This window comes from Acomys minous (genome assembly GCF_964271855.1).
Source record: "Acomys minous genome assembly, chromosome: 14".
Lineage (NCBI taxonomy): Eukaryota > Metazoa > Chordata > Mammalia > Rodentia > Muridae > Acomys > Acomys minous.
Genome location: NC_140496.1, coordinates 100163872 through 100307291, shown reverse-complemented (window position 1 = coordinate 100307291; position 143420 = coordinate 100163872). Strand labels below are relative to the sequence as shown.

Here is a 143420-nt window from a genome sequence, read left to right as displayed (position 1 = left end):
GACTAACCAACATGCCCAGAAAGTCCTGATGCTGGAGGGATCTGTAATTGAGCTGCTCTAAGTCTCCTGGCTCCTGGCAGGGTTAGCCCTGTCTATCCAAGGTTGAGAGGTCAGTCTCGTTGTCCAGGCCATCATGGGATGGTCACAAGAGGCCATGCTTTGCTTTACAGAAGGGCCCACATTTGCTTTTAAACTCTACTCTAGCTGCCTTAATGCATCATTATTTTTATCTTGACTTGCTCGTTCTTAAGGGGACCGTGGAGCAATGAAAATGTGAACTGAGGAGACAGGGAAAGAAAAGAAAATGGCTTTGCACTTTTTAGAGCCTTCATTGTGCTTTCCCGCTGCGGTTTGAAGGAGACTCCCCCACACTATGTAGCAGGGCCCTGACATGACATAAACCCACTCCATATAACAGGCTGTCTTGCAGAGGGAACACCATGGAAAACCCTGGAGATCCTTCAACCTCCAGGCCCAACAAAGAGCTCTCCTTTCATGCCTTATGGTCAGTGGGGAAGGTCAAACCCTGCTCTGGATGAATCCCGACCGAGAAGCAAGCACGTCCCATGAGAGGCTAGATATTACTGGTGGGAACCAGAAAGGAAGAAATTATGTCACAGTGCAGTATGACAGACCTCTAGTGACACAGGGCAGACCCCATAGCATTGGGACTGAAGGGGAGGAGGCTGCTTGTGCAGGAAAGCCTAAAGGGAGGGAGCACTGGCTGGTCAGACATACCCCAGGCTGAGTACGTAAACACTGGGGTTGCCTACTCCGAGGGGCCACGGATCTGGCACAAAAGAGAAGTCCGAATGGATGCTTTTTTGCCTTTTGGCTTGTGACCTGGGCAAGCTTCCACCTTTCTCAGACTATGCCTTCGTACTCAGAGTGAAGGCGGCACTGTCTTCTCTGTAGTGCCGTACAATATGGTTCTCATTTAAATAAAATTCTGTTCTGTTTTGTTTCTGCACAGAGCGGGTATTAGTAATGAAACTATCAGGGCTGGGAAAGAGGCTCGATGGGGAAGGGGTTTGCTGTATTTAGGGTGAGGATGTGAGTTCAGATCCCTAGAAATGATATAAAGCCATCCTCAGTAGCACATAGCTATTAGCCCAGAGCTCCTACGGCGAGATGGGAGGCAGAGACAGGGGATTGCACGCCACTACATAGCACGTGGCCTGCTGCGCTGGGGACAGGAGATGCTCATGGTACACTATTCTACACCATCACCTCAGGTCCAGTTCACACTCTCACACCTGCCTGGCCTCTGCTGCACATAGGACCATAATACAGCGTCTGATGATACAAGGCCGTCTGTGCTCTGGCTGCAGCACGCCTTACACCGCTCCCTTCCCACACACGGCCCTGGCGTGCCTTGCTGGCCATGTGCACATGCCTGTCTCCAACCTCCAAGGGAAGCCTTCAGGGACCATCCAGGGCCACAGAACTCCCCTGCTCCATCCTTTGGTTAATCTCTTTTAGTTACTTTTTCTGAGTGGGAGTCTCATTTCCTCAGATAAACCCATCAATCGGGTTCCTGTGAGTCATCCATGGGGCAGCCATACAGAACAGCTCTGACTTAATGTGATCGCTCATATGACACACTGTTGACTCGTGAGCCTTGGTCATCCCTGACAACCATAAAACACTAAGGCAAGACACATGCACAGTGTCTTGGGGGGCGGGGAGGGGCCAGGTCTTAGGAGGCAGTTGGTCAGAAACCAATTAGGAAAAGAAGATACGAAACACAGAAATCTCTTCTTGTTGAGACTACACGAAGAGTAAAATAGGCCCACAATTATATGGTAAGCCCTGTGCATCGCTGACATTTGGCACCCAAGACAGGCAACTTGCTTCAAGGTGTGAGGTTGGGACCTGTTGTAGCAAGAAGCAACCAGGAAGCCCTGAGCTCTGGCCACAGCACTAGCAATGATTTACACGGTGGCTATAGTCAGCACTTTCAAAAGTTAGAGGTTCTTTAAGGCCGCAGTATCTTTTCAGACACAGTACAGACCTCACAGGAACAGTGTGGTTGTCAAGGAAAGCAGGTGGGAGCAAGAAGGGGGGTCTTTGGGGGTGTCCTCCAGTCAGTACCTCTTGGTTCTCCTGCCCTTTATTTGGAGGGGGCCTCTCATTGTTTCCTCAATCTGTGATGGATGTGATTCCAGAAAACATCCTTCTTCCGTGACTCCCACCCAGCACACTTGCCTCAGTTTCCTGCTGAACACAGCAGTCCCTTGTTGAAATTTCCAAACAGTACCATGTAAAAGTGAATTTGATAAAATGCTACCACAGGCCGGCATGCAATAATTATAATACTCCGGCATTTAAGTTGGCCAGAGGGAACGTGAGAGATGGGAGTGAGCATACACTGTGCCCACAGTGAGGGCAAGAGGGCCTTACAGGGTTCTGCAATGCTGAGCCTTCTGGAGGCTCGGCTCGGACCCTTCCCAGAACCCTCCTCAGGAGCTCAGACGCACAAAGCACTTCTGTCCTTTGCACACAGAAAATGTCCCGCGATTATTCAATCCAGCTGAAGCCTCCTCCAGTTTCTAAAAACAAGATAAGCCCGATGAAAAGCCAAAGAAGAGGAGGGGGAGAAAGGGGTTTTACAATGCTGGCTGCATTTACTACAGCAGTACTCTTGGGGTGCTGTGGGATGAAACTGAAGGGGGTGACCGAGCTGTGATGGAATGATGGGGGCTGATCTGGACAAATGGGTGTCGAGGTGACTGCGAAGAGAGGCGCATGAAGCAGTGAGATGGGAAACGGGGTGACGGAATGGAGGGGACAAAGGGCTACACGCGGAGAAGCAAAAGCAGGCAGACTCCTGGTAAGGCTGCGGGGACGGCGTCGAGGAGAGGTGTGACGCAGAGATACAGCAACAGACACGGTGCCCTTCTCCATCCTCACGCAGTCCCTGAGGAGGGGGAGTAGAGGACACATCTGAGTTGTTATCTAGATTATATTAAGGAACACCTGTGGCACCAATGAGGTTGGGTGTATAGGGCATTTCCAGGGAGGGTCGCCAGATGGGTAAGGATCTCCTGAGGGGTAGAGCCCATCATAAATACTGCCTGCACTGTCCCATAAATGAATCAAAAGAGGAAAGGGAGGAAGTCAGTTGAGTACCAGAATCCCTTTCTCTCTTCCTGATCCTCTGAGAAGTGAATGAGCACCCTCACTCCCTGCTACCATGGAGCTGCTGTCTTACCATGGAGCTGCTGTTCCACCATAGAGCAGCTGTCTCACCATGGAGCAGCTGTCCCACCATGGAGCTGCTGTCCCACCATGGAGCAGCTATCTTACCATGGAGCTTCTGTCCCACCATGGAGCAGCTGTCCCACCATGGAGCAGCTATCTTACCATGGAGCTGCTGTCCCACCATGGAGCAGCTGTCTCACCATGGAGCAGCTGTCCTACCATGGAACAGCTGTCCCACCATGGAACAGCTGTCCCACCATGGAGCAGCTATCCCACCATGGAGCAGCTATCCAACCATTGAGCTGCTGTCCCACCATGGAGCAGCTGTCCCACCATAGAGCTGCCACCATCACATAGCTCCTACCATGATGGATGGTCTCTATCATGTGAGAGCCAAAATAAAACCTTCCTTCCTTAATTACCTTTTGCCAGGTGTTGGGTCACACTAATAAGAAATGAACAAGAACAAGAGGGGACGAGGGGACGAGTCCAGCAATACTCTTGGGGCAGCTGCTAAGGGGCAGCTGGATCTTGCACTCACGCCTCCCCAGCCTGCCTGAGAACAAGCATCTCTGCCAGGCAGCCCACGGATTCCATTGCACAGCAGGGAGCATACAGGTCAATTGTTACTCAGCGACTCCAAGACAAAGTTCAAGCACCCCTAACCTCTGTGCTAAGCCTTGGTGCCTTGATGGCTCCACTCTGACTAGATTTAGTCATGGACCATCTGATACGATTCTCTGCACACTGATAAGAGAGGGAAGGCCCTGGACGACAGCAAGATGTTCATTCCACAAGGCAACACCAGGGCCTGTTTTTCTTTTTCTTCAGGTATTTGATTACTGAGGCACACTGTTAGCAAACGCTGGAAGCAGGTGACTGAGCTGCAGAGCACCAGCAAAATGCAAGATGACAAAAGCTGAAAATAAACCACCTAAGAATTCCCAGGAACCCTGCTTAGCTTCTTTGGCCTGTGTGTGTGTGTGCGTGTGTGTGCGTGTGTGTGTGTGTGTATGTGTGTGTACACGCACGCATGCATGTGTGCGTGCATGTGTGTACATGTGTGTACATATATACATGTGTGTGAACGTGTACATGCACATCATTGTACTCACGTGCTTGTTTGCCTGACTTCCCTTTCCTCCTTCCCTTCCTCTCACACTTTCTTCCTTTATTTTGTTTCTCCCACCTGCCATCTTTCTCTTCTTTCTAATGCACAACAAAGGCATTTCAAGGGACAAAGCACATGGACACGGTCAGAGCCACTAATACCTTGCTTGTCGGTTGGAGCATCTGCACTGAATTATGAAGGGTGCGTGACATAGCAACCTAAGTGCTTACCGCCCTCAAGCACAGCCCTTTCTTTCCTTCCCAGGGCAGAACTCTCCCTGACTATGGTTCAACTTCCAGTTCCTTCCTCATATTGGAGAATGAGGTACCCATTGGTTATGAATGGACCATGAAACTTCCTCCATGGGCGCATGTGTTTAAACACTCGTGCTTCAGCGGGTAGCACTAACCAACCCAGGAGGTTTGGAGCCCTTGGGAAGTGGTTGTCTGCTGGGCAGACCTGGAAGCTTATACCTTAGCTCTGCCTCCATCTTCTGTCTGTGTCCTCGCTCCTGAGAGCAAGAAGCCTGCCACTCCTGTCACCGCAGCCTCAGGCCACTCCTGCCACCATGTCATCCTCACCACAGCAGACTGCACCCCAAAAATAATGAATCTGAAGAGTCCCTTTCTTCCTCAAGTGACTTTTTCCTCAGGTATTTATGAAAACCAGGAAGAAAACTGCTAGCACACTCCTTTGAGCCGCTGCCCACTTAGCAGGCCCATCTTGGCCATAGCTACTGGAGTTCAAGCAGCCTGGATTCTTCTTTGAGGTCCAGGTTGTCAAAAGCCACGCGAATTCTCTAAATCTCAATTTCCCCACTTACTAATCCTGTCAAAATCTAAAGCAATATGTCCCCGGAAAACAAAGGAGAAGAAAATGCCTTGTCTAGCTCCTTGTTGTAATTACCTTAGACTTTTGCAACAGCCCTTAGAATGTACATATATATGTGTGTGTATGCATATACATATGTATGCATGTATATGTGCATATCTATATGTATATGTATATGTGTATATATATGTATATATATTCAGTGCTTTTGGTAAAGAGAGGCAGATGAGGAGGGAAAGAAAGAGATAAAAACCAATCTCTTTGACCTTAAGGCTTGGCTTTTCAAATATTCCTGATCTTAACCCATGGAATGGGTGCATTTTAGATCATATTCCACATACAGACACATAAAAAAATAAAAATGAGGACATGATGCTTAAGTCTATTGAGTACAATGTATGCTCAGGATTCCTTTTATTGGATACTGATTGGTTTTTTTTTTTTATGTATTGATTAGAGCCTCACTACAGTTACTCTCCTTTATTCAGTTTCAGTGGCTGATAATTAACTGTGCCCCAGAAATACGAAATAGAAAATTCCAGAAGAATTCATTAACTTTATATCTACTCCTCCGTTCTGCTCAGTGTGGTGAAATGTCAGCTCTCTGTCACACGGGACACAGCTGTCCAGCATATCCACACTGAATATGCCTCTCTTCCTTTAGTTACTAGTAGGAAGCCTGAGGACCAATCCAATTGTCAGCGCATCACAGTGGCTCAAGTTGAGTTACCCTTATGTCACTTAGCAACGACTCTGAAGTGAAAGTGTATTTACACTGGCATTTGGTTGTGACAAGAAGAAGCCATAAAGAACTACTTCAAGTTTAAAAAAAAAAAAAAAAGGAGAAAAAGACAATCCCGTATCTTGAAGTTGCTCAACTCTGAACAGTTACTCTTGTTAATCTAATCTATAAATTAAACTTTGTCATCAGCACGTGTAGGGTTAGGTACAATTGAGTTTGGTGTATACCATCTACCTTGGGACATCCTCATAGATAAGTACGGAGTGCGTTAATGGGTTACAACCCACAAGCTGAATCACGCTACAGAACAGGAAGTTTCATGGAAGACTTTAAAAGCATTGGGTTCATTGTTTCCTTTCACCTGTTCTTTTGTTTTGTAAGACATTGCAAAATAGAAGAAATTCCAACAGGTTTCTTATGCCTGTGCCCACAGATCACATGGCATGTTGTTTGATAATACACTGAGTTTTGTGTGTATGCTTGGTAGCTGCAGCTGATTAGGCTTATTGACAAGTAGGATTTCAAAACCGCCTCTTAGGCAGGGCTTGGTGCTTTTGTCTTTTCAATGAGTACCGGTAAGCAACTTCCTCTATGGACAGGGGTCTACATACATCACAGCCCAGAAGTGTGAGCTGCCTCGGGGATGCTAAAATATGAACAGGATGCCGCCATGCCTTTCTAGACTCACAGTCCCACCATCAGCACCACTCTCAAAAAGCAGTCTACCCCTGATCTTGCTCTATGTGGCTTCCTGTCCAACTCAGAGGCCAGCCAACTATTCTGGCTCACTACTGACCTCTTTCTGCAGCGCTATAGCAAGTGGCTGCAGCCCTGGGCCCTTCCTTGGGTGCTATAGAGGCTTTGGGTAATTCTACTATTACCTTATTCAAAATTATTTTAGATTTATTTATTTAATTTTATGTGCATTGAATGTTTGGCCTGCGTGCATTTATGTGTACCATGTTTGTCCCTGGTGAGTGTGGAGCTCAGAAGAGGATGTCTGATCCTCGGGAACTGGGGTTATGTATGGTTGTGAGCCACCATGTGGATGCTGGGAATCGAGCCTTGGTCCCCTGCAGGAACAAGAACTCTTAACCAGTGGCTAAGCCTCTACTCCAGCACCCTCTACTCCCCCCTTCTGATGGTGCTGTTTCTCATACTTAGGACGTCTTCTCCCACCCACACGAATTCCTCCTTCCTTCCACACTGTACCCTAGACGTTCTAAAAGCCCCCTCCTCTGTGGTTTCCTCTCCACACATGAGACAAAGCTCACTTGCTTCCTAGAGCTGCTTACAAATATTCATAGATTGACGTTTCTAATATTTCAAAAATGTTTCTAAGAAACTTTGAGACTTAATCCTGTATGACTATTCTCTACATAAGAAGGTTTAGTATATTTCCATTGTAATACCTAAATCATATAACTATTAAATATACCAGTTTTAAGCAACTTATCTCCATATTCTGAGAACCAGTGACTACAATGGGGGTAGACCAAAGAACTCTTTGTTTATTTCTAACATCCCATCATTTGGGGGACTTTAGTCTAAGACAACTAAATTCTTACATGAGTAGAGCTTCTGGGAGCTCTCTAGGATGCTGCGAGACACTCTCCTGGAAAAATCACAGTTAATCACAGAAATCTGTGTTGGCTCCTGACCTACAGAGTCTCAATCATTCATTCACTCATTCATTCATTGTTCTGAATGTCTCTCTGTCACACACACACACACACACACACACACACACACACACACACACACCCCTCTTCCTTTCCTTTCCTTTGGCTACTTACATCTTATAAAGAAGTTAAAGGCAAGCTATTCAATATTAGATGAGGAAATTTAACCCTGAAAGATGAAATAATGGGCTTCAGATCACTCTACAGAAAACCTGACCCTAAATCTCTGTCATTAAATAAATTGGAGTCTAGATATCCTAAAACATTGTGTCCCAGCTCTTCAGTTTCATTTCCCTTTCACAGACTTCCTCTCTTCTACCAAATCCCTCCGCCTCAGCGCTGGAGAACTCCTCTAAGTCCGCATCTGTCTCCTTGTCACTAACCAATTCCCCAACGCTGTTACACTGGAATCCCGCGACTTCTCCTATCCTTCTTGCCAATTTCACTATTTATTCTGGTTTTTCTGTTACCCAACACCACACCTGTGAAAACCACACAAGTCTTTTTTTTTTTTTTTTTACTGTGGACCACACAACTTTTTTTTAACTGTTTTTTTCTTTTTTTCCCTTTATTAATTTATTCTTGTTACATCTCAATGGTTATCCCATCCCTTGTATCCTCCCATTCTTCCCTCCCTCCTATTTTCCCCTTATTCCCCTCCCCTATGACTGTTCCTGAGGGGGATTACCTCCCCCTGTATATGCTCATAGGTTATCAAGTCTCTTCTTGGTAACCTGCTGTCCTTCCTCTGAGTGCCACCAGGTCTCCCCCTCCAGGGGACATGGTCAAAGGTGAGGCACCAGAGTATGTGAGAAAGTCATATCCCACTCTCCACTCTACTGTGGAGAATGTCACACAAGTCTTTTATTTTAATCTCATCCACAATTTCCAGCAAACTCACACAGTGAAGCCTGTGATGGTAACTTAACTACTGTAAAGACCTTTCCTCCCCTGCGGAGACAAAAGCCTGTTCTGCCTCTTGTTGTGTGGTATAGACAACGTGGTGAAACAAAGGTATTCTCTCAAATAGTCAGGTAATTCCTCAAGACATATGGTCAAGCAAATAATTAGCCCTACAAATTGAGCAGGAGATGTACCCCAGCTCACCGACATACGCGGTCACGCCAACCTTCAGCCTTTACCAGGAGAATCAAGATCCTGTCTGGCTTCAGGAGGAAATAATGATCATTTCAGACTTGTTCTTCCTCATACTTCTAATCTGCTGAGGTTGTCAAAGGAGGTGGCTGGATAGAAAAAAAAATACCAGCAAACAAGCAAACAGAAGTAGGGCTTGGAAGTTTGTTTTGTGGATAAAGTGTTTGCCTTGCAAGCTTGTGGGCCTGAGTTTGAGCCACAGAATCTATGTTAAAGGCTAAGCATGGTGGTATACACTTGTAATCCTAGTGCTCACAAGATAGAAATGGGTGGATTCCTAAGGCCTGTTGATCAGTCTCTTAGCTGCTTGTAAGCACCAGGCCAGTGAGACTGTCACATAAAGTGAAATAGACAGCATCTGAGGAATAATTTAGCCTCTGACACAGACACACACACAAACACACATGCACAGACAGACACATATATACCACACACATATTACATCACCCCCACACCCCCATACATACGCGCATACACCCATACATGTGTGCACAGACAGACACATACTTACCACACACATATCACCTCAACCCACACACATCCATGCATGCACCTGTGCATGCGCACGTACACACACACACAGCATCTGAGAAATAGTACCTGAGGTTAGCCTCTGACATAGACACACACACACACACACAGGTGCACATACATGCACAGACACACATACTCACACACACACACACATACTCACACACACACACACACTCGCAAACACACAGGCACATACACAACTGCACAGACACACACAGAGACTATGACATCAAGTATGCACATTCTTAAGGTCTTGGCTCCACCAGGATTTAGGGCATACTGCTTAAACCCCACATTTCATTTCCTTACTTGGCCATAGTAGGATAATGGAAGCATCAGCTTTATACTGTTGCCACGAGGATTAACTCAATTAGTAGTTATAAAAACTACCCAGAGCAATGCTGGCCACATATTGGGCACTATATAAATGCTTATTAAATAGGCCCTTGGTTTGAGCAATGCTCCCGATGTCTCTAACACTCAGATCCTGGAGACATAGCGGTTGTGTCTATCCACACCACATATACTCAACCAACAGGGCCAAAATATTCCAAAGCCTTCGATACCTTCTTTTTTAGTACAAAACGCAGGAAGTGTGAAAGCCTCTGTTGCTACCTATTTTGGATCAAGGAGCCTCCATGCGGATTCCCTCTCTGTGGTTGCCTTCTCTTGGCTTCCAGGCTGCCTGAATTTTCCGGGTGCTTCTGAAGCCCCTCTGCCAGCCAATCTTCACACCCAGGCTCCTCCCTTTATCCTCTTCACCAGACAGGTGTGTGAGTGGACCCCCATCTGACAGGTGTCTGAGTGAACCCCCTGTCTGACAGGTGTCTGAGTGGACCCCCTGACAGGTGTCTGAGGGGACCCCCTGTCTGACAGGTGTCTGAGGGGACCCCCTGACAGGTGTCTGAGGGGACCCCCTGTCTGACAGGTGTCTGAGGGGACCCCTGCCTGACAGCTGTCTGGCCCCGCCTCTGCCCACCCTCCCCTCTCCATCTTCTGTCTGGTGAGAACCAAGCCACCTCTTCACTAGTACCTTTATATCACTGCTCCAAGACCACGTGGTCCACCACAGGCCTTTGAGAATCACAAGCTACACCGGTGTGGCACCCGTTCCTCCTTCCTGCATTTTTTTTTTTTTTTTTAGCATGTGTCCTGCCTGCAGTGCTTGCTCCAGCCAGAACACTTGTTTCCTCACTACTGTGAGAACGTAAGCTCTGTGACTGAGGACTTACATCTGATCTCTTCACTGCTGCCTTCTGACTGCACAGTGAGTGCCTTGAGCACAGTGAGCGCCTTGCGCACAGTGAGCATCCACTACAAGCCCTGTGATTGGCTGCGCCCCGGCTCTCTTGTCTCCTCTTACCTAACACAGTCATCACCGTCTTCATTAGCTTCATGGGAGCTCTCCGGCGGCTGATGGAGCCGCTCGTGTGTGGAGACAAGACGTTGGTTTTCCTCTTGACGTACATGTAGATGCGCACGTAGACCACCACCATGACGAAGAAGGCCAGGAGGTTTGACACGGTCCAGAAAATGAGGTAACTCCTACTGTAAATGGGGGCCAGAGAAGAGCAGGCCGAGATGTCACAGAGGCAATTCCAGCCCAAGGTGGGGACCGCCCCCATGAAGATGGCGATGGCCCATACCAGCAGAATCAGCAGTGTCACCCTCTTTTTGGTCAAGTTGCTGTGAACCCTCATCCTCATGATGGACACGTGCCTTTCCACAGCAATAACCAGCAAATTGGCCAGGGAGGCAGTCAAGCTTGTGTCCAGGAGCCCCTGGCGGAGGAACCAGCGGTTGACAGTCAATGTTTTTGACACCGGGCCAGTGTTGAACATCAGGAACACATAGGCGATTCCGGCAAAGAAGTCTGCAGCGGCTAAGTTAGCCAGCAGGTAGTAGAAGGGGAAATGAAACTTCCTGTTCGTGATCACTGCTGCGATGACCAGGGAGTTAGAGAAGAAGATAAAGAGGCAGAAAAATGTCCCAACACACAAGACGATCACAAGCTTCGTCCCTGTCCACTCGTCGGCAGTGTCTGTGTTGCTCTTGTTGTAGAAGAAGTCCATCCGCTTGTCGTAGTGACACTCATTCATTGTGGAGAAGAGCCGGGCATCCTGGACAGGAACACAAGAAGACAAACATCACTAAGTGGGACCATGCACTAAGCCACTCACTGCCACCGTGTCACCCCCTCCTCCAAGTGACTCCCTTCAGTCTCCTCGCTTCAGTCCATGCACCCCTACCACAGCGCATGGTTTGCACGCAAACTGTTTCCCAGGATAGGCTAAAACCTCCAGGAAGCAGAGTCTGTGTTTCCTTTATTTGCACCAGGATCCAGAGGCTCTGGCTGCCTCGTGACAGGTAATTGAGTGGCTAGCTAAGGAATAAATGGATGGTCAAGGAGGCATCCGTATGTCAAGTGTGCTGCCTTACAATTTCCACTCTGTACCAGTGACAATGACAACATAGCATGGATCACTAATGAATGTTCTCTGCTGGTAGCATCCAGGCCAAATTTCTTATTTATGAGTTCTGCTCAGTAATCAAGAGCAGGCTGGTATGCCAGGCGTAGTCCTGCCAAGATAACACTATTGAATTACTTACTCTTCCATGGCAAATGGCCTTCTCCACGAGACCACCCCACCCTCTACCTCCAGTCTTGACCATCTCTCACCATCATTTATCTCCAGGCTACAGGTACAATTACTTAGTGCAGCGGGGAGACTTTGGTCTTGATACCCGACCCTTATCTTCTTCATCTCTTCCTCATGGTCTCCAGTGTGATTTTTTTTTAATGCGGGGTTTTCCAGTCTAATTACCTCAGGTCAGTTTCTGCACTCTCTCTAACCCACAGGTAGTGGAGGGCAAGGCCTCTGCAAGTGCCGCCGACATCTAGGGCTTGTACAGACATCCAATCCAAGGCGAATGGTAGGCTTCCCCGGCTAAGTGAAGGCGAGTTCTTGAGACTTGTGGGAAAAGAGACACCAAAGTGCGGTCTCAGGTTTGTAGGGATGACACTGGTTCCTCTTAGTATAAGACTTCTTGGGGGTCTTGGATGCCAAAGATAGAGATCTTAGCCAAGGGAAGGCTCTAAGGATGCCCACTTCTCTGCTATGTGTGGTCAGAGCTATGAAGGGTCCTGTCAACAATCCGTTGGAGTTGAAAGTGGAGATCCTAGCTTCTGACTGCAAGGGATACCTCATTTTTTTTTAAAGCTGGGATTTATCCCCTGAAGAACCAGAGGCTCAGGCTCAGCAGACCTAAGTGTTGACCTGTCTACCCTCCGCTGAAGTGTGTGTAACAGGGAAAGGGCAGTAGGAATCTCACTTTGAAACTTCCGACAAGATTCTGGAATCTGATACCACACCGGAGTAGGAATTACCAGCCTAGACAACAATTTTAAGTAGTATAAAGCTGAGTTGCCTCTTGATAGCCTGCTTCTCAATTTATATCTTAACGGTATAGTGATATCTTACCTGATTAAATGCCATTGTGAGATTTTTTTAAAGGTTCACTTTTTATAATTAAACAAATCGTATAACTTTAACATCTTCTTAGCATCTTGTTATATGTCCTACTTGACCAATCCCTAAATTTGGACCCCAAGGTTATTTCCAGTGTTTGGTCTTTATAAGCAACTAATCTGTATATACATGGCCAGCCATAAGAATGATTCGTTGTTTTCAGAATGAGATAGAGGATAGCAAGGCATATGGAGAATTCTGATGGGTCTTGTCAACCTGCCTGAAAGACAGTGTATTTCTAAGTCTGCTAGCACGATAGGAGGGCGTAATGGAAAATGTTAATTAGAAATTCAATTGAATACCCAAGGAGAAAACTCAGCTTTCAACAATGTTAAAGCTATATAAAGATTCCAGACAAGCTGAGAAACACACGCTGTGGATGGTCTGTGGTGTTACTGCCAATCTGGAGCCTCACTGCGGAGGGGTCACTACTTGCTGGCCCTCATCACTGGCCCCCCGGTGCCATGAAGACTGCGTTGGATTCCATTTCTCGTTCTACCTCATGTGGATTCTATAGCAAGGCTCCATTTTTAAAGCAGAGATTCTGCCTTCCCCAGACAAAATCTGATGGTGCCTCTCTCTTGCATCTTGGATGTCCCAATTCCAGTGAGAAATAAATTCTATTTATACATACCTAGTCCAGGTAACTTTGTTACAGTCACAGGAAGAGATGACAGTACTGTTTCCTTTCACTAAAAATAATTTACACATTTTGTTTTGTTATATGCCCTAGATAGCTAAGAAAAACATTTTTATAGCAAGTATAATATCACTCCTGAGTGATTTATTAAGAATATTATATAGAATGTTAGAAATTAGATGTTTTTAAAAAATCTGTTGAATTTTCCTTATTTCTTTAAAGAGAAGCTAGATTTTTAGTTTCGGTTGTTAAGTTTGGTCAAATCTGTGGTTGTGTGAGGCAGTAAAGCCTCAATGATTGGTACTTCAAAGTCTTCAAACTCTACCCTTCTTCCATAAAAATGAATTTGTGTATTCCTGATCCTTTTTTAATGGAAAAAATTGTTCTGAGAATAAAAAGTTGTTTTGTCTTCAGTGGAGCTGTCTCAGGAAAACTATGATTAGCAGAACTTATATTAAATAGCTCCCTCCCCGCTACACGGAATTGTACATCTGAAAGGAACAGTGAAGGCAACAAAGTTCATCCTTGGAATTAATTTAAAACAAAAAGGTTACATGAACTATAAAGCAGTAAGTGCAAATCATGCCAAGAAGTTTTGTTAGGAAAAGAAAAAGCTCACCATTATTTTAGTTATGAACAACTACATAATACAATCAGAAACATGCAAACAAACTGTAAATAAATAATTAAAAAGGAAGAATTGTGGGTCTTTTTTAAATTCTATTTTTCTATATCTCAGAATCTATCTATCTATCAGCTATCTATCTATGTTTGAGACAAGGTTTCTCTGTGTAGCCCTGGCTGTTCTGGAACTCACTATGTAGAAAAGACTGGCCTCCAACTCAGAGATCTCACCTGCCTCTGCCTCCCGAGTGCTGGGATTAAAGTGTGTGCCACCACCATGCGGCATTTAAACTTTTAAACATGATTTCATAAATTCTATGTCCATCCTTTTAGTTGTACACCGATTGCTCTGAAAAACAAGCTATGGTTCAAAGGAGAAAGCTGGGAGATGGGAGTACCCAGCCAGCCATCACCAGCTCAGCTCACTTTAGGGTGTTTTCACTGAGAACAAGGCTTAGGTGGGTTTTGTCTAAGCCCATGTCTCTCTAAGACTTTCTGTGCTGAGAGTTGACCTCATCTGGATCCACCCTTTACCAATTCTCCCATAAAGAAAACTTCCTGCCAACATCATTCCTTCCTTCTGCATTTGCTTCCAAGTTTACTGATGGTTCACTATGCAGATTAACCATACACTATCGTCTTCGCTAAGCTGGAAATCACTAAAAATCCTAGCTAGTTTAGAACTAATTGCCAAAGTAGCATTTCTTGACCTGTCTCAGACCTTTCAACCTGATTGTGTGATTTCAAAAAAAAGTTGATAAGTCTGAGTTGTTTCACTCTGGCCTCGTGCTCTCTGCAAGACGCCTCTGACTCACTCAACTTGCCATCACCTTGGGAACGTGAGGGCCACGATCCAGCCTTGGCTCAGGTACCCTGCAGCCCACCAAGGCCCAGGACTTTCCTCCACATGAATGCAGACGCTGGTGTCCAACTCCCATCCCAGGCCGCTCTGCTCCGGCAGAGCAGGGATCTGCTATTATGCTCAGCCTGGTAGTGGAAGACTCGGTAAGCGAATGTGTGATCTTTGTCCTCGGCTGTGTCCTACTCCCCCAAAAATCAAAAGTCGGAGTTAAGCATCTTTACTGGCTTACACAACAGCCACACAGCACAATAGAGTGTTTCGTCACTTATTAACTGCGTGTTCTCAGTGAGTTAATGTCTCCTCTCTAGTCTAATTTAATTACCAAGTGCGTACCCTGGGCCAAGTGCTGGACTAAGCGTTTTACATGGACCACTTCATTTCATCTTCTCAACAAGGATGCATAGCCGTCTTTCGGGAGGAGAAACACAAACACCTGCTGGAGGTCACACGGCTGAGAGGCAGGTGTCTCCAGCTGGGCAACTTTCCCAGAAGCCCACACTACGTGCTGCTTCCTCTCTTTAGGCAAAGGCAATACCAGGAACAACCGTGAGTCCTAGATTGAACGGTAATTGCCATGAAACTGAAAAGGGGACAATTTGATCAAATCACATTCAAAGACTTATCCACAGTGCAAAGCACAGATAAACAGCCTTTGGCTCCCTCCTCTTTTAAAATAGCCCTGAGGTAAGGAGAAAAAAAAAGATATTTAAAAATATATGTGTTCAATTCTTACAGTAAGAGGGAAGCAACACGGTCACATCGACGATGCTAACTCGTATTTCTGCCCCATCTCAGCGGCTGTTTGTTTCTCTGCTAAAGGTTTAGGGGATTTAGTAGGTTCTGACACAGACCCACAGGAGACACTCAACTTTGGAGCAATGACCACAACTTCAAACTTCAGTAACGTAAGCCTTCATAAGATGGCGGTTTGGAAAAAAGAAGAAGAAAAAAAAAAGATGGTGGTTTGGAAAGTCTATATGTGGAAGCAAATGAGAACTTCACTAGCGACGCTGTCATTTCGATCCTCCCCAACTTGTTTCTTTGAAGGGGGAAAAAAAAAAGATAATCAGGCAACTTGGAATGTGGAAACAATTATGGAAATGAAGCCATCAGAAAACCACACAAGCTGCTCTTATTCCTAGCTGTATTTTTGGGAGACACGTTTTGTTGCCCGGCTTTTTCACTAGCACGCCCCTCCTCTGCAAGGACAAGAGATGCAGAGACGACAGGGCCAGGGCGGGGGCGAGTTGATGCTGCCTGTGTTTTCTCTCCCCGTGGCCCACAAACAGAGAACAACCCTCTCCTCGTTAGAAACCTCATCGCTCAGTTGCCACCTTAGGATGCCTGCGTAGGTGATTATGCTTCTTCACTGAATTCAATAATTCATGGTAATGGTAAACAAGGACAGGAAGGAGGATTTAAATGCACCTTTAATCCCTGGGGTTCACTTTAGCCGCTGCCTCCCAGGCCTCTGCACTTGCCGGCCCATCTCTGCAGCCGCCTCTTGCCCCACATACCCACAGGGCTCATTTTCCTATCTCATTCCTGAGCAAACATCATTTCATCAGAGAGCCCTTCCTCATAGCTCTCTAAGGGGAACCAGCCATTTATTCGGCTCTGTGATTTGCAGCATTTCTCATCATCTGACAATCTAGTTGGGGACCCGGTTGCTCTCTCCAGCAAGAAGGCACATTTAGGAAGGCATGCATTTTATGTTGTTATGACACACCCCCGGACCCTGGAAGAATGCCCAGCACACACATGGACTCAGCAAACGCAGACTTAAATACAGACTTAAGGGAAGAACCCTCAGACACCCATGCCTCGTGACTCTAACCTTCTAACCAAGCTGACCCTTACCACGTTCTTCCCCCATAGGCACACCCTCTAATTTGAGTTTCACAACTCTTTCATTTCCCTGGCTTGACTTGGCACCAAATCCTGTCAGCAGAGAGGTGTGAGGTTGGCGTCTGCTTCCCTTGAATGTGGCTTCACCAGAGCTGACAAGTCTGGGTGGTCTGAAGAGCAAATCCCACCACAGAAACTTCCTGTGCGCGCAGAGCTCAGAAATATGAGGGTTCCTCTCAAAACATAACTTCAAAAGAGAAAGAGAGGCAGTTTGTCAAAGCTGGGCCGATCCAAGTACCAAGACAAAGGAGGAATTACAAACTGGGGACCCTCCGTATCCAGGGCTCAGTTCTGGATAAAATAGTTGGAATGAAGACAAAGATCTCCCTAGCAGACAAATCCCTGATAAATCACAGATATACCACTGTTAAGAAGGGAATCTTAACGTCCGGTCCCTAAGGCTCTACCTAGTGATGTCCTTTCAAAGATTTCCCATCTGAATATGGACACAGAGAAAGAAATGGCTCTTCAGTTGAGGAACTGAGCAAGCGTTACTTCAGTCAGATGGCCAAGTCCAGTGTCAGCAGCCTAAGGTTCTATGATTGTCTAACTCTTGAAACCATGTGTGAGAAATAACGATTTACTGTGTGATCATTTGAAGCACCCCAAACTCTGCTAACCATGTGTGTGTGTGGGGGGGGGGGGAATCAACCAGACAACTAAAGAAAACCAACAACAACAACAACAGAAGCCAGCAGAAAAGGACCCTTCAAACCTATACAGGTCTTCAGAAAGAGACGCTTTGCACCACTGTCACAGCTAAGAGGCTTAACAACGGAATAGAATGTGTATCCTAAAGGTTTAGGAGATCTAAATAAAATAAGCATTTTAGTAGTAACAATATATGTGCCAGTTCAACAACTGTAACAAATGAACCGCATTAATTTAGGATTTAACAACACAGCTCTTGTGTAGGGGACATGAACTAGGAAGTCTATTGGGTGCTCAACATTTTGGCAAATCTAAAATTGCTTGAGACTTGATAGGCTGGGGTCAGATGGACGGGAGGAGGGCTCCCCCTTTCAGAGGAATAGGGAGGGGGAGGGGGGAAGAGGGAAGGAGAGCGGGAACGAGAGGAGATGAGAAAGGAGGGTACAATCGAGATGTAATGTAAATAAATTATTTTAAAAATTTAAAAGAAACAAAGGATATTACCACCTCCCTTATATTGTTCTAAATAAATTGAAAGCATCCTCTTTACCCATGCCGTGTGGAATAAACATAGACATAGCAGTTTGTCAGAGCTTACACATAAGCCGATTTTGTTGGTAATAGAATAGTAGATGCCCCTGGTAAACTTAGAGAAGGCCAGTGTATTTACTTTAGGGGTACTTGCTAAAGGCAGGGCTGCTGGGAGTCAACCTCCTCATCTTGTTATAGACACCTCATCATCTCTCTCCAGGGAGCTGAACGGTAGCCTCTGTTATTAAGAATGAATCTTCACCTGGGAGCCTGTGCCTGTCCCCAACAGTGGTCTCCAACCACTGTCCTCTGCAGAGTCAGTTAGGTCCTAGGGGAGTAGCCACACAGAGGACCAGCAAATGCTCACTTGGTGTGACTGGGAAAAATCCTTAATAAAATGAGAAACTGGAGCTAAGGGAAATGACTCAGTAAAGTGCTCACAGAGTTCCCAGAACTCTGGTACTAATAAAAATGCCAGGTGTAGTGGCACATGCTTGGAATCCCAGGCCTGGGGAGGAGGAGGCAAGAAGATTCCTGGGACTCACTGACTTGCCAGCCTGGCATGAGCTCCCTCCTCCTCCTCCTGTTCCTCCTCCTCCTCCTCCTCCTCCTTCTTCTTTTTCTTTCTTTCTCTCCCCCCCCCCACCTCTCTCTCCCTCTCTCTCTGAGAAATTGACATTCCCAAGTCACCATGCACTGAGAGACAGTAAAATTCAGGACAAACTGCAGGCCAGGCTTAGCAGCATGATCATGTCAGAACACGGGGCAGAGGCCTTCAGGCAAGGAGGGCGGCGTGAGACATGTCAGCAAGTTCACCTACCACCAGCTCTCTCTAGGGAGTGGGTGGACTTACAGCGTGGTATGCACCGCAGCTTCTGCCCTTGGACTTGTTTAATAAACAGCTGTAATCAAAGGCATTGTTCCCAGATGTTCCTGATGGCTGGGGACTGTCTTAAGCCCCTTGATTAAACAGGAAACAGCAGAAACACAGTAAAGAGAGAAAAACACATGAATTTTATGCGATCAACAAATTCTCTGACTTAGTTTATCCAAATGTTATGTAAATCCTTAATGTTGTTTACCTCATTATAAAATTGTAATATGAGTCATTAAGCTAGCAGGAGATAGGTTTTGAACTTTGATCCTCATTTTTAATGCTAGTCAAATGCTTAAAATTAGTATTATTTATATATAATTTCTATGACAGTCTTTAGATCTCTGTATAATCACATTTCAGAAGCTTCACTGCTCAAAAGAGCTGGCTAGTTATATGAAAGGAAATACATTCCTTAACCAAAATTTTTTTTTATCTATATAAGATATTTTGACAACTTTCACATTGCAGCCTTAGCACCAGTGACTTCCCATGAGAGGAAAATAATATTTCTTCACGGTATAAAGTCTGCAACAGGCAAATTTTTAGACCAAACTTTTTGTTGTTGTTGTTAACTAGCTGTGTACCACTTTATGTGGCCTATCTCTAGTCTCCAGAAGGACATTTAGGATTCTCAGCACTGCAGGGCTTGTCCTAAACTATCTCCCATGGTGCCCAGGGACAGGTCACTGGCGGTATGCAGTGCCTTTCCTGGCAATAAGACACCAGCTTCGCAGAAAGAGATAGGAGGGTTGGGGCCATGTTGACTTCCAGCCACCTTCTTCCCAGGTGTGCTGGCTCAGTTTCTGCTGGGCAGCCTCTCATGGGGGGGGGGGGGGAGGGAGAGTATTAACTGTTCCTTCCTGGTTCTGCCTCAGAAATGCCATATGGCTTTGGCTGTTACCATCACTTTCCTGTGCACACATGCCATGCATGTGGAGGCTGGTGGATGACCTCAGCTGTCATTCTCAGAAACACCATCTACCTCCTTAACGGAAGAGCTCTTACAGCCAGGCACTTAAAAACTAAGATGGGTGGCCAGAGAGCCCGAAAGGGTCCCCTGTGTTGGCCTCCTTGGTGCTGGGACAGTGCTGGAATTACTAGAACATTCCACTATGCAGAGCCTTTTCCTGTGGACTCTTGGGGCAGAACTCAGGTCCTTTTGCTTGCGAGGCAAGCTCCTTTACCCGTGGCACCATCTCTGCAGAGCAAAGTGTTCATTCTCCTGAAGTGGCTTCTCAGTTTCTAAGATTCAGACTCTCTTTCCTGCTGCGTCAAGAACTCTTTAGCTACTATGATGTGTAAGCATTTTCTGCCTATGTCTGTCTTCACCATCAGATTATGAGGGTCTTAGTGCATGGACAGCATTTGTGGCCCTAATGTTCAGTACAGTGTGGAGTAATTGATGTTCAATAAATGCTTAGTTGTGATGTGAGTGTCCGCTAGTTGGTTGGAAGGAGGTGAGGTGGAGTCTAAATGTTCTGTGCTGTTTGATGCCTGGGTACCACATACTTAGAAAAGACAGACAGGCTGAGAAATGCACGGCACCCCTCCTAAGGCCTTCATCACACTCCACTAAATATTCATTTTGCCTAACCCCGCGTCTAAGTTTGTTGTAAGCAGAGCTGGTGTCCTTCTGTCTCCCACTTCTTAGAAATGCAAGCACAGAATCTGGGTGGTAATGGGCACATGTTTTTAATGCATTCAGTCTGAATAATTCCCAATTCTGTTTCTAGCTCTCCTTTCACAGGCTGACAACAGATGGCCTTTACTTGACACTCCGACCCTCAGCCTATGACTGGACTTTCCTGCGTTTTCTACATTGCCCTCCACATTTAGTCTTCTGTTCTCCCACCAGCCTTGAGCTACAGACAGTCTTGGTTCCTAACCGTCTTTTCTTTTCCCTTTGAACTCTCTTCCGTTAAAAGATGATTGCTCAGGCTGGAGAGGATGGCTCAGCAGTTAAGAGCACTGGCTGCTCTTTCAGAAGATCTAGCCTTGATTCCTATCACCCACCCTGTGGCTCCCAACTTTCTGTTACTCAAGTTCCAGGGGGATCTGATGCCCTTTTCTGACATCTTGTGGGCATCACACATGGCGTACAGAGACATATGGTACATGCGGTACAGAGACCACCCACAAACATAAAAGAAAATGAAAAATTTATCATTTTCAGAGGTCATTACTCAAATGAAACCTTATACGCAAATATCAATATATCTTGATCGTCAGTTTGACAGGATTTAGAAGCTCCAGGGAGAGGCACATTTTTAGACATGTCTATAAGGGGACTATTACAGTGTCCCAAGGCTGTGGGCTTGCCGAGTGCTCTGGCATAATCTTGTGGATTCTAACTTAGTTCCCTACCTGGGTATTTGCCTTCGGGACTTCCTCTGAGGACGGCTCTCGGGTTCTTACTTGAACTTCTCGTTGCTAACCTCACCGCACAACGTGCACTAGACCAGCAGGCTGCACTAAAGGTCTAGTGCGACAGCCCTGTTCCTCATCATGTGGCCCCCAGCTAGAGTGGCCATGTGTGCGTAAATGAAGTGTACCCTGCACTGTCAGCCCTAAAACACTAAGCAGGTTCAGCCGCGTGTTCTTTTACAGTCCTCCCAACCTGGGCCCAGCATTGAACACAGATGCAAGGGTAAAGCCCTGGGGCAGCACAGGTGAATACAGCCATGGAAATAAATACAGAAATTGAGAAAGCATGCCTAGAAATGGTTATAATTTGATAGTGCTACATGATTAAACTACAGGACAAGTGGAGTTGTCTCTAGAAAATACACTAATCTTCAGCAGAAATGCTTTCTTTTCTCTTTTGTACTTATTTATTGGTGCTGTGGCCTAAATCCAATGCCTTGCAAATGCTAGGCAAGGGTACCGTTGAACCGCACCTCTCCTTTTAAAGCAGATTTGATAAGCAACGTACCAATGTGTGGCACATAAACAGGAAGAAAGGACCCCTTGAGCTTGAGCTCACAGTGCTGAAGGACTCTGAATAAGACAGAAAGACAAATGTCTGCTTTATTCAAGTCACCACACTTGAGACACCCTTGCCTATAGCTCTAGATGATGGATTAGAAAGAAGCAGAGCTTCAGGGAGGACTGGCTGCTCCTTGTAGCTTTTAGTAATGTACTTCCAGAGGGAGATGGTCTCAGGTGAGAAGTGTCTCTCTGTGAGCAAGGGTGGAAAGGAATAGAAAGTCTCGCAGCTGAGAGCCTCCGAGCATTGGAAAACACAGATGCTTCTCTAACCTCAAAGAGTGGGGATTTTCACTAAGCACTTATGTCTTCCCCTCAAGGCCTCTTAGATGATCCAGTGGGACCAGGGGGGAGGAGAGCTTGTAGGAGAAGAGAGGCAGGGTGCATCCTCCTGTCCATGCTCACATCTCAAAGCAGATACTGAAGGAAGAATGAGCGAGACAGGGTAACCATCAGGGCCAGAAGGTGGGAGATCTCGGGAATTTGATCTGGAATGGAATTCACATGTGGTACAGAATTCACTGGAAGCAAAACAAACAAACAAACAAACAACAAAGCACAAGGAACTGTATTGACAGGGAAGCCACAGCTTGACAAGAAGAGGCTCCTGCTTGTCCTTTCTCATGAGCCCCACGTTTTCAACACTCCTGTGAGACTCCGGACTCCGGAAGGCCAGCGTCACAGTTCCCTCCACTTCGTGAGAGCTCATAACTCCTGCCTAGCCTTTGTAGGTCCCTCTGTCACTGTTATTTGTCCCTGAGTGTGACTTGCAATTTTGTTTTTCTCCTCCATGGTATTGTAGGTTCATCAGCCAAAACAACACATGGACGCATCGGCATTTGAAATCTGTGGGGCAAGGGGTGGTCAGTGCTGGGCACCACACACGACTCAATAGGGGGAGGGTGGGACATGTGCTAAACCTGCTTCAGACGGGGGCTCCTCCTTTTCGAAATGGCTCTGTCTGACACCCGTTGATCTAGCCATTGCCCGTTCCTTCCTCTCTCAAACTGGCATACGCTTTAAAACCACACAAGGACCAAATCAAAGCAATGCTTCCAGAACACAGCACAAAAGTCCACCCCCAAGAAGATCAGAGTATGCAAACTTCCTGAAAGTGCAGTGCTATCATTTGGGCTTTGGCAGGCTGTGGACAAAGTCCCCTAGTCACTACGCTAAAGCAGTAGTCCAGGAGAGGCTTTTCTCAGCCTGAGTCAAGGCTCAGCGCTGCAGCAGCCGGGCTCCATACCTGTCGCTTTGCTCTTCCACTGGCCCTGGCACAGCAGGAGGGCAACAGGAGGCAGGACACCAAAAGGAGGAAGAAGAGAGGAACACATCATGGAGGATACGGGTCTCAAGTCCAGGGTCTGAACTTGGGCTGATGAGAGCTATGCTAAGCAGTGACGAGCTAACACCATACTCAGTGAGAGAAACTGCCGGCTGTCCTCCAGACGGGAACATGGCTGTGCTGTCTCTGGGCCTTTGTTGAGCATCCTGCCCAGAGCCAGAGGCAAGGAACGCCAGAGAGGCACAGAGGTGGCAACAGAGGAGTAAAAAACACCTTTTGATGGTTTTGACAGAAGCCAGACACACGGCAGAGCCCATTCTGTGTCTATATGTTCACACTGAGCTCACAACAGAGAATAGGAAAGCAACTACATTCATGATATCATCAAAGCAGAGCAAAATACCGAGAAATAAGCTCAGCCAAGGACACAAAAGGCTTATACATGGAAAACTATAGAAAGCTGATGAGGGAAAATAAAGAAGATGCAAATAAGAAATGAAAAAAACCCTCATATTCATGGGTCAGAGACTTAAAATTGTTAAAATGTTCCAGACCACACTAAGTGATCTTACAGATTCATAGCAGAAATAAATATTTTTTTAAAAATCCTGAAATGCAAATGAAATTGCTAAATGTCTAAAATGACCTTAGGAAAGACCAAAGCTGGAGAAGTCACTTTCTAATTTCAAACCATATTACAAAACTACGGTAACTAAAATGGTATAATTCAGACAAAGGACACATGTGTAGACCAATAGAACAGAAAGGAGAGTCCAGGAATAAGCACACACTATGTATAAACAGTCAGCTGACATTTGATGAGAATGACAAGACTATAAAGTGGCGATGGTACAAAAGTGACGCCCATTCCCTGCAAAGTGTGTTTCAAATTGTGAATTTTGATTTTTTTCCCCCTAGGCTAGTACTATGTAGTGTAATGGCCTCTCCCAATGCCAGGCAGTTCCCACAGCTTTCGGTTAACTGTGAAATCTGTACCCTGCAGTGTACTGTGTCACTAAAGATGGGTGCTTGGTCAGTCAGGTGTATCAGAGGCACTTCAACCTGTGACATTTCTAGTTACTGCGGGGTTATCAGGACACAAAATTCAAGATTTTGCTGACCCGTTCTGTCAAGGCACTGGAGTTGCTTATCACAGCACAACATCTTCCAGCTCTCTGCAACTCCCTCTTCCTTCCTACCTAATCACACAGGGAGACGCCAGTGCAAAGTGAACAGACTACAAATGCGATGCTAATTCACTCTGACCAGCTCCCCACTTTCTGGCCCAAGGCCCTTTTCACTGCACTAACCCTCAAAGTCTCTCCTTTTAGCCAATTTTCTGCTCACATAAAAAATGGAATACACAGAATTATTCTCTATAATGATGATAATGCCTTCCACAAGCTTTTACTGATTCCAGAAGAAATATGATCTGGTTGTGATTTTAAAAATATCAATTTTGTAAATGCATCTTTCCTTCAAAAGTTTGGCTAAAGTTTCTAAGGGGAAAAGTTCATGTGACAAAATGGAAATGTCATAATGAAATTAAATACATTATAGCAAACAGCAGTAATTAGTCACTTTTCCTATTGCAGAGCAAGCTTGGAAGACAAGCAACGAATTTCATCTGTCAAGTACAACAAATGATCAACTTTTACAAGGCTGGAGACTTCATGCTCTGACACTGATAAGTTCAGGTAGAAATGAACAGGGAAAGTCCTGGGGACAACCCGTGGAGATGTAACTGTCTTGCTTTGGCTTCCCTCCTGGTTGATCGTGGGTTCTGAGCTTGTGGAGAGCTTTGTGCACATGATGAACATGTTCCCCTGGACCCCTAGAAGCTACCCACCCACTCACTGACTCTTCTCTTCCCTGCCCAGTTAAAGCTGCTCGCTGTGCATGATAAACGGGAAAGCAGGAGAGAGAAAGAGAATGAAATCCAAAGACATTTATAAGGCTATATGTTACCTCAGAAAGCTCGTGGTACAGAGCAGCGGGCTCCAGCTGGGTCCAAGTCTGTCCTCCTCCCTGAGAAACCCCAAGGCATTTAGCGACACTGGCAATGACTAAAGATGCAGCATGCCAACACAGTAGGCCAGGCACAGAGGCGTGGGCTATGGCTGAGAGCCGCAGAGCTACAAGCTGGATGGGAGAACCGGGACTGATGATAATCTTCAGAACTGTAGGAACCAGGGAAGGAGAGGAATACAGACAGGCAGCTCGGAGCAGACAAGAAGAAACAGGAACTGACTCTCCAATTGCCAGAGAATCTTTGAACACAGACACAAATGGGAAAGAAAGATGCTTCTCAGCTTTACATTACAACTGTCATTTTTTTGGCACAAGGCCCAATACTGAGAAATAGAAAAGTGTGTGTGTGTGTGTGTGTGTGTGTGTGTGTGTGTGTGTGTGTGTGCGCGCGCGCCTGCTTACTTCCCAATTCTGTCTCTAGAGGCCTAGCATCATAGCCCAGGTACAGTGGGGCAAATAAGCTTTCCAGATGTTAATGTCTTCACACTATTCTCATATTACATCCTTAGACTTATTCACCTGACGCAAATGCGACTTTGTCCCTCCCCATTTCCATGCTCCCCCCGTAGTGTACTGCTGAGAGTTATTCTCAATAGTATGGTAATGTGTACTGCTAATTTGCCAAGAAGGCAGATTGTAGTTACTACACACACACACACACACACACACACACACACACACACACAACTGAGCTTAACTGTAGAAACATTTTATAATGTATGTATGCATTGAGACAAGTATACTAAAACATCACATCAAAACCTTAAATATCCACAGTTTTAAAATGAGAAAATAACATCTACTAAAAGAAAGGATAGACTAGTTTACAAAATGTACAAGATGAGCCTCTTACATATTGTGGCAAAAAAGAAAGAAAGAAAAAGGAAAGAAGGAGGGAAGGGAGGAGGGAACGAAGGAAAGAAGGAGGGAAGGAAGGAAGGGAGGAGGGAACGAAGGAAAGAAGGAGGGAAGGAAGGAAGGAAATGAGTCTCAATAAGTGAAGAAACACAAGAGCAAGCACCGCAGAATTTCCAGTGAGTACAACACGAACATCAAGATAAACACAAATATAAGATTTCAACATATTGAACACAAAGGGAGTTCCCTGAGTGTTTCCTGCTGTCCGTGAGCACAGGCATGAGAAGGTGTATGCTTCCTCACAGGAGAATGCCAACTTACACATGAAGGAGTGGTGGAAATAACGACTCACGCTTGGCATCCTCCATAGACACGGTTGACTCTTGCGGAAGTCACCGATGCGCATCAACACTCAGTGTGGAGGTTCAGAGAGAAGCAGCCCATTCACATAGCCTAGAATTCCCACCCCACCCCCCCCACCGCCGCCAACACACAATAACAAACTCAAAAATGAAAACATGGTGATTTAAGGTGGGGCGGCCTGGCAGAAACCAGGATGGCTGCATGCACCCTCTGCTGTGAGAAACTAGGAATGGGGTTTTCTTCTGCAGCATTTCCACTAGCAGCCAACTCTTGAAATGCGGCCAAGGGATTGCCGTAAAGTTTGTTCATAAAACAAGCTCACCGCTTTTACTGACTGCACACTTGCCCGGAAGGCCTTTGGGCAAACGTGCATGCTGATTCAGGGCTAAGTGACCTCCAGCCCAGCCCTGCCACTGGCCAAGCCACCCTTGTAACTCCACAGGCAAGTCATCACACGGCTGAGTCAAGGCCAGAGCTAGAAGAACCTGGCCTACAGTCTCAGGAACAAATAAAGACGTGGGGCTGTCAGATGAGAAATCAGAAGGCCTGACTAACCATCCTAGGAGGGGATAAGGCTGGCTGTTCTGGAGGGGTAACGTACAGCCTGTGGTGTCTGCTGAACGGAGACAAAACTTATGAGAATGGAGTGATAGCAAGTCATGGGCAGAATAAGTTGGAGGACAGGAGTTACACAGCCAAACGAGAAGGAGGAATAAAGAAGAGCAGCTAGGCCTGGAGAACCCATGAGGAGGTGGCTACAACCGAGGATGTAGGACTCTTCCCCCTCAGGGGAAACGACTCTTCTGGCTCATCGTCAGGTAGAGAGCAACATATCTCTCTCTGACTGAAAGAAGTAAACTGCCAAGAGTTCGGGCTCGAGCCATGCTATCACTTTGCAAAGCAAGTCTTAAAAACTCAAGTCATGAGGAAGTCACAGGGCAGGGAGGACGGTGTGGGGGCCCAGTGCTATGTCTAACTGGTATAAAGAGTGCTGTTCCCACTCTCTTCCTGGCTTTAGGAGGGTAGCTAGCTCTTGAGGTTTATCCACCAAGAACTGAGGTGAGAGATGGTTTTTCACTTTAAAGCGTCTCGGAACTTTGCTTTGCACTTTGCATGCTGGTAGGTAACCTCGCTTCAGCAATTAGCTTCCTATTCAGAGCGGTTTCTTAAGCTCTGCTCGCAGTTTCGACCCTGGAGTCTAATGTGACCTCAGAGAACAGGAGAGAGGCCTGCCGAGGGCGGGCAATGATGTCCACTTGGTCCTCAGGACACCCACATGGAAACCCTACACCCATGTACGCAGCACAGAGTGAAATCTGTTTGAAGCCATCCACATCTGGGTGCCCTGGCTCTTTAATTCCTACCAATATAAGGCCCCTCCCAGAGCACAGTACTCATGTATAGGACTGAACGGGACCTATCACTAAGCCATGAAGATAAATGGAAAAGACATTTAATCACCATCATATAAATGATCAAACCAACTTAAAAAAAATGACAAGTAATATGTTGAAGGCCACAGATCCCACAAAGACGACAGAGCTGCCATAAGAACCTAGACTCTCATATTCCAAACACCTCTAGCCGGCCACTTACAAAGCACAAGCTTTAAGTTAGTGGTTCTCAACTTTCCTCACGCTACACGGTTCCTCCAGTTGTCATGATCCCCCAACCATAAAGTTATTTTTGTTGCTATTTCAATGATGCAGTTTTGCTACTGTTATGAATGGCAGTATAAATACCTGATATGCAAATGGTCTTAGGTGACCCTGTGAAAGCCTTGCTCGACCTCCAAAGGGGTCGCACCCCACAGGTTGAGAAGCGTTGCTCTAGGTGTCTCTAGGTGTTCGTGGAGGTACTTCGGCATCTTCACCCCCTCCTCTCATGCCCTTGGCTGAACCTAAGGCTTCCACTGCGACACAGCCCAGGAGGGTGATGCATCACCAAGGCCAGAGAGAGGATGGCTCAGGGCTTATGGAGAGCATACACAGACAGAGGATAGGCCTGCTGTAGGTCAGAAGTGAAATGTCCCCCACAGCCACTGCTTTGAGGACTAATTGGAAGAGGTGGGTTTCTGAGAGAAGGTCCTTGAGGTTTATAGCTGTGTTTTCTGTCCCCTCTCTGTGTCCTGATCCCCCAGATGTGAGCAAAAGACCCCTGCTCCTGCTCCTGCCACCTCAAATCTTGAGACAACATAAATCTTGCCTCCTGCAAAAACTTCGTGTCAGGCCTGTGGTCACAGCAGTGAGAAAAGGAACTAATCCAAGTCCATATCCAGGAGAGCAGGCAGCATGCAAGAGCAGTGTGTGCACTGGGATCGCTGTACACTCACCGGCACAATGGACACTGTGGCCAGGTTTAGGTGAACACCATGTTTTTAATGTTTATGAGAGAAACAGGACAACCACCATTTTGGTTCTTCCTGTCCTCAAGGGACCCTCCTGTTTTCTCTTTTAATCTTGGGACTTGAGTGTAATCTTCAGTTTTACAGATGAGCAAATTAAGGCCTAGAAATGTAAAACAATATGCCTAAGGTCACAAAGCCGGCTAGAACAAAGGCTGGCCTGGCTGGAAACCCTTGCTGCTTCCTTTATCTCACATGAATAATGCCCCAAGTATGGTCCAAGCCATTTAGAAACTTACAATCAGACTTAAACTCTCTGTTGGGTACAATCACAAGCCAGAGAGCATTTGAACTAACGTTTGTACTGAGGAGAGTGGCTAATGGGTCATTTGAGTTGTAGTAATTCATACTGGGGTTATAGTGACTTCCCCTTTGCTCCAGCCCCAAGAAATAAGAGTTATGGTGGACTGCCCACCCTTAGGAGGAAGCTAGGGACCTTAGGGAAGAAGCTGCTCACCTTTAGGCATGAGTGTTCAACTTCCAGTAAATTAACTTTATTTGCTGACAGGCTCTAATACTGTGTGTGCATGCCTCCTGTGTCTGTGTGGTTTGGGAGGACAGGGGGCGAGGAGGAAAAGTAACTCATTGTAGCACCTCAAGTCCTGATGAAGCTACATGAATAATGATAGCATATTTAATGTTTTTACTCATGAAAACATATGTAAATCAGTTCTGTTAAACATCTTATAAAACAGCCAGACCCAAATTGAGCTTATCTGATAGTTGTAATTGCTGAGTGCATTTGGCAAGATTTAGATTTGTCACTAGACCAAAGAAAGCATCAAGGTTTTGAATACTGAAGAATAAAAAAAAATTAAAAGGAAAAATTTTCCTAAACAATCTATTTCACTGGCAAGTACTGTCCCATATTTAGATGTCCAGGGTTACACAATCTCAAGGCATAGAGACCACCTAACTGGCAGGGTTTGTTAGCTAGACTTCTTTAGAATGGCCCAGGTTGCTTAGAGAAACTGTATTAAGTGAACCAAGGCTGTCTGTCCTGCCTACACCATCACTTATGGAGGGAGCAGGGAGGGGAATTCAAGTCACTTGTTTACCAGACTCAAATCGCCACACAAATTTGAACCTAAACCTGGCTGGTAGCAGGATTAGCAACTATTGGTAGAGTAAACCCAAGAAGGCCCTTTAGCAATTCAGGCGCTGGGCGTTCAGGGAACACTGGGCACGCACCCAACCTTCACCCACTTGCAAAAGGAGTTTGTCTAGGTCTGCCATTCACTTTGTTCTCAGACTTACAAATTACTCGAAGGAGCCCTCAAAAGTCGAGTATTTTGTGGGTAATGTGACATTCCCAGACCAAAGAGTTAGTCAGGAGAAAACTGCTGCAATGTCAGGAGCAAATTACGAAGCGTTTGAGGAAGATCATTCCATTTACAAATTGACCTCTAAGTGCTTTGGAGGGCCTTTAGGTGATCCCGTTAATAAGACTAAAATGTTTCCAATATCCAGCCACTCCTCAAATCACAAGCTTGAGAAAATTCTAAGTAGTTTCTGATAGCTGCAACTTGCACAGAGAAGGCAATGAAGAAACTGCTACAAAGCAAAGCCCTTTTGTCGCCTGCGGTGAGGGGGGGATCCTGAAGACCTTTGGTTCATCCCGCACAACTCTGATAGCTTTAGGAGCTGGTCTCAGTAACTCTTTTCCAAATTTTGCACTGGGGTCAAGCTTTTCCCAACAGACAGACCATCACACAGGTGAAACTGCAAGGTGCAAAACGTCACCTCCCACAACTCCTAGGGAACCATTTCTCATCACCAGACAGACTTCACTGAGTTTGGAGAGAAGCGCCCCTACAAAACACGCTGCGATGGAGCCCAGTGTCCCCGTACCAGGCTCATCAGTCTACAGGCATGGCCAATGCAACCAAGCGTTTTTTCTATCTGCTTTGCTTTTTGCTTTTAGGAAACACGAAGTGGGAAAGGGCAGGGTAGGACACACATCGCGAGGAAAGTTCCGTCCCAGGAGTTTGGAAAGGATAGGAGACCAGAGAACCCCGAAAAAGCCCCGTCCTGCGGCGACTCCGGGAACCCCCATCCCGCGCGGCGCGGCGCACCGCACTCACCGCTCTAGCTTGCTCCTTCTCGCCGCCGAGCCCAGGAACCAAGCGTCCCGCCGTTGCTGCATGCCCCCGAGGGAGCGCGACGGGGCGACGGGGCTCCGGCCAGCCAGCAGCGGAGTACACGGGGCAGGCGGAGGCCAGCGCCTGCTCTCCGACGTCCGCGGCTACGCGCCGGGAGTCCCGGGCAACTTTGCCAGGGCGAGGAGGTGGGGGTGGAGGGGCGGCCCGGTCCCGCCCGGCCGGTGCCTCTGGAAGTTCCCACGGGAGCGCGCCCCCCGCCGGCCAGGCTCGGATAGGCGCCGCAGAGAGCCAGGGCGGCCCAGGGAGGCACTCCGCAGAAGCTTGGCTGGGGACCTGGTACCCATGGGGGTGGCCAGCTCGAGGAGGCCACCTAAGGTTCTCTAAAGAGCTAGTAGCCCGTAAGGGCCCTACAGAGAGAGTCGCACCTCAGCGAGAGACCCACACTGGAACGCATTGCTCTCACTCTCTCTCTATAAGTGAAATTACCTGTTTGAAGTGGCTGCTGGCGAGTGTATCCCAACCCCACACCACCTGTGGGAGGCAGGCTCTCTGCCAGGACCAGATATGATACTCTAAAGCCTGAATCCCCAAGCTACGCTAGAGTGCAGGCAATCAAGAGTCCAAGAACAGTCACCTTTGTGTTACAACAGGAAACAAAGCATATTTAAGCTTCTTGTGGGAGTCTCTCTGGCCTCCCGCAGTGAACAGTCCTGGATACTCTGTTTCAAAACTGACCTACCTTTGGCAAATAGCGTGCCAAGAAAAGCGGGGTATAAAGGCTTAGCTGTCTGTCTCTCCGCTGAAAAACAAAATCCAGGTCACAGCATGTTAGAAGGTGGGCCTTCCTGGTCGCCTTATGAGAAGATACTGTGAAGTGACAAGCCCTTCCCACTCAGCCTCAGACGCTTGGGAAATTTCTAGAGTGTGCGTTTGGGCGTACGTCGCCAATTCATTCAATCGTGTGCATGCAATGAGACCCTTCTCTGTGTCCATTGATGGATCAGTTTGTAAAGTGCACAAGCTGAGATTGAGTTCCATCCTCACTCGCCACCCCAGGTAAAGGATCTTCCTCGCTGCACCCGCCTGTCCTGCGGGGTCCCTGCTGGAAAGGCGGAAACAGGATGATCCCTGGGGCTTGCTGGCCAGCCAGACTAACCCAAGGGTGAGCTGCAGTTTCAGTGAGAGACTCTCTCAAAACAGAAGGGGGAGAGCGATTGAAGAAGACCTCTGGCCTTCACACACACACACACATACACACACACACACACACACACACACACACACACACACACACACAAACACAAACACACGCGCTCTAGAACCACCTTCTAGGAGACAACCGTCTATCAGAATCTCTATGATCATGAGGTACAATGGGTCTGACAGGTGGCCACAAGATGTGCCTGCTTTCCCAGAGGATCTGAGCTTCATTCTCAACATCCAGGACAAACTCCTTTGTATTTCCACTTCTGGGGCATCTATATACACACTTTTTTTTTTTAAAACAGATTTTGTGACCTTTGAAGCCAGTGTGCTAATATCATTCTATTCACCCATTGGCTCTCATCCCCTAAATGGTGAGAGCCTTATGGGCCCAGGCCTCCATAGGAATATGCCTAGATTTTGAACAGCATGTGCAATCTACGATGATTTCATCTGGGAGTTCAGCAAAATCACTATGGTGTGTTGCGTCTGAACTGGATAGAGGAACCCAATTTACTAAACTAATGTTAAAGAAAGATTGTATGTTTACCAGAGCAAGCAGGAAGTTTGCACATGGGTGCATAAGAATTGAATTAAAAGAGTAAGCAGGCGATGCACAGACCAACATGGCCAAGGGCAATGCAGAAAGTCTCAAACACCAATTCTCAGGGCTCCTTACTCCACAGTAGCAAACATCAACTTGATGTTGTCAACAGAACTAAGAAGTGTAAACACTACTCAATCGCTGCCTTCCTTGACTTAGTCAGAAGACCTGTTCAGAGGAACAAACAACCTCGTAGGGAAGGGCTTTGGAAACATTGTTGCAGCCTGGGGACTCCATGAACTCTGCAAAGGAAAACCTTGATCCTACGGAGTCAGATGGGATTCCTGTTATCAGTGAGTCCTTCAGAGAGACGGCACCTACGCCAAAGGAGAATGCCATTCCAGCGCCCCCTAATTTTTAACAATTGGGGGCAGGTATGAAGCGAAAGCCCTGAGTCTTAAGATGAAGTTCAAGGATTATCCTTTAGCATCTTCTTTAAGTCCTTGTTGGGTCAAGGATGCATCACTTCTGTTGTTGTTGGCTTCTTCCAGACAGGCTTTCTCTGTGTGGTCCTGGATATCCTGGACTCACTTTGTAGACCAGGCTGGCCTTGAACACACAGAGATCTGTCTGCCTCTGCCTCTGCCTCTGTGAGTGATGGGATTACAGGCATGTGCCACGACGCCTGCCTGTCAGTGCATCACTTCTTTCCTAAATATTTTTATTAGTAAAACCCAATTAAAATTAGTACCACTTAGTAAAGACAAATTAAAGCCAATACCACAAATGGCAAGCTGATGATGGCTATTGGCTGGAAAGTCTCTCAAAACCTTTTAAACAAACACTGAACAGCTTCCTTGTGTTCTTATATTCCTGGGAAAGCATTGCTTCATAGAGGAAAAGAGGGTTCAAGACTGCAGCCTTGGCAGAGCTGTGCCCCCCTCCATCACATGCATCTTCATGGTATAATGTAAGAGCTGCAAGATAAATTATTAAACAAATAAACAAGAATAGCAACTGCTTGCGGTGGAGAGAGGCAACAGGATCCTAGGATGACTTTCCTGCCTGGTTTATGGAAATATACCTCTCTTCCTCCATCCACTCTTGGACTTGTAATCATGTGAGCAAGAATTCACACGCCTTTTACTTTGGGAACACTGTGAGCTGAGGCTGTGTTGAAATATGCTGCCGTGAACCACTTAGCACTGAGGCTGCCTCCAGCAGCAGGCAGAAGTGTGAGAACATGGAATGGTGTAAAGCAAGAGATGTCAGTGGTCCCCTCCACCTGAGGGGAGGTGGGCATGAAGTCCCACCCCTGGCTAAGGAGGTCTCACCATTGATAGCCAACGGGAGGGAGAGGGAATCAGTTTTCTTTAAGACTGCAGCCCTGGCCACCAACCATGCCCAGAGCAAGGGCACATCTGAGAGCATACGGGGAGCACAAACTGTTCAGCTTGCAGCACTTATGTCAAAAGGTCTACAGCCACCTGTAACTCCAACTCCAGATGATGCAGTTCCCTCTTCTGGCCTACATGGACACCTGCATGCAAACAACAAATGAATACAAGCACATAACATGAATAAAAGTAAACTCAGATCTTTAGAAAGATAACTAATGTGTCAAGACAGCCACAAAATAGTTAGAAAAATATTAATGCCTATTTAGCTTTTAAGTTTATGAGAAGTTCTTAAAAATAACAGAAACGGTATAAAACATCACAAGAAATAATAATTGATTTTACTACAAAGGGATACACGTGTATGTAACAAAACTAATTCCATATTTTTAAAAGAATAGTCAGGCAAAACATGTGCATGCATGCACATGTGTATGTGTATGTGTGCTTGTGTGTGTGTGCATGTGTGTGCGGATGTACATATGTAAGTGCAGGTGTCTGAAGAGCCCAGGCACATCTGATTCCTCTAGAGCTGGAGTTACAAGCAGCTGTGACCTATCTGATGCGGGTGCTGGGACTCATCCTGGGGCCCTTTGCCAGAGCAGCAAGTGCTTTGTACTGTGAAGCCATTTATCCAACCCCGACAATTTTTTTAAAGATTTATTTTTAATTTGTGTATGTGTGTGTGTGTGGGTGTGGGTGGCATGTGTGTGATGTGCCCTTGGAAGCCAGAAGGCATCTGATCCCCTGGAGCTGAGGGTGCAGGTACTGGGAGCCTGTTCGGGAAGTAAACTTGGGTCCTCTGGAAGAGCGGCGTGTGCTCTTAACTCAAACCATCTCACCAACCCCAAGAAATTCTAATAGTCAAAAATTTAATATCAAAGCAGGACAATAGTATCTATCAATTGGAAGGAAAGTGGCCAAAAAAATACATGAAGATATATTTCAGTAGGTCTAACTATAAAAGGAGTACAAACTGAAAGGAGACGCTGCTTACTAGCATCCAAACTGGCAGACTGCTTTAATTAGCGTATAAAAAATGGGCTTTGTTATAGCATGTTCATATGTACTATCTGTAGATCCTCTCTTGCCCTGTCTCCTATTGGCCTCTTTTCTTTCCTGGTAGTCCGCATTCTGCTTTCATTCCATGTAGTTAGTTTTGTGGCCTACACCTCCACAGCCTACATACATGAAAACTAAAATCTAGGATCCACACATAAGAGAAAATATGTGGCATTTGCCTTTCTAAGCATGAGAGACTTTGGTTTGCATAATAATTTCCGGCTTTATTCAGTTTCAGGCAAATGCCATGCTGAATAAAATGCCATTGTGTTGTACACATTCATCATATTTTCTTCTTTATCCATTTATCTGTTGATGCATATGTAGCCTGGCTTTTTCTAGCCATGGTGAATACTGTAGAAATTGCCAGAATGTGTGTGTGTGCTTTTTTTTTAATGGAAGTGCCCAGTATTGACTAAGATTTAAAGGGAATGTATGACTTTATGCATTGCCGGGTGAGAGTACGAATTAGTTTGACGACCCTGCTGGGTGATTTGCAGAACGTTGCATTCATTCTCTCAGGGACATTTTTACTGAGGTGTCCCTTATGACCAGTGCTGACCAAGCAGCAGTGTGGCCCTGTGCTCACTGCCCACGCATTTTAAGAATGAAAGTTGGGGACTGGAAGAAAATCCTGGAACAAAGAAAGAGTGTTTTTATTGTTCTTAAGGCTGCATCGCAAGGCTTCTGAGGGCGCCAGTCAATCAGTGGATATGGAGAGAGGCCTGTAACCCACTCAGAAGAATGGGGAAGACTAGGTGTGAACACTGTAACCAAGGCTTCAACTTCTCTTTTACAAATACACAAAAATAAAATAGAAAATAACTGTTTTGTGTTTAAGAAAGCCCAGAAATTCAATAATCACAAAAGGAAGGTTAGAAGTGGTAAGAAAGCATTCTTTCACTGACAATGCATAGATATATGTCTCATATATACATCTATAAAATAGTAATATATCCTGTTATAATTTATGAGGACTACACATGAGAGAACTGGAACATCAAGAAACCTAACAATACCTACAATGTGTGATTGGGTAATTTAACATTTGGGAGTTATCCTACAGACACCATCACTACAGACTCATGAAGACTTTAACATATGTGTGAACATTTCAGGATACATAATTGATATGCTATAAACAATACAAATAGCCAATGAAAACTGTGGTGAGAAACTGTTCAAATATATTTCCATTCATTAGCAGAATAGAATAGTGTGCAGACATAAAAATCATCATTCCTAGACCAGATAATGAAAACATTATGTTTATCATTTCATATTATATTTTTAATAAAAGGCAGAATACAGAGCCATATAATCAATTTTGTTTGCTTGTACCGTGTGATTTTTGAAAAAGTGAATACTAAATCAATGCACCATATGTGTGAACTGATATTATTCAGAGATAGGCTAGAGAGAGAGGTCTTAAATATTTGTATAGATGTTTCCTGAAGATTACACATGAATCAACAACTATGGATGCCCTCGTGAAATCATGGGATGGGTCCATTGACAAACTCTAGTGGAAAGAAGGACAATGCTTATGAGATCCCCGGGACTCACCAGCCTGCAGGAGATCTGCCCAACACCTCCTCTCCCTAAGGTCTCTATGATAATATAATGTGTAAGTGAATGCCTGGGGGAAGTGACTTTCCTGTGGTGCAGCTGCCCATGCATTGCACAGGGGACTTCCCAGTAACGCTGCCTTTTAGTCTTGCTTGCTCCTGTCAGTAACTCTAATAAATCCACTGGCTCCTCCAAGCTGGAATCCCTTCTTGGGCCTTTCATCCTCCCTCTGGATGAATATAAATACATTTTTTTCTTTCTCACCAAGAAAACCCATGCAAGAGTGGCGTGCTCAAGCCAGGCATGGTGGCACATGCCTTTAATCCAAGTACTTGGGTGGCAGAGGCAGGCGGATCTCCATGAGTTTGAGGTCAGTCTGGTCTTCAAAGAGTCTAGGACAGCCAAGAGTCTGTGTAACAGAGAAACCCTGTCTCAAACAAAACAAAACAAAACAAAACAAAAAACCAGAGTGTGAACTCCATATGAATATAGTCACTTCCTTTCAAATATTAACAATTATAAAGAAAATTATAGCATGTCTAAGGTATCAGGGTAGAACCTAATACTTTGTAGAAATAATGTATAAAAAGAGAGACACTCAGATGAAGAAGGGATGGCTTGTCACATTTTAAATTGTTCATGAAACAAGACCCTAAGTTGAACTTCTGTTTTAGTCATTTGCTGCTTCCCTTGAGCCCCCTTGAGTATTGGTGCCGTAGACCTGTGTTCGACAAGCACTCTACCATGTAGTCCCCAAAGGAAAGATCCTTTACAGATTGGTCAGCTGTGGCAAGCTGTGTACAAGAGATGACAATCCGCCACCACCTAGGGAAGCACGCTTCAGAGGTTCGCTCGGATCTGGGCCTCCCATGCAGGCTTTATCTTGGCAGCTTCTTCACCGCTATCCAGTGGCGAGGAAGAGCTCGCATCTGTGGCTTCCTTTGATTGGTTATCGTTTGCTGCTCTGGGACTCTTCACCCGGCCAAGGCAAGGGAAAAGACAAAAAAACAGCACCAAACAAATGAACAACAAATCGTTGAAAGAAAAGAAAGAAAGAAAGAAAGAAAAACAGAAAGAACAAACTGATCTACCCACAGCTGCTAAGTTGCAGGGAGATTGCCCCCAGTTCCAGCAGGGGAAAAAAAATCTTAAATAAAACAAGGTCTGTGGTTTGGAAAATCAAGTCCTCTGAAGCTTCAAAGACCATGGCTTTAATCCATGTGAGAGACAAGATGTAAATCGAACCATCTTCCCGGGAACCCAGACAGTTTCCTTTACTGGGGAAAATAATTTGATATGGAAAAAAAAAACATGGAAAACATCATGAAAACAACGGACACAGGGCCACCGCTGACACCTTGCCGCCAATTACCTAAGAGGCTGCCAACCCCCCTTAAGTTTGAGAAGACAGGGGTCATGTGGTGGCTTGTGTTTTAACATATTCTTGGTGCACTGCTGTCAGAAGTCCCTATCTGACTTGCTGTGCCATAAAGAGGGCAAGGTGAGCCTTACTAACCTGCACAGGCTCACTTCATTCTCTTCCCACAACCCAATGGCAGTTATGTTAGTTCCTGCCCAAATCCAAGGATGAGCAGCCATGGATCCCACGGGACTTAGAACTGAGCTCCTGAGTGCCTCAGCTACTAAGATATGAGAAACATTGGTCATCCCAGCACAGGCCAGTACATCCTGACTCAAAGAGTGAGAAGTGAGCGCATTCTGGTTGTGTTTCATGGCATAGCGCTGTGAGAACTGGCAATGTGGCAAACTAGACCCAAGAGTGGCCTGCCCGCTGCCTGGGCTTTCTGTGGGTCCAGGAGTGATGGAAAAATAGCACTTAAGACAGTTATCTGGGGCCAATAAAGACCTGGGAAAATACCAGCATTGGATGCAATGGGGACAAGGACCGGAGCCCAAAGATTAGAAGGAGTTGACCTTCAGAAGAGTGAAAGGAGCACCATAACTCACCCACTGTTTACTAGCATCTAGACACTAGAAAGTCACAAGGTGGAGAGCAGCGGATGGAACTGCTGAACTTTGTCTAGGGAGTGACAAAGTAAAATTATGCCAGTGACAGAAATAAGAGATACAAGAGAGATTCTGTATCTTTGTAACACTATAACAAAAAATAGTGCTGCATTTGCCTGTTCAAGTTCTCAGCCTAAGCAGCATTTGCATCACACCAGAAACCTTTAAGAAAGAATGACATAGCTAACAGCTGCAAGCTGCTGAGGGTCCACTCAAAAACAAAGCCATATCTGGACAACAATAGCATATACCTTATATAACAAGCTATCTTCTCCTCCTTCTGAGCCCCTGTTCAAGCTATGACCAGATATTTGCCTTGCCCGAGGCAGTCAACAAGAACCTGCTACTAGCAACACTTTCAGCTGTGCAAATATTTATCCTGGTAAACCTAAAAAAGAAAAAGAAAACACGTGTAAATAAACCCTGCTAGACTTTTGTGCGTTCTATGTACTCAGTGTTTTTCCTTGTTTTGCAACAGAAAGTTGTAACATGATCCTGGCATTCTTGTCTCTGGGATTGATTTTCTTTTTTTTTCAGTTGGAGCTGATGGATCCTGGCCAAATTAATATTTAATGTTCTTGTGTAATTTGAATAATAATAACACAGCAGACTGGTCTGACTGCACTATAGGAGCAATCTGAGCTGTTGCTCTTCGGTCCATTTGACATGGAAGGCAGCAGCTAAGCAGTTTTCCGTGTTCTATCACTTGAGGGAGCACAGTGGTTAGTGTTTCCATGAAGCAGGTTTGAAGGAGGCTTTGCTGCAAAGCAATCCATGAGGAAGCACTGCATGCGCCTCAGAGTGAACAGGGAGGGGTGAAAGAACTCACCACAAATGAAGCATTCTCCTCGGATGGTAACTTTAGGTAGTTCGATGCTAGGAGTGAGACAGGTAAGTGATGAGAAGCCCAGAAAAGCATCTTGGGGAGAAAGGCATAGCAATTGAGTATTTGGGACCATAGGTCAATGTCAGGTCAAGACAGTACCACACATAGCACTGCACCTTCCTTTTGTTCCCTAGGCTCCTCCACATTGGATGAGAAGAGCTTTAATGTTGAGCGAAATCCAGGGATGTTCTGGTCGTGACAAGCAGCACGTTACAGTTTCAGAATAAGACAGATCTTGTGTTTAAAACGAGTCACAGGATGCCTAAGCACCTAGTGACGTTAGCACATGAATATAGCCTGTCAAGTTTTCACTCAAAGAGGTTGTGAATTTCAGCGAACAAGTTGGGTTTTAATTTATCTTCTGTTCATATTGTGTTGAGTTCACCTTCTTTAAGAAACTGACAGTTTAGGGAGATGCTTTCCAAAAAAAGGGGGGGGGTCATTATAACAAATAGAAGTGAAAATCTGACTTGTCAAACTACATAGTAAAACACTTGAGGTTTTAAAATAGCTAGAGATAGACTTACAGAACTGAAAGGCATGTCTGGGGAATTCATTACACAAAAACATAAGAAAGGGGCGGGAGTATGAACAAGAGGTCAAGAGATGTGAAAAAGAACATAAAAAGACTCAACATGTTTGGCCAGACTAGAGCGAGGCAGAGGGAAATAACTTAGAAAGAAAGTCATGATCAGGTATTTTTCAAAATTGGGACAAGGATGGATTTCCCGGTTAGAGAAGTTTAACTAGTTCAAGCAATTACACTGAGCATACACTGCCATATCCACAAATTGAAGTTTTAAAGATGAACACAAACAATATTGCCATTTAATGAGAAAAAGCAGGTGAGTCGAGACAATCACAGACTTCTCAGCAGGATTAGAGGCTAGGAAAAACAAAACGTCATTCCCAAAGGGATGAAGGAAAATACTAAGCAAGTCAGATTTTAAGTTCCATGCAAAGAAGTATAGGAAACTGGGGGTTATTTTTTCACTGAAGACCAAACCTCAATTTTAAAAAAAAAGTAAAGAAAGGAAGGAAATGAACCCCAAAAGAAGAAGAGGTCTGCGGGGAGCATTTTCCTTGCGGTAAGTGGTAAGCGTATGAGTAAGTGTGAATCCACTCTGTCTGCAGCCAACACTAAGCAAAAATGGCATTGAAGAAAGGAAGAAAGAATTAGACATTAGAAAAGAGGAGCATGTAATGGAGAGTGGGTAAGAATGACGTGACTCAAATCACGAGGTTGAGTAAGAAATGAAATGACACTTTGAGGATTCCAGAAACAAATAAACAAAAACACACTTGCACACCCCAACACCCACACAAGTGAATAAATACATAGCACGTGAACCAACAGGCCTAGCCACATGTTATCTTAACGAGACAGACTCAAATTATAATAAGAAAATTAATATTAGGCAGACATTAATCAAAGAAAGTCCATGTAACATATCAAACAAAAGAGACCATACTGCAAAGAGAAAATCACATTTGTGAAAGAATTAATTGCTTGAGGAGTGGCTTTGCTGAAAAGCATCATTTTGCCTGTAAGACCATTATTTCACAATCTGCTTCTCATCCTTTAAGAAAGACAACCCCCCCCCAAATCAGTTCTAAAACTACTAAAGCCAGTTCCTTTTTTTCTCTTGTTAATTAACCCAGTGACAATCGAGCAGGTGAAAAGTCGCTTATCTCTCAGCAATGTCAAGACAGATGGCTCCTGTTCAGTGTTTGCCCTGTTTTACTTGCTACACACAATGCAGCTGAAAGGAATTTAAAATAGAGCAGGGGCTTGCTCTCTGCATGCAGTGTATGAATAATGGTACCAAGTGTTAAATTTTATACAAAATAAACCTGGCTTTCCAGGCATAGCAGCAGGTCCTAAGCCTGGTCCTAGCTTTCAGACACATCTTTTATAATCCACATCCGCCATCAATTTACTTTCTTCCCTCTTTCTCTCTGTGAATGACTAGATTCACCGTAAATGGAACAGAGGTGATGTACGCTCTACCCAGCACGTGGCTACTGTGAAGTTAGAACTGTGAAGTTGTACAGGAAAGCCCTTTAAAACCTTTTAGTGCCGTGTGAGATACTATTTATACTGTGCTGTGCTCCTATGATGGATGGTCAACATTAAAACCACTGTTTCTTGAACAGGTCTGTGAAACCCCAGTTATCTGTTACAGTGTGTCTTGTCCAACGTAAAACTCTTAAGAGCAGATTGCTGTCATTTATATATGCATTCAAATACAAGATAAACAATGGCCAAGCGCAACACTGTCACTGCTCCCCCTCCATAGCTGGGTGTACACACAAGCCTAGAGCTACATCTGTATCCAAAGAGGAGGAAAATAGCCTGGGTGCTCATTGTAAATAAATGTTTTCCCACCTCTGCCTTCCTGATGTTCCCTGAGCCTCAGCTGGAGTCAGGTGGGAGGAGGATAGAGGCATCTCATTGAGAACCGCCCATCCACAGTCACCTAAGCTCAGCAATTTGACCACCTCTAAGTTTCTGCAAGGACTACTACCTGCTGCAAAAGAGAGAGAGAGAGAGAGAGAGAGAGAGAGAGAGAGAGAGAGAGAGAGAGAGAGAGAGAGAGAGAGGGAGGTTTCTCTGGCCAAGGTTGTTCATTCACTGGATCACAGGTAACTTCCCAGTGGCCACATCCTTAAAGCAGAATGACTCACCATCCCCTGTTAGCTGCAGCTCCTCTGTAAGGGGTGGTTCTTTGAGAGAGCCTCCTCCATTACTGCTTGGCTCTGCCTTGTGCAGGGAACCACAGGTGCTTGTGAACTCATGAGAGAGAGTGATAGCCATGCTATGTCTATAAGACAGCAGTGCACAGCACCCTTACCGACCCTCTGACCCTGCACCAATGCACACATTGCAGCACCAATTAGAATCAGTACATAAATGAGAGAGAGAGAGAGAGAGAGAGAGAGAGAGAGAGAGAGAGAGAGACAGAGACAGAGACAGAGACAGAGACAGAGACACAGACAGACAGACAGAGACATACACACAGAGAGACAGAGACAGACAGACAGACAGAGACACACACACAGACACATATAGAGAGAGACAGAGAAAGAGACAGAGACAGACAGACAGACAGAGGGGACAGGACATGAAGTTGGGAGGAGGATTGTTGTGGGGGAGGGGACAGTTAAAGATAGAAATGGGAGAAGATATGATCACATTTCACTGTGCACATGTATGACATCGCAAAGAAATTTATTAAACATTTTTTTTTAGTGATGGATTTTATAACTCTGGTAAATGTGACTCCAGTGACTTTGCCTTCTCTCACTGTGTTTGGTCCTTACATTTTATTTAGGTAATCCTGAATTCTTGAGGTAGACCACATGAATCTAAACAAACAACAGAAAATGAGTGAATGAATTGATTAATTTTTTTAAAGATATGAATTGTAATACTAACCCAGTCATTGGCTGATTGTCTTGGAGGAGTCATTGGGGATCATGCCCTACCTGGCTGGATCTTAAACTCGGTCTATAGGGAGAGAGCTGAGCCCTGTATACCTATGACCAGAACATCACTAAGGGAAACTTGACATCATGTCAATCATATGATGAAAAAGAACATCACCATGAGGGTATAGCATCAAATAGGTCACCCTGGGAAGGATACCGAGGTGTTTCTACGGATTCTGTCCAAGCTGCATAGCCTCAAGCTAGTTGCAGGCAAACATCAACAAATGAAGATTAAAGTGTTATATATGTGAACTAATGACCAGCTATTAAATCTCTGTGCAATGGGGGGGGGGGCAGGGAGGGGCTGAAACGCTTTGGAGACCAAAGCAATAGACACCTAAAGTTAGTAGTGACCCTGAGGTAAATTTTGTGCCCAAGAGGAAAAGAAAGTTATACAGAGAATTGGAGCAAGTGACACATTGCGTTATAGATTTAACCTGATAAAAATCAAGTATCAATGTTAAAGTCCCTGAACCTGAGCACTGCATCCTGGTTAAGCAAAGGATTAATCCTGAGCTCAGGAAAGACACACAGGGGCATTAAGCCATCCATCCCCACTGTAAGCATGATAGTCGTGCTTTGTCCCTTTCAGTCCAGCCAGTCTTATCTCGAGGTGTTCAGAAAAGTAAATTTTGCAGACTGGAGCGCTCCTGTGGAGTGGGCCTTCTAAAGATGCGTTCAGCACTGCTAAAACTCCTTACAATGCTAGCTCTCCTGGCTCACAGCCAGTGGCAAGAAAGAGAAACTGAGCCTAGTTCTTACAGGTGTGGCGACAATCTTTTTCACTCTCATTTGGTGACTCATTGTTGCTCATGCCAGAGACATCACTGTAGAGGACATGATTTTAAGTTTCTTATTAGCATAGATAATCACCCGTAATAATGGGTTTGGGTGTGACAGCTTTGCATGTGTATACAATGTATTTTGATATTTTGCACCCTCCACTTTCTTCTGTCTCCTCCCTAATTCCTACTGATCTGCTCAATTAGTTCCCCCTCAATTTCCTCAGCCCCCTAATTTATGTCCTTTTTTTCCCCTGCGAGAACCAACAAGCTCCATAATGCATCCTTACAGAAGTACAGGCAACGGTCAGTGGCTTCACTACTGAAGAAAATCTCTCCTCCCCTAGAAACGTTAGCTGCTATGAATCTTCAAGGGAGGGTCATCCTTTGGGACATCCTCCCCACTGCCCCCCCACATCCCCAGCACAATTTTTTTAAAAGAATGGGAGTCTAACTGTGACCCTGCTGGCTTTGGATCCCTTATTCAGAACTGCCTGGGGGTTTACTTTGATGGGTTACAAGCAATGGTTTGTCTGACCACATATAATTTAAACCATATTAGAAAGCTGATACTAGGCTAATAAAGATACTGTAGGCATCTAAATAGCCTTTTCTGCTTCTCACAATTCTTGCACTAAATCAACCTTAGTCCTTCAGGTTTTGTCTCAAGTCACCCGACACACCATTTATCATTTTCGAAGCCTACCTCACATATTTCTCCTGGACCTTCCGTTGACTTGAGAACACTGTGGCTCTCAAAATGCCAGGCTCTGGCAGTTACCCCTTGTGTGACCCTGAACACATTACTGGGTCTCTCTGTCCTCTCCAGTTTACCTACAGATAGGGATTCCGAGATCTGGAGCAACCTCCCAACACATCCAAATCTCCAAGCAACTGAGCAGTAGGCTCGGAGCCTCTAAGGTCTTTTGGCTCTTCCACAAAGGTAAGAAACAGCATCTGTCAACATCAGCAATGTCTGAACGCAAAGTTCATTCCATAACAAGGTGATGGCTGAAAACAGAAATCCTGTCTCTCACAAAGCAAGCTCTACATTTGTCTGCCATGCAGTTACAATGAAGCATTTCCTCACAAAGGCAGACAGCAGAAAGGGAAGGAAGGAAACAGCTTGAGATTTGAAACCAACCTTCACCACCTACTCAGGCCGTAGTCTTGCTCCAGTAAAATGGAAATCCTCCTGGGTATGTGTGTGTGCGCGTGCACGTGTGATAGGTCAGAGGTCAGTGTGCACTGCCTTCCTTTATTGATGTTCACCACTGTTTTGGGACAGCCTCTCACTGAGCCCAGAGCTCGTCAGTTGGCTGGAGTGTCCAGTCAGCGAGCCCAGTATCTGCCAGTCTCCACCGCTGACACATACCATCACCCCGAGCACTATGGTTATAGATGCACTGTCACCATCCCTGGCTTTGGAAATGTTGGTATTTGTTAGGACAAATAGCAATAAAACCTGTAGATGGTAGCAAGTCAGTCAAACAGAACATCTGAAAATGTGTGGTGCCTGAGCATGGTGGCCCACACTTATAATCCCAGCACTCAGAGGCTGTCTGAGGAAGATTTCTGATTTTTTTGTTTGTTTATTTTTTGTTTTGTTTTTCGAAACAGGGTTTCTCTGTGTAGCCTTGACTGTCCTGGACTCGCTTTGTAGACCGGGCTGGCCTCTAACTCACAGCTATCCACCTGCCTCTGCCTCCCAAGTGCTGGGATTAAAGGAGTGCGCCACCACTGCCCGGCTAGATTTCTGAATTTTGAGACTAGCCTGAGCTGTACAGTGTGCTCCAGGCCAACCTGGAACTATAGAATAGACCCTGTCTCAAACAATAAAGTAAAACAAATGTGTTGTTGAAGGCCTGCCACTCTCCAGGAACCTTATAAAGCATGTGAATAAGAGACAGAACACAGTGTCTGCCGTACTCAGGCCAAGTAGTGGTCCCTCGAGGAGCGAGCATGCTGATGCAGCTGAAACATGTGACTATGTTTCAGGTACCTCTCCCTTTGTACGTTTAAAGTCTTATTTCCACTCCTGACTTTATGAAGGCTTTGTTGTGCTTTGCTTTGCATAGTCAGATCTATCTGGGTTTTTTTAAATAGTCTCTTGCACTCTTGAACCTAAAAAAGTCTTTCTTGACCCTGGGGTGGGATCTGTGTTCATCTCTGGTTTTCCTCATCTGTTTCTGGGCTCTTTCTTTTTCTTTTTTCTTTTCTTTTCTTTTTTTCTCCCTGACTTCGAACTCTGTCGCCCATCTATAATGCTTGTGGTTAAAGGCTCTAACTGCGGGGTAACTGTCATTTGAACACCAGCCCTCATCATGTATCTCCCCAACACTGGCTGAGGCCACTTCTTGCCGGTGGATTGTTTTCTCAGCTGACTACTGTGAAATGGACCGCTGTTCTTGGAAAAACCAGAGACCTGTGAAGTCCGTCCTATTTAGTTCCTTCGCTGTGTGCATTTGTGTGTTTTATACTTGTTCATGTGGGTGTGTGAGCACGTGCATATGTCTGCCTGTTCGTATGAGCATGTGCATACATGTGCATGCATACCTGTGCATGCCAGAGGTTGACATGGTGTCCTCCTTTGTCTACCGTATCTTTGGAGACAGGTTCTGACATTGAAGCTGGATGTCACCGACTTGGCTGGGCTGGCTGGGCAGCAGGCTCCCCTAGGGACTGTCTTCACATCCACGGTGCTGGGGTCGCAGATGTGCCACAGAACTTTTGATGTGGGTGTTGAGGACCTGAACTCAAGTCCTTTGTCCTGAAAGCAGGAAAACCTCACCAGCCACTAGTTGCTTCGGTTTTTCTTTGTTTGTTTGTTTGTTTGTTTTTAAGCAGAAAATAAATGTGGTTCTTTTGTCTCCATCAATGGTGGACATGTTGGCAGAGTATCTTACATATAAGGCCTAAAGGTCAAGGCTTCCATAAGCCTGAAGCAAAGAGTGAGGCAGAGCTAAGTGTGACATCACCCTATCGTTCGTCCCCACACCCCAGCATCCATTATCAGCCTGAGGTCCCATCCCTTGTGCTCATGTTTTCCCAAAATCTGGTGGAACCATTTATGCAAGGAGACAGAGATCTAGCAGAGGCATCAGCACAGATCCACCCATCCTTTCACTTCATTCATCCATACTCTGATGCCTCAAAAGTTGGTCCAGGAACCTGACCTTCCAAAGGGAAGATGTAGGAGGAAGTGTGTCACTTGGGCTCTCAGGGAAGGGAGGGGAGGGACTTGGGTTAAAGAGAAAGGATGTGGTTGTTATGCCCAGTGTCACTCCATTGGAGAAAACAGATTTTCCCTTCCCCAGTGGGTATAAATTGCAAATACCTCCTTAGTTAGCTGTGGATCTGAGTCCGCTCCCCTTCTCCTCCTGGAATTCTGTCTGGTTTGGACCCGCCTGGGTCCTGCACATGCTGTCACTGTCTCTGTGGGTTTCTATGTGGACCAGTCCCACTGTGTCTAGAAGATGCTGTTTTTTTGGAGTCATCCATCACCTTCCGTTCTGAGCCCTTAGTCTGTGCCCTGCCTGTCCCCACACATACAACACTGGCCCCGGGAGTCATTTTCTTGGAACAGTCCCTCCCAGGCACTAACATTCACTTATACATGTTTGCAGTTCCACATCCAAATCTCCACACGGAGTGAGCGGGTGTGGCAGGGAAGGAGTGGGCACAAGGAAGCGTGAGAGGTAAGGAGAGGGACAAGGAGGAGAGCTCACGGTGTGCCTGGCTCGTAGTGATGCTCAGACTCAGGAAACCCGGCTACTGTGTCAGCGATAACACCCACTTCCTGTCAGGGAAGCCAGGGAGCTTCAGGCTGTGTGGGTGTCAGGAGTGGGGATGGCGATGCAGAAACAGAGTCCTGCAGAACTGCTTTTCTTCAAACCTCTCTAGGACGGGAGCTAGTGACATGTTGGAAACACACCTCACCGGTGTATCCTGACACATCCTCAGGATCAGATGTTACAAAAAGAGACCGTCCTTTCCTGGTGAGCAGTCCACGGGCAGGAAGTGTCCAGAACATAGAAGCAGAAAAACCTTCTGAGGAAGAAAAGCACATGTATTATGAATCATGTATGTTCCTGTACAGACAATTTTGGGGCCAATTTTTAAAAATTATTTGTCACTCTGTTCAATAACAGGCTCAGGCTCTCTCTCTCTCTCTCTCTCTCTCTCTCTCTCTCTCTCTCTCTCCCCTTTCTCCCTCCCTCCGTACCTCCCTCCTTCCCTCTGTGTGTGTGTATGTGAGTGTGTGTGTGTGTGTGTGTGTGTGTGTGTGTGTGTGTCTCAAAATGTAGCTGGCTTCCCTGCCTCTCTCACTGCGGCCCAACTCTTGAGGTGACTTGGCCTATAGTCCTCTCAGGTTCACAAAGGCCTTTGTCTTTATCTGGACACGTCTGTGGTCTTGTCTTCTGTAACTTTCCCTATTGTAGGATCTATATCCTGTCTCCAACATATGCATTTCCCAGATGACCAAGCTCTGTTTCAGGGGTTCAAGCCTTTCCCATTCTGTTCCCTTAACTGCCAAAAAGAGTGAATCCCCACGTCTCAATTCTAGGGCTGTCTGGTCCACTCACCTCATTTTACACTCAGGGAAGCACAAGAGTATGGCCTTTCTGCTCTCCTGTGGCACCGTGGTTGGACCTCATGCCTGAGTAGTACCCTGCCTTTGACATGACTGTGTTTCCTCCTAGACCAGCTCAACCTATTGAGGACATTGGTCTTGTCATCCATTCCTCGAAGCCTTGGTACATAACACAATCCTAACATCTAACACATAAGTATTGAATTCATGATTCTTAATGACGCCATCATTTTCCTTCCCACACCACGTAATTATCTAGTGTTTTCCAAAATTATTAATGCTCATCCCTCCCCCTCTACGCCCCTTGGACACACCCATGCTTGTTAGCTAAGTCTACCTATACGTCTCACAGTGAGAGAAGATCAAATATTGATCGCAGCACCACGATGTACTCCCTCAAAGCAAACCAAGAGGTAGGACCGAATGCACTGACTGCCCTGTCTGTCACCGTGGGAAATACAGGCAGTCTGACACGCACAGGGGGCAGGATCAAAAGTGTTGTTACTGCCCTCCCTGTGACCTAGTGTGCTGTGCTCACAGCGATGATATAAATGCACTTTGTCAGAGCAAACATTCCTCTTGGGGGACATTGGCTCAACCTGGAGCGGAGAGTAATGGCCAGAGCCCACAGGCAACAGGGGATGAGGAATTTACTGCTGCTAGGCAATTAGTGCTGCTGGGGGTGGGGGAAGGCTTTCATTTAAAATTCTCTCTGCACCATATGTATCATGGCTCAGGGGAGAATTTATGTGTCATTAGAAAGTAGAAAACATATATCACACTAATAAATTGTCTCCCCCATTCACCACAGCCAACGGCTCCCCAGGGTCTTTAAGCAGCCAGGCTTCTGCTGTCCTTATTATGCAAGGGTGTGACAGGGCTGTGTTCTCATTTCCTGCCTAGCTCACTGGCAGAGACTCATGGTACAAGAAACATTGGCCATTGTTTTTTGGTTTTAGTTTTTTTTTTAATAGTTGTTTGTGGCAGCACTTGCTGTGAGGAGCCCCAAGCAGAATAGCCTTGAGCTATTCTGTCCTGTTTCCCTAGCCACTGAAGAATCTATGTGGAGGTTCAGTTTAGTTCTTCCAGGCCTAAAGTACACTTTCTCTAAGATGAGCCCTATGCAGCCATGCTACACTGAAGTACATGTTCTCTAAGATGAGCCCTCTGTAGCCATGCCACACTGAAGTACACTTTCTCCAAGATGTGCCCTGTGTAGCCATGCCACACTGGAGTACACTTTCTCCAAGATGTGCCCTGTGTAGCCATGCCACACTGAAGTACACTTTCTCCAAGATGTGCCCTGTGTAGCCATGCCACACTGAAGTACACTTTCTCCAAGATGTGCCTGTGTAGCCATGCCACACTGGAGTACACTTTCTCCAAGATGTGCTCTGTGTAGCCATGCCACACTGGAGTACACTTTCTCTGAGATGTGCCCTTTATAGCCATGCCCTTCACATCAAAAGTGACTGCAGGGCTGCTGGGGAGAAGGCCTGTGGGTGTTGTGTGGGTCCACACAAGCATTAACGTCATATGGTAGCAGGCGCATTGGCTGGGGCTCAGAAGTCAAACAGCCCTTGATTCTTTGCCAAGAAGATGAAATGGACAGCCTGAAAAAGATGCTCTGCTCTGAAAAGTGAGTGGGCCCAGGGCCCAGGAGATATCACATCCTCAGCTGTCTGGACAGCATGGGCCCTGATATTTTCCCCAAGCCCCAAGTTCAATCTCCACTGTGATCAGATAAAAAGGAGCCCACAGTCACGCATTTGATGAGGACATGAGAGGTAGTGCGCCCCAAGGCCCCTTTGCTAGCTGTTTGTTTGGTGGTAATAGCGTCTTGGTTATTTCAGACAAGGCTCGTGTTTTCCAGCACTGTGTTTGTGTTCCATGTGTAGCCAAGGACCTTGAACTTCTCCTTCTCCTGCTTCCACCATCTCAGAGTGCCGGGAGGACACTTGGTTTATTTGGTTCTGAGGATCCAAACCAGAGCTTCCTACAGGCTGGGCAAGCACTCCACCAACTGAGCTACACCCTTGCTCACTTCCACCCACAAGACTGCTACTACGCAGTCCTATAAGAACACATGGAGGAACTAATGCTTGTAAGTGAAGGAGGCCAGTCAGAAGGGCGACAAGCTGGAGGAGGTCCACTTAGATGGCACACTGGAAGAGGAAAAAGAATAGAGACAGTGGGCTGGAGAGATGGCTCAGCAGTTAAGAGCACTGACTATTCTTCCAGAGGTCATGAGTTCAATTCCTATCAATCACAATCATCTATAATGTGATCAGACACCCTTCTCTTACCTGCATATGTACATGCAGGCAAAGCTCTCTATACATAATAAATAAATAAATAAATCTTTAAAAAAAAAAAAAAGAATAGAGACAGTGTAAAGATGGGTTGACAAGCCACCAAGAGCTGGGAGGAAGGGGAGAGAAAGGACCAGAACAGCAGGTGGTGTTTAGGGCAGGGAGACCACCACACATGGATTCCAACCCTGGATACCATCACACATTCTCACAGACCCATAGGACACGCATCACTGAGGGTGAAGGCTAAAGCAGCGATGGGCTGTGGGTGCTGACCGGCACATGAAGGTTCACAAATGGAGTTGACAACAAATGTACCTTTCTGATCTGGGCACCTGTGGGAGTAGAGAGACTGTGGGAACTCTCTTGACCTTCAATTTTGCTGTGAACCTAAAACTTCCTTTTAAAAAAAGTTTGTTGTTTAAGAAATACAATTAAAACTCCGGTTCACTCACTTTGTTTATTATATTTATTAAATTAAAAGGTTCATCCAGTGTGGTGCACGCCTGTAATCCTAGCAGTCAAGAGGCGGAGGCAGGGGGATTTTTGTGAATCTGAGCTCAGCCTGGACCTTGTTCTCAGTTCCAGGTCAGCATGGATTACTGAGTAAGAACCTGCCTAAAACCAACCAACCAAAAAACAACAATAACAAAACCAAAAAAACCCAACCACAAGTATAAACACAAAACTAGATTTATTTTAGTTTTCTTAAAAGCACACTTCTTCTGCAATTTTATAATCTCAAGAAAATAAAAGAAATACTTTCTTTTTTTCTTTTTTCTTTTTCTTTTCTTTTCTTTTCTTTTTCTTTTTCTTTCTTTCTTTTTTTTTTAGTTTTCCAGACAGGATTTCTCTATGTAGCCTTGGCTGTCCTGGACTCACTTTGTAGACCAGGCTGGCCTCGAACTCACAGTGATCTGCCTGCCTCTGCCTCCTGAGTGCTGGAATTTAAAGCATGTGCCACCATGCCCAGCACAGAAATACTTTCTTAAATATCTTCTTAAAGCATGCTTCAAGGGCTAAAGAGATGCCCTAGAAGTTAAGATCCTGTACTGCCCTTGCAGAGGTCCCCAGTTTGGTTCCTGGCACCCACGTTGGGTGGCTCACAGATGGTGTAAGCCCACTTCCATGGATCCAACATTGGAGTCTGTAAGCACTCCCACACAGAGATGCACAGTCCAACACAGTTATATATACACCTTGTTAAACTGAATTGAAATCTAAATTTGTAAAAGCACATTTTAACCATTGCATTAAGTCTTATCGTTGGATTAGCAGGACCAGCAGAACTCACTGAAAAGTAAATGCATGGGGGACCTTGTCCAAAATACACTAAGAATTTCAAGGCTTTGGTGACAGCCATTAAGCCAAGCAGAGGGTCTTTGGAGAAGGCACAGGTCATACCAGCACCAAGCTGACCCTGATGTCACCCATGTGGAGAGCCTGGCAATCTCCAGAGGGAAAACAGGCGGCTCTCCTCTCAGCATTTTCCCTGACACAGCAAATCTCTCCAGTTCCCAGGCCATAGTGCATGGTCTCTCTTTAGTGCTAGTGCACAGAGTGCTATGCTTGGGGTAGTCTTGGGGTCCTCTTCACCCTGCCAGGCAAGAGGGGATTCACATATGCTCTCTGAATCATGTGAGAGCCTAGATACATGGTAGCGAACGCAGAGCTGAACTGCTCAGATGTCAAGCCAGGCAGGGCAAAATAAAACTTGCCACAGTCACATGAAAATAGAGGTGGAAGCAACTGACAGTGACGTCTGTCCAGTGTTACTACACTACGGAGCCAGCACGGGCAAGAGAACCATATTCCTCTATAGAGGCAGGAAAGGACTCTAGCCTATACCATGGGGCAGGTCCCTGACGTACTGGGCTCATGACCTTCGAACTCCTGGCTATTTTTAGGTGAAGGTGCTCACACTGCAAGAGAATCATATTCCTCTATAGCAGCAGGAAAGGACTCTGGCCTACACCATAGGGCAGGTCCCCGACGCAATGGGCTCATGACCTTCGGACTCCTGGCTATTTTTAGGTGAAGGTGCTCACACTGCTGTTTGCCCCTTGATAAGAAGCTGCGCCTCATGTGTGCGAGGCCCTGGCCCAGGTTTCCAATGGGTCTGGCTTCACGGGACTGAGTAAATTGTGAGGAAGAGCCTGTCATGTTAATTTCATCAACTTGGTGGGATTAAGAAATGCCCAGAGTTCATGCCAGAGTCAGTCCCCGCTCTCCACATAACTGTGGAGAATGTCCTGTCCATTGGGTAGATCAGAGTAGGGGTTCGATGTTTACTACTTGTATTGTCCTTGGTTAGTGCAATAGTTTGAGCATTTGGCCACCCCCCCCCCCTTGTTGGGGAAGCCTGGTGGCACTCAAAGAAAGAATAAGCAGGTTGCCAAGATGAGACTTGATAGCCTATGACCATATAGTGGGGGAGGAGGTCCCCTTCGGTCTTAGACCTAGGGGGTGGGAATAGGGTAAAAGCAGGAGGGAGGGAGGAATGGGAGGATAGAAATGCCCAGAGCATTAGTAAATCACAGCTTCCAGTGTGCCAGTGAGAGCGCTTGCTAAAAGAATGAGCTGACGGGCAAGGCCCACTCCAAAGGGAAGCAGCGCCATTGCCCTGGACTGGCTTTAGAAAGAGGAAGAATGGAGCCTTGCCGACAGGATGCAGCCTCCCCACGTGTAGAGTGGCTCCAGTAGCCATGTCTTGCCTTCTCTGGCATGGTAGGCTGGCTGTATCCCATCTGTGAGGCAGAACAACCCATTTCACTTCTTCGCTATGGAGTCTCACAATTAAAAAAAGAAACGGAGAGCTTTGGGTAAACACCCCCTCACCTCCCGTACATCTGCCTCGTTGGGTAACCTCGGGCTGACAATGAAGCTGTGTGGCATTTTGCTGTTGGGCAGGTCCAGTTAAGGATGCTAAAGCCCCTGGCAGAGGACTGGGGACGGTGAGAACGTGTGCTCCTCAGGCCCTTTCATCTCCTCCTGACTGCTGAGTACCTAGTGGCAGGACAATTAGGCTACTTCATTCTGAGCACTCCACAGTCACCTGCGGCCTCCTAGAGCTGAGTTACTCATTGTCTCCAGGCCAGAGCTAGAGGCAGATTTTTGTGCCCCTAAAGCCTTTCCAAAAATCAAGTCCACCAAGAGTGCGCAGTAAGCATGTAGAAAAATGAAGCTCTTCCTGGCTGACCCAGCTGAATTGATGTGCACTTTTATTTGTACGCCAAGCAAAATGACATTTTTAATGATCTGATAGTGGAGCAATTAAGGGCCATGCCCCTTTCAATGACCTTTAATTTGACTCTTAATTTTCAGTCTCCTTTTTGCACATGGGGAAATGGAGGCACATTGTACCCTGTCCAAAGAAATTCAGTTAAGAGAAGATCCTGGGCAGACTAGCTACAGAAGCAAATGCTCTGTGTCCGTACCATTGCATGGACTAGACTTCTAAACACAGCAGAGGATGGGAGGGAGGGGACTCAGGGTCCACACTAATGCCACAGTTGGCAGCAGGACCTGTGGCCTGAATGTCAAGCTCAGTTATTGAGGTGTATCACCATCACCTCAAGGCAGAAAGCGACTTGTCTAGAGCCCCAAAGCTACAGGCTGTGACTCAAGGGGCTCCCACGCCATACTTGTTTCTGCAATTCCAAGTCCAGAGGCTTAAGATAGTGCCTGCAGCCTCGCAACATAAGCCAAGGAGGAAGTTTCCACAATGAGTAGAGATCTCAGAATGCAACTAAGAGGTAGAAAGACTGTATCTCCGGTCACAGTGAAGTCCCCAAGCTGAGGTCTAAGAGAAGAAATAGTTCATCCCAGATGTGTCTGTTAGCAGCTACCATAATACATTGTTCAATAACATCCAAAATATAAGGCAGTGAGAAAAGTGACAATTGTTTACAATGACTAAGAGAAGAAACAATGTTTCCATGGTAACCTTAAAAAATACTTTTTCTCCTGAAAGTATTTGAGCCAACTGGAATAAAAAGAAGGGGAAGTAAGCATTAAAGTCAGTTTCAAAGAGTGGTGAAGAATGGGTGATGCCATCACTAAATTTCTGTCCAAATGACAGTCAAAGCTGCAGACTGGAAAGCTGGTCTGTTCCGAGCCAACTACGCTAGCCAAGGCTTAACCACATACCCGATTTGGAACCAGGTAAAGAAGCCTAGAACCTCCAGTCTTTAGTTTTAAAACCAAACTCTATGGCTCTTGAAATTTTCCATAAAAAGAAAGATAAGCCAAAATGATATTTCAAACTAAGCAGTCTATATGCAGGCATGAGCCTTTTTCCTTTAAAAAATTTTAAGGTTTATATCTATTATGTGTATGAGTGTTTTGCTTGCATGTACGCATCTGTGTCACTCTGCAGATGTCAGAAAGAGTCACGTGATCTCTGACACGGGAACTATGGAGGCTTGTGAGCTGTTGAGAGACACTAAATTTTTTTAACACACAGTAATAGTACAATACAGCATCGTGAAAATCAGTTTATTCAAGGAAAAATGCACCACAATTCCTTGCTTAACAAAGGCAAATCCCCACCACAGTGGAGCTGGCTCATGAAATAGATGGTCACTCCAAGTTTAGAGCCACCCATCGGGTGCACAGTCCAGGGGAAGGTCAGCTGAGCAGACACCCAGGTGTCCTGCTGCATGCCAACGGTTGTGCTAACGGATTCTGCAGGCCATGCTGAAGAAGCAAGCTCACAGTACAACCAGCTGGAGTCTGAGTTCTTCTAGACATCTTTCTGTTAGCGTCTGAGTGTGAGCCTTACATGGCTTACCAGTTCTCCAGCTTCAAGTCTTAATTTGGTATTGAAGCCAAATTGGCTGGACTCAAATTTAAAATAAATCTCTCTCTCTCTCTCTCTCTCTCTCTCTCTCTCTCTCTCTCTCTCTCTCTCTCAAAAAGCACACTCTAAAATTCCATCCTAACATTATGATGTCACAAATTAGCAGACTACTGGTGAATTTCAATGTCACACTTCCGGTACATTAATTGACAGGAGGGGCCTATTCTCCGCCCTTCATGTTTATTAAAAGTAACTTCAGGATGTCTCTTTAGGTCAGCAGCTCCTGGGCACCCCTCCTTCCGGGTCCCCGGTTCAGTAAGACAGTCTTCTAGTGAACAGCTGCTGACTTTGGGGTGTCTCTGTACTACCACAGGATGAGGAGGTCTGGACTTGATTGACATTAGCAAAGGGTTTTAGTCAATGAGAATCAAGTGGTCATCGCTTCCTCTCCTGTAACAGAAAAGGGGATGAGGAAAACAGAGGACAGTGACGTAAGAATTTTTGTTTGGGTAGCCTTGGTTCTTTGTTGTTCTTTTAGACAGGGCCTCACGTAGCTCAGGCTAGCCTCAAATTCTGTAGCTAAGGATGGCCTTGAATACCTGGTCCTTCTGCTTCCCCTCCCAGAATACATGCACCACCATCCTGATATTTACACCTTTTTTTTTTTTACTTTATTATTCATATAGTGCTGTTAGGGATCAAACTGAGGGCCTTGTGCAGGATAGGCAACTGTTCTATCACTGAACTACACCCCACATGGACTCCCCAAAATCTTTACAAGCAGACTGGACTACTCAATATTCTAGACACACATGACTCATGTGAGCAAAGTGTGAAAGATGAAGAAAACTGGGGAAGGGGAAACAGACATATATTGAAGTTCAGATAGAGGCTTCTGGAAAAAAACTTGTGAGCAGCCATCATTTCTTAGGACTGGTCCATAGCAGAGCTTTATCAATGGCTGCAAGGGCCAGGCCCTTTCCCTTATACTAGAGAATATCTGAGAACTCATTATCACGCAGCCAAGCCTTTCTCAAGAGCCACACACGGAAGGCTGGGAAGAGGAACCTGAGGCCACCAGGCTCACCCTGCCAGCATCAAGTGGCTCAGGAGGGCCATGGATGTATGCGTCTGGGGATGCCTTTGAGGGTATTTTTAGGGATGTTTAACTGAGAAGGGAAGAACACCCTAAATGCAAGCAGCCCTGTCCTGGAGTGAATGGAAAGGGGGAAAAGGGGGCAAACCGAGCACTAGCACTCGTCTCTTTCTGCTTCTTGGCTGTGTGTGCAGGGTGACCAGCTGCCACATGCTCCAGCCACTTTGTTTTACTTGCTCAAACCATGACCTGAAAAAAAGCCACTCTTTCCTTAAGTTGCTTTCTACCAGGTATTAAGTCACAACAGCAAGAAAAGCCACTAATATAATAAATACATGATAGTGAGGTAACTCTGAGAGACCTGCTTTCTCCTTCCTATTTCTTTCTTTTCTTTTCTTTCCTTTCTTTCTTTCTTTTTTTTTTGGGGGGGGGGTTGGTTTTTTTGAGACAGGGTTTCTCTGTGTAGCCTTGGCTGTCCTGGACTCACTTTGTAGACCAGGCTGGCCTCAAACTCACAGCGATCTGCCTGCCTCTGCCTCTCTGAGTGTTGGGATTAAAGGCTTGCACCACCATGCCTGGCACCTCCTTCCTATTTCTTAGGAGGCTGTTGCCAATTAAGAAAATTAATTTTCTTTTATCCTGGCATCCACAGCAATAAGTTGATGCTCTGAGAGGATGAGATTCAATTTTGAAGACCCCTCAGAAGACCTCGCGTTTACCAGACGTTCTTTGGATGCGCTCAGCCATCTCGTTGCAAACCTCAAGATGTGGTGTGAACTGACTGACAAACACATCTCCAGAGCTTAAGTAACTATGATCTCTAGTCTTCCTTTAGGAATTTGGTTTATGGAATTCTCCTCAAAAAGCATGGTCGAGGAATACCTTAAAATTGTCTACCTCTGACCCAGGTGACAATGCAGATGCGTACATTGCGAAAGCCACCCCCACCTGACCTCCATCCTGGTCCCCACGCAACTGTGCAGAACTCTCTGCTCACTGGGAATCGGACCATTTCTCTCAGAGTCCCAACATCCGGCAAAGCCTGGCTGAGCAATGAAGAGCTACAGATGCGTCTTTGTAACCAAGAGCGCTGTGGTGGTTTGAAGGGGAACGATCCGCATAGGCTCATATATTTGACTACTTAGTCCGCAGTTGGTGGAACTGTTTGGGAAGGATTAGGGGGTGTGGCCTTGTTAGAGGCGTTTCCCTCGGAATGGGCTTTGAGGTTTCAAAAGCCCATGCCACTTCCAGTTAGCTGTCTCTGCTTTGTGCTTGTGGAGCTGGATGTAAGCGCTCAGCTACGCCTCCAGTGCCCTGTTCCCCGCTATGATGGTCATGGCTCCTCCCTCTTAAACTGTAAATCATCTCTGTGTTGCCTTGGTCTTGGTGTTTTGTCTCAGCAGTAGAAAAAAGTAACTACGACAGACACCAACAGCTTTCTCTCTTCATCAGGTCCCCAGTCTATTCAAGGAGCTGATTTGTTCCACATCCTGTGAGGGAGACAATGCCTTTGATGCTCCTGGAGGTCCACCTCCAAAACATGCACTCTGACCTCTTCCTTTGGCCTGGTAAGAGTCCAGCCTCCTGCCTCTGGTCACAGTTCATCTCCTCCTGAGACTCTCATAGGTCCCTAGGAGTTTTAAGCATGTCCTGAAGCTTTCTACACAAACCTTGTTGTGTAGAGTGTTGCTTTACAAGAAACAATTTATTTCTCAAACAAATCTTTGTGGGAGGAAAAAAAAGAAGAAAAGAAAAAAAAAACCATTTCCCACCAGGAGCTGATTTCAGAGTATAGTGTTAACTTGGGAATGACTTTTTTCTCCACTACAGACACAATACTAACCTCCTCAAACAGCAGATGCAGGACAGCAAGGCTGATGGCTGCTTCTGGTACCCATCTTTGCTGCTGTGTTCCTTCAGGAATTTCTGCAGATCCGTTTCAGGAAAGCCATTCTGTTGGTATTTCTTTTGACAAGCACACAGTGTTGTTACTTTTTTTCTGGAGCACAGGAAGTTTGTCCTTTTGTCAACAAACCAAACCCACCCTCGTGCAAGGAAACTCCCACAGTGCTACTAGCTCAGATCCAAGAAGTGCAATGAACAAGGAAGTATCAGTCTGTCAGACACAGAACAGCTAAGTCAGCGAGGCCATGGGAACGGAGAACAATGGGAGGGAAAACTCCAGAAAATAAGCCAGGAGAGAAGGGAAAAGAGGAGAATGTTGAAAGGAAGAATGAAAGAAATAGTCAAAACCAGAAAGCTGGAGTGGTTTTTGTTGGTGGTGGTGCTTGTTTGTTTTGGATTTTCAAGACAGGGTTTCTCTGTGTAGCTCTGCCTGTCCTGGACTTGCTTTGCAGATCATGTTGGCCCCAAACTCACAGCCATCCACCTGCTCCTGAGTGCTGGGATTAAAGGCACACGCCACTGAGCCTGGCTAGAAAGCTGGAGTGTTAATTGTGAGACCAGCAGATAATTTCCTGTCCACTTAAAACCTAGGGACCTAACCCATAGTCTTTGCTTACACAAAACTTGGCCAGAAAGTGGGAGTTGGGGTAAATTTTCCCCAACAGACAGAAAACCCCTATCATCCAGGCATGTTTAGTAAGTCCATCCATCTCAACACAGACACTTGCCCCACCCAAGGACACTCACGCCAACTCTGCCCATGTCAAAGACATGACTTTTCATGGGAAGAGCCTACAGGACTGTCCCAGCACACTCTGCAGTGAGGCTCAGCTATGCACTACACCCTGACTTGAATCCCACACTGACCACTGAGCAGCTTTCTTCAGAGTCGGTATGGGAAGGGCTGAGCAGAAGACAGCACACAAGGACACCAGCGTGGCACTTGTGTGGCTCAGGAGCTGGTCCTGAAGTAGTTTTCCTAACACAACCATCTGCCATGGAGGTACCAGCTCCCAGGACAGTGAGGTGCACATTAACCACACAGGCCCCATCTGAAGGGCGTGGGATGAGCCCTGGCTTAGGGAAGCCAGAACCATCCTTTTCTTTACTTTAATGAAGCGTGCACCACCAGCAATGTATAAAGTATGTCACCATCAGCTATCAGGGTGACAATCACTGGCATTTACACTGAAGGGTGCCGGGTAGCCATTCAGGCACGAGCATCATCTGTGCCCAAGAACAGCAGTCTGGTGGTTGAAGCCATCATAATCAGCCTTTATAGCTTTCTCTCTTTTTCCCAACCCAAGCCAGAGTAGCAAGTTAAATGTGCCAAGTACTGTGTTGACCAGTTTATGTCAACTTGACACAAGCTGGAGTCATCTGCAAGGAGGGAACATCAGCTGAGAAAATGCCTCCATAAGATCTGTCTTTAGGGCGTTTTCTTAATTAGTGATTAATAGAGGAAGGCCCAGCCCATTGTGAGTGGAGCAATCCCTGGGCTGGTGGTCCTGGGCTCTGTAAGAAAGCAGGCTGAGCAAGCCATGATGAGCAAGCCAGTAAGCAGCACCCCTCCATGGCCTCTGTATCAGCTCCTGCCTCCTGGTTCCTGCCCTGCTTGAGTTCCTGTCCTGACTTCCTTTGATGGTGAACAGTGATGTGGATACATAAGCTGAATAAACCTTTTCCTCTACAAATTGATTTTGCTTATGGGATTTCAACACAGGAATAGAAACCCCAAGAGAAGCACATATTTTAACATTAGTCATCAGAACAAAAAGAAGGTTTATTTAGTAAAGTCTTAAAAAGGTGACCAAGGTTCTGTTTTGATAAGATTACAGCCTTTCCTCACACACCAATCCATAAAAAGTTTATGATGCTCTTTGTCAGCAAATATTGATCGTGACTTACCTTAATGGTGTGATAGGAGTCGGTAATGAGCGCAATGAAAAGGCTGAGGACCATGTAGATGAATAAGCTGATAAAGGAATACAAGTAGATGCGGCTGAACAGCCACACCAGGAGGCTTTTCTGCTGGATCTGAGCGAAGGTGGCAAACATATCATCACCGTTGACCAGAGAAAACAGGCATTCAGCAACGATGCTCAGGTTTTCAAACTGCAAGGGGAGATGCACAGGAACTCGTGAGTCCGACGAGCCCTAGAAAGCAGGGAGCTGCAGGGAGCTTATTTTCCTCAAGTTGTTCTTGTCATTAATAAAACTGTAGAGTCTATATACTACAGCCTACAGTATGTGGAAAGGGTCGAGACTCCACACGATGAAAGAGCTTTTGTAAAGCCTCCCCAGCCATGTAATGAACACTTTCCAAGAAACTTCCTACCCCCAAATTAGACAGGCCACAGCTAAGACAGATGTCAAGGCCTGTGACAGAGCTGAGGTGGGCCATACAAGGTCAGTGACACTCCTAGCTGGCTCTCAGTGAGGGGAGGGAAAAGGTCCTACTTGGTGTGTGCTGAGACACACAGCAACAGCTGCCGAGGGACATTTGTGCTGAACTGCACGGGGCCTCGCTGAGACTTGGGCACGCATCAGGCTCATTCCAGCTCACGAGCAGACATGAGTGAGGGACGTCACAGCATGGGAGCAGTGTGATGTGACCCATGCTTCTTTAAAAACTAATAGCAAGTGGGAGCTCTCCTACCAAGGGCAGATGCCAGTCAGCGTGGCGTTAGGAGTCCTAACCATTACAAGAGACTCAGGAGAAATCAGACCCAGAATCACCTACGATTCTGTCACACCCCTGGCGGGACTCTGAGGAGTTTCTAGTTAACTTAGGTGAGAAGATCCACCCTGTACATAGGAGGCGACATTTCGGGCTCTGATCCAAGGCTGACTGAAAGGGAGCACGTGAGCCGAACATCACATCCATCTCTCTCTGCTTCCTGACTGACTGTGTATGCCACGTGACCAGCCAGCTCATGGTCTCACCTCCATGACTCCCCCACTGTGGGGGAATGTGCCCTCAATCCAAAGCGAACCATTTCTTTCATTCCTTAAATATAATTACAAATACCTGGGCCATATAGCTAGGCTCTTCTCTGACTAGCTCATACCTTAAAATAACTCCTTTATACTAATCTACATCTTGTGACCCGGCTGGTTACTTCTGCTCAGGTAACGCATTGCCCATCCTCCTCACATATTGCCGGCAAACTCTTCCCCATCTGGCTCTATCCCAGAATCCTTTCTGCCTGCCGGATGTCCCACCTCCCATTTCCTGACTCAGCTACAGGCCATTAGCTTTTTATTGACAGGTGATGCTTCCGTACAGACACAAGACTTAAGACTTCAACACTAGTCTTAAGCTGTCCAGTTTTAAACACAGCACATCTGAGGTACCAGGTGGGAACTCCAACGTCAGAGTGCTTGGCTTGCTCTCAAGAATGGCAAGCCCCCATGGCTGTCCAGCCGCTTTTCTTGTCATTGTGAACAAATACCTGGCAAGGAGGGAAGATTTATCGCGCCCATGGTTTGCAGGGGATATATGAGTCGTCATGGCAGGAAGACAGGGAAGTGGGAGTGAACAGCAGCTGATACTTGCATCTCGGAGGGACAAGACACAGAGTCACAGTGGTACCCTGGCTCTCTGCCTTTTCCCTTTGTTGTTCATCCTGGACTCTGAGCGCTTGTGATGGTGCCGCTCGCTTTCAGGATGAGTCTCCCTCCTCCATTAGAACTTTCTGGAAATGCCCACACGTTGATGCCTAGAGGTGAGACTCTGCAGAGCTTCTCAATCTAAGCAGGTCAACTGTCTTTCACCTGCAGACTTGCTGACGCATTCCAGGCACCAGGGTGGGCTCTAGAAACATGAAGAGGAACGAGCCACACAGTCTCTGCCTTCTAGGAATTCAATCCTGACAGAACTCTGTGCACAGAGAGAGTTACTAAACAGCCAGTAGGCAGGGCCATTAAAAGTCCTGGTAGTCCAAAGAAATTACAGAAAGAAACAAAACATTTGTGTCACAAATGATGTTTGGGAGCAAGCCCATCAACTTTCCTTGTCTGAATGCAGATATAACCCGCAATCACTTATGTCAGTGTGATTTAAAGTGCGCTCCGAGAGCAGGTAGCGAGAATCTCTTGCAATATTTAGGTAAAGCATTTTAGCTGGCTCATGATTATTGTGAATAATCGAAGTGTCTGGCAAGACCAGAAGCCTTTGAAGTTTTTGCGATTTTGCCCATGGCCTCGGCAAAATACAGTGATTTTTCATCAATGCCTTGTTCTTCTTATTTGTAAAACCGGGATAATACAAAACTATTATTCATGCATCATAGTTTAAAAAGTCCCCTGGAGACGGGAAATGCAAAAGCCACATTAGAGAGATGCTTAATAATGCAAAATGTGGCTTGGAAGATGACCTGCTGTCTTCAGCTCTCTGCCCAAGCGGCTTCGGGAGCATGCTGCCAAAGTCCATCACTGCCGGAAATGAACGTTGACGTGACACTTTCTGTTCCTTGAGCTGAATCACTGAAATCAGATGTGTAACAGGGAGACAGGAAGCTAAAGAGTCCGGGGCTTTGGCTCCTAATCAGCTGCATCAAATAAGAGCTTTCCTGACACCTTCCCTTTCAAGTTTGTTGTTTGCTTGTTTGTTTTAATTATGGTTTTCACAGGCAAGGTTGCTGTGATTCTAATAGTACTAATGGATCTCGGTGGCGATGCTCAGTTGCCCTAAGGTTTTGCTAACCCTGAAGGGCCTCTGATTCAACAGCTACTGGTATAACCTGGGCATTGCAACAGATCGGTTTGAGGGACAGTACAATTTTCCAACTCCCAATTTAAAGCCATACAATACGGGGCAGAAAAGCAACAAATTCCAGAACCCGTGTGACACTCCTTCATCCCAACTGACCTGTGCACTTACTGACCAAACTCAACTCTGCATCCTCTCGGCCTATCAGCCTGGCTAAAGATGGGAGCAAGATGCCATCTGTGAGCAGCACGTCACTAGAGTACCCCACATCATTCCTTCCTAGGGTGATAGAGGAAAGCTGAAACTGAGGAAGACATGTCCAAAACTGTAGCCACCCATCACATGTGACTGTTGAGCACATGACACGTGGGCTGTGAAATGGAGATGTTTGGGCCTGGGTATGTTGCCAAGTTGGCAGAGTGCTCACCTAGAAGGCCAGCATCCATGCATCCAAACCGTAGTCTTGCATAAACAGGGCACGGTGATACATGCCTGTAATCCAAGGACTCGGGAGGTAGGGCGGGAAGGCGAAACTATTAGACTATTTTGAAGTGTGCACGATGACTGCGTTTGTGACTCACATTCTGTGCCCTTTGGACCATGCTGGCCCTGGGGCACCCCAGCTTCACCTCCATTATTTGAAGGACAAAGATGCACATAGGGGACTTAAGTCAGGCTCACAGAGCAAGTGGCTAGTTATTTTCGGCAGGAGAGCTTGACACATGTCACAAGAACACAACCGATGAGGGGCCGTTCATCTCACAGCTGAGCCACAGGTAGCACGCTGCTTCTCGGGTCAAGCTCAATGCTCTTTTATAATTCTGTGCATTAGACAATACCAAGAAAAGCACCGTGGACTATTGGTCAAAGTGTGATTACCGAGGACGACCGGTGTGACACTGTGATTTGCTGTCTGGGTAACCGCAGAAAATGGCTTGGCACATTAAGGTTCTTATTCTCCGTAAAGGATGCTATCATCTCACAGGGAAGAGAGGATGAGGTTTGAGAGCTTGGACCTCAAAATGACCCCAAAGGCCCACATGTTAAAGGCTTGGTCTCCAAAGTGGGCACCTTTAAGATGGAGTGCCCCAAGGGAGAACACTGGGGGTGTGCTTTGAGGGGTTATTAGACTCCCAACCCTTTCCTTTTTTGCTGCCGCGCAGCAAACGGGCCTCCTCCATCATGTCCTGCCAAGATGCACTGTCTGATCACATGCTTAAGGCAGTGGGTCTAAGTGACCTGGACTGAAGCCATGCACTAAAATAAGCCCTTTTCCTTAAAAAACTGATCTGCAGGGCATTTTGTCACATTGATAGAAGGCTAGTGGGAGGGGTAACAGAGCAAGGGGGCTAAAGAACTTGGACACCAGACCTAACAAAAAGTGAAGAATAGCAGCCATTCAGGAAAGTTCAAACAGTATTAACCGGGTTCATTCCAGAATAATGATTAGGGACAGAAGAACGGCAAGAAACAAGTGACAAAGGACATAGGACCACTTGTCCAACTGTCTTCGGACCAATGGATTGATGAAAGCGGGGTTAGGATCAGTATTTATTCCACATGGTGCAACAGTGCCCTCTAGTGACCAAGAGGTGAAGCTGCTCCAGGAACAGTAGACAAGCAAGAGAAAGAAAACTGCAAATTGTCCTGGATTTGGTAAGTCAGTGAGCTCTCCTTGTTACAGCTATCATATCAAAGAAAAATCTTTACCCATGAGTCACCTTCAAAGAAGCGACACGAAGCAGGGAAAATCAATAGGATAATCAAGATTTGCTGTTGAGCTTGAGGCTGTCCTTTTGTTCATTGTACTTTTTTCCAGTATGAAAAATCGAGACTCCTTTGGACACATTAAATTTGACAGAGAAGGAGTCTTGGGTGTTCCACGCTGGGATATAACTAGATAGGACAGCGCGGAGGGTCTGAGCTGTCTGTGCCACTCACTCTGTGAACAGCTTACAAACTACATATTTTGGTTAATGTCAAGGTCAGAACTTAGGTTGAGCTGTTAAATCCTTCGTGTTCTCCATCTAATGCCTCCTTGCTGGGCACCTGAGGAGCGGGAAGGGGTTGTGTGTGACACAAGGGGGACCCTGGTATGTTCCATATGGCCCAACTCCACAAACAACAGACATTAACTGCTGTATATTTTCTGCTGTTCCAATGGCTCCGGAGACCAGGGAGGAAATGCTGGAAGAGGTAATGACTCCTTTTACTGTTTGGCTTGGAGTACAGCCTCATTGATTTCTCCTCGTGATTTTCTAGCAATCGATTACATCATCATCCAGAGGCAAAGTCTCTGTCCGTCTCTAAGGCAGCCCAGAGCTCACTAGTCCAGGCTGGCCTTGAACTCACTTGTCCTTCCCTTGGGACTCTTGGGATTATAGGATGCCTGACCATAAGCCTGACAGTCCTGGGCTTACAATGCTGACTGGAGGCAAATAATGGTTAGAAACTCGGATTATACGCAGCCTGACACTTGATCAAGACCACCCTCAAAGTGTGTGCTCAATTCAAGAGAAACGAAGTGCTCGTTCCTGGCAGGGGTGCTACCCCTCTCTACTCTCACCCAGAGCGGATGTAAACCCTACCACTTCACACTAGAGAGAGTCTGTCATAGGTTCTTACTTTCCTTTTTGGTTTGCTAACTGTGGCCTTAATTGCAAACGTTGCTCACTGGTAATCAGCTTGTTGAACGCACCAGATCCGCAGCCAGGCCGAGACTGCTGGGAGGGGTGTGTTTTCCTATCTCCTACAGTCCTTCTCTCAAACCCCTAAGCTTACTTCAATATCCTGAAAAGGAGATGCAAAGATATAGGGGGAAAAAGTTCTCTGGATGCTGTTCCCTGGAGAAGAGTGGAGGAGGTAAGTGCTGAGACACAAGGTCAAGGCCCCCCCCCACCCCCTCAGCGCAGAAGGAAGTGGTGCTACACACCTTCTCGTGGTACGGCCCCAACACAATCCAGCCACAGAACGTGTACCCCAGGTAGATCATGCCAGCACAAGCGCAGAACCGGAGGACTTTGGGCAGTGAGGCCTGCATGGTTAAAATGAGCACCTGAAAAACAAAGGAGAGGATGGCTCGGAGGGGGAAAAGTAGCCGGTAGAACCCGAAGGAGAACCGAGTGCCAGCCACAACAACTTCTGAGGACTTACGTTGTATGTCTGAAAGTAACCCAAATATCTGATGACGCCAACCCAGACGAGGAGTGTTGACGTCCCAAGCAAAATGCTGCACAGATCATAGTTTGTGAGGTTCTAAGGAAGAAAAAAAAAAAAACAAAAAACAAAAAAACACAGCTGAGCAAAATGCCCTAGTCCCTTTGGCATGTTACCTCCTTTTAATGGATGAGAAGAACTGGCTGTCCCCTACCAACATCTGTCACCTCATCACCTGAGAGCTGAAACTGGAGAATCACCATGAGTTCCCAAGGCCAGCCTGGACTACAGAGTGAGTTCTGGGCCAGCCTGGACTACAGAGTAAGTTCTGGGCCAGCCTGGACTACAGAGTAAGTTCTGGGCCAGCCTGGACTACAGAGTAAGTTCTGGGCCAGCCTGGACTACAGAGTTCTAATCAAGCCTGGATTATATAGTCAGTTCTAGGCCAGACTAGAGAGTGAGACCTTGTCTCAAAACAAAAGCAATGAAAAAGAAGGAGGAGAATGATTAGGAGGAGGGAGAGGAGGAGGGAGAGGAGGAGGGGGAGGAGAAGGGGGAGGAGGAGGGGGAGGAGGAGGGGGAGGAGGAGGGAGAGGAGGAGGGAGAGGAGGAGGGAGAGGAGGAGGGAGAGGAGGAGGGAGAGGAGGAGGGGGAGGAGAAGGGGGAGGAGGAGGGGGAGGAGGAGGGAGAGGAGGAGGGAGAGGAGGAGGGGGAGGAGAAGGGGGAGGAGGAGGGGGAGGAGGAGGGAGAGGAGGAGGGAGAGGAGGAGGGAGAGGAGGAGGGAGAGGAGGAGGGGGAGGAGGAGGAGAGGAGAGTAAAGCAGAGGGAGGAAGAAAAGAAAGGAAGGGGTGGAGTGAGGAGGGGGGAGAGAGGGAGGGAAGAAACTGGAGGAAAGCTTCGAATGTTTTGTATTTTTATTTTCTTTTAGTATTTTAATTATGATCTTATTTCTTTCCAAATAACATTTTGAAATAGGGCTTGGTTTGTCACTGACTGGGATGTGAAAGAGCATGGTGTTTATCAAGTATCAAGCAATACAGTCCAGCCACTTTTGGAAGCGAACTTCAGTGTGATTTGCTGGCATAGTTCCTGCTCTCAAGAGATTCTAGGCTTCATTGATGAGACAAACAAAAAGCACAATTGAATACAATGTGCTAAGTTCAGTGAGAGATACAGTGGCCACCTGCCACGGAGGCCCGCCCATGGCCATGTCCCAGAGCTAAGCTGGAGCCACACAGGCTGGGGAGAAGTCTACAGGCCTGTGGGCAGAACCTAACACACCCCCAAGGCTGAGATGTGGTGTGCGGAATGGCAGTGTGAGAGCTGAATGGGGGGGGGGGGCGCGACTCTAAAGGTCACACTGGCAGGGAAGCATCACTGCATTCTAAGTAACAGCAAGACGGATGGATACTTCCAGGAAGACTGCCCAGCCACTGTTTGGCTGGATCTGTGGATATGAAACTAAAGACAGAAACACAAATGAGATGAGAAGGCTGCTGAGGCAGTCCAAGCCAGAGAGGAAGTCAGTCTGAGGGAAGCTAAAAGTAGCTGGGGTGTGTGAGGGGGGCAGGTGGGCGGTGGGGGATAGTGGGGGGGGGGACAGTGTAGGCCTGATGAGGGCAGCTTTGAAGGACTGACCTGTCGTAGGACTGAGGAGAGAACGGTTGAGCGGAGGAGTCTCAGTCCAGCTATGTGAGCAAATTGACACACGCAACCAGCCACACCCTGTAGACACTCAAGAACTGTAGATCCCTTGGCCATCGAGGCCCCCAGCATCTGGGATCCCTCAACACACACACACACACACACACACACACACACACACACACACACACACACCTGCCACTGGCTCTGGAGGTGTGTTCAGAAGTGACTGGTCTGTGTGCCAGATGCTCCCTTTGCAATTTACACAAGCAAATAGACAGATACACTTAAAAATAAATAAATACAAAGCCCGAGCCATCAGTGCCTGGAGGAAGGCCATAGGCTGCCATTCCACAGTGACTCTTCCTGAGGAATGGTGAGAGGCAGCCTTAGGCCATGGGTGGGAGAAAAGAGAAAAAACGTGAGAGCCACTCTAGTCCCCAGAAGGAGTCTGTGTCCCACAGGGCCTCAGGTCATCCAAAAGAATACAGGAGCCTAAATGACAGTCACGTACCTTGACTTTGATTTCCATCTTCAGTATGGATCCCATGATTGTCATGAGGTCGCTGACGGTGACCAGGACATACCAGCCGTTGAGGAATGCCCACTGGTCGGCATCACAGACACGCCGCTTGTACTTCTCCAGGAAGAAGTTGAGAAATCTCTAGCGCAAACATTTTAAAAAGCATTTCTTACAAGTCACTCTGCCCTCTGGAGGCAGAAAATAAGAATGAGCCAGTTTCCAAGATGGCAGATCTACCTCACCAGGAGACGCAATGCCACATGCTAGGTCACACCTGCGTCTCCAGTACAAGCAAGCACTTAAGCAGCTGCTAAGTAACCCAAACACCAACTGCAAGTATTGTCCCTCCAACAGTGCTAACTCAGAGTACGTTCCAAATACTGCGTGTTATGTCCTCACTCAAGCTGACCGACGGCAACTCTTTGAACCAGGATACTTCTGTGGCCCAATGTAGGCAATGTGTTCCCAGGACTGTACCTGCACTTGGCAGAGAGAGACCCCAACCACTGATCCAGAATATCCAGGGGGTTAGAAGGCAGATATGAAGTAGGAAATTCATGAAGTGAAAGTCGGGGGGACTACAGAGATGTCTCAACATTAAATAGCACCGGCTGCTCTCCAGGGGACCCAGGGTTCAATTCCCAGCACCCACACAGCACTCACAATTGTCTGTGGCTCCATTTCCAGAAGATCTGATGCCCTCTCCTGGCATCCGAGGGCACTGGATGCCTATAATGCACAGGCATACATGTGTGCAAACACTCATGCACATAAAATAGAAATAAATAAATCTCAAAAAATAATATAAAAACCAAAGTTGAGATCAAGGAAAATAGAACGGACTACTTCCTGCTCTGAAGATGATGCTTCAGGGTCTTCCTGTTTCTCCTGACCCCAGTGGGAACCTGGACTCTCACCTTAAGCCAGAATTACACAGATAGTAAGCTCAAGTATCTGCTTCTGAGAAAACATACTTAAAGAGGTTAAAAAGGCACAATGAAACTATTTAAGAAATTGAATCAAAGTATTTCGTGTCTCATTATAAGCCATTTAACATGCCTCCTTGTCAAAGTGAACTCTGACTTGAAGACAAAAGACGGAGCTCACGCATGCTCTTAAGATCATCCCTGAAATTAACATTTTATTCTGGAAACTTGTAAACGCTTGAGAGCTCACCACAAATACCTGTGCTTGTTAACTCGATTTTAAGCAAAGTTGTTCTCTGACCTCCTGAAATAACTAAAACCTTTTCCTTCTTTTTAAAATGTTTATGTGTGTATGTGTGCATGTATGTTCACATGTAGGTGTATGCACATGTGTGTGGAGCCCAGGCATAGAAGCCAGGTGTCTCCTGCAGCCACTCTCTTCCTTATTTTTCTCTCTGAACTTGGAGTTCACCAACTGTGCCGGACTGACTGGCCAGTGAGCCGCAAGGACTCTCCTGTTTCCACTTTCCCAGAGCTGGGATTACAGTCATATGTTTTTTTGTTTTTGTTTTTGTTTTTTTATGTGGGTGCTGGGAATCAAACTCAGATCCTCATGTTAGCATTTAACCAACTGACCCATCACACTAGTCCCTGTGGCCTCGTCTTACTCCCTGTACCTCAGGATGGTGAAGGGAAGTTGTTGAGAAAGGGCACCATAGCCCAGTGTCAATAGTTCGCACAAACGCAGGCTACAGGCTGAGAGCAGAGGGAGAAAGGGAAGAGCCAGACTTACCTTTCTCAGCCTCAGAGCGAGAACGATGGACCTTGTACACAGGACAAGGGATGCCAGGCAGACCAAAATGACAAACACGTCAAACACCAGGACGTAGCGAGTGCTCCTCTGAACTGCAGAACAAGGCCCAGGGCAAATGTTAAGTGCATCCTGCACAGATTGTGGAGAACGATCTCCTAGCAAGTGGCAGTCTGAAGGGGAATTCAAAGAAAACTCACCTTGTCCATTGTTGAAACAGTAACTTTCAGAAGAAAAGTCATAGGGCGTTCATTCAGAAGGCCACAGACAAGACAACACTCCATGGAGGGAAAGGGTCATGCATGTGCAAATGTAGGCACTATTAACCAATGCACCAATGTTCTTTATAAATATTTACTGCAGAACAGAATTCAACAGAATGCAATCCATTTGGGCTCCATTCAGAAAGAGGCAAAATTGCCAACATGGCCTAAGTCATTTCATACAATAACACAGACAACAAGTTTGCCTTATTAGGGGCTGGAGAGATGGCTCAGAGGTTAAGAACACGGACTGCTCTTCCAGAGGTCCTGAGTTCAATTCCCAGTAACCACATGGTGGCTCACAACCATCTATAATGAGATCTGGTGCCCTCTTCTGGCCTGCAGGCAAAACACTGTATACACAATAAATAAATAAACAAACCTTTAAATATATATATATATATGTTTGCCTTATTAATTTGCTCTGAGAAGCCCCACTTCTGCTCCTTGGCCTCCCAGTGCACTGTCCCACCAGAGCACCAATCTGCAATACATTTCCTGCACGCCAGTGCCAAGAAAGTAACTCTTGAGAGTGAAACCCAGGGGAGTGAGTCTTAATATGGTGTCTTCTTGGATTACACAGCAGCAGGAGGGTGTCACCAAGACCAACCAGTCTGTAAGTGTATCCACTCTCAGTGGTTGCACAGTCCAGCCACCGCTCTCCCGCTCCACACTGTGGCTACACTGGCCTCCCCGCCATAGGACCGTTTACAAACTTATGCCAAGAACCAGCATGCCTGCCTTGGCCAAAACCATGCTTCGTACACACCTGCTCAGATTATTTGTTTTGGGGGTCAAATTTCAGATTTTCCTTTTCATTGATTAATTCTGTTGCTTGATGGGTTTATACATTTATATACTGTATTCTGATCCCATGCCCCATCCTCTGAGCTCCCTCACATTCCTACCAACCCCTAGTCCCCTTCCCTGCCTGACACATGCCATTTGGTCTGGTTCATGGCCCATCCGTGTGACCACTGCATCAGAACTATGTGTTGGAGCCTGACGGGGTCATGAGTGGGCACCCGACTGAAAGCAGTGATCCCCACCTCACTGAATCTGTTTGTTGCACACAGTTCATCAGTGTGGGGCGGCGGGGCTTGAGCCCTTCCTCTACCCACGCCTGACTGTGGAGGGGCCCATTCTTGCGCATTCCCAGTAACGCCCTCCGCCTCTGCAGCTGCCATCTGGGGTCTAAATGTGTTAGAAATGGCTGTGCGCTGCTGCCATGAAGATGGCATTTCACAGCATCCCTCCCTCTACCGTCTTCTCTCCCCATTCCTTCTCTCTCTACTTCCTGGCTGCAGGTTAAGGAGTGAGGCTTCAGCTTACTTCTCCAGGTCTGTGGTCTGCTGCCATGTGTGTCTGTCATGATAGACCCTTATCCCTCTAGAACCATAAGCTCAAACAGCCCTTCTTCCTATGAGTCCCCTCAGTCATGGTGTTTATCACAACAATAGCAAAGTAATGAAGACAACAACCCATGCTGCAGGTGAACTAGTGGGGACTCTCCTGCCTCAGCTTCCAAGTCACTTCGTACCCCGCTGAAACTATTTTGCCTTGTAGAAACAAACATCTTCCAGGCATGAGCTTGGAGACACGGGTTCAGAAATATGCCCTGTCACTTTGACTAGGGAAGTCCCACACTTCTCAATCCACCTTCCCAAATAGCTGATGTGTAGACACTCTACCACCGTCTGCCTGTGGGACTCTGACTTGGGGCTACTCAAACTTATGAACTCTCACTCCTGCAATAAATAAATGCCATTACTGTTTAGCATGCTGCCTACAGTCTGCCTAGCAACCTATAATGTCATTAACCTGCCCCCAACTAGGTGTGCCAGCTGCCCAGGATATAAAAAGAACAAACGCACCTCACATATCTCTCTCTCTCTCTCTCTCTCTCTCTCTCTCTCTCTCTCTCTCTCTCTCTCTCTCTCTCTCTCTTTCTGGGGTGCCCTTCCCCATTACCTCCTCTCCCACATTTCTATAATAAACTTCTCCCTATCATATCTGTTGACTGGCATCTTATTTTTCCCATATTTAATAATCATACCTCCCATGAGAGGAGAGCCCTGCCCACCCATTCTTCCAGAGCCTTGTGAGGATGGCTACAAACTCTAGTATAAAATGTAAGTTGATAGAAACCAGAAGCACACGCAGGGAACATGTATCAGGAAGCGGGTGAGGTCTGCCTGTGAATGGGAGCACTGCTGGATTTTGCTTTGAGGACATGTGGGTAACTGTGCATAATGACAAGAGGAGGCAAGCAGTCCAGAAGCTCAGTGGGAAGGAACACCGGAAGCCTTGGGAAATAGCGACCAGAGCCACCAGGTGTCGCCTCTGTGCTCTCCCTACAGAGGGAGCTTCTCAAACCATCACAGCTTCAAATGGGCCCATCTCCTAAACTGGTTTCTAAGCCTCAGCTTTTTAAAGACTTCACAGCCCTTCACTTTATTTTAAATGCATGTTTTCCTAGTTACGTGGTCAAGTTTCTTAAGACGTCGCCATAAGAAAAGCACATTTTAGCAGTTTTTCCATTCAGGTCTGCGAGGCTTGTGCTTCTCTCTGTTGGTCACACGGGGGCGCTAGAGCTCCTCCCATTTGTGCACTGGTTGGGGAGATCATTGTTTGAGGAGCCCTGTGGCCCACTTTGGTCTTCATGGTGATGACTGCAAATCACATTTTATATATGACAAAGGTTACTTTTCCCTCAGGACATAGCTGCAGCCTTTACTTGAACTTGAGGGCCTTGTTGGTGCGGGTTTTTGAGTATCTGTTATGGAACAGGAAACCCATTTTATCAGAAACCCAAACTGAGTTTCCTTTAGAGCAATAACTGAAGCCAAAGCTATAAAAGAAAAAGAAAACTTCAGAATCACCAGCCATTATACAACTGAAAAGTCGTGAGTGGCTGGAAAAATAATGGTGGTTGGACTAAAAACCAAATGCCTCATATTTTATTTTTCTGGTTATCTGGTCAAACGGGAGTTCATTTAAACAAAGGTTGCCAATTCACAATGCTCACCACCCTTCAGAGATGTCGCCTGACCACTGAACAACAGGACAGGATCCAATATCTTAGACTCTTCTTTTGAGACAGGAATCCCTGTGTAACTTGAACTGCGTCTTCATCTAGAGTGTGTGGGACACCCTCCCTAGCTCAACAGGGCCATTTAAGCACATGGCCCATGAGGTGACTGAGGAAATGTTCCCATGTTTATTCAGGCTGCCATCTGTGCTCTGGAGTCTTGACTTTTCTCTGGTGTCCAAGGCTTGGATCAAAACATAGTCCCTCCGAGAATCATTTCAGGATTCCTACTCGGCCCTGGTCAAGTTTATCATTTGTCTTCTTCCTCAGACCTTTCATACCTCCCCACCTGTGCCTACCCATCATGCACCAGAAAGCTGGTCACACCAGTAAGGCTTTTTCTTCTCACTAGAGCCAAGCAACTCTGATGACTCCTCTCCCATTGCTTGGCACCAACACCCTCAACAAATAAGTCATTGCTCTTGCTTTGTAGAGAAATATTCTAAGACAGAGAGGCCAAGACATAGGTCCAAGTCCCCAGACATGGCAATTAGAACCAGAATGCAAACCTAAGCCACTGACTCACACTAAGTCCTCAAGAGTAGCAATAAACACTTGCTGACTTGGACAAAGTACCAAGGTCTTAGGACTAGTGGTTGAGCTTGGTTGTTCTGTAGCTTTCTTCCCACTATCGGCCACGTCAATTGTGTAGGTTCTCTTAGTCCCCAAGCCTTCCTGGAACCCACAAAGGGCAAGCTGCACAGCACACTTACCAGACCCAGATATGTTTGTGGCTTTGCATTCTTCTATGTTGGCCTCGCTGTTAAAATAGATTTTGATTTTTCCGCTGTGGGCTTTGTTGTCAAAGGTAATCTAGAGACAGAAATGGAGAGGCTATAGTCCAACTGGAGGTGGGAGTTGTCAGGTCAACTCCTTATGAATGCCAGCAACACCCAGACAGTACTCTGATACAAAGAGGTTGCACCAATGAACACTCCTCGGCACATAGCTAGCTGTGATTGATCTTATAAAATATGACCTTAAGCAGCTTGAGGGGGAAAGGGGGTTATTTTAGTGTACACTTCCTGGTCACACTCCATCACAGGAAGTGAAGTTCACACCACAGAGGAAGGTTGCTTACTGGCTGGCTTACGACCTTTGCTCAGCCTGCTTTTTTTTTTTTTTTTAATCCAGCCCAGGACCACCTGCCCAAGGATGGCATCGCCCACAGTGGGATTAGCTCTCCTCCATCACTCAGCAGCCAAGATAACGCCACACAGAGATGCTCACTGGCCAATTTGATCTGGCTAATCCTCCAGTGCCCACTCCGTCAGATCGCGCTGGGCTGTGGCAAGCTGACAGCTGGAGCTAACTAGGAGAATTCCTTCCAACTTTCTTTTAGTGATGAAAACTACACTGGAAAGGGGAGAAGGACTTCTGTGGGTGCTGGGGATATGAACTTGGAACCTGGTGCTTTACACGTTGAGCCGCCTTCCCAGCCCAGACAGTTGTAAGGGACTGGCTCCATGTTTACATCAAACAGTCTCCAGATAAGTGGCACCATGCCCTTGCCGAAGCTCCCGCAACACAGCAGTATCTACTGTCTGTAGGGCCAGCACTTATCCTCCTCTGCAAAAGCCATAGGGAACAGACCAGACAGGGGCTGACGGAAAACAGAGACACTTGCCGTATTCTGAAAGACGTAGCAGTCCGGTACCTCTCGGGAATGAACGGCCTGTAGGTCAATTCCTCTGAGGGCAAAAGAGATATCCACTTGCACAAGTCTTTAAAAAAAAAAAGCACAGTAAAAGGCTTAACTCTCAGTGTCACTAGATTCCTGCCCACCCCTCCCCCACCCACACCCGGGCTTCCTCTCCTGTGCATTTGAGACTTGATATTATTACCGATAAAAGTCCAGCCTGAAGAAAGATGTCTGTGCCCAGTCCTCAGGCTCCTTGGCAAGCACCTGGAGGTCTAGGTGAATGCATTCTAGAGCAACAAATAGACGAGGAATGGTCACTTCCGGCAAGAGTCCGATGCTGAAATGAGTACAGCAGCCATGTGATGAGAGGCAGGACCCTTTGAAAATCTCAAACCATTTGCCAACAGGGAGCACAGCAACCCTTCAGTGGAGGAGCCAGCCGGCAAGTGCCACTTTCACCCAGGGGCTGTGCTAACATCACCGGTCTCAAGAAGAGATGGGCGTCAGGTGCGTCCTACACTGGGAAGAAACCATCACCTGTGCACTATTCCTTCCGGATGCACAGCCTCAGCCAGTCGTGATGAGACAAAAGTGCCTGACAAAAGATTCTCTTTAAAAATGTAGAGATCAGCAGGGCACGGGCAGAAAGACCTTTAACCTTAGCATTCGGGAGGAAGAGGCTGGCAGAGCTCTGTCTTGATCCTTGTCTTGGTCCACATAATAAGTTTCAGTCAAGCCAGGACTACAGACCCCCCTCCCCGCCCCGTAGAGATTAGCCTCTGAACTGTGTGGTCTAGCATCATTGCTTCACAGGGCAGGAAGGGGAGGAGGTCCGGAGGTGAGGACTGGCAAGGTCACAGACACCTGTGACGGAGCTACACACCTGCTATGCTGTCTGTGGTGTGGAGAGGACAGGACCGAGGGCAAGCTGGCTCCCAGTGTGTTGTGTAGATCTCTATGGCCTCAGAAAATCAACTCCTAATTGTCTAATTAATATTTTAACTGCAATATGAGGTCACTGAGAACAAGAGTACAACTCTGCTACATCCAGTTCAACCCTCACAGCCACCAGTGTAGCTGGCATTCTAACCATGGCCCTGACATGTGGGATCTATTCGTGCTTAATAAAAGGGGGCTATCCTGGGCTAAATGCAAGGGCACAGGACTGAACAGATAATCTGTGAAACAAAAGACTACAGGCAATGTGCTGTGGTCATATATGCTCTCTGGTTACTAAACTGTTATTTATTCTTCAATGCAAACACGAGAGACAGGCAGTATTGACAGGTAGGTCAAGAAACTTCTCTGTGGTTGCATAATTATTTGCTGTCTGTCAATTATTAAGCCCACCTATTCTTGCCTTCATATCCTGAGTTCTACTGAGGTTGACACTTCTTTCTGATTTTAGATCCCTTTTCATGCATACATTAGAGGAAGCCTGCTAAGGAGGTGAATGTGCATGGGTTGACCTTACACATCGCAGGAAGCTCCTAGGCTTTTCCTTGACCTACATAGAGAATAATCCTTCCATGTGCTAAATACCAACAATAGCCTATGTGGCCAGCTCACCTGGTGGGCTAGCTTCAGAAATAATACAGAGGATATTAAGCATACATTGCTAAATGTTGCCCAGTTTTCCTTTAAATTAACGGAATAGGGCTCACTTTGGCAGCACATATACTAAAATTGGAACGATACAGAGAAGATTAGCATGGCCCCTGCCCAAGGATGACACGCAAATTCGTGAAGGGTTCCTTATTTTTGTAAAGTACAGCATAACCATTGCTACAATCCAGGGACCCACAAAAGCTAAATTACAAGGAGGGTCCAAGGCTGCTGAAATCCCACTCAGAAGGGGAAATAAAATAGGCATTGGAGGTGGATGGCTGGAGAGGGGACGGGGAAGGAGCTGGGCTGGGAGTAGGCGTAGGGAGAGCAGGGGAGGCGGGGCTAAGAGAATGAAAATGGGGTGGGGGTTGAGCGCCTCTCTGGGGCTTGCCAGAAACCTGGGATAGAGGATGCCCCAGGAAGTCTATGGAGGTCACCCTAGCTGAGACTTCTAGCAGCAGGGGCTATGGAGCCTAAAGTGGCCACCTCCTGTAGCCAGGCAGGACTCCCAGTGAAGGGATAAGGATACCAACCCACCCACAAAACCAAGCACATTAGATAAGGGACACTCAAGCTGTATTAAAATGGTGGTCACTTAGCTATTAGGGAATTTTATTTGCAGGATCCACAACAATCCCTCTAGTAAGGCATAACAGTGAGTCATTTTGGGGGCAGAAAAGGGAGTCCTCCCATCAGAACAAACAAGAACCAAACTCAATTTGATCGACACAAGCATCTCTGCACCCTGAGCTTCAGACCCCTGGGTGGTTGGCCACACAGGCAGTTTTCTGCGCTTGAACACTGAAGGATGACTTCCTATGTAGCAAAGGAAATGCCACATTTATGAGTGGCTAAGATAGGACAATGTCTACCAAGCTTTCTCCTTAACCCACAACCACATCCCAAGGGAGTCATGTGTAACCATTTCCATCATCTGAAGGCTTCTAGCAATGTGTTAAGTCAAGGTATATTTACCTCATTGGCAGGCTTTCTCTAATGTACACAAGAAAATTAAGAATCAAATATTTTAAAGATGCATTTATTTATTATGTATACAGAGTTTTCCCTGCATGCCAGAAGAGGGCACTGAATCTCAGTGTAAATGATTGTGAGCCACCATGTGGTTCCTGGGAATTGAGTGCAGGACCTGTGGAAGAGCAGCCAGTGCTCTTAACCTCTGAGCCATCTCTCCAGGCCCAAACCTCTTTGCTTGCTTGTTTCTTTCTTCCTTCCTTCCTTTCTTCCTTCCTTCCTTCCTTTCTTTCTTTCTTTCTTCCTTCCCTCCTTCCTTCCTTCCTTTTCTTCTTCTTCTTCTCCTCCTCCTACTCCTTTTTTGTTTTTTGAGACAGAGTTTCGGTGTGTAGCCCTGGCTGTCCTAGACTCACTTTGTATACCAGGCTGTACTCAAATTCACAAAGATTTGCCTGCCTCTGCCTCTGCCTCTGCCTTTCTAGGGCTGGGATAAAAGTCATGTGCAACCATGAATACTATTCTTTTTTTCCAATGTATTCATTTATTGTTTGTTATTTATATAATATTCTGCCACCTGTGAGGCAGCAGGCCAGAAGAGGGCACTAGATTTCATTATAGATGATTATGAGTCACTCTGTGGTTGCTGGGGATTGAACTCAGGATCTTTGGGAGAACAGCCAGTGTTCTTAACCTCTGAGCAAAATCTTTATACTTTTCAATATATTGATAGATTCTCTTTGACAAGTTATAATTAATAAGGTCAGAGAATGCAATGAATACACTTAGGCAATATCTCTTAAAGTCAAATTAATAATCCACTTCTCCATTTACTCTATTCCATATGCTTATAGAAAGAAAATGAACAATGACATCACTGTCTAATACTTGGGGAATGCCTCTCAGTCCTGTCCATCTTTTCTAGCCATTGATACTGACTTTGGCCACATTTCTTTAAGCAATTTTCTGAGAAAACTCAATCAGAAAAACAAACAAACAAACAAGCACAACATAACATAACATTTGTGTCACTGGGAAACTGTTGTGTGGTACATCCCATTTGAGTCCCACAACTTCAGAAGGAAAGTGGTACCCAGCTGCAAGTGCCCCACGTCAGAGGAGTCATCTGCATGGTGAGGCTTGGCTGAGCTCCTATGTAAGAGATTCCAAGTGATGCTAAATCAACCTTGACTGATTCCCTCTGGTGTTGAGCATTCCCTCCTTAAAGGGCGTGGGCATTGAGGGTGGTCACTGTTAAGGCTCAGAAAGCTGAGGAGACATACAGGGCTTAGGAAACTGAAAGTTACAAGATCCACAAAACCCTCTCTGAGGTCATGAAAGCAGAGAACACTTGCTGGGTCAGGTGATCTCTTAGTGGAACAGGGCCTGTGGGATGCAGCTTTTGGAAGTCATCACGAGTGCTGGGCATGCTTTCCACAGGAAGCAGCTGCCTTTGAGTCACCGTAGTTCTGTAAGCAACCCCAGTCAACGCCTGGGTTCACTAAGCTACTGGTGGGTGGAATCGGTTCTTTGGTCTGTCATTGATGCCCTAGCTGGGACAAACACATGTCTGTGCACATCTGCCTAGGAAAAGCCATACAATCACCACCCAGGTCTCAGAAATGAAGAATGTGAATGTTTCAGTGGCAGTGGCTAAATTACCAAGGAACTATCTCCATGTCGGTCCCTAAGAGCAGCCTGGAAGCCAGACAGTGCATGGACCAATAGGACCCAGTGACTAATCTTCTCAGGATCCAGAGAGCAGGGTACACCTGCTCACATATGAGTCCTGTATGGCCAACTCAAGGAAACCAGTAAAACCCCCATCCTGGGAGGGGACTTCCTGTGTTACTAAAGCACCTCGAGATCAGAGTAAGAAACACAGCTAAACAGACTGTGTGATGTCATCCTTTAGCTAAAGCCCATCCCACTCCTTGCACCCCCCCCCTCCCCTCCTGAATTGCTAGGTACTTGAAAACCAAAATGGGTTAGCTTTGGCAACTCTGTGACTGGAAACAGACAGCAAGCGCCTTGGGCTTGTTGGCTAAACAGCAAAACCTTTGAAGTCTTTTTTTTTTTTTTAATTAATTTATTCTTGTTACATCTCAATGGTTATCCCCTCCCTTGTATCCTCCCGTTCTTCCCTCCCTCCCATTTTCCCCTTACTCCCCTCCCCTATGACTGTTCCTGAGGGGGATTACCTCCCCCTCTATATGTTCATAGGGTATCAAGTCTCCTCTTGGTAACCTGCGCTCACTTCCACCCTGGGTGCTTGCTCAGTACAGTCGCAGTTCTCCTGCTGTGGCAGACGGTTCAGGCCCTGAGAAACTAGCTGAGCTCCACGCGTGGTTCAGGCCCAGTATCCCTGGCTGGACTTGGCAGGGGACCCAAAAGGTTGTGGATACCTTGGCCTGACCCAACGATCATTCAGAGACACAGAACGATTGCAGGACCCACAGCAAAGGGGAGCTGAGGATCACTGGCGGTGAGAGCCCAAAACGACAGGGCTAACCTCCCGCCATTCACACAAGTGAAGTATCAGGGCTTCCAGCCTACGGAAATCATGAGAAAACAAGTGAATCTATCACCAGACTCCCTCCACTCAACTCTGGAAGTTACCCAACAAAAACAGAGACGGCAAAATGTCTAAGGGACAGCGTAAAAGCATACGCAAAAAAACCCAAAACAACATGGAGTCTCCAGTTCCCAGCTATCCCAAAGAAAACAATCCGGAGAACTCACATACAATGGAAACACAAGAAAATGACCTCAAATCCTTGGTAATGAGGATGGTAATGGAGGAAGCAATTAAAATTAGAAATCAGATGCAGGAAGAAGCAATGAAGCAGGTGCGAGACATAAAAGAAACACATAGAGTGGAACTGGAAAATTTTCAGGAAAATATAAACAACCAAATGAAAGAAATAAAAAAATCTGTTCAAGATATGAAGATCAAAATGGATGCAATGATAAACACACAGACAGAAGAAAAACGAGAACGTGAGACCTCAGAGAAGAAGGCGAATGACACAGTGCTGAGCTTTTCTAACAGAATCCAAGAGATGGAAGAACGAATCTCAAGTCTAGAAGATACAATCTCAGATCTTGAAGCAACCTTTGAAGTCTTAAAGCACAAACTGCGTGCTCACAGAATAGCACAAGGTGACTTTACAGGGTTAGCTGACAAGTTTTTGTCAAATAATCTCTCAAGAGAAAGGATAAACATTGTTACCTACAATTCACCTTTGAAAAGCACAGCATGCTTTATAAGCAAGAGAGCCGGCCTGGTGGCACACGGTGAGGTTCCAGCCCTCCGCAAGGAGCAGCAGAAGCGTCAGTGGTTATGTGCACTTACTGAAGGATTTTAAAATGTATGAGAGAGATACACAGAAACACTGCTCCTTCCCGTCACCAGGAGCACGCAGTTGCTAGCTCGTCACAGAAGATGACACAGTCCCACTGTGGTCACTACTGTTACCTGTCTCAATGTCACTGTCAATATTCAGGGTCTCATTAGAAGAAAACATGGCCTCTGTCTTGTAATGCTGCTTACAGAATTTCAGGGCAGTTCTATTGTCTTCATTTTCTCCGTAACTGAGGGTTGCCAGAGAGATGTTCCTCAGATGACCATACTGTTAAAAAAAAAAAAAACAACAGTTAAATTATAGTTAAATAAGCCACATCCATACCATATGGAATGCACTTTTATCTAGTTTTATTGCTTATACAATACTTTTTGGGAGCATTGTCCAATTTGACACAGCACAACATCATTTTCTTCAGTCAAACTGGAGCACACTGCCTCATAGAACTCTACGCTGCAGCAATATCCTGAGGGCCACTCCCGACTTCCTCCCAGCTGAGGTCTCACCTACCTCTCAGAACTTATCTCATACTGTGGTCCCTTGGCTCTTTCCCCGTAAAGGTCAGCTAGCCTCCGGGAACCTCCCAGAGCTTGAAGTCATACTTCTACCTCTGGTCTTTTAGTTCCCTCTTCCTGGGACTCCATCTGTGCGTACTGAGTTCCCTCTTGTGAGTCTTGGTCAAACATCATCACTACAATGAGGTGTTCATGGAAAACTGCTAATACCAAAACCTCACTTTGTGCCTCATCATTATAACATTATCAATTATATTTAGTTAAAATAATAAAAGCAAGTAAAAATTCAAAAGTGTAGGAAATTGCAAATGTTCTTCTCGTGCTAGAAAGATCCCCATCTCCTTCTTTGCTTCATTGACTACTTGAGTCATCCACGTGTCATAGGTCACACTTATACAACTAACACTCTCTCATGTTAACACAATTCTGATACTGGCTCTCATCACCAACAGGGCTTCACTTGCCTCCATCTTTGTCGCTATGACTTTTCTAGGAAACATTTACATCACAGGAATACTGCAAACAACTATTAATTGTTTCAAGAACACTGCATACAGGTGGTACAAGACTTTAATCCCAGTACTCAGGAGGTAAAAGTAGATGGATCTCCATGTGTTTGAGGCCAGTACAATCTACATAGCAAGCTCCAGGCCAGCCAGAGATACATAGAGAGACCCTGTCTCAAAAGAATAAAGCAAAACCTCATCAGTTTGGCTAACAATTACAAATTTCAGTCTTACAACAATTTCAAGACCCTGTGACTTCTCCTCCAGTCTATGAATGCTATATTCATTAATCTTAAATTACTGCAACATGGTCTTCACCCAATTCAATCAAGGTCCTTCTACATGAAAGGACCAAGCACCACCAAGAATGGCCAAAGGAATTTTGTCTTTATTGCTGCCAGCAAGAAACTCAGCTGTGCTTAGTAGCATGTCTTGGGTACTCTCTGCCATTACAGAGCCAGCCTTCCACACTATGTCTCTTCACTTATCTAGCTCTCTCTTCTAGACAAGCCAGAATCCAGATATGTTGTATTCACTTTTACATCATCAATGTGTAGTACTTGTCAAATACCAGGAACTCGAATATTTATTGAATTAATGAAAAGGGGAAAAACCCATTACCCCTAAGTGCTTCCATCAGGTCTACCAATCTCACACTCTATCATTGTCATATTCTTCATATTTAGCCAGGATTATTAATGCTATGACATCAAATCTGAAAGCACTACATACTGTCAGATTGGGTTTCAAACCTACACAAAACCTGATTTTATAATCTCTTAACTCTTTGTTCTGAGACAATTTCCCCAACATAGTGGTTCAAAATCAATAAACTAAAAAGACTAAAACCTAAAAAACAACAACAACAACAAAAAACAATTAAATGGACAGTTTCTGCTATTAGTGTCTGAAGAAAAAGGAAAGATCTCAGCTGGTTATGAGAAATTTGCATGAGATAATAGTGTTTGTTAGTTATTAAGACAACACAGTCACGTGTCTATATATGTCATTTAAAACACTTGCCTGCTTTATAGCAAAAAATATGCTCTCATAGGTGTCCTCTTGGGTGTATAGGCTACAGCTGTAGTCATCTTCATCAACTCCAGAAAAGCCTTTCAAAAACAGATGCTTAAAGGCAACAGTGTTATCTTCTTTGAAGGCCACCACCAACTGGTTACCTAGGCCAAACCGAACAAGCTACAAAAGAAAACAGAGATGTAGCTGTTACCATTTACCCAGGAAAGAAAATGACTTCTGATCCTTAACAATTCTCACCTTCAAGCAACTGAAGGAAAATATCCATTCCTTGATTTCCACATTAAGAACAACAATGCCAAAAACAAGAGCCCCAGAAGAGAATCACCTCATTATACTACATCAGCAGTTCTTGGTATAAGACTGCGTCAGGACTCAGAGAACAGTCCAAAGAATGGTGCTTGGGTGTGCCCAGAACCTTGAGCTGAAGAAGCAGCCTTAAGGCCAGGCTTCTCCCATGCTGCCTTCAGAAAGACAGAGCTGTCAGGTGTTCCTCTGTCTCAGCAGGAGAAAAGACGGGTGATAGGCACCACACCCAGGACTTTGCTCCAGGATGCCTGCTCTCCTCCAGGATGTCTGCCCCCTTAAAGATCACTTCCTGCTACGCACAGTGACAATGGCAGCATCAGGAGGCAAAGGCAGAAGGACTGCCATGAGCCCAAGGCCAGCCATGCTATAAAATGGGCCCTGTCTCAACATCCCCCTCCCAAAAGTGACACAAAGTTAAATACCCACTGGGTCTCTTCACCAGGACCAATAGTTCTCTCAGATTACATAAATAAGAAAAACAGCTAGTACCAAAGTTATGAAAGAAATCAGGAACCTGTGCATAATGCTATGCCCCTGCACACACTATCACACAGACATGAGCCCCTTTCATGCCCATTGTGCATATGTGTACATCCCTGCAATGCTTGCCTTCATCTCTACACTGTGTCATACACAGCATACACACACACACACACACACACACACGTGCACACATGCATGTATACCTTCACTCCTTCACTCTGTCACACAGAGGGTACTGTCGTTCAAGGCTACACACATACACACACACACACACACACACACACACACACACACACTCATTTGCAACTGTGGTGAAGGCAAACCTCAGCAAGCCTCCCTCACACACCTTTCCACTTCCCTGAACTAGATGTTTCCTCTGAGTGCTCACCCAGCTAAATCACAGGGGCACCTTGAACTGTTCCTCATTCACGGAATCAGGAAAGTGGACTGGGTGGCCCTAACAGCTGTCGCATCCTGTGCCACTAAGCGTGCTATGCACACAACAATGCACAAATCAAACAGTTCAGCCACTGAGACTAAATGAGATTGGCACAAGGACTTCCGAGTGGTTTATAGTTTTAGTTTTTGTATTTTGTCTGGTTGGGTGTTTTCATGTCTTCCTATGTGTGCATGTTTGTATGCATGTCCACATGTGTGTATGTGCATATGTGTGTGGAGACCTGCAGGTTGACACTGTAAGTCCTCTTGATCATTCTCCACCTTATATGTTGGAGCAGAGTCTCTCACATGAACCCAGAGCTTGCCAGTTTGGCTGTTCTAGCTAGCCAGCTTGATCTGAGGAAGCCTCGTCTCTTCCTCCCATACAGGCAGGATGCTGTGCCTTCCCACCTTTACATGGGTGCTTAGAATCTGAACACTAATCTTCACAGCTACACAAGGGCACTTTACCCACTAATCCATTTTCACAGCCTATATTTAACCTTTTTTAAAATTTTTATTTATTATTTTTTTTTATTTTGGTAACCCACTGAATCCAGTTAGTGCTGAATGTAGGGATGCATTCTGTTTGTTTTTTACAAACCACGTTTTCAGCAACTGCTATGGGCCAAGCCTCACACTAACAGCTTCATTTGCATTATCCTGACCACTCCTACACCCAGCCCCGGTCACCATATCACTGCCGCAGCCCACATGTTACACAGCCACAGCCAGTAACTGGATTAGCCTTTGTGAAATTGCCCCAGCCACCTAGCTAGAATGGAAGGAAGCCAGGCTTAGCACCTAAGCTTTTTAGTATGCCACACAAACAATGCCTTTCTACTGAAAACTTTAAACAGTCTATGAGAAACTTCTAGAAATGGACTTTTAGTGCTAACATTCCAGAATTACAAAAGCAACCATTGCTTGAGAGTGTATACAGAGGTCACTTAATGTCACCATGTCATGTTCCTCAAATACCAATGACTGAGCAAATTCTAGAAACACAGCTATTCTAAGAAAAACATAAGACAAGATACCCTTAGTCTGTGCCAACCTGTGCTGAAAAATCAAGCAACCTAAAGCCAAATTCTCCTGTCATGTGATGTCTGTCAGTAAAGCTCAGGTTGGTATTTGGAAGCCAAAAAAGTAAACCAAGGAACCCCTCCCCCCCCCACACACACACAGCTTGAGCTGTAGCCCCTCAAATGACACTCTTCTATCGTTGTGAGCAGAACCATTCTCCTCCAAGCTGGGATAGAGTGAAAGTGAGATCATGCATGGCACAGAGTACTGGACCCCGTGAGGACAAGGTTTACCTATTTTTTTTTCCATAGCACCATAGAATAAGAAAGGGACTGGATACTCAGTTGTCACCATCAAATATAGTCGAGTGAGGAACGTACACGTGTCATGTGCAACCTAAAGTCAGGCCATATATTCAGGCAGGAATATCTAGAAAGTGTCTGAGGGTCTGAACACAGGTCCACCTGACACTAAGGCCTGTTTATCCTCTCAACTGCTTGGCCACACTTGGACAAATCTGCCAGCTGTACTCTAGACGCAGGAAAGTTAGCCGCCCCGCCTTCCCTCCCTCATGGTGAAAGAGAAGGAACACAAAGTGTCTGGACAGGAAATGGACAAACTGATCGAGAAAGGGGCATACAATTTGTTGGTATTTAAAGCCACTTATTTAAACTTAAAGCCATCAACACGACTCTGAGATGAAGAAGTGGTGACATTGTGAACTCTGCCTAGAACCACTCCATCTGGGATGAAGAACAGGAAAAGTTTCCAATTCTCTTGTTCCTAGAACAAACCAATGTCTTCATACCCAGACCAGCATCACCAGGAAAGGGATGAAATTGCCAAAACTTCCCTACAGAGAAACAGTCCTGAGGGAGAAATGGCATAATAGCTTCTGGCCTTGACAGAGCCAATCTTGCCTATGTGGCAGGAGCGAGGGAGGATGGTGTTGACTAAGTGACTTTATTTTCCCAAGTAAATGACAGCAAGAAGATACACCCCCATGCCACAAACTCAAGATTTGCTGTCAACAAGATACAAAACACACACACACACACACACACACACACACACTAAACGTAGTCTGGCAAAGCCTGGGAACTGAAGCACTCATATGAAGTCAGTGTAGGAGAAAAAACACTTCACGCAGTACAAGGAAGATGGCGCTCTGATTGGTGCTCTGGAAGGAATGCAGGTGCCTTGCCTGATCATAAATCACTGTAGAACACAGCATTGGCTTTTTTTTTCCTCCTAAAAAGTTTTTTTTTTTTTAACTCTGAAATCCTGCCTAAATGCCTCTCATCTCGGCAGACTCATTGGAATAGGAACCCTCCCTGCCTGTGAATCTGGAAGACAGGATCTCTATCCAGAAGAAGACAGGCAGTGAGAACAAGAGCACAGGCTCTGGAGACCAGCAGGGCACCAAGGCAAGGGCTGTAAGCAAATTATTTAACCCTTTTGTCCTAGTTTCTTCATCCACGAAAAGGAGGTCCTAACTGAACCCATTTCACAGGGTTGCAGAGAGGATAAACTGTGTTAGCACACATTAAAAACCTCCTCATGTCTGGTAGTGGCCAACACTAACCTGTGAGGTATCAGCAGCGGTGTAAGATACCTGCAGTGGGTCTCCAACTCAGTGCCCTGCAAACCAGATGTTTCTTTTGTGTTTTAAGTTGGAGATAAGAGTGCTCAGAAGGAGGGCTCAGTGGCTAAGAGCACTTGCCTCTTTTGCAGAGGGCCAGAGTTTGGTTGACAGCACCCACTCTTGGCCAACTCACAACCAGGTTTTAACTCCAGCTCTAAGAGAGCTGATGCCCCCTCTGGCCTATGCAGGTACTGCACTCACATGTGATGCTCACGGACACTTCAATAAAAATTAAAACAAATCCACATCTGTGCCAGAGGAAAAATGGTGAGGATGGGGAAAGTATGAGTTGGGAATATTTTAAACAGGAAAGTCAATGGGATATAGTAGTACTGGGACTAAGAAAGTTAAGTGTATTAGATTCATCCTTTTTACTACATCCCTGAGTATTGGCCTTGCTACTTCTGAAGTGACTGCTTTTCCTTCTTTCTTTCTTTTTAAAATTACTCTTAATTTGTTTTGTTATATTAATGCATATGAGTGTTTTGCCTGAATGTATTTCTGGGCACCACATGCATGTCTCCTGCCTACAGAATGCAAAAAAAAGAGAAACACATCAGATTCCCCAGGTCCTGGATTATAGATAGCTGTGAGCCATCATGTGTGCCCTCAGAATCGAACTCGGGTCTCTGGAAGAGCAACCCTTGCTCTGGGTCTCTGAGCCATCTCTCCAGCCCCGTGACTTGCTTTCCTTAAAGCTGGATGTGCTGGGATAGCACATCACACAACTCAAAGACCCCTTCTGAGCTCAGAGTAAAACAACAACTGCGCTGACTGTGGAAGGCTTCTCCTATCCAGAGGAGGGGCCTTCTCCAAATTCTTCATATTACGTTCAAGAAAACTATCCTTACACTTTTGGATCAATGGTACCACTAGATTACGTACCAGTAGATCCAAAGACCCCAAATCAGTACTGTATTTCTTTTCACATATGTGTTTTAAATGTCATCACCTACAGAGCAGTGAGTTTGATGCCACAGCTCAACAGCTAGAAGGCAACTCTAGTGGCCATTTCTACTCTGGTGGTAAAGTGGTCTGCAGTATGACCTTAGATCAAGGTCCAAATGTAATCCTTAGACATTCCTGATAGCGTCCCGTAGCTAGCACTTACTTGCGGCACGTTGCTACTTACTGATGCAAGAAAAAATTAGCATTTTCTATGGCTGAAGACTTTCAAAAATGTATTAAATGAGGCATGATGATTTTTGAGAATACCTTGATAGCCTATGCACCTCACGTGGATTAGGGGATGAGGAAATTTAGAAACTCATTTCTGCATGGATCTTCTTCTATCTGGTTTTTATTGCTCCTGTGGAAGAGACGCTGCCTCGTGATCTCTTATCAAAAAACCAGGTCACCTGAACTGAACTTCAGCCTTCCCTTTGGCCTCTGGAAGCGGATTGATTTTAGTTTCATGAACTTCAATGTGAGTCCTGCAGACCAACAAGCAAGTACAGGACACTTGGAAGTGATTGGACCTCAGAGGAAGGAAGGAGTGATTGTGTGAGTTACCTGTGTGGTTACCATGACGATCTTCAGTATCTGCAAGCCCAGTTTCCATGGGATCTGGCGTCTGGCTCGGTATTTCTCACAGGGGCTCATGAAGTAGAACTTCAGGTCTTCCCTCAGCCCCTCCTCCTTCACCTCAGAATCAAGAGACGCCATCGCACTTCTGCCACAGAAGACAGTTTTTAAACACCCCGGAACAGCTTGTTTCTCACAGCACTCCAGCCCGGCACTTCCTCTCCACGTACTTCTCCTGGTTCCACAGACACAGAACTCTCAGAGACCAGAGACCTTATCATCCCTAGAAATCCAAAAGAGGGTCCCACTCCTTTGTCACCTGCCTTTGCATATAACCACTCAGCTCACTCAAAATGCCTGTTAGCAGAATTAAGCGTTTAGTCTGAATTAAAAGTTTCCTACATCTTAATATACGATGTCTCCTTTACTAAGCATTAGAAGAAAAGTGTGTGAGTGAAAGGATGACCATGAGAGCGTGGAAATGCGAGAGTTTCTCTGTGTGTGAGTGTGTTATACCAATAAAAACAAGATAGGAAGCTATTCAGGCAGGCTGGGCTTGAAATGCCTGACACGTGATACTGGTCAACACAATTCAGTTGTTAAGGAATTGAAGAACCTTTGTTCTGTAACTCTGAGAAGCCTTATGTGCCCTGCATTAATGACCCAATACCAATGATTATAAGAGTTCAAAACAGAAAGTTGTGGGAATGGATATGATTGTGATACATTGTATAGATGCACAAAATTGCCAATGAATAAATACTTAATTCAAAGATTTTTAACCAGCTTGAGAAAATTAGAATAGCAGTGCTATGTTCATGTCCAGCCAGAGTTTTGTCAACTTGGCTTGTCAACTCCAGACTCCTGGAGCTGGGGACATGTGATTCACTAAGGCCAGAGACAACCAATGAGATGTGGCCAAATAACCGTGACCATTACTGATGAGACACGCATTTTTTTTTTTTTAAAAAAAGTCAAGTCTCCAAAGTGAGGGATGCAAAGCATGCTGGGAGTACAGAAATTATTAATGCTTCTGTTTTATAGCCCCTAAAAACTGAAAATGTGAATTTTATTAATAGTTAATGTAGCATAGAGTATGCATAATACAAAATTAATCTAAACTATACCCATAGTATAACAGTGTAATGTGTAGCTCTAACAGTAGCATGTAAGCAATGTGACTATGTAAGCAGTGGGACTGTTGTGAAGAACTTCTACCGTTAGGACAGAGTCAGCAAGGTCAGAGACCATAGACCAAGAGCGTGCTGTGCAAGAGCATTTGGCCTTCCTAGAGGAACTCTCACCACCTAAAGGAGGGCTCCCAGAGGCTGGAGCTAGGCCGGAAAGTCAAGAAGCCAGAAACCAGTCTAACAACGATGCAAGTCGCTGGCTCCAACTGTTTCTGAATTTGTCCACCTCAGGCTTAAGTCTTGGAGACCTAAATCTGTTTGAGTTGAGGGGTGTCTTAACGAGTAAGCACTGCTGGGCAGGAAGATTGTTCGTGTTATGAATTTATTGGGAAGCGTTTGGAATTGAGGGCTATTCCTGGTAACCTTCCTTTAGAGAGTATTTAACCAACATCCCAAGTGTCTTTTGACCTGTTTTATCTACCTTGCCTAACAACTTTAAAAGAAACTCGGGATGGCATGACTGGGCAGAACATGAGCACCATGATGTATGTGGGAAATGAAAGGACATTTGTTTGTTTATTTGTTTGTTTGTTTATTATGTATGCAGTGTTCTGCCTGCATGTACTCCTGCAAGCCAGAAGAGGCATCAGATCACATTATAGGTGGTTGTGAGCCACCTTGTGGTTGCTGGGAATTGAACTCAGGACCTCTGGGAAAGCAGCTAGTGCTCTTAACCTCTGAGCCATCTCTCCAGCCCATGAGTGGACAATTTAATGGAGCCTGCTTTCTCCTTCCACTATTGTGTCAGACTGAACCAGGCTTCCACAGCAGTTGCCTTTACCTACTAAGCCATCTTGCTGGTCCTAGTTTTCTGCTTCTGGTTTGATTTTCTTTTTTCCTTCCTTTCTTTCTTTCTTCTTTCTTCATCTTATTACTAACATTGGTACACTAGGTTAGCTAGAACCTACCTGCCAGAAATGAAGAAGGAAGGAGAAAAGAAATGGAGAAGAAGAGGAGGAGGAGGGAAGGAAAAAAGGAGAGAGAGATGGGGTGAGGGGAGGGGAAGAAAAGTGAAGGGAGAAAAGATGAGAGGGAGAGAGAGAGATGGAGAAAACACTCCCTATATGAAACCCACACTGCTTGAAGGTGGACAGGGAAGTGCCGGGAAAGACCTGACGGTCTAACAGCAGAGAGCTCCTAGGGCAGTCTCACCAGATGTCTAGAGTTGCTGCCAATGGCCACTCATACACTCTGGGACTTTCTGGATGGTTTTATGAAAGGGGATCAAGGAACTAGGGATCATGCCAGGTCCCACCATGAGCTGACAGCAGATTCTCCTCTCACAGAGTTGTGTGCCCCAACGCATTTCCCTCTCAGGAAGTAGGCTGAGAAACCACTCCTAAGGCTACCCAGCAGACCAGACTAACTCCATGTCCTATTTCCAAAGAAAGAGGAAATGAAAAAGCAAGCCCAGGCCCAGACATGCTAGCCATAAACCAGGTAACTGGACACAGACACAGATAACTAGGGTACTTCAAAGTGTGGGGTTGCTTGAGTCTGGGGGTCCAAGTGGAGCTGCCCTTTGTGCCCTGGGCTGTGCAGAAGAGGAACCTCCAGGGCCTTGGGGCAATCTAAGGTGTAACTTGTAAGATATATGACCAGCACCAATAGCAATCAAGTAACAAAGTAGCTTAGAATGCAGCAGAAACAGAGCATGCACCACTGTGTGCATTAGGACACATTAGCTTTGTTGAGGCTGGAGAGATGGCTCAGTGGTTAAGAACACTGACTGCTCTTCCAGAGAGCCCAGGCTCGATTTCAAGCATCTGTATGGTGCTAGCAACTGCCTATCTTCAGCCCTGGGGAATCCAATACCTTTTCCCAGCCACTGCAGGTACTGCACACACATGGTGCACAGAATTACAGCAGGCAAAACACCCATACACACAAAACTGAAGTGGAAAGAAAAAGAAAGCAGCCTTGTTTGCCATACAGCATGGGTAAAATAATTATAAGGTTAACTTCAATAAACAAAATAACTTTTAAAAATGAGAAATCAGTACTAAATGAGTCTCGTGTCTTTATTCACAGCACGCCACAGGCTGAGGCAAGAGGATTTTAAGAACTTCTAGGCCAACCTGAGCTACATAGTGAGTTCCAGGCCAGGTTAACACTAGGCGTCTCCCTCACAATGTTGTTGTTCTTGACGATGATGATGATGATGAGGAGGAGGAGGAGGAGGAGGAGGACGACGACGACGACAACGACAATGATGACAACTATGATGACAATGAAAATGAAGATGGTGATCATGAAAGACTTCTCTCACTGAACCTGGATCTCAGCTTCTTTGTTTCTGTTTCTGCCTCCCCCACACTAGGATCCTAGGCAGGAGCCACCACACCTTGGCTTTTGTCATTTTTTTTTTTTTACACAGATTCTAAGGAAGGAAGTCAGGTCCTTACACTTATATAACAAGCACTTTGCTGACTGAGTCATATTCCTAGGCCCTAAACATTTAAAAGATCACTAAATAACACTGTTGAAGATCAAATTACCAAAGGTGGCGGGAAAGACAGCATCCATACACATCAAAATAAGATATAGAGTAGAAATGGAAGCTCAGTCAGACTATGGGTTGAACAAATGCTAGAGAATATGGATGAAGAAGTGTGAGGCTGGTCCAGCAGTGGGAAGAAGGAAGCAGGTCACAGCTATGCTGTCCAGTAAGAAAGTCCATCCTTCTGTAAGTAATTGAGACCATGTGATGGTTGGGCTTAGGGTTACTGTATAACTAAGGGCAATTCTAGCCTTATCAAACTAAGTATGTGGAAGCCTGAAAAGTTATTACCAATGATACGTAGTCATATTAAGGTCATAACCACAAGTTTCACCATAGTGCTAAGACAAAGGCTCTGGCCTTTGCTTCTGAAAACACATATGCCAAGTACCCTGATGGCATCTTGCTGGCAAAGATGCAGCCACTCTAAGCTGCTATTGTGCTGAACTTCCACTTGGGCGACCCTTACTCTGCAGGGCAGAAGTGACAGGATGATTTCACAACTGACCTGCTTGAGAGGTGGCCTGTTGGTAACTCTCCATGCTACCAAGGGTAGCCTGAGCCTGAGACTGGTGCCAATACAAAAATCTAATTTCTTCCTGAGACCACCATCTGTCTTTCCTTCCTGATACCAGTGTTAGTATTTCTTAAGGACCAACTGTCTATAGAATGATCAGGAATGGAGAACAAACGTTAGGTTCTAACGCGACTTCATTGAGAAAACATGACATCTTGGCAAAATACCTAATGCATAATAAATTCAGGAGATGTCTATGCTCTCGTGTAATCAAAACGAGAACAGAAGAAGAAACCACAGGCCACAGGTTTCAGAATCACCAAAGAGAGACACCTCTGAGCATGTCTGTGAGGCCTTTATTGAGGTGGGAAGACCCACCCTAAATATGGGTGTCACTGTTCCCTGGGCTGAAGTCCTAGTCTCAATAAGACATGGAAGGTGACCTGAGCACCAGCGCTCATCTCTCCGCTTTCTGACTGTGGGTGCCACACACTCCTGCTGCCTTGAAGCCCTGCCATGCCGGGACGCACTGTCACTCTTGTCAGGAGTTTTGCCACAGTGAGGGAGTACAAAACCCACACAACTGGTCCCCTTTCGCCTTGCTCTGTGAAACTTCTTAGAGTAAACAGCCTGCAAGGTCTTCCACACAACGCTTCTGGGCTTGGTGGCTAAGCAGCAATCGACAGCTGACAGAAGTCTTTCTGGCACAGGCCTTCTCGCAACTTCTGAAACATTTCATTTCTTTGGCTTCCTTCCCACCTCAGCCGCCCTTGCCCCCCCCTTCTACCCCCACCCCCCACCCCAGTCTCCTTGCTGCTCTTCTTCTCTCTGACCTGTAAATGCCAGCGTTCTTCTCTTATGTATCCTCTGTTGTGGAAGAGCTTATCCAATCGTGTGTCTTCAACACTATGCATTTGATGAGGCTATCTGTCCCGCCCCCCCCCACTGTCTCTCCTCCCCGCACCCACCACCTCAGGTTCTCTTATTTACTCCTTTCGGGGGGGGGGGGGGAACTCCACCCACACGTCTAGAAGAATTCTGAAATCTACCCGCACCTGCCTCCTGCCTGCTCAGTGCAGCCACCTGTGACATTCATCCAGCCACTTTTATGGTTCCTTGCCAGCTTCACAGGAAGCCACTTTGAGCCCTAGGTCCTAGATATTTTGGCCTAATTGGCAGGAGGGATGAAACCGGCACCAGGGTTTCAGTTAGGGGTGATACTGCTGAAAAGGACCCACTCTCACATTCGGTCATCACACGCTCTCAGCTCTGGTCCTGTGACAGCCTCCCTGCCACACACACCTTCTCTCTTACTTGATCACAGACATGGCTTCCCAGTGCCCCACACCCCAGCTAGAGGGAAATACTTAAAACTGCCTTAGTTAGCCTTAAATTGTTTTCAGCTCATTTCATAAGTTAGGCATCGCTTCCCAGCTGAAAGTCCTCTGGGACTCTCTCCTCTCAGAATAAGCACTGGCCCTCCTACCACTTCCTGGCACTGATGACAAGATTCAGGCCTGCCGTACTGTAGAGCCACTCCTGGCTCTGGAACATTCTCCCTACTCTCTTGGTTTGCGCTTGCTGTCTCCCCAGCTCTTTGTACATCTGGAATCTTCTTGTCTGTAGGGAATACTTGGCTCGCTTGTCACTTTTTAAGAGAGATCTTTGGGTTTTTTTTTTCCCTGCAGGACTGGGGACTGGACCTTGAACCTTAAACACGGTAAGCAAGTGCTCTCCCACTGGGCTGTATGCCCAACCCTCTTTTTACTTTTTATTTTGACAGAAGGTCTCACTAAGTGGCCCACACTAGCCCTAACCTCATCAAGACCTAGCAGGCAGGTCTTGAACTAAAGATCTTCCTGCCTCGGCCTCCCAAATAGCTGAGATTACAGCCTGTTACTCATGCCCACATCCCAAATAGCTGAGATTTCAGGGCAGCTGGAGAGGCCCTGTTACTCATGCCCACATCCCTGCACGTGGCCTCTCAATTTCTTATTATACAGCTTCATTTTCCCAGGAGAACTTCCTCTAGCCCTGGTCCACTGATTCTGCCAGCACACATCAGGCTACTGGACACACAGTAGGTATTCAATGAACATCACTTAGAAGAAATGAATCAATGAGAAAGGCAACCACTCTGGGTATATAAACTTTTCCTCAGTCGGTGTCCTTTAAAACCAAATTGTAGCAACAGTATTATCAACAACATAAGAATAGAAAATTGAAAATGTTAGAATGAACTGAATGAAACAACAGTCATGCTTAGCCAACATGATTAGAATGTTCTTGGCGGTTTAGGTGCCTGATTTGCTGACAGAAATGCTACTTTATTTTAGTCTTAATCCTGGTGGTTTTTATAGAGTTAACCTCCACAATGATCTGCTCTTTGAACCAAGAAGTTCATTCTGGAACAGAGTACAAAAGAAAAAGAAAAAAGAAAAAATATCAAGTGCATTAAAAAATAAAGTCAGTAAATGAATCAGATATGGAATTTAAAATTTTTATTTAATATGTCTTCCTAGGTACACCAAGGTTCAGAAGGCATGGAAATGATTGATAGAATAACATGCCTATAAATATAACACTTCAAAAAATCCAAAGACAGAGGGCTGGAGAGATGGCCCATGGGGAGTGTGCTCACTGAGGAGGTGGGACAGTCATTGTTCAGATCTCCAGAATCATACAAAAGCCAGGCAGGGGTGAGAGCCTTCTGTAATCTCCTGAGGCAGAAGGAGGGGATCCCTGGGGCAAGCTGGCTAAGCAGACAAGTGAAAGTGGACTGGTCCAGTTAAAATGAGAGACTCTGCCTCAATAAATAAAAAGAATAGAAAGAATGAGGGACGCACCTGATGTCCACTTCAGGCCTACCCACTCACCACACACATACAAACATGCATACACACACATGGACACACACACACACACACACACACACAGAGGGGGTGGTCAACAGGCAGACGCGGAGAAAGTCTGCAAGATATTGGAGAAGCCAAAAGTTTGCTGCTGTTAGTAACTAATAACTACTGGGCTGGAGAGATGGCTCAGCCATGAAAGGCTAGGCTCAGCAGCAAAAGCACAAGAAGACAGCCCAATACAGCTACAGGCAAAGGGTCTGCAAAGCAGGTGGGCATTTACTGCCTAAAATCCTGTAGCAATCAGGCTGTCAGAGATCCAGCTTAATCCTCATTTATCAAATGCAGGGGAAGCGCTATTGGAAGAAACTTAAGTATTAAAAAGCGCTTGGCCCATTATCTATGGTCTAGGAACCAACCGATGAACATTCAGAATTTTGAGGAATTTCCCGGCAGACAGCTGTGCCGCTGACTTCCTAGGAAACCACCCTGCCCCTTGGTTGCCTCAGAGTACCGGGAATGCAGAACTAGAGCCACATGTGTGTGCATTCTCAACAAGCTGCTCTCCTTTTGAGAACACAAGGAAGAATCTGCTTTCTGGGGACCACAGGAGGAGGGAGTCACCTCCTCATAGAAGTACATCATCCACTGCAATGATGGTGTGCCCTAACTGACCTTTCCTTTCCTAAATTGTCTCTGAGTAGGCTGCTTCCACAGAGCCCTGCTGACATGTCTCTTGTAAAATTAGTTACAAATAAGTGTCAGGATGCCAAGTTTCCCTTAATTATCGACAAGCTATCACAGTATCATGCTTGGGAATCTCTTGGTGGGCCACGTCTCCAGTCAATCCCGCCAGCTGGAATGGGTAACAGAATTTTCCTTTAATACCCACTATTTAAGCCATGGATCTTCAAGATCTAAGACACCAAGGACAACCCGTGGCCTCATGAGTTACTAATCACTACTTGGCAGAAATTTTTAGCTGAAACCATGAGGCTGTGTTTCAAAGAAAAAAATAATAATAAAGCTAACTTTTGAAAGAGAAGACATGAAGTCAGCCACATGAGAGAAGAGAAAGTTAGACACCCATGCCTACAAAACAAGCTCTCTGCCTCACGGTGAAAGAGATCCAGGACCAGGCTCAAGACAGAGCAGAAGGTCTAGAGCAGAAAGTCCCAAAAAGACCTTCAGAGAAGAAACCCACATGTCCGCAGAAGCAAATGAACACACACCAACACAATCCGCACAAAACAGAATGCTGTGTCCTGCTTTTTTTCAGTGTCTGGGGCTCGAGCAGTGGCTCTAAGGTTAAAGGTGTGTGCTGCTATTCCACAGATCCTGACTATAGACCCTGGCTTTCCCTTTGGAGCGCTCACGACCACCTGTCACTCCAGCTCCAAAGGAGCAGAAGCTCTCTTCTGGCCTCCGTAGCATATACACACACACAGCATGCCCACAGACACACCTACACACAAGTACAAATAAGTAATAAGTAATAACTTCTGGGGGAAAGTTACTCCTCTCCATATGGGGCACAGGGGTGCTCTAAAGAGTCCTCTCTTGCCTCAGGAGGGACACTCAGAGCTTAAACTCCAAGCCCTAGGTGAAGAGAGTGGCTGGCTTGGATGTTTGGCGACAAACGGTTCTCTATGGCAACTGTTTTCACTCACAAATTAAAGCCACAAGACACCACCTGGTTCTCTTTGGCTCCTCCCCCCCCCCCCCCAGTAAGTTTCAAAAACTGTCTTACTTTGGGTTTCTTGTCTCTGGCCACTGAGCAGAGGTTCACTTCTATGTCTGTTCATCCCTGACTTTCAGTCCTGTTCAAAATGTGTCCCCAGCTCTCTTGCTTTGTTGGCCAACTTCAGCAGTACAGTTTTATTTAAAAAAAAAAAAAAAAGTGTCCTCCTTGAGAGAAGAGAACGTGGAAACCTCAATGTGGAGGTTCCATAAAGGGCTCCTGAGTTTGGACTGATCCTGGCTGTGGAAGCTGCTGAGTGAGAAAGGAGTGTCTGGGAAGGTCCAAGTCGACAGGTGTTTAATGTCTCTTGGGGTTTACAGAGGAAGATGAGCAAAAATCCTAGCAGAATTCAGACTCTACAAAGAAAACCCATCCACACTGCCCCAGACACGTGCTATTGGCTTAGAATACGCCAAACACCCTGGTCACCAGCTCCTGACAGTGCAAAGATCTTGATCCCTTGGAAATAAAATATCAAAACCCACATCCTGATACCCATAGGCAATTTCTTCCACCCTTCTTCCATTCTCAGTTGACAATGGCACTGTCTTCTTTTCCCACCAGCATGGACCTGCATGGTGCTGCCTATGGTATATTTCACATCTACAAGCCTTCAAAGGCGCACGCAAGACTGTGCCCTTTAGCAATGCACACTGCTTCTGAAGACAAGGAGTATGTCAAAAATCATTTAAGCCCTGATCAGAAAAGGTCAAATAAAAAGGAAACTGAAGGCTATGTACCACACTCAACATAAACAGAGCTGTCCTCCAGGCCAAACAGGGCAGAGAGCACATGAACCCAGAGGCGTTTGCTCCTTGGTTTAGGGACAAGACAGAGGAGCAAGCGCACAATTCTATGCGTTAAAATAACCTCCCTTACTTTCAGAGATGTAGTTCGTAGATTGAATAACATTAGTCATTTTGGTATGACATTCACAACTCCTGACAGTTGTCAAAGTTGCACCAACTTGATTTCTTTTCATGAATGCATGTGTAGTTGTGTGCGTGCATAGGTGTGCACGTGTGTTGTACATATGGGACAACCTTGGGAGCCACCCTCAGGAACAGCACAGACCTCCCTTGAGACAGGGTCTCTCACTGGCCTGGATCTCTCAAGTTACAAGGGACTGGCTGGACAGAGAACTTTGGGGGTCCTTCCGTCTCCTGCCCCTCTTGCGTTAGGACAACAGGCGCCAGGTATTTTTACCTGGGTGTTAAGGGCTCCTGGAGCTTGCCCAGGACCTCTCTAGCTCTGCCAACGTGATTGTTTCATCATTCAAAATTGGTCTTTCAGAGGTCTGAGAAATCTATGCTGCCCTTGCAGGAAACTGTCTACTAAGTAAATTTCTCTCTGATTCAGTTTTCCTCGCTGGCCCTGAGAGCACCCTGCTGGGAACGCAGGAGCCGCTCCCTGCTGCCTTAGAAAACTTTAACAGCCCACTACTATTTGTTTTAAGAGCAGCAAGCAGGAGCCAAAGGCCACTTTGTCCTCACCTCCGGGTTCAGCTCCCTGCCGCAGACACTTCAAACTCAGAGGAGGGGGGCCCGCTGCTTGGCAGAGCCACCTGGCTTAACTGAATGCCTTTTCATGGAGCTGGGGAAACCAGGGTCGACCACACTGTAACCCTCCCTCCTACGAAAAGGCCTGTTTGTTCCAGAAGGCAAAAACCGGGCCTTATTTAACTAAGTGCACACAGTAAGGGTTAGCCTGTCCAAGGTAGCAAGAATGCTGTACTAGAGCCAACCAGGATCTTTTCAGAGACTTTTCTCCAGAAAAAAAGTTTCTCCTGAAAACATCCGATATCTCTGAGGGTCCCTTGCCTGGAACTTTGCAAGGCTCCGGGGACCAGAGAAGCAAGAAAGTAGATTCACTGCCCACCCATTTCCCACTCCAAGGAACAGCAGCCCTCAAGTGGAAGCCTCAGTGGAGCCAAAGCTTCTTACCCTTCCAGCCAGCGTTCTGATCTCAGCGCGGGGACTCTGCGGAAAGGCTGCTGGATGAGCCCCGGTCGCTACGTGTGACCCTGGTCTCCCGCCACGCCCCCGCGTCCTCAAGAGTGGCTGCTGCCTTCCTCCAGCGCTGGGGGACCCAAGGCGCTGTCGCGAAGGACTTTCTCCACGTGGCCGCGAACCGGGGCGTGAGGCAGAATGGGGGGGGGGGGTCAAGTGTAGGCGCAGGGACACCGCGGCGAGAGCAGTCCCGGAAGGAGATGACGCTGGAGTCGAGAAGGCGACAAGGCGTGGCGCCCTAGAGGAGTACTAACCTGTGGTGGGGGCCCCATGCCAGATCCGGGGCGCAGTTCCACGCAGGCAGGTCCAGCGTCTCCTCGCCTCCGGGCATGTCGCGGTCCGCCACTGCAGTGCGGGACTTCCGCCCTTACCTGGTGCCCCTGGCTCCCCTCGATTCTCACGGTCCCGACACCCTGCTCCGCCTGGGGGTGTCTGCGGGAGGCAGGCGGAGCAGACGCCTTTATAAAGGGAAGTTGCCCCCGGGAAGCCTGCGGTGAAGCCTCCAGTAGGTCCTCCCCGCCCCCGCCGCCCTGCAGGCCCTGCCCTCCGCTGTCCCGCTTCCCCCATTCCTCCCCAGACCTCTCTAAGAGTCGTCCAAAAGTTCGTTGCATTTCTTTTGAGCTCACTATGTGGCCCAGACTTGCCTCATATTCAGAGCCATCTGCCTGCCTCAGCCTCCTGAGTAGTAGGATTACAAACACGTGCCACCAATACCCGGCTTGTTTCTTTTCTTTGGCAAGTTTCTTCGGACTTGTTAAGCGCTGGTACTGTGATCTACTGGAGTTAGGTTAAACCGGCAAGCATGTGGAAAGCAAGACACCCGGAGCCAGGCAACTGAGGGGACCTTCTGCAAGCCCTGGAGAGACTAGAGCAGCAGACCCCAATGGCCGCTCTGCCCTTCTCTCTTGCTGCCTGAAAGCAGGGGGTTCAAGATAATGGGTCGCCACTCCTGAACCAGGCTACAGTGCTCCCCCTCAAGCCGGGGCAGGATACATTGGACATAGCCGACTCAGACCCTCCTATTTTCACCAGGTAGCCCCACGAACCAAACCCCTACATTTCCGGGTTATGTGCATCAGTGAGTGTTCAAAAGGTCCCCGGGTTTATCTAGGTCAAAGGACAGTTTGTAGAGGATTGTGTAGAAACAGTTGGGCAGAACTACTGATATACAGGCCTTTATCGATCCTTTCTGCAAGGTTTGGTTTTGTTTTCTTTTGTTTGAGACAGCCTCATCTAACTAACCCAGGCTGGCCTCCAACGTTCTAGGAAGCTGAAGCTCGCCTTGAACTTCTGATCCTCCGGCTACCACCTCACAAGCTCTGCTGGTGTTAAGGCAGAGTCTGCCCCCACTCCCACCCCCACCCCCACCCAATCTACTCTCTTTTAAAAATAACTTTCCACCAGGTGGTGGTGACCCACGCCTTTAATCCCAGCACTTGGGAGGCAGAGGCAGGAGGATCTCTCTGAGTTCGACGCCAGCCTGGTCTACAAAGCGAGTCCAGGACAGCCAGTACTACAAGAGAAATTCTGTAAATAAATAAATAAATGAATGAATAAATAAATAAACCACTTTCCAAAACCCATTATGTAACCATGCTTCTCTACCCCGCCCCCGCCCCCAATTCCTCTTAGTAGGCATGCTCAGTGGGCATGGGGGAGGGGGTTGCGGGGGGTGGGGGAGGGAGAGTCGGTCTGAGAGTCACAGTGGCCAGGATTCTGTCCCTACTAGGAACGGCTAGATGAGGCCAGCAAGAGAGTTGAGGGAGTAAAGATGCTTGTAGCGGGTCCTAAGTCTGCCCCCAGGACCACACAGTGGACAGAGAGAACCATCCTCTGGTCTCCACAGCCCATCAGCGGTGCCTGTGTGGCATCCCTCTTCCTACCACAAAATAAATAAAGATGGAAGGTACCGGGTGGGGCGGGAGAGAAAGAAAGTGGGTGGGGGCAAGTTCAGAGAAGTTTGTCACTACTCCAAAGGCATCCCCCTGCGCAGCCAGCAGATCCTGTCTTTCTGTTGAGGTCTTTGACTCTCTGAAACCTTTGTTCTCACTACATCCAGCCACTGACAAGTGTAGCATTAAAAGTTGCTGGCGTTCAATATCTTTCCCTGAAGATGCTTCTCTAAACAGGGTCCCACCTGTGACAATTAAGAACAGTTGCACAGGTGGAGAGGGCATGCGTTTTCCTAAATAGTTGTAAGAGATACTGTTATCTAGCATGTCATCCCTGTCGTTTCTAGGAGACAGGCTCTCACAGCTGGTACTCTGGTTGTTAAAGCCTTTCTGTCCCCCCTTCCAAGGAGTCCCCTGAGCAGTAGGTTCAGAAGTACCCAATATTCCAAAGCAAAGTAGCCAGCTCTGAAATCATATATAAAAGCCATACTAAAATGGACCCAACAAGAAATATTAGAGGTGATGATAAAAAAAAAAGGTCATCAAATTGAGAGGGAACATGGGAGGAATTGGAGGAGAAACAGACAAGGGGGAAGTAATGTTTTAATTAAAATTTTAAAATAAAATTTAAAAATACATTTATCTAAAAAGCTGTAATTAATGAAGCTTATATCATAGAAAAGTATCAACTTAAAAATAAGGTCGGGCATGGTGCACTGTGCCTGTGCCTATAATCCTGGCTCTTGAAAGGCTGAGACAAGAGGATTGCAATGAGCTTGATAAAAGCCTGGGTTACATAGTGAGTACAGGTCAGTCTAGGCTGTACAACCCCACATGGTCCCAAAGCTTAATAAATATAAATTTAAGATATATAACCAGCAAGCAAATGTTGATTTTATTTCATTTTTCATTACATGTATACTTGTGTGTCTACTTGTAAGAATATGTACATGAGTGCAGGTGCCTATGTAGGCCAGAAGAGGGTGTCAGATGCCCTGGAGCAAGAGTTACAGGGAGCTTTGAGTCCTCCTAGTGTGGGTGCTGGGAACAGAACTCAGCCATCTGTCCAGCCCTGCAAATTCTCACAGAGCCCCATAGAGGAGAAGCTTCCTAGAGAAGGAAGCTGGGTCTCAGTCTTCACCAGGCACCCAATGACTCCCCAAGCTGCCTCACTGAGACCAGTCAGTGCTCTGCACCTCAAAAAGAAAATGCCACTCTGCCACCTATGCAGCCAGTGCAGTGCCACTCTTAAAGTAGCAAGGGCCCCCAAATGGCAACCGGTATGTAGGATGGAACTGTGGATAAAGGGAGGAAAGAGAAGAAAGATGGAAAACAGCTACAATTAGATGCCTGGAGGGTTTGGCTATCGGGTACACTGAGAGACATGAACTGGTTTCCCAGCACCCAGCTAAGCCACCAGGATCTCTTGTTTACAGTGAGGATCCAGGCTCATTTGTCACTGGGCAGCAACGGGCATTGCTTTCTGCTGTGTGTTGGTCGGCCGGTTCAGTTACAGGTTTCCACTTTGCACACCGTACTTCAAGGTTTGCGTCTTAACTCAGCTTTGTCACAACACAAGAATATTTCGTGCAACCTTGTACTATGTGTCATGTTACGTTTCGTGTTTACCAATCGCTGTCGTGAATTTCTCTATCAGGTTTCCTTCTTATGACAGTTGCATGAATTTACTATGTTAAAAGAGATATTTTTAAAAGACATCTAGGAAATGTGATTCAGGATACTGGTAGACCTGCAACAATTTTATAACAGGAAGTCTAGGGCAGTATCTGTTGGGAAGTCAATGTGGAGACAGAACACCATAAAAAAGCAGTGAAATGTGCCTCTTGTTTCATACCCTTCAGAATTCTGTTCATGTGCTTTGAACTTTCTATGTATCAATCATTTTCTAGTTTTTGTTTGTTTGTTTGATTGGTTGGTTGGTTGGTTTTTCAAGACAGGGTCTCTCTGCATAGCCTTGACTGTCCTGGACTTGCTTTTGTTCACCAGGCTGGCTTCGAACTCACAGCGATCTGCCTGCCCCTGCCTCCCAAGTGCTGGGATTAAAGGCATGCGCCACCACTACCAGCCAATCTTTTTCTAGTTTTAAATACTGTAAATACTCTATTCTGCCCTTAATCTCTGAGCTAGGTCCTCCTTGGATTAGGTCTTTCCTTCTGATATTGGGAAAGCAACACACTATCTATCTTTACAGCCTAAGTGCCCCTGGTGTCTAGAAGAAAGTTTATTCTTCAGAGCCTCAGGCTTTCTGCATTCTGCAAGGCAGCCTTTGTCCATCTGCCATATTGAATTTTGTTGCACTTCAGCTTCATGCATGGTGGGAGGCTAGCAAAGCTCCACTTTCCTGCAGAGAGTAATCCAGCTTGGCAAAAATAGCCTGTAACTCTGGCTTTGGTGATCTTTCTGGTAAGAGAAGGACGGTGCTTTTAGGCTTGCTGGATGGCACTGCCTCTGTTGCTACTGCTGTGTGACAGGGACGCTGGCACGGACAAGATGATAACAAACAAGAGGACGGTTTTGTTTCTCTGACCTTTTTAAAAAATAGAATATGTTTCTTAGAACAGAGATAGGTTCAAAGGGAAACTGAGCAGAAAGCACAGAGGACTCCCATATGTTCACTGCCTCCCCCACAATCAGCACCCCACATCAGAGACACTTATTTCCCCGAACTCATTGAACTGCAGAGCACAGAGCACGCTCTCACCAGGCAGCAGTCCTGCCAACATTGCGACTGTGCGAAATCCAGCTCTCAGAACTGTGAAAAACAATTGTTCAGTGTTTGGTTTAAGCCGTTGCATCTTTACCACTGTTGTAGCAGCTGGAATTGTCTGAACATTTGCTCTGACAACCCTCTGTGCACTATCTACTAATCCTCTTTCTCCTGAGATCTGTATGCTGTCTGTTTTTCCTTTTCTGGAACGCCATATGGTTGGAATCCTACAATGTGAATCATTTTCAAATGGACTTCTTTCCCTTCACCGTAAGCCAGTAAGCTTCTTCCATGTTCCGAATTATTTTGTATGGACATACCACAGTTATTTATCCACTCACTTCCTCAAGAGTATCTTGGTTGTTTGCACATTTTAAATTTTGAATCAAGCACCTATAAGCTTCTGTGGACCATTGTTTTTGTTTGTCATTTAATGTAAGCAAATCACCAAATCCTTTGGATGAATAATAGGACACACTAGAACTGACTGCTAGATTATATGCCATGAAAATACAATTTTGTAAAAAAAATCACCTATATTCTGATTTCTCCTCAGTAATAAATGAGACTGTATCACTTTATACCCTCACCAACATTTGGGAATTTATGTGTTTTGAATTTTGACTATTACCATGTTGTGCAGTAGCTGATTTCATTTGCAGTGCCCAAGTGGGATGCGTTGCTGAGGGTCTATCACATGTTTGCTTGCTATCTGTGTGTTGTCCTTAGTAAGGTGTTTTTCCACTATATCCACTTTAGAGGGGTAGTCTTTCTTACGGTTGAATTTTGGGTTCTTTGTATATTATATTTGTGTGTCATTAACTGTTGTTTTGCAAGCGATTTTTCCTACTCACCTGTCTTCTGTTGGTGTCTTTTGCAGAGCATATACTTGTATTTTAAAGGATTATTACTGATTCAATTTATTTGATAAATATTGCCTTATTCAAACTGTCAACTCCCTATCTGGATGTGCTAGCACTCACCTTTAATCCCAGCATTTGGGAGGCAGAGGCAGGCAGACCTCTGTGAATTTGAGGACAGTCTGATTACATAGCAAGTTCCAGGCAGCCAGGCCTACATAGTTAAACTCTGTCTCAAAAAAAAGAAAGAAGGAGACAGGAAAAATAAGAAAGGAAGGAAGGAAGGAAGGAAGGGAAAGAAAAAAGAAAGAAGAAAGAAAACTAACTACTCTCCCTTGTGTGAATTTAGCAATTGACTTAGTTCACCTTCTGTTACTATAACGGATCCCTGACACTGGGAAATTTATAAAGCAAAGAGTTACATTTGGTTCAAGGTCCCAAAAGCCCAGAAGCATGCTACCAGTATCTGTTTTGTGTCTAGTGAGCCCTTTATGCTGCTTCTACCTGTGAGAAAACAGATTGGAAGGGACATACACAAAGGAAAAGGAGCTGAGGACAACCTTTCAGGATGACTGAAAGCATAGATGAGGAAAACATATATCCACTATGAAAGCCTCCGTCCTCATGGACTAAACGTCCCCCACCCACCCAGGCCCAGGCTCCCAACACGCGCCTGGGGTGGGGACATACTCAAACTGTTGCCTTTCACCTCTGCCCCTCATTCATGTATGACGTACATGTTAAAAAATATATTTTGTCCCACTAATCCTGAAGTCTCAGCTGGTTCCAGAATCCATTTCAAAGTCCCTTGTGTCACCTGAGAATCAACTCCTGTCAAGTGTGAGTCTATAGGATCCAGATAAGTCATCCATCACCTCTGAAATGTAAAGACAGGGCAGGCCTAGGGTAGACACCCCCACTCCAAATGAGAAGAGTGGGCCGGGGTGTGGGATAATGAGCCGTTCCCAATAGAGTAGGCAATACACCTCAAACCTCTAGAATCATCTTTTATTCCAAGCACAGGATAGAGGTGGGGCTCCCAAGACTGTAGACTACTCCGCTCCCAGAGCTTGGTGGGGCTCAGTCAACATGGCTACTGTCTGGGGGATGGAGTGGGCAGAGATGACTTCACTGCACTGTGAGTGCCTTGTCACAGCTGTGGGCCCACCTCGTCCTGTAGACAGTGGCCTGATGCAGAGTCTTTCACCTCCTATCCCGGCAGGTCCCCATGCAGCTCCAAGATCTTTTGACCTTTACCTGGAAGGCTCTACACTTTCATAGCCCCTCCATCCCACTCTCTGCTGCGTGGGTAGTGCCAGCATCTGCTTATTGCCCATTTGCTGCAGCAGCAGGAGGCACAGCTGGATCCACTTGAAGCACAGCATGTTGCTGGGGGTTACTGACTGGGTACTTTGGATAGATGACCAGAGGCACACCTGGATATGCTGGTTGTGCCTGAACAGAGGCACAGTGGGATGCAGGGAGCAGAATCTTTGGGCCACCAGAAGTGATAAGGCCATGGAGGGTACCCCAGCCAGTCTTCCTGGAGCCATTCTCCCCATCTGTGGCTCTCTCGGCCCTTGATGAGAGAGGCAGATGCAAACATTTCTAAAATAGCTTCTGAGCCTTTCTCCCTTGCTCTGATTGGTACGATTTGCCTCCTTTGTGCTTGGCTTTACCTCCCTCCCAAACAGTAGCTTGGCCACACACTGAGCGATCTCTGTTGACCTTGCTTTTTGATTCTTGCATGGCCAGGCTACTGATTTCCCCAGTTTCAATGCTGTGTTTCCCTCTTAACTATGACTTCCAATGTTAGCCATCCCTTTGCTGTATCCCATAAGTGGTTAAGAGTGACCGGGAGGGTCTGAGGAGCTCTGCAGCATAGGTGGGTCATCTTCCAGATATGCTATGTTGTCGCCTTTGTCTCCACAAGGCAGAGAAAGAGCTCCCACAGCCCCTTTCCTTGAAGCTATGCAATAGGACAACTGTCATTCCATGTCCCTGGAAGACATTCCTATTTCTACCTACAACCTCATCGGTATGCCTTTGTTTCCCTCCCCCAACCCCCCACGGCTACAACCATTCTAGCCCCATCCTGTCCTGAGCTCTCCCCAGAATTACCCTAAGCATACCACTTTGATAAACAACTCCTTTGCTAGCACTAGTGAGCTAGCTGCAGCCTGGGCCCACTATTCACACTGATTGCTGCCCCAGTCTGCTCCTGGGAGCTCCACTCCCACGACTCCAACACCTCCCATGAGCCCCCCAGCCCCCGCTATGGTCACACTGACTCAGTTTCTAACAGGTGTGAACTTTAGCGAACCCACCCAGGACATAGAAGGAACTGGCCTATTGTGTCTAGTTCATCAAACTGTGCACAGAGATAAACATAGCGCCCTTGGTTGTTTTTTTAATGCCACGGCCTCCATTGTGAGCCTTCCTTCTTTCCTGAGTATTAGCAATTTGTGCCTGCACTGCTTTCCTTGGTTTGACTAGAGGCTTATTACCTTTGCTGATCTTTAAAAAAAAAAACAATATTTGGGGGTTGTTGATTTTGCCTACTGATTTACTATTTTTTTGTGTGATGTTCTGATTTTGTTTTTTTCTCACCATGGACTTCCATGCTCTCTTGCTTCTTCTCTGCTTTCCGAGGTAGATGTTTGGATGGTGCTGTTTAACTATTTCTTCTCTTCTAACATACTCACCCAATTCTATGCTCCACCCCATCCTGTGGATCAGCTTTCACTGCATTGTGCCATTTCTTTTCTTTTACTTTCTTTTTGTTTGTTTGTTTGGAGACAGAGTCACTCTATGTATCTCTGGATGTCCTGGGACTCACTACATAGAACTTTTAATTTCTCCTAACATTTATCTTTTTCAATTTCTGAGATTATTTTATGTCTATGTGGCATATGCACATGAGTGTGTGCATGCACATGTCTGTATGGAGTCCAGAAGCTGATGTCAAGACCCTTCTGTGCTTGCTCGCCACTGAGGCAGAATCTCTCAATTAAACCCAGGGCTCTCCAACACTGCTAATCTAACCCAGAGCTCTCCAACACTGCTAACCTATGGCCAGCTCTCCCTGCTCAGAAAGCGAAGCAACTCCAGGCCCAACCCTGGCTCAATGCTTTGTGTTTCCAAGGAAATAGTATTGTTAATCTAAAAAACACCGTATAAGGACTTCTCAGATAATAAACACAGCTTTAAAATGCATGTTGTATCCCAATAAATTACATAGCAAGCAAAATAAGCATGACACTAGTTTAGAACTAAGCCCTAAAGCACTGGACTAAAAGCTCAGGGACACAGTTTTAAGCCACAGGTACCCTAAAGGTGGATCATACCACTATAAAGCCTCCCACATCTGGGGTCATCCTTATGGTTAAACATCAAGTTTTGAGTGCCAAGCTATCTTCATTGTGTCTCTAGTACGACAATAAAGTGTGAAAATCTTTATTCTTTTAAAAGGTGCTTTTATAAAGTCATCATTATACATAATTAAATTAATGTCCACATAGATAAGCAGTACACAGAATCAATATTATATCATAGAAATCCTCATAATTCTCCATTAGTGGACTACAACATCTAGAGTCCAATTTCCTGTCTTTTAAAGCTACATGTGTTCATTTTTTTTTTTAAAACTGAGTATTGGTTCTAGAATGTCAATCCATAAAGCCACAGATTCTGGCCCCCACATGGCTTTGCTGAGACTGCATGGCCTGTGGAAGGCATGTGGTATCATAGTTTCCCCCACGCTTTGCTTGGATGCTAAGAAAACCGTTGTTGTTTAAAGAAATACACCCTTAGCAGGCACTTTCACTTTCATTCATGTGTGGACTCTCTTTCAACCTTGTACTTTATCGCGGAAGGGCAGAGAAAGCTTCTATGTGAATGTGAGAACAAATGGCCGTCCTTCAGAACCAAGCATCCCACTGCCAGCTGGGATGGGGTGTTCTTTCTTGTTCTGTCTTCCTTTAATGGGAGTGTCTAAGGTGCAGTGATGTCGACTGTATGATGGTTATCCCAACTCTGAGAGAGGGACACTGGGTCACCCAAAGTCACTGAGAGACCAGAGCTTATTTCCCAGTACTGGCACAAGCTACACTGTGTGGTAAAATGGGGGTAGAGAGAACACACTTGAGAGCTACATCCCCTAAGGCAGAATGGTCATCCCGTAGCCTCCCTCATCAAATCAGTTATTTTAAAGGTGCTAATGTGAGCAGAAAAGGCATTAAATATTTTTAAAATATATAAACAGGTCTTGCTAAGTCATAGCCATGAGTCAGATCAGAATATCTTATCTGAACATACTGTCGTGTGATCACAAGTTATCCACATTGTCCCTGACTCGGCCCCGGACTGTATTTTCCTCCCAAGCACAGTGAAACCCAGCAGTTACTTTTTGCAGCAGCAGAATATAGAACCTGGAGGGTCCTCTTCTAATCTGTATTTCCCGGAGTTCGGGAGGTCTTTGCATTCCGCTATAAACTTTCGAAGTTCCGTCTCTGGGAAGCCGTCTTGCTGGTAGTGCTACAGGGTAAAATGGAAAAGTCCTTGTTAACAAGGCCCACTCCAGCAGCCTGTGCTCCAAACTTAGAATGGCGCATTTGTCAATGGAAGGGGATCTCTCTGGAGGGATAGCTTGGCACTCTCAGACATTTCTAGGATGTGTCAACCTCTGGAGCCACTCCTGGGCTATATGGACATGAAATGGGCCTAGGACTCAGCAGCAGTCCTTCTCAGCTTGCCCCTGTACCTGTATCCAGTCTGCCCGCCGAGGCATGCGACTCTTGCCTGTACCCCTCTCCTGGGAACTACTTGGCCAGATGCATCCCAAGTCCTATAGTCTCTACTCCAGCCTATCTACAGCCCCATGGGTTTCCAGACAAACCTGGTTCAGGCAGATGGATTCCTAGCTGGGATCTATGCAGCAGTGAGCATCCCTCATCTCCCACAGATAATCTCACAAAATTCTGCCTTTCCCATATGTCATCTATTTTCTACACCCAACACCTACTGACACTTATTAGTCTAGTAAAAGATTACTAGCACACAGGTATTATCTGACATGTGCCAGGAAAAAGAACACTGTTGTTTTTATTTTTAACACAAATACTAAGAAACAAGATGTTCATTCTAGAAAGTCCATTTCTCTTTCACCTCTTTCTTTTCCACGATTATTTAAAATTGAGTTTCGTCTCTCCACCCCATCAATGCCCTCTGTCTTAGTACTAGCCTGTACTGTCACTATACTCATCCAAGAATGGCAGTGCTTCTGGCTTTTGACCAACCTACCTTGATTGTTTCATACGTGTCGGTGATCAATGCAATGAAAAGGCTCAGAATCATGTATATAAAGAGGCTGATGAATGAATAGAGGTAGATTCGACTGAACAGCCAAACCAGGTAACTTTTCTGCTGCATCTTTGCAAATGTGGAAAACATATCGTCGCCGTTGATCAGAGAGAAAAGGCACTCGGAGACCGTGTTCAGGGAACGGAACTGGGGAAAGGAGGTGAGAAAGGTTCACTTTTCTTCCATGTTCTCCTGTGTGGGAGATCCTTGTTCATGACGTCACCCTTAAAATAGTCAGACCTGGTATCCCAAGTGACTGTCTCCCAACAACCACCCCAAGGTAGCCACAAGCTTTGGCTTTGGTGCATCTGCCACATCCCAGGCTGCTGCTTTGTCTCAGGACAAGTAGCTTTTTCCTGACGCTCCTCTGAGCTGCAGCAGCCTGAACAAGAGCAGGAAGGACAGTTCTGCTCTCTCAGTGCCTTTCTGGCTTGAGCCTTTCCCTTCCCTTCCCTCTTTTTTTCTCTTCCTTTCTTTTCCATTCCCTTCCCTACTCTCTTCCCCCTTCTCCATTTCCCTTCACTTCACTTCCTTTCCCTACTCTCTTCTTTCCTCTCCCTTTCTCTTCTCCTCTCTTCCCTTCCCTTCCCTTCCCTTCCCTTCCCTTCCCTTCCCTCCTTTCCCTTCACAGAAAGGGACCCTTGAAATGACTTAAATGCTTCTGCAGAGACACCCAGGTTCCAGACTCGCACGGTCCTCCGTCTCATTTTGAAGCTCATCCAACTCAAGACAACGTCTAACATTCAAGACAAATTCTCACAGCAAACTTTGCAAATATTTCTATGTTTTTCCCCTATAGTTGTATAGATGTATATGAGTGGACTCAAATGGACTCAGTGACTTCACTAGTGGTAAAAGGAGCATAATTATCTACTGCATTTCAAACAGGACTCCAGGCAGTGATGCAGATCAGTGATTCTCACAAGAATCATTTGACTGGTTTATAAATAGTGATGCGCTCACTATTGGATCTATACGTGAATGTAGACATATGACTTTCTATAGTTTAAGACTCATTTACGAGATCAGAGGAGTTCACTTTAAAAGGATAAACACTGTTGGCAGTTGCTGGCTGCTAGTTGGGGGGAATCAGTGTGTAATCCTTGGTAGGTTGACAGTACTCCAATGGATGGCCCCACAGCCATGTGTATGTGGGCTGTGGTAGTTAGACCCTATGAGCTATTTTTAAAAAGAGAGAGAGCACATGAAGTTAGGAGGGAGTATAATGGAAGGATCTGGAAGGGGTTGGGAGGAGTAGGGGATGAATATAATCAAAATATATGTATATGTGTAAAATTTTCTTTTCTTTCTTTTTTTTTTTTTTTGTTTTTGTTTTGTTTTTTTGTTTTTTGAGACAGGGTTTCCTCTGTGTATCCCTGACTGTCCCAGTTGAGGCTGGCCTTGAACTCACAGAGATATGTCTGTCTCTGCCTCCCGAGTGCTGGGATTAAAGGTGTGCACCACCATGCCCGGCTTAAAACTTTCAAAGAGTACATGAAAGCAATATTTTTAAACAGATACAATAGCAAATTAGGTGTGTTGGTACACACCTGCCATCCCAGCACTTGGGAGATACAGGACTAGAACTCAGGGTCATCCTTGAGTTCATCTAGGAGTTCAAGGCCAACGTGAACACAAACAAAAATGTAAGTGAACAAACAATGGTGATTATAAAAATAGAAGCCATTGGCCTTGCTATATGAGCTTAGGAATGTCAGGAAGAAAGCTGGCTATCAGTACCTGTGCTGGTTCCAGTAGGACTGGCCTGCATAGACTCATGTGTTTGAATGCTTGGCCAGTAGGGAGTGGCACTATTAGGAGGCAAGGCCTTGTGAGAGTAGATATGACTTTGTTGGAGGAAGTGGGTAGCTGTTGTCACCCCAACAGCTATGATGTCTCAGAAGCTCCAGCCCAGGCTCAGTGCCACACACTTCTTGCCTTGCTGCTTGTGGATCCAGATGTAGAACCCTCAGCTCCTCCTCCAGCACCACCACAGCTGCCTGCATGCCACCTGCCATGCTGCCGTGATGATAATGGACTAAACCTCTCTGAACTGTATGCCAGCCTCAGCCAAATGCTTTCCTTTCTGAGAGCCGCTGTGGTCCTGGTGTCTCTTCAGAACACTAAGACAGTACCTTGTCATGGTAAGGGCCCAGCACAATCCATCCACAGAAGCAGTAGCCTAGGTAGATCATAGCAGCGCAGCAACAGAACCTGATGACGTTGGGCAGCGCTGCCTGGAGGGTCAGAATAAGGAGCTGCACAAACAAGAGAGGTCATTAGAATCCTTCTGCCCTTTAGTCAAAACAGTGGAGTAACTCAGAGTGGACTCTATAGGATTCCTTACATTGTACTTCGCAAAGAAACCCAGGTATCGGATGACTCCGAGCCACACCAGCATGGTTGAAGTCCCCAGAAATATGCTACAGACATCATAGCTTGTGAGACTCTAGATAGAATGAGAAAAATTGGTTAAATAGCAGTATGACGGTCGGGAAAGAAACATTAAGTAGCTATATGCCAGTAATTCTGAGTGTGAAGAATGAAGCAATTGACAAATAGTTGTTTGTTTGGTTTTCCCTCATGAAGCTTTGCAGTGTGGTAGAACATGTGGGGCAAACCCCAGCAATAAGTGGATACATCCTTCACTGATGGCAAATGATGAAGAGGAAGTCCAGAGGTGCGTGTGGCAGGGCTGGGGTGGGGGTGGGGCAGGGGGGTTCGGGGGGTTCGGTAAGGAATGAGTATGAGCTTGTAATTTGAAATAGGATAAGCAGTAAAAATCCCAATAAATTAGTGAAATGGAAGCAAAGATCTGAAAGAAATGAGGGAGAAAGTTAATCAAAAATCTAAAAAAAGCCTTTGGCACATAGAACAGCAAACACAAAGACCAGAGCATCATAGAACTGTTCAAGACTGACCAAGAGATGCAGTGTGGAGGTGTGGGGGTCAGGGTGGGCAGTGGATGCAGTGTGGACTGTGGGGGTCAGGGTGGGCAACGGATGCAGTGTGGAGGTGTGGGGGTCAGGGTGGGCAGTGGATGCAGTGTGGAGGTGTGGGGGTCAGGGTGGGCAGTGGATGCAGTGTGGAGGTGTGGGGGTCAGGGTGGGCAGTGGATGCAGTGTGGAGGTGTGGGGGTCAGGGTGGGCAATGGATGCAGTGTGGAGGTGTGGGGGTCAGGGTGGGCAGTGGATGCAGTGTGGAGGTGTGGGGGTCAGGGTGGGCAGTGGATGCAGTGTGGACTGTGGGGGTCAGGGTGGGCAGTGGATGCAGTGTGGAGGTGTGGGGGTCAGGGTGGGCAATGGATGGAGTGTGGAGGTGTGGGGGTCAGGGTGGGCAGTGGATGGAGTGTGGAGGTGTGGGGGTCAGGGTGGGCAACGGATGCAGTGTGGAGGTGTAGGGGTTAGGGTGGGCAACGGATGCAGTGTGGAGTGTGGGGGTCAGGGTGGGCAATGGATGCAGTGTGGAGGTGGGGGGGTCAGGGTGGGCAGTGGATGCAGTGTGGAGGTGTGGGGGTCAGGGTGGGCAATGGATGGAGTGTGGAGGTGTGGGGGTCAGGGTGGGCAGTGGATGGAGTGTGGAGGTGTGGGGGTCAGGGTGGGCAGTGGATGCAGTGTGGAGGTGTGGGGGTCAGGGTGGGCAATGGATGGAGTGTGGAGGTGTGGGGGTCAGGGTGGGCAACGGATGCAGTGTGGAGGTGTGGGGGTCAGGGTGGGCAACGGATGCAGTGTGGAGGTGTAGGGGTTAGGGTGGGCAAAGGATGCAGTGTGGAGTGTGGGGGTCAGGGTGGGCAATGGATGCAGTGTGGAGGTGTGGGGGTCAGGGTGGGCAGTGGATGCAGTGTGGAGGTGTGGGGGTCAGGGTGGGCAGTGGATGCAGTGTGGAGGTGTGGGGGTCAGGGTGGGCAGTGGATGCAGTGTGGAGGTGTGGGGGTCAGGGTGGGCAGTGGATGCAGTGTGGAGGTGTGGGGGTCAGGGTGGGCAGTGGATGCAGTGTGGAGGTGTGGGGGTCAGGGTGGGCAGTGGATGCAGTGTGGAGTGTGGGGGTCAGGGTGGGCAACGGATGCAGTGTGGAGTGTGGGGGTCAGGGTGGGCAGTGGATGCAGTGTGGAGGTGTGGGGGTCAGGGTGGGCAATGGATGCAGTGTGGAGGTGTGGGGGTCAGGGTGGGCAACGGATGCAGTGTGGGGGTGTGGGGGTCAGGGTGGGCAGTGGATGCAGTGTGGAGGTGTGGGGGTCAGGGTGGGCAGTGGATGCAGTGTGGAGGTGTGGGGGTCAGGGTGGGCGACAGATGCAGTGTGGAGGTGTGGGGGTCAGGGTGGGCAGTGGATGCAGTGTGGAGGTGTGGGGGTCAGGGTGGGCAGTGGATGCAGTGTGGAGGTGTGGGGGTCAGGGTGGGCGACAGATGCAGTGTGGAGGTGTGGGGGTCAGGGTGGGCGACAGATGCAGTGTGGAGGTGTGGGGGTCAGGGTGGGCGACAGATGCAGTGTGGAGGTGTGGGGGTCAGGGTGGGCAGTGTAAGACCTCATGGGTCTTTATGTTGTTTTTGTAAGAAACGGTTGGGGAAATTTGAGAGCCTTGGCCAGGAGTGACATGAGCAAGTGACTACTGTGTGGCTGGCAGCATACTGCTAGAGGACTATGAGGGCCCCTGGAGTGACGGGAAGGAGAGAGGCTGATGACTTGGGAGAAGAAGATTTGAACTGAGGAGGCCTGTGGGGGTTGTTCTGAGGTGCTCATGTTAATTCTGAGACGATATCTAGTCAATAGAAGACACTTGGATAGTTAGGCTGTAACACAGAGACGTCCCAAGGTGGAGATGCAGATTTGACAAATGTTGGTGTATAGGTGTGTGTGTGTGTGTGTGTGTGTGTGTGTGTGTGTGTGTGTGTCCGTCCGGACAACAATACCAATGCAGTGGCAGAAAAGAGCAGTCCATGCAGCATGCCTCGAAGCATTCTCACTCTGGGTTTGGCTGTGTGAGAGGGAAGCAGCAAGGAAGGAAGGAAAGGTCTGACAGACAGAAGCCTGGGTGTCACCTCAGCTAAAAGGCAACTCACACAAACCGGGCCAGCAGTGGGAAGCTATTGCCGGGTCAAGGTAGAGTGTAATGATCCAGGAGACAGCAACAGAAAGGGGTCTCCATGGGGAAGTGAGGCGGCCAGGTTGGAAAACACTAGAAGAACAAGGGCAGGGGACCAGCATCATCAGCAGGGTCAGTTGCTATTTTGAGATCTTTTATCCTATAAAGTGGAGCAAAGACATGGGGAAGTAGGTGGATAAAGGAACTGGGAATTTTATTTTGCAAAGGAAGCAAAGCCATGCTATGAGAGAATTAGAGGAAAGAAAGAATTGCTAGAGAGAAGAAAGAGTAACCAGCGCTGTGTCCTCCACTAAGGATACAGTTTCTGAGAGGCAAACGAAGGAGCTAGCCTTGGACAGGAGCCTAAACCATCACACTATCACAACATACAGGCACTGGAGCCAAGTAAGGCGTGAGGTGGCTGGGGCGTGGGGGGCTGTGGAAGGGGCCTCTCTTCCAGTTATGCAACAGGAAATGAGGTGAAGGCAGGGGATGTGCCAAGAGAAGAGGGTGGTCCCGAAGATGAAGGAAATGTTGGGCTCACTGAAGGTAATGATAGCTGAGATTGGTAAAAATAAAGAATTATGCCATATACAGAGTCTCCCTGTAATCCCAGAATTTTGGAGGCAGAGACAGGAAGATCAGAGTTCAAGGCCAGTCTAAGCTACATGGGGAATTTGAAGACAACATGGGCAGCATGAGATCCTATCTTAAAAGTAATAAAAATAAGTAAATAAATAAATAAATAAATAAATATTTACTACAAAGCCACCATATATTTTTTTTTTTTTGGCTCCATAAAGTTAAACCACACAAAAATACAGCCATATATGGCAGCAGCTGGCCCATGGTGAGAAACATTTTGTCCCTCTCTTCTCAGCATATGTCTACTTATTCCCCAGGTCGCCCCTGCAGGTGGGTTAGACTATTTTTGGTCTAGAGTGTGTGGACAGGAATGAAATTTGCTACTCCTAAGCCCAGGCCACATGACACCGGAAAGCTGCCAGCAGCTGGTGTTTTCACTTCCCACAGGCTGTAGCTGGTTCGTGAGGCACTCCTGTGCTGACGGTGAAGTCAGGATGAGCCCTTAACATCTGGCCAAGACCAAATGAAGAAAGTTTAGGTCCCTGAATGACTGCCAACCTCGAGCCCCACCCCGACTGTGTCAGAAGATAGAGGCAAGCTGCCCTTTGACCCAGCCCCTGGGTTTGGAGTCTGCCTTGCTTTATAACTAGTGTCCTAGGCGATGCACAGTTAATTATAACAGGACTAGAAAGGTAAAAAACTAGCTGGGCACAGTGGTGCATGCCTTTAATCCTAGCACTCGGGAGGCAGAGGCAGGAGGACCTGTGAGTTCGAGGCCAGCCTGGTCTACAAATGAGTCCCTGGGAAGTCAAGACTTAACTAGAGTTAAGAAAACCACTGCTGTCTGTACCAAGCTGAGTATAAGGCTCAGGAGAAAGCTTTGCTTTGAGCTCTTTCGCAGTCTGGATAAATACATTTTACCACTGTGCTAGCACCACTGGGACAAGTGGCTTTACCTTGGCTTGGATTTCCATTTTCAGAATTGAGCCAACGATCGTCAGGATGTCACTAATGATAATCATAATGTACCACCCGTTGATGAACTCCATCTGGTCAGAGGCAGGGACTTCCTTCTTGTAGTGGAGAAGGAAAAAACTGACAAACTCCTTTTGGGAAGAGGAGAGACACTGTGAGCTCCCTGCAGCCAAGCGTGTCAGCGGGGCATCTTGGGGAGCAGCGTTTACCTGCTGAAGCTGAAGACCCCTAATCACAGACCTGGCGCAGAGCACCAGCGAGGACAGGCAGGTCAGAATGACAACGGCATCGAAGATCATCATGTAGTGGGTGTTCTTCTGAACTGGAAGACAGGGGCCGAGTGCGCACACGGATGAGGCATTGTATTAACACTTTGTTGACATGATTAAGATGGGGATATATTATTAATAGGATGATTTTGGGGGGAGGTTTCGAGACAAGGTTTCTCTGTGTAGCCTTGGCTGTCCTAGAATCGCTTTGTAGACCAGCCTGGTCTCGAACTCACAACAATCTGCCTGCCTCTGCCTCCCGAGTGCTGGGAGTGCCGAGTGCACCTGGCAATAGGGTGATTATTAATGTGATGACGTGACTTCTTTTCAGAAGAACTTAGCTAATTCCAGCATTGCAGAATGACGGCCAAAAGACATCAGTGAGCATTCTATCCATTAGTATTTAAAGAAAGCTGAGGGTCCCTCCTTAAAAGAAAACACCCCAAATCAAACCTCTTTAATTATCAGCCTGTGGCTTTTATGCCAAAGAGGTTCTCCTTGTGAGTGTGACGGTGCACACCCACAATCCGAGCGGTTGGGAGCAAGAAGCAGCGGGATTATCAGGATGCCTCGGCTAAGCTTGGATTATATACTAAGTTTGAGGGCAACCTGGGCTGCACAGAGTGAAATTCCCTCACACGAAGCCAATCAGTCAGTTAATAAGTCTTGCTACATTGCTTGTTAACTTGCTTGGCTGGGTACGAAATATTCAGTAAGCACCGTATTGCACCTGGTGCTTTCCTAGCTGCTGGAACACAGTGGTAAACAAGACAGGCAAGGGCCTTGACCTCACATAGTGTCTGCTGCACGGAGGCAAGGAAAGGGATGAACAGGTGTGTGGGCAATGCACGCAGGCGGAGTGAGGGCACAACCACAGGCGGTGCTGGCACGCTTCTCACCTGACCCAGTTCCTGCACAACAGCCCTGTGAAAGCTGTCACGATCACCCCCCACTCTTCACTTGAGAAAACTGAGGCACAGAGAGGTCCCATAATTTGCCTAGGTTACAACAGCAAGAGTAAGCGGCAGAATCGGCATTCAGACTCTCACAGCCTCCTTCCAGCACCTGCCACTCTACATCCGGGTTTTCTGTTTCGTTGTATTTGTTTTCAGTGTGTTAGGGGACATCCCGAGCTCTTGCCATAAAACTACTGAATCGGAAGTCATGTGCCCCTGAGGCCTCCAGATATGGCTAATGTTTCAGAGTTATCCCACCATACTGGAAGAGCCAGCCAGGGATGAGGCCTCTCCAAGGCTTTAACTGAGCTCTGAGAGATAAGAAGTGATGAGCTTGCCAGGCTTCCTGGCTCACATGATGGGTACTGTTGAAAAAAAGGAAGAGGCAACAGCAACAGCCACCGTATCCACCATTTCAGCCAGTGCTGTAGCAAAGCACACGGCTTGATGTTTGCACAGCAGCTTCTAATGGCTGCCCAAATGTCTGCCTCTGCCTTAGACAGGCTTAAAAGCCATGAAACAAACATTGAGAGGCAGCCTCTGTGCCAGGCACTTTGCATGCTCCCATTTCCCGTCCCTGTGATGCCGCTCACTAAGGGCAAAGCAGGCTGGCACTCCACACAGACAGGTCTGTGGCAGTGATGAGGCTTGTGACTCAAGATACACAACCCCTACAACAGTGATCACCCTCATGTTGGTCCGACGAACAACACTCCCACACCTCAGACCCAGCTCAGATCCTCCAACTGTCTTATGTAGAGCAGAGGAAAGCACATCTTAGCAGGTGTGTGAGACGCTGGCTCTTCTTGGTAGAATCTATGTAATTTCTCCTGTAATAGGGAAATGCAACATGGCCTTCCATTTGGGCTGCTTAAGAGGGCCTAGCTGGGCTGTGGTGGCACACGCATTTATTCCAAGCACTCAGGAGGCAGAGGCAGGTGGATCTCTGTGAGTTCAATGCCAGCGTGGTCTACAGAGTGAGTTCTAGGACAACCAGTGCTACACAAAGAAACTGTGGGGCGAGGCAGGGCAGGGAGGTGGGGGGCGGGGGGTGGACAGCGTGTGATAAAAGAGCCTAGAAAATGGCTCAGATAAATCTTTTCCTGGCAGTGTTTTTTCCAGTTGAGGTCAGGACTCATTCTGGCCTGAATTTTTGTTCGTGTTTTTAGAACAGACTTTTCACACATTACTCCACGTTTTAAGCCAGACAGATGACAACCATGATCTGTCATTCTCCCGCGCATTAAGAACACGGGTCACTACAGGTCACCTCTGAGGCTTGGTTTTCTTCCTCTGTAAATGTAAGAATTCTGGTGCTTGTTGAGATGTTGGAAAATATTAAAACGAGGAAAATAGGTATACGTAGGCTCTTAGTGGCAGAGCTCTGAGTGCAGTTGGTAAGGAGGAGGCAGACGAGGACTGTGACAGAGGTAAGGGGCCACAGGATGCTGCTAACTTAGTAGACTGACTGAATCACTGGACATCTGCAACAGACCAATCTGCTTACCAAGCATCAAGGGACTTGGGACCAGCCCAGTCTTTTACTTAGTGGTCCTTACCTGCTGCAGGCAGTTACTTAATGTTTAGGGATTTACTTACCATCCCGAACACAAGTGGAGCTTATTACTTACTTGACCCAGATACGTGCCAATCTTTGCACTCTCTGATAGAAATGTCATTATCTAAGCTTATCTTGATTCTTCCACTGTGGGCCTTGTTGTCGAGCGTTATCTGTAAGGACAGGAACAGGGGTCGGTCCACGGTGCATGACTAGGTCTGGGAGCCAAATTGGCCTCTAACTTCACCAGAAAGCAATTCTTTGGAGGACACAGGGCATATGGACCCTCGCCTCTGCCCAGCTGGGACTGTTAATCCCTGGGCAGTGCCCCTTTATTTCCCTATGAATTGATGATATTGAGTTAGGTCTGCTACATTTTAGTGTCTAAACCCCACGTTTCTAGGATGCATTTCAGCCTCGGACGCCTTAGCAAACAAGAGTGCCTCTCCCCTCCTTCCTGTACCCGATGCTGAGTTTGAATAGGTTAGCTCTGCCCATCTTCCAACAGGTCCTTAGCAACGGAAAGCTGTTGGTGTTCAGGCAAATTCTGTGAACACAGAAGCGGGTCATAAATGTCCTTAGACGCACCAGGTGGAAAGGTTTTCTGTCTTGTGTTTTAAATTCTGGGCCTAGATCTCTCCATCACTGGCATGGTGTGTATTTCAAAGGGCTTGGGGACAGCATGGCAAGCACATCCTGCTTCTGTGATAGGCAGGCGAAGATGCGAGGTGTGAGCAGCACTGAGCTACCACACAATGCCCTCTGTCGCCCTCCCGTGTCAACCCTCTTGCTTCTTCTATGCAGAGAGAAGGAGATCCAGCTACATTTTCTCCCCTTTGCACCAAAGGATAGAAAATGTTCACTTAGAAGTTCTCCTACTGCTCAGTCCTAAACGAACATCTATCTCACCCCGCCCCACCCCCATGCTCAGGGAACATCACAGAAGAGGGGGCAGAAAGACTGTACGAGCCGGGAAATGGGGAAGGCTGCTGGGAAACGGTGTCTTCTGGACATAACTTGGCTACGGCCCTCATGAGCTCACAGCAACGGTGCCTATCTGTGCAGGATCAAGCCAGTCTGCTTTCCAGCATAGGAGAGACACAGGAACTCCACCCCTAGCTGAGGCGCTCTTGGCCCTTGCTAGCTACTGGAAGAGAGAGTATCTCTGTCTGGATGTGTGGCCCCTGATAAGCTGTCCATGCCCTGGGGAATACCCTCCATGCATACGAAGGCAGACAAAGTGGACTAAGTGGGAGGGGGTGTGGAGCGGGGTCTGGTAAGAGCTGGAGGGAGACAGTACTGGAGAATATAATCAAAATATTATATTTATCTATGCAATTCTTGGAGAACTCTTTTTAAGTGCTCAAAACCCTCTCTGCCATTAAATGAATGTAGTTGAAGCCTCTCCACCCAGGGAAGGCAGACACAGCTTCAGGTGTGCAGTTCTAAGGAATTTCAAAGACTCTAGCCTCTCTGTCTGTACCTCAAGATGGGGTATCAGCTTCTTTCTCTACACAACTGAAGCCACTGCCACTGCCTGCCCTCCCTGCAGTGGCTGAGGAACACAAGGAGTTGCCACTGTCATTTGACAGGTAAAAGTCCCTGCCAATGAAAAATTATTCTTTGTCCACACGAAAAGCCTCAAGGACTGACAGGGACTCAGTAAATCACCTGAGTTACATCCCAGTAAGCCTCGGAAGATGCTGCATCTCCCCAAGAGGAAGGTATGCTGGATGGGATTTAGGGAGAGTATCACAGACCAAAGGTTAAGACATGTGAAGTCATAAGCAGTTGCTGTGCAAGCATTAGGGATGAGGCTCAGGTCTCCAATCTATGTGAAAGCCAGGCAGACATGATGACTACCTCTAACACTTGAGAAGCTGAAACAAGGGACCTCCTAGGCCAGTGGGAGTGTCAGACTAGCCAGAATTGGTGAGTTCTGGGTTTGGTGAAGGACCTGCCTCAATTCGTGAAGGGGCAAGCAATCAAGGAAGCCCCCTAATGTTAACTGTGGGCCTTTACACACATGTGCACACACGTATGTATCCACATATGTCTTTGTCCACACATGTGAACACATATATACATGTGCACACACTTATACACACCATGTGTCATACATATGTGAATACATATACACAACATGTACACATACAAAATATAATTCAGATGTCCATAGACCTAAGAAAGAACCTGAGAAAATATCATGTGAGATTTATGAAAGCAAATGAACTATTTTTTTTTCTGTTAGAAATCCAACTTAGCACATGCAGGCAAAAGTTAAATACTGTTTCAATGAATCTATTATGAATATACTGGAGATTTAGCTATCAGAATTGAGCCATTGGGAAAGACTCAGATTTCACATGCATCTTCTTGATTCATTCAACAAATAATACCATCACCTAATGTGTGTTGTTGAGGGAAATGATATTAACTAATAAAGTGACTGAAACCTTTAAGGAGCTTCCACCCTAACAGAGATGATGTCAAACACCTAGAAAATTCTAGGTTAAAGAGTGAAGTGTCAATCAGGTGAAATATAAAAAGGGAGGAAAGAGAAACAGAAAACAAAAGCTGAAACAAGAGAACAGTGCAAGCCAGAACACTGCCTGGGAAATAGTGTGTTTCCAACTAAAGAATCACAAAACTCAGCGAAGAAGGTGTCAAGACTCTAAGAATTCTGAAATGGTCACGTCTCAAATTCAAGATAGAGAAGACTTGGTGATAGCTTCAAATCTTTAAAATCAAATAATATTGACAATTTGTAATTCGCTGGTTAATGCCAGGATCAGCATATACAGTACAGTTTAAAATCCTACTCAGGTTTGGGTGCTCTTCCATGGAAAACCTCCTCTATGGTCATTATATTATATTATGGGACATAATTCACCCCTACTCCTGAAACCTCAATTTTTCACAACCAATCACTTGAGTTTCATGAGGACTAGTTACTTCAGGGGCCATACAAATCTGGATCATATGAAAGAAAAGCTTTAAATTCTGTCCTACATGTGGCCAAACAGAATGCGCTATTAGTACATCTTTTTTTTTTTTTAAGGTTTACTCATTTATTACATATACTGTGTTCTGCCTGCATGTACACCTGCACGCCAGAAGAGGGCATCAGATCACATTATAGATGGTTGTGAGCCACCATGTGGTTGCTGGGAATTGAACTCAAGACCTCTGGAAGAGCAAACAGTGCTCTTACCCTCTGAGCCATCTCTCCAGCCCCCTACATCTTTTTTTTTTTTTTATCACATTTATCCATTTAGTCTGTGTGCATCTGTGTGCGTGCGTGTGTGTGTGTGTGTGTGTGTGTGTGTGTGTGTGTGTGTCTGCACACACAGCTCCATCTGCAGCTGGAGTACATAGAATACAGAAGGGGAGTGGAAGAGAAACAAACCAGAGCACTCAGGGACCACATAGGGAAGTTCAGAGCAAACATCATGATGAGTGAGCTCACCAAAGACCCTCAGCAACTATGGAGCAGTGCCCCCTCTCCCTCTCTCTCTCTCTCTCTCTCTCTCTCTCTCTCTCTCTCTCTCTCTCTCTCTCTCTCTCCCCCTCTCCCTCTCTCTCTCTCTCTCTCTCTCTCCCCCCTCTCCCTCTCTCTCTCCTTCTCTCCCTGTCCATCTCCCCCCCACCCCCACACACAACACTCTCTCCCTTTGTCATTCATTCATTCTTTCCTTCTCCCTTTCACTCTCACTCTTACTCTTTCTCCATTTCCTGATCCTCTGGTCATCTGCTGTGCATCAGGCCCCATGCTGGAGACAGCAGCAGACAAGGGAAGTCCCTGCCTTAGAGAACCTGCCCCAAGGTGCAGAAGACAAACAGCAAGTAAGCAATATGCTACAAGGAGAGCTAGATAGAGCAGTGCCCTCGGGCACACCTGAGTGGAATGTCCTATATTTATGGGAATGCTTAGCACGAGTTTATGAGCCATACACCTAGATAAAACAACTTTTCTTTAGACAGGAGCTGCAGTCAGCACAGCCCGCACTTACAGTCAGAGTAAAGTCGTAACAGTCAGGAAGCTCCTGGTGCCGAACCGTCTGTAGATTAATGGCTTTCAGCTTAAACTGAAGCTCTACGGTCAGGAGTCTGGAAAGCAGAGGATGCTTGAGATGAGGAAACACACACAGACCAAGGTGTGTGTCCCCCAGAGGATGCTTGAGAAGAGGGAGCACACAGGCCGAGCTGTATGTCCCCCAGAGGATGCTTGAGTTGAGGGAGCACACACAGACCAAGGTGTGTGTCCCCCAGAGGATGCTTGAGAAGAGGGAGCACACAGCGCCCAAGCTGCGTGCACCTCCACTTTCCTCACCTGTGGAAGTCCAGGGTCAGGTTGAGTTTATTTTCTGCAGGTGTTCCGATGTGAAAAGGTTCATCTGGCTCTATAAGGAAACATTCTGCCACAGAAAGGAGCAAAGCCATAAATAAAACTGCATTTTCAAAGGATAATGATTAAGATCAATTATTCATATTATTACTTTTTAGAATCATGACTGCAAGAACTCAGTATCCGGAAACAACCTAGATGTCCCTCAACTAAAGAATAGATAAAGAAACTGAGGTACATTTACACAATGGAATACTATTCAGCTATTAAAAACAAGGAAATATTGAAATTTGCAGGCAAATGGTTGGAACTAGAAAAGATCATCCCGAGTGAGGTAACCCAGGCCCAGAAAGACATGCATGGTATATACTCACTTATAAGTGGGTATTAGTCACATAATACAGTATAACCACAATGCAATCCACAGACCTACAGAAACTAAATAATAAGGAGGACCCTAGGGAAGATACTTAATGCTCATTCAGAAGGGCAACTAGAAAAGACACCAGAAGTGCTTAAAGAGAGGGAAGAGGATGGGAGTCTACCATAGATGTCCTCTGAAAGACTCCACCCAGCAGGGGACCCAAGCAGACTCTGAGACTCACAGCCAAACTTTGGGGCAGAATACAGGGTGAACTAGGGAAGAGTTGGGGGACAGAAGGGCCTGAAGGGGACAGGAGCTTCACAAAGAGAACAATGGAGCCAACAAATCTGGGCCCAGAGGGACCTACAGAGACTGATGTGCCAACCAAGGACCATTCATGAAGACGCCTTAGACCCCCCCTGCTCAGATGTAGTCAATAGGCAGCAGTCTCCAGGTGAGCTCCATAATATGGGGAGTAGAGGCTGCCTCTGACATGGACCCTGTTGCCCACTCATTGATTGCTTCCCCATGGTGGGGCAGCCATGCCAGACCATGGAGGAAAAGGATGCAGGCAGTCCTGATGAGACTTGGTAGGCTGGGGTCAGTATGGTAGGGGAAGAGGGCTACTCCTCTCTGAGGTCTAGGGGAGGGGAGAGGGGAGAAGAGGGAGGGAGGGTGAGCCTGGGAGGAAAGGGGAGAGGGGGCTACAATCGAGATATAAAGTGAACCAATTAAAAATAAACAAACTTAATACTTAAAAAAAAAAAAAAGAACTCAGTATCAATACAGCTTGTTCTGAGTCTCCAGCTTTTAAAATATATTTCTGTAGTGCTCAAAGATTTTCAAAGACTGTCTCAGAGTGCCTCCATTCTCCCTGTTCCCATCTTCTCCATGCTTCCTTCAGCTGTTTGTTTTGCTTTCGAGTTTTATAATGAAGGGTTCAGAATAGGAGTTGACACATAAGAGTGTCTGTGTAGTCCCTCCTATGACGTGAGAGCACCGACCATCAATGTTTTCAGAGATGTAGCTATCATGGGGCTTAGCTATAAATCAAGGAGCTAAGAGCCATAGCTGAAGGTTAGAGGGATTATCACCTGTTTCAATTTCTGGATCGATGTCAAAGGTGTCGTTTCCTGGGCAGATGGTCCCTTGCCTGTAGAAGTGCTGACAGATGGCCATAGCCGATTGCTTGGTGCCCTTGTTCTCATAAGCGTGGTTACCAACAGAGATGTTGCGAAGCTGCAAGTACTTCATCCAAGAGGGGGGGGGGGATGGAACACCAACCAAGGCCAAAGGGATGTTAGTCAGGGTAAAAGCAAAGCCCAACTCTTCCTGTGCCCTGCTCTCACAGAGCAGACATCAGGAAACATACACAAGGTGCTGCATCTGAGGGACAGACTCTAAGGAAGGGCACCATAGTTCAGAAGGGACAGTTGCTGAGTCTAAGGAAAGCCCCCAGAGACCTTGAATACTCAAACGCTTTGTACAATGTACCCAGGAATTCCCCCAAGTCAGCTGCCTCTGACGAGTCTCTCCCACACTCAGGTCCCAATATCTCTGGTTGGTTAGAGCAGCTCACCCAGACGCAGCCTCCCAAGTCATTCTTTGACTGGTAAAGTAAAAATAAATTAAAGATTCGCAGCCAAACACTGCAGCTACGAGAAGCAAAGCAGTTACACGTTGCTTATTTGTGGTCCTTCTGCGTCATCAGACCACATACAATAAGGATTCTGAACCCATTGGCAAACATGTTTGTGTCTATCTGGTGCCCTGTTTTCATGGAGTAATCACAGCGAATTCTGTGCTGTTGCGTATTGACAGAGGCTTAGATGCATTTGTGGACATTGACAGAACATGTGTCTCTCTGTTGCATGAGCAGTTGTGTGTAATAAGAGCTGTGACTTCTGGTGGATGCTTTAGAAGGCCGAGATGCTGAGGCCACTGAGCGGGGAAGAAGAATGCAGTAATTAATGTCCTGCATTTGATCTGTTAAACCGAACAGCTCCAACAGAACAGGGCTAGCGGCGCTAATGTGGGCCCTTTGCCCCTCTGTATCCCCTTCACGATTAGAGAGCACAGCAACAGGATACAAGAAGTGAGCGTATAGATGTCTTGATCTCAGCCTCTCACGCCTTCAGAGCTGCGAGGGGGAGCCTGCTCTCACTAGCATCCTGGCAGATTATTTTCCTATAGTAGCAGAAAGCAATGTGACAACTAAGATGAGGGCTCTTCCAGGAAAGAGCGTGGAGACCTAACAAGCAGGATGGCCTCCGTGCCAGACACAGGATTTTGAAGACTAAGTTTAGTTTATTCCCACTGATAAAGGCAAAGATGGTTTATAAAGAATTTATCAGCCACCAGTGATTGCTTTTCAGCAAGGTGGAGGCAGCTAGATCAACAGTCCAGTGCTGGCCTCTGCTACAAAGACTTTGAAGTCACCTTGGGTTACATAAGGCCCCATCTCAGAACAATAAAAGAAGTGTAATAGACTGTTTTACTTCTTGCCTCTACACAACCCCTAAGATACACACAGATCTGGCACAATGATTTACAGATCCTTAACATATTTAAAGTCCAGTCTAGAACTGAGAGATGACTCCATGTGTAAAGCACTTACCACCAAATCATGAGGACCTGAGTTCAAATCCCCCAAGCCCATAAAAATCCAGAGTAACACACATCTATAATTCCCGGATTCCCATGGAGACATGAGAGGCAGAGACAGGAGCATCCCCAAGAAGCTTGCAGGCCATCTAGGTTGCTAGATGTATGTAACAATCAGCAAAAGACTGACCTCAGACAAGGGAGACATTGAGGACTGGCCACCAAGGTTGTCCCTGGAGCTTCCCACGAATGCCATGTGATGTCCTGTGCATGCATGTGCATACACACACATACACACACACACACACACACACACACACACACACACACACCATTTTTTAAAAAGTCTCTAAACTTAACTTCATCACTGAGCTGTTTGCTATTTTCCCTCTAAAAATTGTATGGCAAAGTTGTTTAACAACTTTATGTAACTTTTGTCTCTGACTAAGTTTCCTATTCCCGCTGCTCATGAGGAGCCCTGGCTCCATAAATATATGTGTCACTGGTCTCTGACTAAGTCACCTCCAGAAAATGAGGAGTCAGGATTGTTTGGAAGCAATATTTAAAGAAGAGATTTAATGACTTTGAAATGTGATCTGTAACTAACCTAGGTCAAAAATACTGACCTCAAAAGCACTTTTAATTATCCCTTCAAAAGAAGTGACTTGAGACCTTGAGAAAGTACTAATTATAGCAAGAATAACCCAGAATGAAGGCTTGACTCTGGAATGTGACAACAAGCCTCCTTTTGTCAGGTGAGTTGGCGTCACAATATAATCGTCACCAGGCAAACAGAAAAGCTTTACTTTAAGTGAACTTGAAGGCCTTGCTTGTTCTACAAACTCAGAACTTAATATCCTCATTATTTGTCATAAGTCTCTAAAAGTATGAGCTTTGAAGACCTAATGGCTGCTTATACCCAGGGTCATTTAGTAACTTCAAATACTGAAGTCCTGTCCCTGATTCTTTTAAATAAGTCATTGAACTTCTATCCTTCTGTTGCTAGGAAACAAAAGCTTTTTTTTTTTAAATCAATTTCTACTTGTTTAAGTTTGTTGACAATATTTCTCAATCCATTTTTAAATATTTTATTTATTTATTTATTTATTTATTTATTTAGTGTGTGTGTGTGTGTGTGTGTGTGTGTGTGTGTGTGTGTGTGTGTGTGTGTGTATGTAGGGATACATGCAGAGGCCTGGAAGACAGTAGATTCCCCCTGAACCTGGAGTTACAAGCCCCTGATGTGGATGCTGGGAAGCAAATACAAGTCCTCCAGAAGAGCAACAAGTGCTCCTAACTGCTGAGCCATCTCGGCAGTCCTTAAACTATATCTCAGCAGTTTACTCATAAGGCGTCTCCAAGCACAACTGTTCAACACTTGACTGATGGCTTCCATGTAAGCCGTTGCTACCATTTCTCCAGCTTGTTCTTTCTCTCAAGTAAAGAATGCACGCACTGCCTGGGTTTCTCACTATTAGAACATGTGCCTAACTTGTGCGAGGCCCTGAGTTCAACCCCTAATACCCAAAAACAGACAAACAAAGCCAATGACAAATGCACGTGTTGATTTACCTGGTTCACTGCAAAAATGATCTGGTCGTACACATCATTCTGAGTGTACACTGCATACGTGTCATCCATCCGGTCCATGTACCCTTTTAGGAAGAGGTGTTTGAAGGCGATGGTGTTCTCTTCCTTGAAAGCCACTACCATCTGGTTACTCAGCCCAAACAGGACCAGCTTAAAGGAAATAGAAACAGCATGAGGATGAAAACTGTGAACAGAGAAGGAAAGGAGGCACGTGGTTTAGGGGCTCGACTGGCAAGGATTTGAGAGGGATTTTTGGCAGGATATCCCAAAACTTGAGTTCTGGGAGATGGCGCCATGGATAAAAAGCACTTTCATTACAAGTATGAGGACCTCAGTTCTGAATCCCCAGAGTGAAGGAAAAGTCAGATGGGTGCCAGCAATCCAGCACTCCTATAGGGACATGCGAGGTGGAGATAGGAGAATATCTGCAAGCCCGTGGGCCAGGTAGCCTCGTGTGCGCAGTGGGAAAGCTGCAGACCCTGTCAGAAGGGGAGGACTGACACTCAGTGCTGTCCTCTGATCTCCACATGCACATCATGGCAAGCATGCACTCACATTAATGTGCACAAATGTACATGTTTTAAACATACCCACAGAGACGCACACAGAGACAGAGACAGAAAATGACACAGAGAGGTTGGTGAGGGGAGAGAGCGCACTGGGTATGGAGGCTCCTGCCTGTAATTCCTGCACTCAGGAGGCAAAGGCAACAGGACTGCACTGAGTCTGCAGCCAGTCTACCCTCCACAGTGAGTTCCAAACTATTCTGGGCATTAGATTGAGACCCCCAACCCCCCCCCCCCCCGCCGCTGCCGCCTTTCTCAAAAAACAATACAAAACAAAACAAAAACAAATCCATCAGTTCCTTTTAAAACACTTAACCTAAACACCTTTGTGTGTTTCTTGCCAAAAGGCTTAAGCCACTGACTAATGTTCCTCTGGGCCATCTAGTACCTATAGGAGTCAGGTGAATTCTCTGAAAAGACCAGGGAGTAATTAAGAACCCGAGTCTGAGCGTGTGAGGTCTGAAAATGTGCATCACCTTCTCTGATCCTGTTTCCTGCATCCCACGGCGAGCTGTACTACAACAGAGATGCACTGCACAGGTTCAGTTTGTTTTGAGACTTGAGCATCAGCACATGTATGAAATGCTGACCTTGGCACACAGCAACTGCCCGAATGTACCTATCGTTATTCTAATTAAGTAGCATTCCTAGCCAGAGAAATGGCACAAACAAGCTTTTCAGTGCTGTGACATATTGCATTATCACCTGGATATTAAGAATTTTGAGTGCAAGTTGCCAAGTATTATACTGAGAACTGAGCATGTGTTCATGGTGATGTGTTAAAGGGAAGGTGCACCTGCCCCTGCAAACTCTGTGCAGCCACTTAGGAGCCATGTCGCCTTTTAAAACCTGTAAGCATCAGTGTCCCTCTCTGTAAGATAAGATAAACTGAGACTTCCCCAGTAGGAGGAGGGTTACAAATGATGTACTGGGAGGGAACAGTCACCCAAGTCTAGTGTTAACATCTAAATAAGAATTCCACCAACTTCAAATGATTCTAGAAATTGTCTTGGTCTGATAATCATAAGGACTTGTTTTCAATAAGCAAATAAGAGAAGTAATCTCAATATTAAAAAAACAACAATAACTTTCCATCAATAGTAAGTGTTCACCAAGAAGAGAATATAAAAATATAAACTTAAACTTTGCCTTCGTTTTTCTCTTACTTTTAACAAGAGGTACTACCAGCAGGAAAACCCAGCTTTTTTACATTTATCGTGTGTGTGTGTGTGTGTGTGTGTGTGTGTGTGTGTGTGTGTGTGTGCGCGCGCATGTCTGGAAGTCAGAGAAAAATAAACCACACTAGTATATGCAACTATCACAAAACATGATTTCTCAAAAAAAAATTAAAGATACTATGGAAAAGAAACCAAAATTTTTCCTTTCTAACACAATTGAAGGCACCATTTCACAGGCCAATGCAACCCCCCTTCTGCCAACTCCATATTCTTCTGCTACCTGGCTCTCATGCTTCGGGGATGTAAGAAACTAACCAGAACGCAGAGGGGCTTGTGGAGACTGGAACACCAATCAAGGACCACGCATGGGCTGGACCTAGGCCTCCTACACAGCTGTAGCTGATGGGTTAGCTCAGGCTTCCATGTGGGTCTCTAGTAGGAGGAGCAGAGGCTCTCTCTGACATGGACTCTGTTGCCTGCTTTTTGATCACTTCTCTCTGTCGGGGCTGCCTTACCAGGTCACAGGGGAAGTAGATGTACTCAATCCTGACGCGAATTGAGGAGCTGAGGTGGGTTGGTGAGAGGGGCTCCCCTTTTCTGAGGAACAGGAAAGGGGGGATGGGGAAGAGGGTGAGTCTAGGAGGAAAAAAATGAAGGATCAAGGTGGGGATGTAAAGTGAATAGATAAATTAATTAATTAAAAAGAATACAAGAGATTGCCTACAGCAAAAATCCATGCACTTTCGGGAGAAAGAAATGCACAGAATATTAGGAATAAAAGGAAGACCTCATGTTGGGAGTCAGCTAATATCTGTGGAAATTTTATATATCTCTCAAATGTGTCTTAATTATGATCCAAATGCTTAAAAGTGTTATTCCTGAAAACTATTATGGGACTAAAATTATAATAATGAAAAATGATAAAGAGCCAAGTGTCACACAGTGCACACTTTGACTATCAGCACTAGGGAGACAGAGGCAGGTTGATCTCTGTGAGATCAAGACCAGTCTGGTCTACACAGGGAGTACAAGGCCAATCAAAGGTAAATACAGGTAGCCTGTCTCAAAAAAAAAAAAAATGAGAGAGAGAGAGAGAGAGAGAGAGAGAGAGAGAGAGAGAGAGAGAGAACAGAAGAGTGCTAAAGTCTTTCACAAATGTTAGAGAGAAGGGCTAAGTTTGTATCTTTCCTTTTTTATTGTAGGCTTCTCCCAGCTTGTGTTGGAAGATACTTACTTACCTGGATAGTCACCATTGCGATTTTCAGAATTTGTATGGCGAGTTTCCACGGCTTCCTACCCCGGGCCCAGAACTTCTCACAAGGATTCATGAAGAAGAATTTGAGTTTCCGCCTCATCTGGTCCTCTAAGAGAAGCTCTTCAGCTGGGGACGAGCTCGAGTGGAAAGTGTAGGGACTTTCCTCCTGGTGAGAGCTGCAGCTGCTAACCACCACCTCGGGATTTGCCATCTCTAGGGAGGGAACCAAACACTTCCACTCAGCCAGGAAAGCCACGTGCTCGTGGTGTTTGCTACTGCAGAGTCCTACAGGAAGCCTGAACAGGGGGGGGGGTCACTGACAGTGAGGCAGAAAAGAAAGCCCTATGTAGGCTCAATTTTCTTAACAAATATATTTTATTATGAGCTTATTAACTGAGTATACGTCACTTATAACCCAACTAACCAAAACAATAGCAAAGGATTAAAGAATACAATAATGAAACCGTAAGGATAGCAGTTCCAAGGAATGATTCTCCTGGCGTAATCAGCAGGATTTCTTCTGCTGGAACCTGGAGTAACCAGAACCCAGAACCTCAGCCAGAGCCTGGAGCCCTGAAGCCTTCCCTCGAGCGATTCTCTCTAGGAGAGTCTCGAAGTGAAGCAATGAACAGCCAAAACTATCCCAAGTCTCCAAAGGCCTCGCCTCCAGTTTTGGGCTCATTTATATATCTCCTCTCAGAGTCTGTTCACGTGATCTTTTCAGCTGGCAGCAATCAAGCTCCCTCACGAGGTGATTTGTCTTCTAGTGGATTAACATCACCTGTTCTCTCACAAGATTGTTCTCCATCCCACACTGGGGATCATAACAAAAACAGATTTATCTCTCCTTCAGCCTCGGGGAGGGGAGCATGAGAAAGGAATGGTGTGGGCACCTCACCCTGAGTCTAGTTCAAGCCTCTGCCTCACCCTGAGTCTAGTTCAAGCCTCTGCCTCACCCTGAGTCTAGTTCAAGCCTCTGCCTCACCCTGAGTCTAGTTCAAGCCTCTGCCTCATCCTGAGTCTAGTTCAAGCCTCTGCCTCACTCTGAGTCTGGTTCAAGCCTCTGCCTCACCCTGAGTCTGGTTCAAGCCTCTGCCTCACCCTGAGTCTAGTTCAAGCCTCTGCCTCACCCTGAGTCTAGTTCAAGCCTCTGCCTCATCCTGAGTCTAGTTCAAGCCTCTGCCTCACCCTGAGTCTAGTTCAAGCCTCTGCCTCACCCTGAGTCTAGTTCAAGCCTCTGCCTCACCCTGAGTCTAGTTCAAGCCTCTGCCTCACCCTGAGTCTAGTTCAAGCCTCTGCCTCACCCTGAGTCTAGTTCAAGCCTCTGCCTCACCCTGAGTCTAGTTCAAGCCTCTGCCTCACCCTGAGTCTAGTTCAAGCCTCTGCCTCACCCTGAGTCTAGTTCAAGCCTCTGCCTCACCCTGAGTCTAGTTCAAGCCTCTGCCTCACCCTGAGTCTAGTTCAAGCCTCTGCCTCACCCTGAGTCTAGTTCAAGCCTCTGCCTCACCCTGAGTCTAGTTCAAGCCTCTGCCTCACCCTGAGTCTAGTTCAAGCCTCTGCCTCACCCTGAGTCTAGTTCAAGCCTCTGCCTCACCCTGAGTCTAGTTCAAGCCTCTGCCTCACCCTGAGTCTGGTTCAAGCCTCTGCCTCACCCTGAGTCTAGTTCAAGCCTCTGCCTCACCCTGAGTCTGGTTCAAGCCTCTGCCTCACCCTGAGTCTAGTTCAAGCCTCTGCCTCACCCTGAGTCTAGTTCAAGCCTCTGCCTCACCCTGAGTCTAGTTCAAGCCTCTGCCTCATCCTGAGTCTAGTTCAAGCCTCTGCCTCACTCTGAGTCTGGTTCAAGCCTCTGCCTCACCCTGAGTCTGGCTCAAGACTCTCACTAGAGGAAAATCAAATATTCGAGCACAGTTAACATTTCTTAAGTCCTTCCTCCCTTTCCCAGTATAAACTTTACAGTTTTCTAGAATTCTTGCCAGGAAACCCTCTTAACAGGAAAAGGGCATGCTATGAACTCCTTGCACAGCCTCTGTGGCTGTTGGTTTTGCTTTATTAGGTTATAATCTTATCCAAGACACCCCGGGAACATCTACCATCCTTTTATCAAAAGATTAGAAAGAGAAGAAGCTTCTTAGCACCATTGTAAGATGTGACTTGAAAGCCACCAAACCCGTACCTGAGGCTAATGCTAAGATGCCTGTGACCTTCCCCTGAGAAGTCCATGGCCACGGCCACACATGAGGACATCCTACTCTTCCTTTGTAGCACCCCTTTCTCTTTTAACCCTTATGCCCAAAAACTGTATTGAAATGTCATTAATAAACTCCAGCCTTGACTCACACTGACTAGTGTGATATTGTTTTTTGCATTGGCTGCCCCAATGTCCACAACGTTGTCTTGTATTCCCAGGCCGCACTAGGTGCACACCAGTTAGAACTGAGGATATCATAAAGCCTGCATGGCTGCCCCAATGTCCACAACGTTGTCCTGTATTCCCAGGCCACACTAAGTGCACACCAGTTAGAACTGAAGGGGATAGCACTTTCCCTCTAGTTTCAACTACTCAAGTGAATTCTCACCTAAGTGGAAGCTGGCAAATCCACAGACTGTTCCTATTAGTAAAAGGTCACATGTTTGCATGTGTGGCCGCATGCGGCATGCCTGTGCTTTCCGACTCATTAGGTAACAGGTGCAGTCTCAGCAAAGATCAGAGGCCTGAGAGACTGAGTAAGAACTTCAGAGAGGAAATGGACCCTGAAATGATATGCAGATTTTTTGCATGGATATGGCCATTCATTTTCCTCTCTGGGGAAAAACAAAACCCTCCATATAATTATTAATCAATAAATAGGTTTTGTACAGACTCAAGAACCACTTAGCATCTTGACACTTCTATGACTTGGGTCAACCCACTCAGCCCACATTGAGTCTCCATCCTGCAAAATGATAAAAACATCTCTCTTCATCGTATCTATGGCAGGCTGGAGAGCTGACTCTGGGGTTATGAGAGTGGGAGAACAGGCCAAGTCTCTCTTCTGCTGCAGCATTCAGAAGATGGGACCCAGCACCTCACCCCAGCAGCAGGGTAGAATTGGCCCTACATTGGTGGGGGCGCGAGGTTGCAGGTGAGCCTGCCTGCAAACATTAAATAAGAGGCAAATAAGGCTTTTAAGCTGAGTGTAAGCAGGCAGCCTCGCTTGCTCTCTACCATTAATCTGGGAAGCTCTGGAGCACCATTGGTATTTCCAGGGACAGAGTGAACCTCCAGAACTGAGCTCCGCTGCACAGGAGAAGGCAGATCCTCAGCTGCAGCCCAGCTCCCAAATGGTCCACCATCTGAACTTGCTTATACTTACCAGCATGCTTTGCTCTTTGAAGCACATGTAGCTACTATCTCTTTCATCTCTTTGAAAGGGGTAAAGAGGCTTTTTTCAGACTGAGAAAGAAGTCAATCCAGAGCCTGGGAATTAGCTATCTGGGATTTTTCCTCAGACTAGCACTGATACTATGAAACCCCACTCTAATAAAACACTCCACGCTCACCAGGAGAGTGGAGATCCTCCACACAGAACAGAAGGCCCAACTGAGTTTAATGCTCTCAGAGTAACTTGCACCCAGCGACGAAGAGAGAAGAACGTAGCCTGCATTAATGCATCTGATAAGTCATACCTGCTGCTCTCCAAGTCTCGAGTCACACATTTGCTACAGATCCCAACATTCTCAGCAAATCCAACCAACATTCCTGGAATGCAGACCTGGGCTATAAAAACCGGCCATGGGGAACCTTCTAAACTCCCGATTAATGAAAAGATTAATAAGACCTCCGCTGAGTGAAGAAAACAATGTACAAAACATATTACTACGTAACAAATGCACCTTTCCTTCCAAAGCAGATAGATGATAATGCCACACACTAAAGTGCAGTGTGCCCCGGCGTCACAGCGCATCTCAGCATGCGGACACGTCGTAATTCTTGGGTAAAGAATTGGGCAAAAAATGCTGTGGATTTTCACTCAATATCTTACCTCCTTCGAAAGAGTAGAACCTGAAGGGCTGAGTATATGACTGAGTAACAGAGAACTTGTCTCACATGAACATCATGGGGGGAGGGGAGGGGACTAGAGCCAACATGGCAAAAAAAAAAAAAAAAAAGGATATTTTGAACATCATTTGAGGAGACTATCTGTGGGACTTTGTACTGATTGGTTTTCTCAACTTGACAAAACACCTCTATAAGGTTGACCTGTAGGCAAATTTGGTAGGGCTTTTTGTTAATTAATATTAATGTGAGCGGGCTCAGCTCACAGGAGCTAGGGATGGTTGTCATCCCTAGGTAGGTAGGTGGTCCTAGGTGGCATAAGAAAGCAAGCTGAGCAGCAATTCCTAAGGGACAAACCAGCAAGCAGTGTTTCTCCTCCGTGGCTTCTGCTCAAGGGCCAGCTTTGCTAGGTTCCTGCCCTCTGCCCCTGCCCCAACTTCCCTAACTAGGGCAGAGCTAAAACAAGCTCTGTTGAATACTGCATATGAGTAACTGCAAGCTTGGGTTTGTTCAGAGTAAAGCGTGTTTGTGAGCCAGTGAGTTGAAATCCCACCAACCCCTTTTCCATGATGATACAGAGAAAATTTAACTAAACTACCAGCCACACGCCGCCTGAACAGTAACCTTAGAGGAACAAAGAGCAAACAGCCAACCACCATTAATTTATTCAAAACGCTGCTCAAGTTGTTCCCTAAGGCCAGCTATCATTGGGGCTGACTGCTAAACTTGCTAGCCACAGTGGCTGGCAAACCGTGGGTAGCAGCCGCACTGGCTGACCAGGTACTGACAGAGGCTCTTTTTCTGATGTCAAGGCCTGCGGGGGGGCCCCAGCAGAAGTCGGCTTCAGGTGTCAGGGTGCTGGCTCTAGACGGACACACAGACTTATTCACTGCAGCTGGAAGCTAAACTGGGTTAAGGCAGCACAAAGAACGAATGTGGAGCTGGGGAAAGCGCCACAAACTGCCACAACCTGCCTCTTGAGTGTAGTAATATCTCCCCAGACAGTACTTAGCCCCTCCTTTCTTTCCTCCCTCCCTCTCTGGTTCTACAGTTTGACAAGTCTATGACTTCAGGCTCCCACGGGGAGCCTCAGTTTTCACTCCTGCAAAATGAGGACCATCCCTCCTTCTTTCTTCTTCTATGCCGTGGACTACCTCTGTGGTTCTGGTCCCTAGCCAGAAAGCAAGGTCTGGCCTGCTGCCATCCAGACAGCACATCCTGAGGTCTTTGGGCTTCTACTGGAGTCTGACAAGAGCAGAACACTTGCTGCTGCTCTGCCCCCCACCCCATTTCTACCTTTGGCCACAAGGAACAGCCCAAGTTAAGAGCAGACACGGAGCCACTCCAGGGGAGTCCAGTTGGCTTCCATGATCCCAGGCTTCCCAGAGAGTGCAACACTCTGGGCTGGGGGTGACATCCTGCTTCCTGGGAAACTTGCTGGCATAGACAGGCAGGACCCTGCCTTCCCCTCCAAACCTAGCCAAGGTGACACAGAGAGGGTGCTCCCATCTCAGCTATACCTGTGGTCCTTGGCGGAGCCCCGGTTGTGTCAAACCGGTGCATCTCGCACTCCGCTCCCCTCTGTGTGCCCTCCATGGCGCAGATGTCCTGGACCCCTACCCTCCAGCTTTGTGTCGCTGGCCGCTGGTTCTCAGGACACCTGATGCCCCCGGGGCGGCGCCTAGGCTAGGCTCACCTGCGAAGAAACAAGTCGCGCCGCCCGATAGAGCACCGCAGCGGGAACAGCGAGGGACCTGGAGGGAGGCGTCAGGTCCTGCCAGCCTCTGGGGGACGCCTGTCAGCACAAGATCACCCTCTGCTTCAAGCCCCGACAGCCTCCAGCCACCCTCCCTTCTCGGGGCCCCAGCCTCGTGACCCTCCTCCCCGAGGCTCGGGTTCCCTGCCACGCCCTTTGTGGGGCGGCCTTTCTCTGAGACAGGTCGGGAGGGGAGGCCATCTGAAGGAGAGTAGCTGCGGCATGGTCTTCTCTCACCTACACTTCCAACAGCTCATTTTCTGTGCTCCCACCGAACATCCCCACTGGCTTTCTCTGTGAGTTGGAAAACGACTGGTGATGTGAACCACTCAGAAATCATTCCAACAGGTAGCACGGAGCTGTAAGCGGAGTGTCGGATACATACTGAGGCTCTCCTAGAAGCATTTGCCTGGCTCCCGATCTGCCATGCTGACCTTTGCAGACAAGGTAAACTCAGAAAACATAAAGCATCCATCCAGAAACAGTCCTGGGGGGCTCTGAGATGCAGTGTGAATATAAATATATCAGTCAGGGCCACAAGGGTGGCTTACTCAGAAAAGCACTTGTCTTACACACTCAAGGAACCGGGTTAATCCCCCCAACACACATGGCACCCACAATCTCGGACCTGGAGGAGGTTAGAAACAGGAGGGTCCTTGAGTTCACTGGCCTGTTTAGTCTCTGGGCCAATGAGAGACCCTGTCTCCCTGGATTCTTAAGATGACACATCACAGGCAGTCGGTCCTCTGACACATCATGCATGTGCACCAGTGTGACCACACACAGGTGTATCTTCACACCAACCGGCACACACCCACACATCCTTTTTGTTGTTGTTTGGTTTGGGTTGGGTTGGGTTTCTTTGTTTTGTTTGTTTGGGTTTATTTGTTAGTTTGTTTTTTGTTTTTGTTTTGTTTGTTTTGTTTTGTTTTGGCTTTTCAAGACAGAATTTCTCTGTGTAATAGCCCTGGAACTCTCCTTGTAGACCAGGCCAATCTCGAACTCACAGAGCTCTGCCTGCCTCTGCTGGGATTAAAGGCATGTACCATCACGTCCGGCACACACGCACATGCATTTTTAAAAAAAAGATTGGCTGAAAGAACGACTCAGCCATTAGGTGCTCTTGCTGCTCTAGCAGAGGACCCAAGCTTGGTTTCCAGCATCCGCTAGTAGCTTACGGCGTCTGTAACTTCAGCTCCGGGACACCAGGTGCCATATCCTGGCCTCTGAGGACACCAGGTAGACACTCAGGAGCACGTACAAACATGAAATCAAAACACTTATATATGTAAAAGAAAAATAAAGCCTTAATGCAAAAGCTTGGGCTTAGACTTTCTTCATGGATTTCTTTGGCATGTTTAGCACTGGGTCTCCCAGACTTCAGGAACAGCACTGACTGGCTAGGTGTACTTACAATCACTTGAGATTTGTTTTAACTTACTGCTTTATGTTTATTATCTTGGAGCATGAGAACTCACCTGGCAGGGAAGTACCATAATCACGAAGGGGTTTGTCCCAGGCCGAGGCCTAGCCACTGCTCCCCAGATGTTTTTTTACCCCGGTGACTTCACCACATGAGAGAAGCTGCATAATTTCGGCAGTGGGAGATTGTGATCAAGTTCCCCCCTGGAAACATAGATAGATTTTTTTTTTACATTGCAAAAAAAGTAGAATTTCCAAGTAGGGTGTTCCACAAACTATATTCAGAGCAGAGAGACAATTTTTTAACTTTATTTTCAATTCCTAGATCAGTTTACACAGGCAATTTATATATGGGAACTGCTCCGTTTTATGTCATTTTGTAGGAAGTGGGGGGGGGTTGTTTTGTTTTACAGTGGAATGAAAAAAAAACCTTATGCTGTTCATTAACCCAAATCCCATGTGACAGACAGACAAGCTAGATACTCAAAGGATACAACTGGCACACTGCTTGCTCAAGCACAGTTTGGAAGAATAATTTAATCTCTAATACCCATGTGTCGCTGAGCAGTTTAACGCTGTCTTCCCGCTTACTGTAGCTGAAGTTATCATCACAGCAAAAGCTGGAAATGCATAATGGTTCAGAAATAATCTGGACTTTGGAGAGGTTCGCAGAAAGAAGGAGTGAGCCTTCCTCAGTCCTGGTGCGGCTGAGCTATCTCAACGAGGGAACTGAAAACATCAGGCTGCAGAGTCAGTCCAGTGAGGGGCCACGCTCTTCTCTGTTGCTTCCTTTTGTGTCTACTCTGTCTAATGGCATAAGAATGGTGAGTGTTAGGTAATTATTAATTAGTAAGGGATGCTGGATATTAATTCATATGACACACGTAAAGCATCCATATCTTATGTGCTTACAAGGTGCCGGGCCTTGGGTTTTAGGCAATCAAAATTAGTGGGAAAATCAACTGCTCATGAACTGCAAAGGCTCAGTACTGTTGAGATGTTAATTTCGTACTCACTTCACTTGTAGGTTGGATCCAGTCCTAAAGGGAATTCCAACAAGTTGCTTTTAGACTTTTAGACAAACTGATTCTAGAACTCACATCAATAAGAAGAGCCTAGAATAACAGGACAACTTTTATAAGAGCAGAACTAGAGTGTTTGTCAAACCCGATGCCAGGAGCAGGGTCCTGAAATAGGTTCTTATGCACAAAACTGTCAAAATAATCTACAGGGAGAAGTGGGCCTAGTAATCAGCATAGCGGTATTGTTGGCTCAATAGAACAAATGATGGGGCTGAAGAGATGCCTGCACGGAGAAGAGTTTGCTGATCTTGCAGAAGGCCTGGGCTCAGCTCTCAGAACCCACATAGCAGCTCCCAACCAAATATAACTCCAGCTCCAGAGGATCCAACAGCATTTACTACCTCCATAGGTGCATGAACACATGTGGTGCCCATGAACTCCTATGACCGAGTGGTACGGCCATTACAGCACTGTATCTCTATGCACCCCTCGGGATGGAGCCCGCCTGTGACCAACTGATACAGCCATCACAGCAAGTATATTACATTTATGAAGAAAAGTTAACTGTAAAAAGACTTGGGGGACTTCTCCTGGAGGGATTTCCAAAGAGGGCATCAATACTGGAGATGGCTGCTCCATGTGTATTGTTACTTTTGTAAACCATCTAGTAGGAGGACATGGTTTTCAAGTGAAGTAGAAGAAAATGACCATCTTGATGTTGCATGGTCCTGGGCTCATGCGTGAGTTTATCTTAACTTTTTTTTAAAAAGATTTTATTTATTTATTATGTATACAGTGCTCTGCCTGCAATGTACTTCTACATGACAGAAGAGGGCATTAGATCACATTATAGGTGAGTGTGAGCTACCATGTGGTTGCTGGGAATTGAACTCAGGACCTCTGGAAGAGCAGTCAGTGCTCTTAACCTCTGACCCATCTCTCCAGCTGAGTTTATCTTAACTTTTAAGAAAAAGTCAACACATATGAAATGTGAAGTAAGAATCTAAAGCAAGTATTTTCTGCAGCTGCCCAGTATGCTTGTGTGCTTATTTTGCTATCGCTGAATGTCTATTTTCTAATGTCCCTTTCTTGTAATTATTTTTATTATAAAATAAATACAAAGCAGTGATTATTTCATGTGATTGAAATACAGCCTTTGTATAATATTTTGATTTATTATTTGAGAACATCATATACATATTCAATATATTTACATTGTATCCATCACCCCTTTTCCTCCTTAACCCCCAACTTGTGCCCCGAACTTCACGTTCCCTTCTTTTTTATCTTTACAGCACACTAGGTCTAATTAGTGCTACCTATAACATGCATGGGTGTGGTACAACATGTATGGAACACAGAGAGCCTACCAGTGGCCATACATGCAAAGACTCACACTCTCCCTCCACAGCCATCAGTGGTCCTGAGCTCCTTCCTCTCCTCTCTATGGTACCCAATAGATGGGAGTCTAGCACAGAACGATTTGAGACCACTCTAGGATACGTAGCAAGAAATTATCTCAAAACAAAATCAATTATGGGTGATAACTCTTCAGTGTTTGCTGAGCAGCCAAGAAGATAAAATTACCACCATGTGGATGAGGACTGCAGGAAGGGAAGAGGCCCGGAGACTCAGGAGATCCTGCCTGAGTGTGCACCTGAGCTTCAGGTGCTGGAACTGGCTTCTTGTATTGTTTAAGGGCTGGTTGGCTTTGGTTTGGGTTCTGTTAACTATCATACAAACAGCTAAGGAGCTGGGATATAGGCATTTGGTAAACAAACCTCAACTTTGTTCAAATATAGCTACCCTCAAATTTCTATAAATTTATTTTTTAACACTTTCAATTCATTACTTCTTTTATGGTTTGGGTAACAAATATTTCACAGACTAGAGACAAATGACATCCTGGGTGGCACTGATCTAAAGGACATATTTTGGGTGTTTGCTATCTTAGGGAAATGCCTAGTGGAGGCAGAGTTTGATATCCAAAATTACATTTAATTCTCACACACAAAAAAAACCTCACTTTGAATAGAATTTAAGATTCTGATTGTTCAACAAATTCACTCGAGTGTATACCAGATTGAGGCATCATGCAGCGCTTCCATGCCAACGTCAAGCATGAAGGTCTACCAGAAGTCAGTCTAGGTCTACCAGAAGTCTAGGTCTACCAGAAGTCTAAAAAGACTAGTTTTGACATGTGGCCTTTCCTAATACTATAAAAAATGTCTAGTAGGAATAAGGGATGTGATGATTAACATTGTCAGTTAATCTAGATTCTGGAATCTAGATTCTAGAATAACCTAGAACACAGGTCTCTGGGCACTCAGGGGAGATGAGCACCCCCATCCATCTCTCTTTACTTTCTTCCTCACTGTGGGAGCAACAGACCAGCTGCCCCAATCCCTTGGCTGCCATGTCCAGTTGTTGGTCCAAGTGCTACCCAGATTAAGCCCTTTCACTCTCAAATTGCTTTTGTTAGAAAGTTTTTATCACAGAAACAGGAAAATCAACTAATTCTCAGGGGCAGGGTCTATTTCTAATGTACACACTCTTGGTAACAATTCAAAGCACTTAAAAAATGCAAGTTCTAAACTAGACAGCTTTGGGGACAGCTCACTAAACTGTTCAAAAGTGGGAGAGGAGCACTGGCTAGCCTCAGGGGTGAGGAGAATTATTTTTTGACTGCATCTCATGACTTGTTCCCTCACATGACAAAACTATTTAACACTGATTTTATTTTAAATTTGAAGCTGTCTCCTTGGCTGAGAGAAGAATCAGCTCCTTCTCTCCTCTGACTTGCTCTCCCTCTTCCCCCTTTCTTTCTCCAATAGAACGTTCTTTGTGGGAACCAGGGCTGCCCGGGGAGCCTGCCTGTGAGCTACAAGGGAGGCTTGCCCCACCTTTTTCCGGTTTACTCTCAGAGAAACACTCTCACACCCACACTGAGATTTGGAAAGCTTAGTTTGTCAATGGCACTTGTTCAGACAATAACAAACTTAGGCTTAAATATAATTTTCTTATTTTAAATGTGGTATTATTACTTTAAAATATTGAAAGTGTCCTAAAGGTTCTTTTTTTTTTTTTTTAAAGTAGACATGTCTGGTGTTTGTTCACGGATGTTCAATGCCTGAAAACACCAAAGGCTGCTCTCCACTCACAGCTGTTTCTGAGAAGAGAGTGTGAAGACCCACACAGCGACAGTGCACTTTGTTTCCACATGGAGCTATTTGTCTCCTCCTGGGCTTTTGCACTGGCCTCTCCAGAGACATCTGCTACACATACAGTTATAAGTTATTATTGGTCTTATACAGAGGGAAAACTAGGTTGGACTCAGGGATGTATTTCTTTTCCTTTATCTTTCTTTTGTAGGTAAGGAGATAGGAGCTGAAAAGAAAGAAAGAAATATAGAAATATAGAGGGAGGATAGAA

General features: G+C 46.3%; 3 protein-coding genes and 1 long non-coding RNA gene across 14 annotated transcripts in view; 1 reads left to right on the top strand and 3 right to left on the bottom strand.

Moving 5' to 3' along the window:
* Positions 1–31415, bottom strand: part of LPAR3 (lysophosphatidic acid receptor 3) — a 65380-nt gene extending 33965 nt beyond the window's left edge. The window contains exons 1-2 of one of the 6 annotated variants that reach the window (XM_084756380.1): positions 31397–31415; positions 10623–11379 (exon numbers count right to left, since the gene is read on the bottom strand). In XM_084756380.1, the coding sequence (XP_084612506.1) occupies positions 10623–11358 (736 nt within the window). In that variant the 5' untranslated portion in view covers positions 11359–11379; positions 31397–31415. Of the gene's footprint in view, positions 1–10622; positions 11380–12084; positions 12315–14883; positions 15074–18858; positions 18900–25120; positions 25141–30892; positions 31218–31396 lie in introns of those variants that run through there. The other 5 variants (XM_084756381.1, XM_084756379.1, XM_084756377.1 and 2 more) reach the window with 5 other exon arrangements.
* A 23847-nt stretch (positions 31416–55262) lies between these two features.
* MCOLN2 (mucolipin TRP cation channel 2) lies at positions 55263–100092 on the bottom strand. Of its 4 annotated transcripts, XR_014774318.1 has the most exons (15): positions 99838–100091; positions 88763–88922; positions 83338–83511; positions 81407–81560; positions 75554–75638; positions 75337–75433; positions 74423–74522; positions 70338–70450; positions 68610–68759; positions 66449–66550; positions 66228–66350; positions 60490–60696; positions 58520–58641; positions 55705–56030; positions 55263–55650 (listed from the first exon to the last, which is right to left on the bottom strand). XR_014774318.1 is itself a non-coding variant. In XM_084756260.1 (14 exons), the coding sequence occupies exons 1-14, from the start codon at positions 99912–99914 to the stop codon at positions 55994–55996; spliced, it is 1668 nt and encodes a 555-aa protein (XP_084612386.1). In that variant the 5' UTR covers positions 99915–100092; the 3' UTR covers positions 55263–55993. The 4 variants fall into 4 exon arrangements, 3 of the variants coding, with proteins under 3 accessions (XP_084612386.1, XP_084612385.1, XP_084612387.1); XM_084756260.1 differs by having other exon boundaries at positions 55263–56030; positions 75337–75400; positions 99838–100092; XM_084756259.1 differs by having other exon boundaries at positions 55263–56030.
* An 8411-nt stretch (positions 100093–108503) lies between these two features.
* Positions 108504–137634, bottom strand: MCOLN3 (mucolipin TRP cation channel 3). 3 transcript variants are annotated; one of them, XM_084756374.1, is made up of 13 exons: positions 137485–137634; positions 131736–131965; positions 128736–128903; positions 125654–125807; positions 124181–124265; positions 123861–123957; positions 119921–120020; positions 117274–117386; positions 117046–117195; positions 112772–112873; positions 112560–112682; positions 110365–110571; positions 108504–109599 (listed from the first exon to the last, which is right to left on the bottom strand). In XM_084756374.1, exons 2-13 carry the CDS (start codon positions 131961–131963, stop codon positions 109465–109467), a joined length of 1662 nt encoding a protein of 553 aa, XP_084612500.1. In that variant the 5' UTR covers positions 131964–131965; positions 137485–137634; the 3' UTR covers positions 108504–109464. The 3 variants fall into 3 exon arrangements, with proteins under 3 accessions (XP_084612500.1, XP_084612499.1, XP_084612498.1); XM_084756373.1 differs by lacking the exon at positions 137485–137634 and adding an exon at positions 137309–137409; XM_084756372.1 differs by lacking the exon at positions 137485–137634 and adding an exon at positions 134329–134347.
* A 169-nt stretch (positions 137635–137803) lies between these two features.
* Positions 137804–141108, top strand: LOC311583020. The gene is made up of 3 exons (XR_014774351.1): positions 137804–137991; positions 139563–139790; positions 139994–141108. It is a non-coding gene; the product is annotated as an uncharacterized lncRNA (long non-coding RNA).
* Positions 141109–143420: the final 2312 nt, after the last annotated feature.

Excerpts from the sequence above, each read along its gene's own strand:
- MCOLN2 (XM_084756259.1), bottom strand. The coding sequence starts at position 99,914 with ATGCCCGGAGGCGAGGAGACGCTGGACCTGCCTGCGTGGAACTGCGCC. Across the intron at positions 88,923-99,837 it reads GCATGGGGCCCCCACCACAG|AAGTGCGATGGCGTCTCTTG; the intron begins GTTAGTACTCCT and ends CTTCTGTGGCAG. Across the intron at positions 75,639-81,406 it reads TGACAGTGACATTGAGACAG|AATGCATTCACCTAGACCTC; the intron begins GTAACAGTAGTG and ends TTGTTGCTCTAG.
- MCOLN3 (XM_084756373.1), bottom strand. The coding sequence starts at position 137,384 with ATGGAGGGCACACAGAGGGGAGCGGAGTGCGAGATGCACCGGTTTGAC. Across the intron at positions 128,904-131,735 it reads TCGCAATGGTGACTATCCAG|CTGGTCCTGTTTGGGCTGAG; the intron begins GTAAGTAAGTAT and ends ATTTCCTTTAAG. Across the intron at positions 109,600-110,364 it reads ACACGTATGAAACAATCAAG|CACTACCAGCAAGACGGCTT; the intron begins GTAGGTTGGTCA and ends TTTACCCTGTAG.